This window comes from Vicugna pacos, unplaced genomic scaffold (genome assembly GCF_048564905.1).
Source record: "Vicugna pacos unplaced genomic scaffold, VicPac4 scaffold_19, whole genome shotgun sequence".
Taxonomy (NCBI): domain Eukaryota; kingdom Metazoa; phylum Chordata; class Mammalia; order Artiodactyla; family Camelidae; genus Vicugna; species Vicugna pacos.
Genome location: NW_027328740.1, coordinates 518,378 through 662,556, shown reverse-complemented (window position 1 = coordinate 662,556; position 144,179 = coordinate 518,378).

The following is a 144,179-nucleotide window of genomic DNA, read 5'->3' as shown; positions in this document are numbered from 1 at the left end:
TATAGACTATAGAATACTGAATATAGAATTTAGAATTTAGAACTTAGAACTCAGAATTTAGAATATAGAATACGGAATGCAAAATATTGTATGTAGAGTATAGAATGAAGAACACACAATATCGAATATAGAATAGAGGATATAGAACACAGAATTTAGAACATTGAACGCTGAACACAGTATATAGAAAATAGAATACAGAATTCTGAATATAGAATTTAGAATATAGAATTTAGAACACAGAATATAGAATATAGAATACAGGATACTAAATATAGAATATAGAACATGCAATGCAGAACACAGAATTTAGAATATAGAATACAGAATACTGAATATAGAATTTAGAATATAGAATCTGTAACACAGAATATAGAATAGAGAATAGAGAATATAGAACCCAGAATTAAGAGCATGGAATGCAGAAAATAGAATTTAGAATATAGAATACAGAGTACTGAATATAGAATTTAGAATATAGAATGTAGAACACAAAATATAGAATATAGAATAGAGAATATAGAACCCAGAATTTAGAACATTGAATGCAGAACACATAGTTTAGATTATAGAATACAGAATACTGAATATAGAATTTCGAATATAGAACGTAAAACACAGAATATTCAATATAGAATACCGTATGCAGAATATAGAATGTGGAATCTAGAAAGAACAACACAAAATATAGAATATATAAAAGAGAATATAGAAGCCAATATTTAGATCATGGAATGCAGAACATAGAATTTAGAATATAGAATACAGAATACTGAATTTAGAATTTTGAATATAGAATGTAGAACACCGAATTCAGAATATGGAATACAGAATACTGAATATAGGAATTAGAATACAGAATATAGAAAACAGAACATAGAATATGGAAAATGAATGCAGAATATAGAATGTAGAATATAGAATTAAGAACACAAAATATTGAATATATAAAAGAGAATATAGTACCTAGAATTTAGTAATGGTGTGCAGAACACAGAATTTAAATATATAATACAAAATACTGAATATAGAATTTAGAATATAGAATGTAGAACACACAATATAGAATATGGAAAACAGAATACAGAACCCAAAATTTAGAACATGGAATGCAAAACACAGAATTTAGATTATAGAATACAGAATACTGAATATAGAATTTAGAATATAGAATGTAAAACACAGAACATAGAATATAGTATACGGAATTCAGAATATTGAATGTGGTATATAGAATGAAGAACCCAAAATATAGAATATATAATAGAGAATATAGAAGCCAGAATTTAGAATTTGGAATGCAGGACACAGAATTTAGAATATAGAATACAGAATACTGAATTTAGAATTTTGAATATAGAACGTAGAACAGAGAATTCAGACTATAGAATACAGAATACTGAATATAGAATTTAGAATACAGAATATAGAACACAGGACATAGAACATAGAAAATGAATGCAGAATATAGAATGCAGAAAACATTATAAAGAATATAAAATAGAGAATATAGAACTTAGAATTTAGTAATGGAATGCCGAACACAGAATTTAGAATATAGAATACGGAATAGTGAATATAGAATTTAGAATATATAATGAAGAACACAGAATATACAATATAGAATACGGAATGCAGAATACAGAATACAGTATATAGAATGTAAAACACAGAATATAGAATATGGAAAACAGAATACAAAACCCCGAATTTAGAACTTGTAATGCAGAACACAGAATTTAGACTATAAAATACAGAATACTGAATATAGAATTTAGAAAATATAATGTAGAACACAGAATATATAATAGAGAATATAGAATCCACAATTTAGAACATGGAATGTAGAACACAGAATTTAGAAAATAGAATACAGAATACTGAAAATAGAATTTAGTATATAGAATATAGGACACAGCATATAGAATATAGTATACGGGAAGCAGAATATAGAATACAGAATATAGAATGTAGAACACAGAATATAGAATATGGAAAACAGAATACAGAATCCAGAATTTTGAACATGGAATTCAGAACACAGATTATTGAATATAGAACACAGAAAATTGAATATAGAATTTAGAACATAGAAAGCAGAACACAGAATTTAGACCATATAATACAGAATACTGAATATAGAATTTCGAATATAGAATGTAAATCACAGAATATAAAATATAGAATTCGGAATGCAGAATATAGAATGTAGAACACAGAGTATAGAATATGGAAAACAGAATACAGAACCCAGAATTTATAACATGGAATGCAGAACACAAAATATAGACTATAGAATACAGAATACTGAATATAGAATTTAGAACATATAATGCAGAACACAGAATTTAGAATATAGAATACAGAATACTGAATATAGAATATAGAACATGGAATGCAGAACACCGAATTTAGTATATAGAATATAGAATACTGAATATAGAATTTAGAATTAAAAATTTAGAACAAAGAATATATAATATAGACTACGGAATGCAAAATATAGTATGTAGAGTATAGAATGAAGAACACATTATATAGAATATACAATAGACAATGTAGAACACAGAATGAAGAACATGTAATGCAGAACACAGAATTTAGAACTTACAATACAGAATACTGAATATAGAATTTAGAATATAGAATGTAGAACACAGAACATAGAATACAGATTATAGAATACAGAATTTAGCACATGGAATGCAGAACACAGAATTTAGAAAATAGAATATGAATACTAAATATAGAATTTAGCATATAGAATGTAGAACACAGAATATACAATGTAGAATTCGGGATGCAGAATATAGAATACAGAATATAGAATGTAGAACACAGAATATAGACTATGGAAAACAGAATACAGAACCCAGAATTTAGAATATGGAATGCAGAACACAGAATTTAGAATATAGAACACAGAATAATGAATAGAGAATTTAGAACATAGAATGCAGAACACAGAATTTAGAATATAGAATATAGAATTCTGAAAATAGAATATAGAACATGGAATGCAGAACACAGAATTTAGAATATAGAAAACAGAATACTGAATATAGAATTTAGAATATAGAATTTAGAATTCAAAATTTAGAATATAGAATATGGAAGGCAAAATATAGTATTTAGAGTATAGAATGAAGAACACACAATATAGAATATATAATAGAGAATATAGAATAAAGAATTTAGAACATGGAATGTAGAACACAGTATTTAGAAAATAGAATACAGAACACTGAATATAGTATTTAGAACATAAATGCAGAACACGGAATTTAGAATATAGAATACAGAATAGTTATTTTCGAATTTAGAACATGGAATGCAGAACACAGAATTTTGAATATAGAATATAAATACAAAATATAGAATTTAGAGTATATAATGTAGAACACAGAATATAGAATATAGAATTGAGAATATAGAAACCAGAATTTATAACATGGAATGCAGAACACAAAATTTAGAATATAGAATACAGAATACCGAATATAGTATTTAAAATATAGAATGTAGATCACACAATATAGAATATAGAATACTGAATGCAGACTATAGTATGTAGAATATAGAATGAAAAACACACTATATAGAATAGAGTACAGAATATAGAACCCAGAATATAGAACATGGAATGCAGAACACAGAATTTAGATTATAGAATACAGAATACTGAATATAGAATTTTGAATATAGAATGTAAAACACAGAATATATAACATAGAATACGAAATGCAGAATATAGAATGTGGAATATAGTAAGAACAACACAAATTATAGAATATATAAAAGACAATAAAGAAGTCAGAATTTAGATCATGGAATGCAGAACACAGAATATAGAATATAGAATACAGAATACTGAATTTAGAATTTTGAATATAGAATGTAGAACTGAGAATTCAGTTACAGAATACAGAATACTGAATATTGAATTTAGAATACAGCATATAGAATATAGAGAATGAATGCAAAATATAAAATGTAGAATATAGAATGAAGAACACAAAGTATTGAATATATAAAAGAGAATATAGAACCTAGAATTTAGGAATGGAATGCAGAACACAGAATTTATAATATAGAATACAAAACACTGTATATATAATTTAGAATATAGAATGTACAACATAGAATATAGAATATGGAAAACAGAATACAGAAGCCAAAATTTATAACATGGAATGCAAAACACAGAATTTAGAATATAGAATACAGATTACTGAATATAGAATTTAGATCATCGAATGCAGAACACAGAATTTAGAATACGGAATACAGAATACTGAATATAGAAATTAGAACATGGAATGCACAACACAGAATTTAGAATATAGAATACAGAATACTGAATATAGAGTTTAGAACATAGAATTTAGAACACAGGATATAGAATATAGAATATAGAATACTGAAAATAGAATATAGAACACGGAATGCAGAACACAGAATTTAGAATATAGAAAACATAATTCTGAATATAGAATTTAGAATTTAGAATTTAGAACTCAAAATTTAGACTATACAGTACGGAATGTAAAATATAGTATGTAGAGTATAGAGTGAAGTACACACAATATAGAATATAAAATAGAGGATATTGAATACCGAATTTAGAACATGGAATGTAGAACACAGAATTTAGAAAATAGAATACAGAATACTGAATATAGAATATAGAACATGGAATGCAGAACACCGAATTTAGTATATAGAATATAGAATACTGAATATAGAATTTAGAATTAAAAATTTAGAACAAAGAATATATAATATAGACTACGGAATGCAAAATATAGTATGTAGAGTATAGAATGAAGAACACATTATATAGAATATACAATAGACATTGTAGAACACAGAATGTAGAACATGTAATGCAGAACACAGAATTTAGAACTTACAATACAGAATACTGAATATAGAATTTAGAATATAGAATGTAGAACACAGAACATAGAATACAGATTATAGAATACAGAATTTAGCACATGGAATGCAGAACACAGAATTTAGAAAATAGAATATGAATACTAAATATAGAATTTAGCATATAGAATGTAGAACACAGAATATACAATGTAGAATTCGGGATGCAGAATATAGAATACAGAATATAGAATGTAGAAAACAGAATATAGACTATGGAAAACAGAATACAGAACCCAGAATTTAGAATATGGAATGCAGAACACAGAATTTAGAATATAGAACACAGAATAATGAATATAGAATTTAGAACATAGAATGCAGAACACAGAATTTAGAATATAGAATATAGAATTCTGAAAATAGAATATAGAACATGGAATGCAGAACACAGAATTTAGAATATAGAAAACAGAATACTGAATATAGAATTTAGAATATAGAATTTAGAATTCAAAATTTAGAATATAGAATATGGAAGGCAAAATATAGTATTTAGAGTATAGAATGAAGAACACACAATATAGAATATATAATAGAGAATATAGAATAAAGAATTTAGAACATGGAATGTAGAACACAGTATTTAGAAAATAGAATACAGAACACTGAATATAGTATTTAGAACATAAATGCAGAGCACGGAATTTAGAATATAGAATACAGAATAGTTATTATCGAATTTAGAACATGGAATGCAGAACACAGAATTTTGAATATAGAATATAAATACAAAATATAGAATTTAGAGTATATAATGTAGAACACAGAATATAGAATATAGAATTGAGAATACAGAAACCAGAATTTATAACATGGAATGCAGAACACAAAATTTAGAATATAGAATACAGAATACCGAATATAGTATTTAAAATATAGAATGTAGATCACACAATATAGAATATAGAATACTGAATGCAGACTATAGTATGTAGAATATAGAATGAAAAACACACTATATAGAATAGAGTACAGAATATAGAACCCAGAATATAGAACATGGAATGCAGAACACAGAATTTAGATTATAGAATACAGAATACTGAATATAGAATTTTGAATATAGAATGTAAAACACAGAATATATAACATAGAATACGAAATGCAGAATATAGAATGTGGAATATAGTAAGAACAACACAAATTATAGAATATATAAAAGACAATAAAGAAGTCAGAATTTAGATCATGGAATGCAGAACACAGAATATAGAATATAGAATACAGAATACTGAATTTAGAATTTTGAATATAGAATGTAGAACTGAGAATTCAGTTACAGAATACAGAATACTGAATATTGAATTTAGAATACAGCATATAGAATATAGAGAATGAATGCAAAATATAAAATGTAGAATATAGAATGAAGAACACAAAGTATTGAATATATAAAAGAGAATATAGAACCTAGAATTTAGGAATGGAATGCAGAACACAGAATTTATAATATAGAATACAAAACACTGTATATATAATTTAGAATATAGAATGTAGAACATAGAATATACAATATGGAAAACAGAATACAGAAGCCAAAATTTATAACATGGAATGCAAAACACAGAATTTAGAATATAGAATACAGATTACTGAATATAGAATTTAGATCATCGAATGCAGAACACAGAATTTAGAATACGGAATACAGAATACTGAATATAGAAATTAGAACATGGAATGCACAACACAGAATTTAGAATATAGAATACAGAATACTGAATATAGAGTTTAGAACATAGAATTTAGAACACAGGATATAGAATATAGAATATAGAATACTGAAAATAGAATATAGAACACGGAATGCAGAACACAGAATTTAGAATATAGAAAACATAATTCTGAATATAGAATTTAGAATTTAGAATTTAGAACTCAAAATTTAGACTATACAGTACGGAATGTAAAATATAGTATGTAGAGTATAGAGTGAAGTACACACAATATAGAATATAAAATAGAGGATATTGAATACCGAATTTAGAACATGGAATGTAGAACACAGAATTTAGAAAATAGAATACAGAATACTGAATATAGAATATAGAACATGGAATGCAGAACACCGAATTTAGTATATAGAATATAGAATACTGAATATAGAATTTAGAATTAAAAATTTAGAACAAAGAATATATAATATAGACTACGGAATGCAAAATATAGTATGTAGAGTATAGAATGAAGAACACATTATATAGAATATACAATAGACATTGTAGAACACAGAATGTAGAACATGTAATGCAGAACACAGAATTTAGAACTTACAATACAGAATACTGAATATAGAATTTAGAATATAGAATGTAGAACACAGAACATAGAATACAGATTATAGAATACAGAATTTAGCACATGGAATGCAGAACACAGAATTTAGAAAATAGAATATGAATACTAAATATAGAATTTAGCATATAGAATGTAGAACACAGAATATACAATGTAGAATTCGGGATGCAGAATATAGAATACAGAATATAGAATGTAGAACACAGAATATAGACTATGGAAAACAGAATACAGAACCCAGAATTTAGAATATGGAATGCAGAACACAGAATTTAGAATATAGAACACAGAATAATGAATATAGAATTTAGAACATAGAATGCAGAACACAGAATTTAGAATATAGAATATAGAATTCTGAAAATAGAATATAGAACATGGAATGCAGAACACAGAATTTAGAATATAGAAAACAGAATACTGAATATAGAATTTAGAATATAGAATTTAGAATTCAAAATTTAGAATATAGAATATGGAAGGCAAAATATAGTATTTAGAGTATAGAATGAAGAACACACAATATAGAATATATAATAGAGAATATAGAATAAAGAATTTAGAACATGGAATGTAGAACACAGTATTTAGAAAATAGAATACAGAACACTGAATATAGTATTTAGAACATAAATGCAGAACACGGAATTTAGAATATAGAATACAGAATAGTTATTATCGAATTTAGAACATGGAATGCAGAACACAGAATTTTGAATATAGAATATAAATACAAAATATAGAATTTAGAGTATATAATGTAGAACACAGAATATAGAATATAGAATTGAGAATATAGAAACCAGAATTTATAACATGGAATGCAGAACACAAAATTTAGAATATAGAATACAGAATACCGAATATAGTATTTAAAATATAGAATGTAGATCACACAATATAGAATATAGAATACTGAATGCAGACTATAGTATGTAGAATATAGAATGAAAAACACACTATATAGAATAGAGTACAGAATATAGAACCCAGAATATAGAACATGGAATGCAGAACACAGAATTTAGATTATAGAATACAGAATACTGAATATAGAATTTTGAATATAGAATGTAAAACACAGAATATATAACATAGAATACGAAATGCAGAATATAGAATGTGGAATATAGTAAGAACAACACAAATTATAGAATATATAAAAGACAATAAAGAAGTCAGAATTTAGATCATGGAATGCAGAACACAGAATATAGAATATAGAATACAGAATACTGAATTTAGAATTTTGAATATAGAATGTAGAACTGAGAATTCAGTTACAGAATACAGAATACTGAATATTGAATTTAGAATACAGCATATAGAATATAGAGAATGAATGCAAAATATAAAATGTAGAATATAGAATGAAGAACACAAAGTATTGAATATATAAAAGAGAATATAGAACCTAGAATTTAGGAATGGAATGCAGAACACAGAATTTATAATATAGAATACAAAACACTGTATATATAATTTAGAATATAGAATGTAGAACATAGAATATACAATATGGAAAACAGAATACAGAAGCCAAAATTTATAACATGGAATGCAAAACACAGAATTTAGAATATAGAATACAGATTACTGAATATAGAATTTAGATCATCGAATGCAGAACACAGAATTTAGAATACGGAATACAGAATACTGAATATAGAAATTAGAACATGGAATGCACAACACAGAATTTAGAATATAGAATACAGAATACTGAATATAGAGTTTAGAACATAGAATTTAGAACACAGGATATAGAATATAGAATATAGAATACTGAAAATAGAATATAGAACACGGAATGCAGAACACAGAATTTAGAATATAGAAAACATAATTCTGAATATAGAATTTAGAATTTAGAATTTAGAACTCAAAATTTAGACTATACAGTACGGAATGTAAAATATAGTATGTAGAGTATAGAGTGAAGTACACACAATATAGAATATAAAATAGAGGATATTGAATACCGAATTTAGAACATGGAATGTAGAACACAGAATTTAGAAAATAGAATACAGAATACTGAATATAGAATATAGAACATGGAATGCAGAACACCGAATTTAGTATATAGAATATAGAATACTGAATATAGAATTTAGAATTAAAAATTTAGAACAAAGAATATATAATATAGACTACGGAATGCAAAATATAGTATGTAGAGTATAGAATGAAGAACACATTATATAGAATATACAATAGACATTGTAGAACACAGAATGTAGAACATGTAATGCAGAACACAGAATTTAGAACTTACAATACAGAATACTGAATATAGAATTTAGAATATAGAATGTAGAACACAGAACATAGAATACAGATTATAGAATACAGAATTTAGCACATGGAATGCAGAACACAGAATTTAGAAAATAGAATATGAATACTAAATATAGAATTTAGCATATAGAATGTAGAACACAGAATATACAATGTAGAATTCGGGATGCAGAATATAGAATACAGAATATAGAATGTAGAACACAGAATATAGACTATGGAAAACAGAATACAGAACCCAGAATTTAGAATATGGAATGCAGAACACAGAATTTAGAATATAGAACACAGAATAATGAATATAGAATTTAGAACATAGAATGCAGAACACAGAATTTAGAATATAGAATATAGAATTCTGAAAATAGAATATAGAACATGGAATGCAGAACACAGAATTTAGAATATAGAAAACAGAATACTGAATATAGAATTTAGAATATAGAATTTAGAATTCAAAATTTAGAATATAGAATATGGAAGGCAAAATATAGTATTTAGAGTATAGAATGAAGAACACACAATATAGAATATATAATAGAGAATATAGAATAAAGAATTTAGAACATGGAATGTAGAACACAGTATTTAGAAAATAGAATACAGAACACTGAATATAGTATTTAGAACATAAATGCAGAACACGGAATTTAGAATATAGAATACAGAATAGTTATTATCGAATTTAGAACATGGAATGCAGAACACAGAATTTTGAATATAGAATATAAATACAAAATATAGAATTTAGAGTATATAATGTAGAACACAGAATATAGAATATAGAATTGAGAATATAGAAACCAGAATTTATAACATGGAATGCAGAACACAAAATTTAGAATATAGAATACAGAATACCGAATATAGTATTTAAAATATAGAATGTAGATCACACAATATAGAATATAGAATACTGAATGCAGACTATAGTATGTAGAATATAGAATGAAAAACACACTATATAGAATAGAGTACAGAATATAGAACCCAGAATATAGAACATGGAATGCAGAACACAGAATTTAGATTATAGAATACAGAATACTGAATATAGAATTTTGAATATAGAATGTAAAACACAGAATATATAACATAGAATACGAAATGCAGAATATAGAATGTGGAATATAGTAAGAACAACACAAATTATAGAATATATAAAAGACAATAAAGAAGTCAGAATTTAGATCATGGAATGCAGAACACAGAATATAGAATATAGAATACAGAATACTGAATTTAGAATTTTGAATATAGAATGTAGAACTGAGAATTCAGTTACAGAATACAGAATACTGAATATTGAATTTAGAATACAGCATATAGAATATAGAGAATGAATGCAAAATATAAAATGTAGAATATAGAATGAAGAACACAAAGTATTGAATATATAAAAGAGAATATAGAACCTAGAATTTAGGAATGGAATGCAGAACACAGAATTTATAATATAGAATACAAAACACTGTATATATAATTTAGAATATAGAATGTAGAACATAGAATATACAATATGGAAAACAGAATACAGAAGCCAAAATTTATAACATGGAATGCAAAACACAGAATTTAGAATATAGAATACAGATTACTGAATATAGAATTTAGATCATCGAATGCAGAACACAGAATTTAGAATACGGAATACAGAATACTGAATATAGAAATTAGAACATGGAATGCACAACACAGAATTTAGAATATAGAATACAGAATACTGAATATAGAGTTTAGAACATAGAATTTAGAACACAGGATATAGAATATAGAATATAGAATACTGAAAATAGAATATAGAACACGGAATGCAGAACACAGAATTTAGAATATAGAAAACATAATTCTGAATATAGAATTTAGAATTTAGAATTTAGAACTCAAAATTTAGACTATACAGTACGGAATGTAAAATATAGTATGTAGAGTATAGAGTGAAGTACACACAATATAGAATATAAAATAGAGGATATTGAATACCGAATTTAGAACATGGAATGTAGAACACAGAATTTAGAAAATAGAATACAGAATACTGAATATAGAATATAGAACATGGAATGCAGAACACCGAATTTAGTATATAGAATATAGAATACTGAATATAGAATTTAGAATTAAAAATTTAGAACAAAGAATATATAATATAGACTACGGAATGCAAAATATAGTATGTAGAGTATAGAATGAAGAACACATTATATAGAATATACAATAGACATTGTAGAACACAGAATGTAGAACATGTAATGCAGAACACAGAATTTAGAACTTACAATACAGAATACTGAATATAGAATTTAGAATATAGAATGTAGAACACAGAACATAGAATACAGATTATAGAATACAGAATTTAGCACATGGAATGCAGAACACAGAATTTAGAAAATAGAATATGAATACTAAATATAGAATTTAGCATATAGAATGTAGAACACAGAATATACAATGTAGAATTCGGGATGCAGAATATAGAATACAGAATATAGAATGTAGAACACAGAATATAGACTATGGAAAACAGAATACAGAACCCAGAATTTAGAATATGGAATGCAGAACACAGAATTTAGAATATAGAACACAGAATAATGAATATAGAATTTAGAACATAGAATGCAGAACACAGAATTTAGAATATAGAATGTAGAACACAGAATATAGAATATAGCATAGAGGATTTAGAATTCAGAATTTAGAACATGGAATGCATAACACAGAATTAAGAATATAGAATACAGAATCCTGAATATTGAATTTAGAAAATATAATGCAGAACACAGAATTTAGGATATAGAATACTGAATACTGAATATAGAATTAGAATAAAGAATGTAGAGCACATAGTATGGAATATAGATTACGGAAGGCAGAATATAGTATGTAGAATATAGAATGAAAAACACAAAATATAGAATAGAGTAGAGAATATAGAACTCAGAATTTAGAACATGGAATGCAGAACACAGAATTTAGATTATAGAATACACAATTCTTAATATAGAATTTAGAATATAGAATGTAAAACACAGAATATAGAATATAGAATACGGAATGCAGAATATAGAATGTGGAATATAGAATGAAGAACACAAGTTATAGAATATATAAAAGAGAATATAAAACCCAGAATTTAGAAATGGAATGCAGAACACAGAATTTAGAATATAGAATACATAATACTGAATACAGAATTTAGAACATATGATGCAGAACACAGAATTTAGAATACAGAAAGCAGAATACTGAATATAGAATTTAGAACATGAAATGCAGAACATAGAATTTAGAATATAGAATAAAAAATACTGAATATAGAATTTAGAAAATAGAATGTAGAACACAGAATATAGAATAGAGAATATAGAACCCAGAATTTAGAACATGGAAAGTAGAACACAGAATTTAGAAAATAGAATACAGAATAATAAAAATAGAATTTAGAGTATAGAATGTAGGACACAGAATATAGAATATAGAATAAGGAAAGCAGAATATAGATTACAGAATATAGAATGTAGAACACAGAATATAGAATATGGAAAACAGAATACAGAACCCAGAATTTTGAACTTGGAATTCAAACACAGAATTTAGAATATACAAAACAGAATACTGAATATAGAATTTAGAACATAGAATGCAGAACACAGAATTTAGAATATAGAATATAGAATTCTGAAAATAGAATATAGAACATGGAATGCAGAACACAGAATTTAGAATATAGAAAACAGAATACTGAATATAGAATTTAGAATTAAAAATTTAGAACAAAGAATATATAATATAGACTACGGAATGCAAAATATATTATGTAGAGTATAGAATGAAGAACACATTATATAGAATATACAATAGACAAGGTACAACCCAGAATGTAGAACATGTAATGCAGAACACAGAATTTAGATCTTACAATACAGAATACTGAATATAGAATTTAGAATATAGAATGTAGAACACAGAACATAGAATACAGAATATAGAATACAGAATTAAGCACATGGAATGCAGAACACAGAATTTAGAAAATAGTATATGAATACTGTATATAGAATTTAGCATATAGAATGTAGAACACAGAATATACAATGTAGAATAAGGAATGCAGAATATAGAATACAGAATATAGAATGTAGAACACAGAATATAGACTATGGAAAACAGAATACAGAACCCAGAATTTAGAATATGGAATGCAGAACACAGAATTTAGAATATAGAACACATAATAATGAATATAGAATTTAGAACATACAATGCAGAACACAGAATTTAGAATATAGAATGTAGAACACAGAATATAGAATATAGCATAGAGTATATAAATTCAGAATATAGAACATGGAATGCATAACACAGAATTTAGAATATTGAATAGGTAATACTGAATATAGAATTTAGAATATAGAATATAGAACACAGAATATAGAATATAGAATACAGGATACTAAATATAGAATATAGAACATGCAATGCAGAACACAGAATTTAGAATATAGAATACAGAATACTGAATATAGAATTTAGAATATAGAATCTGTAACACAGAATATAGAATATAGAATAGAGAATATAGAACCCAGAATTAAGAGCATGGAATGCAGAAAATAGAATTTAGAATATAGAATACAGAATACTGAATATAGAATTTAGAATATAGAATGTTGAACACAAAATATAGAATATAGAATAGAGAATATAGAACCCAGAATTTAGAACATTGAATGCAGAACACATAGTTTAGATTATAGAATACAGAATACTGAATATAGAATTTCGAAAATAAAATGTAAAACACAGAATATAGAATATAGTATACGGAATGCAGAATATAGAATGTGGAAAATAGAATGAAGAAAACAGAATATAGAATATAGAAAGAGAATATAGAACCCAGAATTTAGATCATGGAATGCAGAACACAGAATTTAGAATATAGAATACAGAATAGAGAATATAGAATTTAGAATATAGAATGAAGAACACATAATATAGAATATAGAATACGGAATGCAGACTATAATATGAAGAATATAGAATGAAAAACACACAATATAGAATAGATTAGAGAATATAGAACCCAGAATTTAGAACATGGAATGAAGAATACAGAGTTTAGGTTATAGAATACAGAATACTGAATACAGAATTTCGAATATAGAATGTAAAACACAGAATATTCAATATAGAATACAGTATGCAGAATATAGAATGTGGAATATAGAAAGAACAACACAAAATATAGAATATATAAAAGAGAATATAGAAGCCAGAATTTAGAAATGGAATGCAGAACACAGAATTTAGAATACAGAATACATAATACTGAATACAGAATTTAGAACATATGATGCAGAACACAGAATTTAGAATACAGAAAGCAGAATACTGAATATAGAAATTAGAACATGAAATGCAGAACATAGAACTTAGAATATAGAATAAAAAATACTGAACATAGAATTTAGAAAATAGAATGTAGAACACAGTATATAGAATAGAGAATATAGAACCCAGAATTTAGAACATGGAATGTAGAACACAGAATTTTGAAAATAGAATACAGAATAATAAAAATAGAATTCAGAATATAGAACGTAGGACACAGAATATAGAATATAGAATAAGGAAAGCAGAATATAGATTACAGAATATAGAATGGAGAACACAGAATATAGAATATGGAAAACTGAATACAGAACCCAGAATTTTGAACATGGAATTCAGAACACAGAATTTAGAATATAGAACACAGAATAATGAATATAGAATTTAGAACATAGAATGCAGAACTCAGAATTTTGACAATAGAATACAGAATAATGAATACAGAATTTAGAATATTGAATGAAGAACACAGATTATAGAATATAGAATACAAAGTATAGAATCCAGAATTTAGAACATTGAATGCAAACACAGAATTTAGAATATATAATACAGAATAGTGAATATAGAATTTAGAACATAGAATGCAGAACACATAATTTAGAATATAGAATATAAAACACTGAAAATAGAATATAGAACATGGAATGCTGAACACAGAATTTAGAATATAGAATACAGAATACTGGATATAGAATTTAGAACATAGAATGTAGAACACAGAATAGAGAATATAGAATCCAGAATTTAGAACATGATATGCAGAACACTGAATTTAGAAAATAGAATACAGTATACTGAATATAGAATTTAGAACATAGAAAGCAGAACACAGAATTTAGTATATAGAATATGGATAACTGAATATAGAATTTAGAATTAAGAATTTAGAACTCAGAATTTAGAATATAGACAACGGCATGCAAAATATAGTATGTAGAGTATAGAATGAAGAACTCACAATATAGAATATAGAACAGACAATATAGAACCCAGAATTTAGAACATGGAAAGCAGAACAGAGAATTTAGACTATAGAATACAGAATACTGAATATAGAATTTAGAATTTCGAATGTAGAACACAGAATATTGAATATAGAATAGAGAATATAGAATTCAGAATTTAGAATATGGAATGCAGAACACAGAATTTAGAATATAGAATAGGTAATAATGAATATAGAATTTAGAATATTGAATGCAGAAAACAGAATTTAGACAATAGAATACATAATACTGAATATAGAATTTAGAATATAGAATGTAGAACACAGAATATAGAATATAGAATCCAGAATTTAGAAAATGAAATTCAGAACACTGAATCTGGAAAGTAGAATGCAGAATACTGAATATAGAATTTAGAATATAGAATGCAGAACACAGAATTTACTATATAGACTATAGAATACTGAATATAGAATTTAGAATTTAGAACTTAGAACTCAGAATTTGGAATATAGAATACGGAATGCAAAATATTGTATGTAGAGTATAGAATGAAGAACACACAATATCGAATATAGAATAGAGGATATAGAACACAGAATTTAGAACATGGAACGCTGAACACAGAATATAGAAAATAGAAAACAGAATTCTGAATATAGAATTTAAAATATAGAATGTAGAACACAGAATATAGAATATAGAATACAGGATACTATATATAGAATATAGAAAATGCAATGCAGAACACAGAATTTAGAATATAGAATACAGAATACTGAATATAGAATTTAGAATATAGAATCTGTAACACAGAATATAGAATAGAGAATAGAGAATATAGAACCCAGAATTAAGAGCATGGAATGCAGAAAATAGAATTTAGAATATAGAATACAGAATACTGAATATAGAATTTAGAATATAGAATGTAGAACACAAAATATAGAATATAGAATGGAGAATATAGAATCCAGAATTTAGAACATGGAATGCAGAACACATAGTTTAGATTATAGAATACAGAATACTGAATATAGAATTTCGAAAATAAAATGTAAAACACAGAATATAGAATATAGTATACGGAATGCAGAATATAGAATGTGGAAAATAGAATGAAGAAAACAGAATATAGAATATAGAAAGAGAATATAGAACCCAGAATTTAGATCATGGAATGCAGAACACAGAATTTAGAATATAGAATACAGAATAGAGAATATAGAATTTAGAATATAGAATGAAGAACACATAATATAGAATATAGAATACGGAATGCAGACTATACTGTGTAGAATATAGAAAGAAAAACACACAGTATAAATAGATTAGAGAATATAGAACCCAGAATTTAGAACATGGAATGAAGAATACAGGGTTTAGGTTATAGAATACAGAATACTGAATATAGAAATTCGAATATAGAACGTAAAACACAGAATATTCAATATAGAATACCGTATGCAGAATATAGAATGTGGAATATAGAAAGAACAACACAAAATATAGAATATATAAAAGAGAATATAGAAGCCAGTATTTAGATCATGGAATGCAGAACATAGAATTTAGAATATAGAATACAGAATACTGAATATAGAATTTAGAATATAGAATGTAAAACACAGAACATAGAATATAGTATACGGAATTCAGAATATTGAATGTGGTATATAGAATGAAGAACCCAAAATATAGAATATATAATAGAGAATATAGAAGCCAGAATTTAGAATTTGGAATGCAGGACACAGAATTTAGAATATAGAATACAGAATACTGAATTTAGAATTTTGAATATAGAACGTAGAACAGAGAATTCAGACTATAGAATACAGAATACTGAATATAGAATTTAGAATACAGAATATAGAACACAGGACATAGAACATAGAAAATGAATGCAGAATATAGAATGCAGAAAACATTATAAAGAATATAAAATAGAGAATATAGAACTTAGAATTTAGTAATGGAATGCCGAACACAGAATTTAGAATATAGAATACGGAATAGTGAATATAGAATTTAGAATATATAATGAAGAACACAGAATATACAATATAGAATACGGAATGCAGAATACAGAATACAGTATATAGAATGTAAAACACAGAATATAGAATATGGAAAACAGAATACAAAACCCCGAATTTAGAACTTGTAATGCAGAACACAGAATTTAGACTATAAAATACAGAATACTGAATATAGAATTTAGAAAATATAATGTAGAACACAGAATATATAATAGAGAATATAGAATCCACAATTTAGAACATGGAATGTAGAACACAGAATTTAGAAAATAGAATACAGAATACTGAAAATAGAATTTAGTATATAGAATATAGGACACAGCATATAGAATATAGTATACGGGAAGCAGAATATAGAATACAGAATATAGAATGTAGAACACAGAATATAGAATATGGAAAACAGAATACAGAATCCAGAATTTTGAACATGGAATTCAGAACACAGATTATTGAATATAGAACACAGAAAATTGAATATAGAATTTAGAACATAGAAAGCAGAACACAGAATTTAGACCATATAATACAGAATACTGAATATAGAATTTCGAATATAGAATGTAAATCACAGAATATAAAATATAGATTTCGGAATGCAGAATATAGAATGTAGAACACAGAGTATAGAATATGGAAAACAGAATACAGAACCCAGAATTTATAACATGGAATGCAGAACACAAAATATAGACTATAGAATACAGAATACTGAATATAGAATTTAGAACATATAATGCAGAACACAGAATTTAGAATATAGAATACAGAATACTGAATATAGAATATAGAACATGGAATGCAGAACACCGAATTTAGTATATAGAATATAGAATACTGAATATAGAATTTAGAATTAAAAATTTAGAACAAAGAATATATAATATAGACTACGGAATGCAAAATATAGTATGTAGAGTATAGAATGAAGAACACATTATATAGTATATACAATAGACATTGTAGAACACAGAATGTAGAACATGTAATGCAGAACACAGAATTTAGAACTTACAATACAGAATACTGAATATAGAATTTAGAATATAGAATGTAGAACACAGAACATAGAATACAGATTATAGAATACAGAATTTAGCACATGGAATGCAGAACACAGAATTTAGAAAATAGAATATGAATACTAAATATAGAATTTAGCATATAGAATGTAGAACACAGAATATACAATGTAGAATTCGGGATGCAGAATATAGAATACAGAATATAGAATGTAGAACACAGAATATAGACTATGGAAAACAGAATACAGAACCCAGAATTTAGAATATGGAATGCAGAACACAGAATTTAGAATATAGAACACAGAATAATGAATATAGAATTTAGAACATAGAATGCAGAACACAGAATTTAGAATATAGAATATAGAATTCTGAAAATAGAATATAGAACATGGAATGCAGAACACAGAATTTAGAATATAGAAAACAGAATACTGAATATAGAATTTAGAATTCAAAATTTAGAATATAGAATATGGAAGGCAAAATATAGTATTTAGAGTATAGAATGAAGAACACACAATATAGAATATATAATAGAGAATATAGAATAAAGAATTTAGAACATGGAATGTAGAACACAGTATTTAGAAAATAGAATACAGAACACTGAATATAGTATTTAGAACATAAATGCAGAACACGGAATTTAGAATATAGAATACAGAATAGTTATTATCGAATTTAGAACATGGAATGCAGAACACAGAATTTTGAATATAGAATATAAATACAAAATATAGAATTTAGAGTATATAATGTAGAACACAGAATATAGAATATAGAATTGAGAATATAGAAACCAGAATTTATAACATGGAATGCAGAACACAAAATTTAGAATATAGAATACAGAATACCGAATATAGTATTTAAAATATAGAATGTAGATCACACAATATAGAATATAGAATACTGAATGCAGACTATAGTATGTAGAATATAGAATGAAAAACACACTATATAGAATAGAGTACAGAATATAGAACCCAGAATATAGAACATGGAATGCAGAACACAGAATTTAGATTATAGAATACAGAATACTGAATATAGAATTTTGAATATAGAATGTAAAACACAGAATATATAACATAGAATACGAAATGCAGAATATAGAATGTGGAATATAGTAAGAACAACACAAATTATAGAATATATAAAAGACAATAAAGAAGTCAGAATTTAGATCATGGAATGCAGAACACAGAATATAGAATATAGAATACAGAATACTGAATTTAGAATTTTGAATATAGAATGTAGAACTGAGAATTCAGTTACAGAATACAGAATACTGAATATTGAATTTAGAATACAGCATATAGAATATAGAGAATGAATGCAAAATATAAAATGTAGAATATAGAATGAAGAACACAAAGTATTGAATATATAAAAGAGAATATAGAACCTAGAATTTAGGAATGGAATGCAGAACACAGAATTTATAATATAGAATACAAAACACTGTATATATAATTTAGAATATAGAATGTACAACATAGAATATAGAATATGGAAAACAGAATACAGAAGCCAAAATTTATAACATGGAATGCAAAACACAGAATTTAGAATATAGAATACAGATTACTGAATATAGAATTTAGATCATCGAATGCAGAACACAGAATTTAGAATACGGAATACAGAATAATGAATATAGAAATTAGAACATGGAATGCACAACACAGAATTTAGAATATAGAATACAGAATACTGAATATAGAGTTTAGAACATAGAATTTAGAACACAGGGTATAGAATATAGAATATAGAATACTGAAAATAGAATATAGAACACGGAATGCAGAACACAGAATTTAGAATATAGAAAACATAATTCTGAATATAGAATTTAGAATTTAGAATTTAGAACTCAAAATTTAGACTATACAGTACGGAATGTAAAATATAGTATGTAGAGTATAGAGTGAAGTACACACAATATAGAATATAAAATAGAGGATATTGAATACCGAATTTAGAACATGGAATGTAGAACACAGAATTTAGAAAATAGAATACAGAATACTGAATATAGAATATAGAACATGGAATGCAGAACACCGAATTTAGTATATAGAATATAGAATACTGAATATAGAATTTAGAATTAAAAATTTAGAACAAAGAATATATAATATAGACTACGGAATGCAAAATATAGTATGTAGAGTATAGAATGAAGAACACATTATATAGAATATACAATAGACAATGTAGAACACAGAATGTAGAACATGTAATGCAGAACACAGAATTTAGAACTTACAATACAGAATACTGACTATAGAATTTAGAATATAGAATGTAGAACACAGAACATAGAATACAGATTATAGAATACAGAATTTAGCACATGGAATGCAGAACACAGAATTTAGAAAATAGAATATGAATACTAAATATAGAATTTAGCATATAGAATGTAGAACACAGAATATACAATGTAGAATTCGGGATGCAGAATATAGAATACAGAATATAGAATGTAGAAAACAGAATATAGACTATGGAAAACAGAATACAGAACCCAGAATTTAGAATATGGAATGCAGAACACAGAATTTAGAATATAGAACACAGAATAATGAATATAGAATTTAGAACATAGAATGCAGAACACAGAATTTAGAATATAGAATATAGAATTCTGAAAATAGAATATAGAACATGGAATGCAGAACACAGAATTTAGAATATAGAAAACAGAATACTGAATATAGAATTTAGAATATAGAATTTAGAATTCAAAATTTAGAATATAGAATATGGAAGGCAAAATATAGTATTTAGAGTATAGAATGAAGAACACACAATATAGAATATATAATAGAGAATATAGAATAAAGAATTTAGAACATGGAATGTAGAACACAGTATTTAGAAAATAGAATACAGAACACTGAATATAGTATTTAGAACATAAATGCAGAACACGGAATTTAGAATATAGAATACAGAATAGTTATTATCGAATTTAGAACATGGAATGCAGAACACAGAATTTTGAATATAGAATATAAATACAAAATATAGAATTTAGAGTATATAATGTAGAACACAGAATATAGAATATAGAATTGAGAATATAGAAACCAGAATTTATAACATGGAATGCAGAACACAAAATTTAGAATATAGAATACAGAATACCGAATATAGTATTTAAAATATAGAATGTAGATCACACAATATAGAATATAGAATACTGAATGCAGACTATAGTATGTAGAATATAGAATGAAAAACACACTATATAGAATAGAGTACAGAATATAGAACCCAGAATATAGAACATGGAATGCAGAACACAGAATTTAGATTATAGAATACAGAATACTGAATATAGAATTTTGAATATAGAATGTAAAACACAGAATATATAACATAGAATACGAAATGCAGAATATAGAATGTGGAATATAGTAAGAACAACACAAATTATAGAATATATAAAAGACAATAAAGAAGTCAGAATTTAGATCATGGAATGCAGAACACAGAATATAGAATATAGAATACAGAATACTGAATTTAGAATTTTGAATATAGAACGTAGAACAGAGAATTCAGACTATAGAATACCGACTACTGAATATAGAATTTAGAATACAGAATATAGAACACAGAACATAGAACAAAGAAAATGAATACAGAATATAGAATGCAGAACACCATATAAAGTATATAAAATAGAGAATATAGAACTTAGAATTTAGTAATGGAATGCCGAACACAGAATTGAGAATATAGAATACGGAATAGTGAATATAGAATTTAGAATATATAATGAAGAACACAGAATATACAATATAGAATACGGAATGCAGAATACAGAATACAGTATATAGAATATAGAACACAGAATATAGAATATGGAAAACAGAATACAAAACCCCGAATTTAGAAATTGTAATGCAGAACACAGAATTTAGACTATAGAATACAGAATACTGAATATAGAATTTAGAACATATAATGCAGAACACAGAATTTAGAATATAGAATACAGAATACTGAATATAGAATAAAGAACATGGAATGCAGAACACCGAATTTAGTATATAGAATATAGAATACTGAATATAGAATTTAGAATTAAAAATTTAGAACAAAGAATATATAATATAGACTACGGAATGCAAAATATAGTATGTAGAGTATAGAATGAAGAACACATTATATAGAATATACAATAGACAAGGTACCACCCAGAATGTTGAACATGTAATGCAGAACACAGAATGTAGATCTTACAATACAGAATACTCAATATAGAATTTAGAATATAGAATGTAGAACACAGAACATAGAATACAGATTATAGAATACAGAATTAAGCACATGGAATGCAGAACACAGAATTTAGAAAATAGTATATGAATACTGAATATAGAATTTAGCATATAGAATGTAGAACACAGAATATACAATGTAGAATTCGGAATGCAGAATATAGAATACAGAATATAGAATGTAGAACACAGAATATAGACTATGGAATCAGAATACAGAACCCAGAATTTAGAATATGGAATGCAGTACACAGAATTTAGAATATAGAACACAGAATAATGAATATAGAATTTAGAACATACAATGCAGAACACAGAATTTAGAATATAGAATGTAGAACACAGAATATAGAATATAGCATAGAGTATATAGAATTCAGAATATAGAACATGGAATGCATAACACAGAATTTAGAATATAGAATAGGTAATACTGAATATAGAATTTAGAATATAGAATGTAGAACACAGAATATAGAATATAGAATCCAGAATTTAGAAAATGAAATTCAGAACACTGAATCTGGAAAGTAGAATGCAGAATACTGAATATAGAATTTAGAATATAGAATGCAGAACACAGAATTTATTATATAGACTATAGAATACTGAATATAGAATTTAGAATTTAGAACTTAGAACTCAGAATTTAGAATATAGAATACGGAATGCAAAATATTGTATGTAGAGTATAGAATGAAGAACACACAATATCGAATATAGAATAGAGGATATAGAACACAGAATTTAGAACATGGAACGCTGAACACAGTATATAGAAAATAGAATACAGAATTCTGAATATAGAATTTAGAATATAGAATTTAGAACACAGAATATAGAATATAGAATACAGGATACTAAATATAGAATATAGAACATGCAATGCAGAACACAGAATTTAGAATATAGAATACAGAATACTGAATATAGAATTTAGAATATAGAATCTGTAACACAGAATATAGAATAGAGAATAGAGAATATAGAACCCAGAATTAAGAGCATGGAATGCAGAAAATAGAATTTAGAATATAGAATACAGAATACTGAATATAGAATTTAGAATATAGAATGTAGAACACAAAATATAGAATATAGAATAGAGAATATAGAACCCAGAATTTAGAACATTGAATGCAGAACACATAGTTTAGATTATAGAATACAGAATACTGAATATAGTATTTCGAATATAGAACGTAAAACACAGAATATTCAATATAGAATACCGTATGCAGAATATAGAATGTGGAATATAGAAAGAACAAGACAAAATATAGAATATATAAAAGAGAATATAGAAGCCAGTATTTAGATCATGGAATGCAGAACATAGAATTTAGAATATAGAATACAGAATACTGAATTTAGAATTTTGAATATAGAATGTAGAACACCGAATTCAGAATATGGAATACAGAATACTGAATATAGGAATTAGAATACAGAATATAGAAAACAGAACATAGAATATGGAAAATGAATGCAGAATATAGAATGTAGAATATAGAATTAAGAACACAAAATATTGAATATATAAAAGAGAATATAGAACCTAGAATTTAGTAATGGTGTGCAGAACACAGAATTTAAATATATAATACAAAATACTGAATATAGAATTTAGAATATAGAATGTAGAACACACAATATAGAATATGGAAAACAGAATACAGAACCCAAAATTTAGAACATGGAATGCAGAACACAGAATTTAGATTATAGAATACAGAATACTGAATATAGAATTTAGAATATAGAATGTAAAACACAGAACATAGAATATAGTATACGGAATTCAGAATATTGAATGTGGTATATAGAATGAAGAACCCAAAATATAGAATATATAATAGAGAATATAGAAGCCAGAATTTAGAATTTGGAATGCAGGACACAGAATTTAGAATATAGAATACAGAATACTGAATTTAGAATTTTGAATATAGAACGTAGAACAGAGAATTCAGACTATAGAATACAGAATACTGAATATAGAATTTAGAATACAGAATATAGAACACAGGACATAGAACATAGAAAATGAATGCAGAATATAGAATGCAGAAAACATTATAAAGAATATAAAATAGAGAATATAGAACTTAGAATTTAGTAATGGAATGCCGAACACAGAATTTAGAATATAGAATACAGAATACTGAATATAGAATTTAGAATATAGAATGTTGAACACAAAATATAGAATATAGAATAGAGAATATAGAACCCAGAATTTAGAACATTGAATGCAGAACACATAGTTTAGATTATAGAATACAGAATACTGAATATAGAATTTCGAAAATAAAATGTAAAACACAGAATATAGAATATAGTATACGGAATGCAGAATATAGAATGTGGAAAATAGAATGAAGAAAACAGAATATAGAATATAGAAAGAGAATATAGAACCCAGAATTTAGATCATGGAATGCAGAACACAGAATTTAGAATATAGAATACAGAATAGAGAATATAGAATTTAGAATATAGAATGAAGAACACATAATATAGAATATAGAATACGGAATGCAGACTATAATATGAAGAATATAGAATGAAAAACACACAATATAGAATAGATTAGAGAATATAGAACCCAGAATTTAGAACATGGAATGAAGAATACAGAGTTTAGGTTATAGAATACAGAATACTGAATACAGAATTTCGAATATAGAATGTAAAACACAGAATATTCAATATAGAATACAGTATGCAGAATATAGAATGTGGAATATAGAAAGAACAACACAAAATATAGAATATATAAAAGAGAATATAGAAGCCAGAATTTAGAAATGGAATGCAGAACACAGAATTTAGAATACAGAATACATAATACTGAATACAGAATTTAGAACATATGATGCAGAACACAGAATTTAGAATACAGAAAGCAGAATACTGAATATAGAAATTAGAACATGAAATGCAGAACATAGAACTTAGAATATAGAATAAAAAATACTGAACATAGAATTTAGAAAATAGAATGTAGAACACAGTATATAGAATAGAGAATATAGAACCCAGAATTTAGAACATGGAATGTAGAACACAGAATTTTGAAAATAGAATACAGAATAATAAAAATAGAATTCAGAATATAGAACGTAGGACACAGAATATAGAATATAGAATAAGGAAAGCAGAATATAGATTACAGAATATAGAATGGAGAACACAGAATATAGAATATGGAAAACTGAATACAGAACCCAGAATTTTGAACATGGAATTCAGAACACAGAATTTAGAATATAGAACACAGAATAATGAATATAGAATTTAGAACATAGAATGCAGAACTCAGAATTTTGACAATAGAATACAGAATAATGAATACAGAATTTAGAATATTGAATGAAGAACACAGATTATAGAATATAGAATACAAAGTATAGAATCCAGAATTTAGAACATTGAATGCAAACACAGAATTTAGAATATATAATACAGAATAGTGAATATAGAATTTAGAACATAGAATGCAGAACACATAATTTAGAATATAGAATATAAAACACTGAAAATAGAATATAGAACATGGAATGCTGAACACAGAATTTAGAATATAGAATACAGAATACTGGATATAGAATTTAGAACATAGAATGTAGAACACAGAATAGAGAATATAGAATCCAGAATTTAGAACATGATATGCAGAACACTGAATTTAGAAAATAGAATACAGTATACTGAATATAGAATTTAGAACATAGAAAGCAGAACACAGAATTTAGTATATAGAATATGGATAACTGAATATAGAATTTAGAATTAAGAATTTAGAACTCAGAATTTAGAATATAGACAACGGCATGCAAAATATAGTATGTAGAGTATAGAATGAAGAACTCACAATATAGAATATAGAACAGACAATATAGAACCCAGAATTTAGAACATGGAAAGCAGAACAGAGAATTTAGAATATAGAATACAGAATACTGAATATAGAATTTAGAATTTCGAATGTAGAACACAGAATATTGAATATAGAATAGAGAATATAGAATTCAGAATTTAGAATATGGAATGCAGAACACAGAATTTAGAATATAGAATAGGTAATAATGAATATAGAATTTAGAATATTGAATGCAGAAAACAGAATTTAGACAATAGAATACATAATACTGAATATAGAATTTAGAATATAGAATGTAGAACACAGAATATAGAATATAGAATCCAGAATTTAGAAAATGAAATTCAGAACACTGAATCTGGAAAGTAGAATGCAGAATACTGAATATAGAATTTAGAATATAGAATGCAGAACACAGAATTTACTATATAGACTATAGAATACTGAATATAGAATTTAGAATTTAGAACTTAGAACTCAGAATTTGGAATATAGAATACGGAATGCAAAATATTGTATGTAGAGTATAGAATGAAGAACACACAATATCGAATATAGAATAGAGGATATAGAACACAGAATTTAGAACATGGAACGCTGAACACAGAATATAGAAAATAGAAAACAGAATTCTGAATATAGAATTTAAAATATAGAATGTAGAACACAGAATATAGAATATAGAATACAGGATACTATATATAGAATATAGAAAATGCAATGCAGAACACAGAATTTAGAATATAGAATACAGAATACTGAATATAGAATTTAGAATATAGAATCTGTAACACAGAATATAGAATAGAGAATAGAGAATATAGAACCCAGAATTAAGAGCATGGAATGCAGAAAATAGAATTTAGAATATAGAATACAGAATACTGAATATAGAATTTAGAATATAGAATGTAGAACACAAAATATAGAATATAGAATGGAGAATATAGAATCCAGAATTTAGAACATGGAATGCAGAACACATAGTTTAGATTATAGAATACAGAATACTGAATATAGAATTTCGAAAATAAAATGTAAAACACAGAATATAGAATATAGTATACGGAATGCAGAATATAGAATGTGGAAAATAGAATGAAGAAAACAGAATATAGAATATAGAAAGAGAATATAGAACCCAGAATTTAGATCATGGAATGCAGAACACAGAATTTAGAATATAGAATACAGAATAGAGAATATAGAATTTAGAATATAGAATGAAGAACACATAATATAGAATATAGAATACGGAATGCAGACTATACTGTGTAGAATATAGAAAGAAAAACACACAATATAAATAGATTAGAGAATATAGAACCCAGAATTTAGAACATGGAATGAAGAATACAGGGTTTAGGTTATAGAATACAGAATACTGAATATAGAAATTCGAATATAGAACGTAAAACACAGAATATTCAATATAGAATACCGTATGCAGAATATAGAATGTGGAATATAGAAAGAACAACACAAAATATAGAATATATAAAAGAGAATATAGAAGCCAGTATTTAGATCATGGAATGCAGAACATAGAATTTAGAATATAGAATACAGAATACTGAATTTAGAATTTTGAATATAGAATGTAGAACACCGAATTCAGAATATAGAATACAGAATACTGAATATAGGAATTAGAATACAGAATATAGAAAACAGAACATAGAATATGGAAAATGAATGCAGAATATAAAATGTAGAATATAGAATTAAGAACACAAAATATTGAATATATAAAAGAGAATATAGAACCTAGAATTAAGTAATGGTGTGCAGAACACAGAATTTAAATATATAATACAAAATACTGAATATAGAATTTAGAATATAGAATGTAGAACACAAAATATAGAATATGGAAAACAGAATACAGAAACCAAAATTTAGAACATGGAATTCAGAACACAGAATTTAGATTATAGAATACAGAATACTGAATATAGAATTAAGAATATAGAATGTAAAACACAGAATATAGAATATAGTATACGGAATTCAGAATATAGAATGTGGAATATAGAATGAAGAACACAAAATATAGAATATATAATAGAGAATATAGAAGCCAGAATTTAGAATATGGAATGCAGGACAGAGAATTTAGAATATAGAATACAGAATACTGAATTTAGAATTTTGAATATAGAACGTAGAACAGAGAATTCAGACTATAGAATACCGACTACTGAATATAGAATTTAGAATACAGAATATAGAACACAGAACATAGAACAAAGAAAATGAATGCAGAATATAGAATGCAGAACACCATATAAAGAATATAAAATAGAGAATATAGAACTTAGAATTTAGTAATGGAATGCCGAACACAGAATTTAGAATATAGAATACGGAATAGTGAATATAGAATTTAGAATATATAATGAAGAACACAGAATATACAATATAGAATACGGAATGCAGAATACAGAATACAGTATATAGAATATAGAACACAGAATATAGAATATGGAAAACAGAATACAAAACCCCGAATTTAGAAATTGTAATGCAGAACACAGAATTTAGACTATAGAATACAGAATACTGAATATAGAATTTAGAACATATAATGCAGAACACAGAATTTAGAATATAGAATACAGAATACTGAATATAGAATATAGAACATGGAATGCAGAACACCGAATTTAGTATATAGAATATAGAATACTGAATATAGAATTTAGAATTAAAAATTTAGAACAAAGAATATATAATATAGACTACGGAATGCAAAATATAGTATGTAGAGTATAGAATGAAGAACACATTATATAGAATATACAATAGACAAGGTACAACCCAGAATGTAGAACATGTAATGCAGAACACAGAATTTAGATCTTACAATACAGAATACTCAATATAGAATTTAGAATATAGAATGTAGAACACAGAACATAGAATACAGATTATAGAATACAGAATTAAGCACATGGAATGCAGAACACAGAATTTAGAAAATAGTATATGAATACTGAATATAGAATTTAGCATATAGAATGTAGAACACAGAATATACAATGTAGAATTCGGAATGCAGAGTATAGAATACAGAATATAGAATGTAGAACACAGAATATAGACTATGGAAAACAGAATACAGAACCCAGAATTTAGAATATGGAATGCAGTACACAGAATTTAGAATATAGAACACAGAATAATGAATATAGAATTTAGAACATACAATGCAGAACACAGAATTTAGAATATAGAATGTAGAACACAGAATATAGAATATAGCATAGAGTATATAGAATTCAGAATATAGAACATGGAATGCATAACACAGAATTTAGAATATAGAATAGGTAATACTGAATATAGAATTTAGAATATAGAATGTAGAACACAGAATATAGAATATAGAATCCAGAATTTAGAAAATGAAATTCAGAACACTGAATCTGGAAAGTAGAATGCAGAATACTGAATATAGAATTTAGAATATAGAATGCAGAACACAGAATTTATTATATAGACTATAGAATACTGAATATAGAATTTAGAATTTAGAACTTAGAACTCAGAATTTAGAATATAGAATACGGAATGCAAAATATTGTATGTAGAGTATAGAATGAAGAACACACAATATCGAATATAGAATAGCGGATATAGAACACAGAATTTAGAACATGGAACGCTGAACACAGTATATAGAAAATAAAATACAGAATTCTGAATATAGAATTTAGAATATAGAATTTAGAACACAGAATATAGAATATAGAATACAGGATACTAAATATAGAATATAGAACATGCAATGCAGAACACAGAATTTAGAATATAGAATACAGAATACTGAATATAGAATTTAGAATATAGAATCTGTAACACAGAATATAGAATAGAGAATAGAGAATATAGAACCCAGAATTAAGGGCATGGAATGCAGAAAATAGAATTTAGAATATAGAATACTGAATATAGAATTTAGAATATAGAATGTAGAACACAAAATATAGAATATAGAATAGAGAATATAGAACCCAGAATTTAGAACATTGAATGCAGAACACATAGTTTAGATTATAGAATACAGAATACTGAATATAGAATTTCGAAAATAAAATGTAAAACACAGAATATAAAATATAGTATACGGAATGCAGAATATAGAATGTGGAAAATAGAATGAAGAAAACAGAATATAGAATATAGAAAGAGAATATAGAACCCAGAATTTAGATCATGGAATGCAGAACACAGAATTTAGAATATTGAATACAGAATAGAGAATATAGAATTTAGAATATAGAATGAAGAACACATAATATAGAATATAGAATACGGAATGCAGACTATAATATGTAGAATATAGAATGAAAAACACACAATATAGAATAGATTAGAGAATATAGAACCCAGAATTTAGAACATGGAATGAAGAATACAGAGTTTAGGTTATAGAATACAGAATACTGAATACAGAATTTCGAATATAGAATGTAAAACACAGAATATTCAATATAGAATACAGTATGCAGAATATAGAATGTGGAATATAGAAAGAACAACACAAAATATAGAATATATAAAAGAGAATATAGAAGCCAGAATTTAGAAATGGAATGCAGAACACAGAATTTAGAATACAGAATACATAATACTGAATACAGAATTTAGAACATATGATGCAGAACACAGAATTTAGAATACAGAAAGCAGAATACTGAATATAGAAATTAGAACATGAAATGCAGAACATAGAACTTAGAATATAGAATAAAAAATACTGAACATAGAATTTAGAAAATAGAATGTAGAACACAGTATATAGAATAGAGAATATAGAACCCAGAATTTAGAACATGGAATGTAGAACACAGAATTTTGAAAATAGAATACAGAATAATAAAAATAGAATTCAGAATATAGAACGTAGGACACAGAATATAGAATATAGAATAAGGAAAGCAGAATATAGATTACAGAATATAGAATGGAGAACACAGAATATAGAATATGGAAAACTGAATACAGAACCCAGAATTTTGAACATGGAATTCAGAACACAGAATTTAGATTATAGAACACAGAATAATGAATATAGAATTTAGAACATAGAATGCAGAACTCAGAATTTTGACAATAGAATACAGAATAATGAATACAGAATTTAGAATATTGAATGAAGAACACAGATTATAGAATATAGAATACAAAGTATAGAATCCAGAATTTAGAACATTGAATGCAAACACAGAATTTAGAATATATAATACAGAATAGTGAATATAGAATTTAGAACATAGAATGCAGAACACATAATTTAGAATATAGAATATAAAACACTGAAAATAGAATATAGAACATGGAATGCTGAACACAGAATTTAGAATATAGAATACAGAATACTGGATATAGAATTTAGAACATAGAATGTAGAACACAGAATAGAGAATATAGAATCCAGAATTTAGAACATGATATGCAGAACACTGAATTTAGAAAATAGAATACAGTATACTGAATATAGAATTTAGAACATAGAAAGCAGAACACAGAATTTAGTATATAGAATATGGATAACTGAATATAGAATTTAGAATTAAGAATTTAGAACTCAGAATTTAGAATATAGACAACGGCATGCAAAATATAGTATGTAGAGTATAGAATGAAGAACTCACAATATAGAATATAGAACAGACAATATAGAACCCAGAATTTAGAACATGGAAAGCAGAACAGAGAATTTAGAATATAGAATACAGAATACTGAATATAGAATTTAGAATTTCGAATGTAGAACACAGAATATTGAATATAGAATAGAGAATATAGAATTCAGAATTTAGAATATGGAATGCAGAACACAGAATTTAGAATATAGAATAGGTAATAATGAATATAGAATTTAGAATATTGAATGCAGAAAACAGAATTTAGACAATAGAATACATAATACTGAATATAGAATTTAGAATATAGAATGTAGAACACAGAATATAGAATATAGAATCCAGAATTTAGAAAATGAAATTCAGAACACTGAATCTGGAAAGTAGAATGCAGAATACTGAATATAGAATTTAGAATATAGAATGCAGAACACAGAATTTACTATATAGACTATAGAATACTGAATATAGAATTTAGAATTTAGAACTTAGAACTCAGAATTTGGAATATAGAATACGGAATGCAAAATATTGTATGTAGAGTATAGAATGAAGAACACACAATATCGAATATAGAATAGAGGATATAGAACACAGAATTTAGAACATGGAACGCTGAACACAGAATATAGAAAATAGAAAACAGAATTCTGAATATAGAATTTAAAATATAGAATGTAGAACACAGAATATAGAATATAGAATACAGGATACTATATATAGAATATAGAAAATGCAATGCAGAACACAGAATTTAGAATATAGAATACAGAATACTGAATATAGAATTTAGAATATAGAATCTGTAACACAGAATATAGAATAGAGAATAGAGAATATAGAACCCAGAATTAAGAGCATGGAATGCAGAAAATAGAATTTAGAATATAGAATACAGAATACTGAATATAGAATTTAGAATATAGAATGTAGAACACAAAATATAGAATATAGAATGGAGAATATAGAATCCAGAATTTAGAACATGGAATGCAGAACACATAGTTTAGATTATAGAATACAGAATACTGAATATAGAATTTCGAAAATAAAATGTAAAACACAGAATATAGAATATAGTATACGGAATGCAGAATATAGAATGTGGAAAATAGAATGAAGAAAACAGAATATAGAATATAGAAAGAGAATATAGAACCCAGAATTTAGATCATGGAATGCAGAACACAGAATTTAGAATATAGAATACAGAATAGAGAATATAGAATTTAGAATATAGAATGAAGAACACATAATATAGAATATAGAATACGGAATGCAGACTATACTGTGTAGAATATAGAAAGAAAAACACACAATATAAATAGATTAGAGAATATAGAACCCAGAATTTAGAACATGGAATGAAGAATACAGGGTTTAGGTTATAGAATACAGAATACTGAATATAGAAATTCGAATATAGAACGTAAAACACAGAATATTCAATATAGAATACCGTATGCAGAATATAGAATGTGGAATATAGAAAGAACAACACAAAATATAGAATATATAAAAGAGAATATAGAAGCCAGTATTTAGATCATGGAATGCAGAACATAGAATTTAGAATATAGAATACAGAATACTGAATTTAGAATTTTGAATATAGAATGTAGAACACCGAATTCAGAATATAGAATACAGAATACTGAATATAGGAATTAGAATACAGAATATAGAAAACAGAACATAGAATATGGAAAATGAATGCAGAATATAAAATGTAGAATATAGAATTAAGAACACAAAATATTGAATATATAAAAGAGAATATAGAACCTAGAATTAAGTAATGGTGTGCAGAACACAGAATTTAAATATATAATACAAAATACTGAATATAGAATTTAGAATATAGAATGTAGAACACAAAATATAGAATATGGAAAACAGAATACAGAAACCAAAATTTAGAACATGGAATTCAGAACACAGAATTTAGATTATAGAATACAGAATACTGAATATAGAATTAAGAATATAGAATGTAAAACACAGAATATAGAATATAGTATACGGAATTCAGAATATAGAATGTGGAATATAGAATGAAGAACACAAAATATAGAATATATAATAGAGAATATAGAAGCCAGAATTTAGAATATGGAATGCAGGACAGAGAATTTAGAATATAGAATACAGAATACTGAATTTAGAATTTTGAATATAGAACGTAGAACAGAGAATTCAGACTATAGAATACCGACTACTGAATATAGAATTTAGAATACAGAATATAGAACACAGAACATAGAACAAAGAAAATGAATGCAGAATATAGAATGCAGAACACCATATAAAGAATATAAAATAGAGAATATAGAACTTAGAATTTAGTAATGGAATGCCGAACACAGAATTTAGAATATAGAATACGGAATAGTGAATATAGAATTTAGAATATATAATGAAGAACACAGAATATACAATATAGAATACGGAATGCAGAATACAGAATACAGTATATAGAATATAGAACACAGAATATAGAATATGGAAAACAGAATACAAAACCCCGAATTTAGAAATTGTAATGCAGAACACAGAATTTAGACTATAGAATACAGAATACTGAATATAGAATTTAGAACATATAATGCAGAACACAGAATTTAGAATATAGAATACAGAATACTGAATATAGAATATAGAACATGGAATGCAGAACACCGAATTTAGTATATAGAATATAGAATACTGAATATAGAATTTAGAATTAAAAATTTAGAACAAAGAATATATAATATAGACTACGGAATGCAAAATATAGTATGTAGAGTATAGAATGAAGAACACATTATATAGAATATACAATAGACAAGGTACAACCCAGAATGTAGAACATGTAATGCAGAACACAGAATTTAGATCTTACAATACAGAATACTCAATATAGAATTTAGAATATAGAATGTAGAACACAGAACATAGAATACAGATTATAGAATACAGAATTAAGCACATGGAATGCAGAACACAGAATTTAGAAAATAGTATATGAATACTGAATATAGAATTTAGCATATAGAATGTAGAACACAGAATATACAATGTAGAATTCGGAATGCAGAGTATAGAATACAGAATATAGAATGTAGAACACAGAATATAGACTATGGAAAACAGAATACAGAACCCAGAATTTAGAATATGGAATGCAGTACACAGAATTTAGAATATAGAACACAGAATAATGAATATAGAATTTAGAACATACAATGCAGAACACAGAATTTAGAATATAGAATGTAGAACACAGAATATAGAATATAGCATAGAGTATATAGAATTCAGAATATAGAACATGGAATGCATAACACAGAATTTAGAATATAGAATAGGTAATACTGAATATAGAATTTAGAATATAGAATGTAGAACACAGAATATAGAATATAGAATCCAGAATTTAGAAAATGAAATTCAGAACACTGAATCTGGAAAGTAGAATGCAGAATACTGAATATAGAATTTAGAATATAGAATGCAGAACACAGAATTTATTATATAGACTATAGAATACTGAATATAGAATTTAGAATTTAGAACTTAGAACTCAGAATTTAGAATATAGAATACGGAATGCAAAATATTGTATGTAGAGTATAGAATGAAGAACACACAATATCGAATATAGAATAGCGGATATAGAACACAGAATTTAGAACATGGAACGCTGAACACAGTATATAGAAAATAAAATACAGAATTCTGAATATAGAATTTAGAATATAGAATTTAGAACACAGAATATAGAATATAGAATACAGGATACTAAATATAGAATATAGAACATGCAATGCAGAACACAGAATTTAGAATATAGAATACAGAATACTGAATATAGAATTTAGAATATAGAATCTGTAACACAGAATATAGAATAGAGAATAGAGAATATAGAACCCAGAATTAAGGGCATGGAATGCAGAAAATAGAATTTAGAATATAGAATACTGAATATAGAATTTAGAATATAGAATGTAGAACACAAAATATAGAATATAGAATAGAGAATATAGAACCCAGAATTTAGAACATTGAATGCAGAACACATAGTTTAGATTATAGAATACAGAATACTGAATATAGAATTTCGAAAATAAAATGTAAAACACAGAATATAAAATATAGTATACGGAATGCAGAATATAGAATGTGGAAAATAGAATGAAGAAAACAGAATATAGAATATAGAAAGAGAATATAGAACCCAGAATTTAGATCATGGAATGCAGAACACAGAATTTAGAATATTGAATACAGAATAGAGAATATAGAATTTAGAATATAGAATGAAGAACACATAATATAGAATATAGAATACGGAATGCAGACTATAATATGTAGAATATAGAATGAAAAACACACAATATAGAATAGATTAGAGAATATAGAACCCAGAATTTAGAACATGGAATGAAGAATACAGAGTTTAGGTTATAGAATACAGAATACTGAATACAGAATTTCGAATATAGAATGTAAAACACAGAATATTCAATATAGAATACAGTATGCAGAATATAGAATGTGGAATATAGAAAGAACAACACAAAATATAGAATATATAAAAGAGAATATAGAAGCCAGAATTTAGAAATGGAATGCAGAACACAGAATTTAGAATACAGAATACATAATACTGAATACAGAATTTAGAACATATGATGCAGAACACAGAATTTAGAATACAGAAAGCAGAATACTGAATATAGAAATTAGAACATGAAATGCAGAACATAGAACTTAGAATATAGAATAAAAAATACTGAACATAGAATTTAGAAAATAGAATGTAGAACACAGTATATAGAATAGAGAATATAGAACCCAGAATTTAGAACATGGAATGTAGAACACAGAATTTTGAAAATAGAATACAGAATAATAAAAATAGAATTCAGAATATAGAACGTAGGACACAGAATATAGAATATAGAATAAGGAAAGCAGAATATAGATTACAGAATATAGAATGGAGAACACAGAATATAGAATATGGAAAACTGAATACAGAACCCAGAATTTTGAACATGGAATTCAGAACACAGAATTTAGATTATAGAACACAGAATAATGAATATAGAATTTAGAACATAGAATGCAGAACTCAGAATTTTGACAATAGAGTACAGAATAATGAATACAGAATTTAGAATATTGAATGAAGAACACAGATTATAGAATATAGAATACAAAGTATAGATTCCAGAATTTAGAACATTGAATGCAAACACAGAATTTAGAATATATAATACAGAATAGTGAATATAGAATTTAGAACATAGAATGCAGAACACATAATTTAGAATATAGAATATAAAACACTGAAAATAGAATATAGAACATGGAATGCTGAACACAGAATTTAGAATATAGAATACAGAATACTGGATATAGAATTTAGAACATAGAATGTAGAACACAGAATAGAGAATATAGAATCCAGAATTTAGAACATGATATGCAGAACACTGAATTTAGAAAATAGAATACAGTATACTGAATATAGAATTTAGAACATAGAAAGCAGAACACAGAATTTAGTATATAGAATATGGATTACTGAATATAGAATTTAGAATTAAGAATTTAGAACTCAGAATTTAGAATATAGACAACGGCATGCAAAATATAGTATGTAGAGTATAGAATGAAGAACTCACAATATAGAATATAGAACAGACAATATAGAACCCAGAATTTAGAACATGGAAAGCAGAACAGAGAATTTAGAATATAGAATACAGAATACTGAATATAGAATTTAGAATTTCGAATGTAGAACACAGAATATTGAATATAGAGTAGAGAATATAGAATTCAGAATTTTGAATTTGGAATGCAGGACACAGAATTTAGAATATAGAATACAGAATACTGAATTTAGAATTTTGAATATAGAACGTAGAACAGAGAATTCAGACTATAGAATACAGAATACTGAATATAAAATTTAGAATACAGAATATAGAACACAGGACATAGAACATAGAAAATGAATGCAGAATATAGAATGCAGAACACAATATAAAGAATATAAAATAGAGAATATAGAACTTAGAATTTAGTAATGGAATGCCGAACACAGAATTTAGAATATAGAATACGGAATAGTGAATATAGAATTTAGAATATATAATGAAGAACACAGAATATACAATATAGAATACGGAATGCAGAATACAGAATACAGTATATAGAATGTAGAACACAGAATATAGAATATGGAAAACAGAATACAAAACACCGAATTTAGAACTTGTAATGCAGAACACAGAATTTAGACTATAGAATACAGAATACTGAATATAGAATTTAGAAAATAGAATGTAGAACACAGAATATATATTAGACAAAATAGAATCCACAATTTAGAACATGGAATGTAGAACACAGAATTTAGAAGATAGAATACAGAATACTGAAAATAGAATTTAGAATATAGAATATAGGACACAGCATATAGAACATAGTATACGGGAAGCAGAATATAGAATACAGAATATAGAATGCAGAACACAGAATTTAGAATATAGAATGTAGAACACAGAATATAGAATATAGCATAGAGGATATAGAATTCAGAATTTAGAACATGGAATGCATAACACAGAATTAAGTATATAGAATACAGAATCCTGAATTTTGAATTTAGAACATATAATGCAGAACACAGAATTTAGAATATAGAATACTTAATACTGAATATAGAATTAGAATAAAGAATGTAGAGCACATAGTATGGAATATAGAATACGGAAGGCAGAATATAGTATGTAGAATATAGAATGAAAAACACAAAATATAGAATAGAGTAGAGAATATAGAACTCAGAATTTAGAACATGGAATGCAGAACACAGAATTTAGATTATAGAATACACAATTCTTAATATAGAATTTAGAATATAGAATGTAAAACACAGAATATAGAATATAGAATACGGAATGCAGAATATAGAATGTGGAATATAGAATGAAGAACACAAAATATAGAATATATAAAAGAGAATATAAAACCCAGAATTTAGAAATGGAATGCAGAACACAGAATTTATAATATAGAATACATAATACTGAATACAGAATTTAGAACATATGATGCAGAACACAAAATTAAGAATACAGAAAGCAGAATACTGAATATAGAATTTAGAACATGAAATGCAGAACATAGAATTTAGAATATAAAATAAAAAATACTGAATATAGAATTTAGAAAATAGAATGTAGAACACAGAATATAGAATAGAGAATATAGAACCCAGAATTTAGAACATGGAATGTAGAACACAGAATTTAGAAAATAGAATACAGAATAATAAAAATAGAATTTAGAGTATAGAATGTAGGACACAGAATATAGAATATAGAATAAGGAAAGCAGAATATAGATTACAGAATATAGAATGTAGAACACAGAATATAGAATATGGAAAACAGAATACAGAACCCAGAATTTTGAACTTGGAATTCAAACACAGAATTTAGAATATACAAAACAGAATACTGAATATAGAATTTAGAACATAGAATGCAGAACACAGAATTTAGAATATAGAATATAGAATTCTGAAAATAGAATATAGAAAATGGAATGCAGAACACAGAATTTAAAATATAGAAAACAGAATACTGAATATAGAATTTAGAATTCAAAATTTAGAATATAGAATATGGAAGGCAAAATATAGTATTTAGAGTATAGAATGAAGAACACACAATATAGAAAATATAATAGAGAATATAGAATAAAGAATTTAGAACATGGAATGTAGAACACAGTATTTAGAAAATAGAATACAGAACACTGAATATAGTATTTAGAACATAAATGAAGAACACGGAATTTAGAATATAGAATACAGAATACTTAATATCGAATTTAGAACATGGAATTCAGAACACAGAATTTTGAATATAGAATATAAATACAAAATACAGAATTTAGAATATATAATGTACAACACAGAATATAGAATATAGAATTGAGAATATAGAAACCAGAATTTATAACATGGAATGCAGAACACAAAATTTAGAATATAGAATACAGAATAGAGAATATAGAATTTAAAATATAGAATGTAGATCACACAATATAGAATATAGAATACTGAATGCAGACTATAGTGTGTAGAATATAGAATGAAAAACACACTATATAGAATAGAGTACAGAATATAGAACATGGAATGCAGAACACAGAATTTAGATTATAGAATACAGAATACTGAATATAGAATTTCGAATATAGAATGTAAAACACAGAATCTATAACATAGAATACGAAATGCAGAATATAGAATGTGGAATATAGTAAGAACAACACAAATTATAGAATATATAAAAGACAATAAAGAAGTCAGAATTTAGATCCTGGGATGCAGAACACAGAATATAGAATATAGAATACAGAATACTGAATTTAGAATTTTGAATATAGAATGTAGAACTGAGAATTCAGTTATAGAATACAGAATACTGAATATTGAATTTAGAATACAGAATATAGAATATAGAGAATGAATGCAAAATATAAAATGTAGAATATAGAATGAAGAACACAAAGTATTGAATATATAAAAGAGAATATAGAACCTAGAATTTAGGAATGGAATGCAGAACACAGAATTTATAATATAGAATACAAAACACTGTATATATAATTTAGAATATAGAATGTAGAACATAGAATATAGAATATGGAAAACAGAATACAGAAGCCAAAATTTATAACATGGAATGCAAAACACAGAATTTAGAATATAGAATACAGATTACTGAATATAGAATTTAGATCATCGAATGCAGAACACAGAATTTAGAATACGGAATACAGAATACTGAATATAGAAATTAGAACATGGAATGCACAACACAGAATTTAGAATATAGAATACAGAATACTGAATATAGAGTTTAGAACATAGAATTTAGAACACAGGATATAGAATATAGAATATAGAATACTGAAAATAGAATATAGAAAACGGAATGCAGAACACAGAATTTAGAATATAGAAAATATAATTCTGAATATAGAATTTAGAATTTAGAATTTAGAACTCAAAATTTAGACTATACAGTACGGAATGTAAAATATAGTATGTAGAGTATAGAATGAAGTACACACAATATAGAATATAAAATAGAGGATATTGAATACCGGATTTAGAACATGGAATGTAGAACACAGAATTTAGAAAATAGAATACAGAATACTGAATATCGGATTTGGAATATACAATGTAAAACACAGAATATAGAATATAGAGTACAGAATACTGAATATAGTATTTAGATCATGGAATGCAGAACACAGAATATAGAATATAGAAAGGGAATATAGAACCCAGAATTTAGAACATGGAATGCAGAACACAGAATTTAGATTATAGAATACAGAATACTGAATATAGAATTTAGAATATAGAATGTAAAACACAGAATATAGAATCTACTATACGGAATGCAGAATATAGAATGAAGAATATAGAATGTAGAATATAGAATGAAGAACAAAAAATTAAGATTATAAAAAAGAGAATATAGAACTTAGAATTTAGTAATGGAATGCCGAACACAGAATTTAAAATATAGAATACGGAATACTGAATATAGAATTTAGAATATATAATGAAGGACACAAAATATAGAATATTGACTATGGAATGAAGAATATAGAATACAGTATACAGAATGTAGAACACAGAATATAGAACATGGAAAACAGAATACAGAACCCAAAGTTTAGAACATGGAATTCAGAACACAGAATTTAAATTATAGAATACAGAATACTGAATATAGAATTTAGAATATAGAATGTAGAACACAAAATATAGAATATGGAAAACAGAATACAGAAACCAAAATTTAGAACATGGAATGCAGAACACAGAATTTAGATTATAGAATACAGAATACTGAATATAGAATTAAGAATATAGAATGTAAAACACAGAATATAGAATATAGTATACGGAATTCAGAATATAGAATGTGGAATATAGAATGAAGAACACAAAATATAGAATATATAATAGAGAATATAGAACCCAGAATTTAGAACATGGAAAGCAGAACAGAGAATTTAGAATATAGAATACAGAATACTGAATTTAGAATTTTGAATATAGAACGTAGAACAGAGTATTCAGACTATAGAATACCGACTACTGAATATAGAAATTAGAATACAGAATATAGAACACAGAACATAGAACAAAGAAAATGAATGCAGAATATAGAATGCAGAACACCATATAAAGAATATAAAATAGAGAATATAGAACTTAGAATTTAGTAATGGAATGCCGAACACAGAATTTAGAATATAGAATACGGAACAGTGGATATAGAATTTAGAATATATAATGAAGAACACAGAATATACAATATAGAATACGGAATGCAGAATACAGAATACAGTATATAGAATATAGAACACAGAATATAGAATATGGAAAACAGAATACAAAACCCCGAATTTAGAAATTGTAATGCAGAACACAGAATTTAGACTATAGAATACAGAATACTGAATATAGAATTTAGAACATATAATGCAGAACACAGAATTTAGAATATAGAATACAGAATACTGAATATAGAATATAGAACATGGAATGCAGAACACCGAATTTAGTATATAGAATATAGAATACTGAATATAGAATTTAGAATTAAAAATTTAGAACAAAGAATATATAATATAGACTACGGAATGCAAAATATATTATGTAGAGTATAGAATGAAGAACACATTATATAGAATATACAATAGACAAGGTACAACCCAGAATGTAGAACATGTAATGCAGAACACACAATTTAGAACTTACAATACAGAATACTGAATATAGAATTTAGAATATAGAATGAAGAACACAGAACATAGAATACAGATTATAGAATACAGAATTAAGCACATAGAATGCAGAGCACAGAATTTAGAAAACAGTATATGAATACTGAATATAGAATTTAGCATATAGAATGTAGAACACAGAATATACAATGTAGAATTCGGAATGCAGAATATAGAATACAGAATATAGAATGTAGAACACAGAATATAGACTATGGAAAAGAGAATACAGAACCCAGAATTTAGAATATGGAATGCAGAACACAGAATTTAGAATATAGAACACAGAATAATGAATATAGAATTTAGAACATACAATGCAGAACCAGAATTTAGAATATAGAATGTAGAACACAGAATATAGAATATAGAATCCAGAATTTAGAAAATGAAATTCAGAACACTGAATCTGGAAAGTAGAATGCAGAATACTGAATATAGAATTTAGAATATAGAATGCAGAACACAGAATTTATTATATAGACTATAGAATACTGAATATAGAATTTAGAATTTAGAACTTAGAACTCAGAATTTAGAATATAGAATACGGAATGCAAAATATTGTATGTAGAGTATAGAATGAAGAACACACAATATCGAATATAGAATAGAGGATATAGAACACAGAATTTAGAACATGGAACGCTGAACACAGAATATAGAAAATAGAATACAGAATTCTGAATATAGAATTTAGAATATAGAATTTAGAACACAGAATATAGAATATAGCATATAGGATACTAAGTATAGAATATAGAACATGCAATGCAGAACACAGAATTTAGAATATAGAATACAGAATACTGAATATAGAATTTAGAATATAGAATCTGTAACACAGAATATAGAATAGAGAATATAGAACCCAGAATTAAGAGCATGGAATGCAGAAAATAGAATTTAGAATATAGAATACAGAATACTGAATATAGAATTTAGAATATAGAATGTAGAACACAAAATATAGAATAGAGAATAGAGAATATAGAACCCAGAATTTAGAACATGGAATGCAGAACACATAGTTTAGATTATAGAATACAGAATACTGAATATAGAATTTCGAAAATAAAATGTAAAACACAGAATATAGGATATAGTATACGGAATGCAGAATATAGAATGTGGAAAATAGAATGAAGAAAACAGAATATAGAATATAGAAAGAGAATATAGAACCCAGAATTTAGATCATGGAATGCAGAACACAGAATTTAGAATATAGAATACAGAATAGAGAATATAGAATTTAGAATATAGAATGAAGAACACATAATATAGAATATAGAATACGGAATGCAGACTATACTATGTAGAATATAGAAAAAAAAAATATAAATAGATAAGAGAATATAGAACCCAGAATTTAGAACATGGAATGAAGAATACAGAGTTTAGGTTATAGAATACAGAATACTGAATATAGAATTTCGAATATAGAACGTAAAACACAGAATATTCAATATAGAATACCGTATGCAGAATATAGAATGTGGAATATAGAAAGAACAACACAAAATATAGAATATATAAAAGAGAATATAGAAGCCAGTATTTAGATCATGGAATGCAGAACATAGAATTTAGAATATAGAATACAGAATACTGAATTTAGAATTTTGAATATAGAATGTAGAACACCGAATTCAGAATATGGAGTACAGAATACTGAATATATTAATTAGAATACAGAATATAGAAAACAGAACATAGAATATGGAAAATGAATGCAGAATATAGAATGTAGAATATAGAATTAAGAACACAAAATATTGAATATATAAAAGAGAATATAGAACCTAGATTTTAGTAATGGAGTGCAGAACACAGAATTTAAATATATAATACAAAATACTGAATATAGAATTTAGAATATAGAATGTAGAACACAAAATATAGAATATGGAAAACAGAATACAGAACACAAAATTTAGAACATGGAATGCAGAACACAGAATTTAGATTATAGAATACAGGATACTGAATATAGAATTTAGAATATAGAATGTAAAACACAGAACATAGAATATAGTATACGGAATTCAGAATATTGAATGTGGTATATAGAATGAAGAACCCAAAATATAGAATATATAATAGAGAATATAGAAGCCAGAATTTAGAATTTGGAATGCAGGACACAGAATTTAGAATATAGAATACAGAATACTGAATTTAGAATTTTGAATATAGAACGTAGAACAGAGAATTCAGACTATAGAATACAGAATACTGAATATAGAATTTAGAATACAGAATATAGAACACAGGACATAGAACATAGAAAATGAATGCAGAATATAGAATGCAGAACACAATATAAAGAATATAAAATAGAGAATATAGAACTTAGAATTTAGTAATGGAATGCCGAACACAGAATTTAGAATATAGAATACGGAATAGTGAATATAGAATTTAGAATATATAATGAAGAACACAGAATATACAATATAGAATACGGAATGCAGAATACAGAATACAGTATATAGAATGTAGAACACAGAATATAGAATATGGAAAACAGAATACAAAACCCCGAATTTAGAACGTGTACTGCAGAACACAGAATTTAGACTATAGAATACAGAATACTGAATATAGAATTTAGAAAATAGAATGTAGAACACAGAATATATAATAGAGAAAATAGAATCCACAATTTAGAACATGGAATGTAGAACACAGAATTTAGAAGATAGAATATAGAATACTGAAAATAGAATTTAGAATATAGAATATAGGACACAGCATATAGAATATAGTATACGGGAAGCAGAATATAGAATACAGAATATAGAATGCAGAACACAGAATTTAGAATCTAGAATGTAGAACACAGAATATAGAATATAGCATAGAGGATATAGAATTCAGAATTTAGAACATGGAATGCATAACACAGAATTAAGAATATAGAATACAGAATCCTGAATATTGAATTTAGAACATATAATGCAGAACACAGAATTTAGAATATAGAATACTTAATACTAAATATAGAATTAGAATAAAGAATGTAGAGCACATAGTATGGAATATAGAATACGGAAGGCAGAATATAGTATGTAGAATATAGAATGAAAAACACAAAATATAGAATAGAGTAGAGAATATAGAACTCAGAATTTAGAACATGGAATGCAGAACACAGAATTTAGATTATAGAATACACAATTCTTAATATAGAATTTAGAATATAGAATGTAAAACAAAGAATATAGAATATAGAATACGGAATGCAGAATATAGAATGTGGAATATAGAATGAAGAACACAAAATATAGAATATATAAAAGAGAATATAAAACCCAGAATTTAGAAATGGAATGCAGAACACAGAATTTAGAATATAGAATACATAATACTGAATACAGAATTTAGAACATATGATGCAGAACACAGAATTTAGAATACAGAAAGCAGAATACTGAATATAGAATTTAGAACATGGAAAGCAGGACAGAGAATTTAGAATATAGAATACAGAATACTGAAATTAGAATTTTGAATATAGAACATAGAACAGAGAATTCAGACTATAGAATACCGACTACTGAATATAGAAATTAGAATACAGAATATAGAACACAGAACATAGAACACAGAAAATGAATGCAGAATATAGAATGCAGAACACCATATAAAGAATATAAAATAGAGAATATAGAACTTAGAAGTTAGTAATGGAATGCCGAACACAGAATTTAGAATATAGAATACGGAACAGTGGATATAGAATTTAGAATATATAATGAAGAACACAGAATATACAATATAGAATACGGAATGCAGAATACAGAATACAGTATATAGAATATAGAACACAGAATATAGAATATGGAAAACAGAATACAAAACCCCGAATTTAGAAATTGTAATGCAGAACACAGAATTTAGACTATAGAATACAGAATACTGAATATAGAATTTAGAACATATAATGCAGAACACAGAATTTAGAATATAGAATACAGAATACTGAATATAGAATATAGAACATGGAATGCAGAACACCGAATTTAGTATATAGAATATAGAATACTGAATATAGAATTTAGAATTAAAAATTTAGAACAAAGAATATATAATATAGACTACGGAATGCAAAATATAGTATGTAGAGTATAGAATGAAGAACACATTATATAGAATATACAATAGACAAGGTACAACCCAGAATGTAGAACATGTAATGCAGAACACAGAATTTAGAACTTACAATACAGAATACTGAATATAGAATTTAGAATATAGAATGAAGAACACACAACATAGAATACAGATTATAGAATACAGAATTAAGCACATGGAATGCAGAGCACAGAATTTAGAAAACAGTATATGAATACTGAATATAGAATTTAGCATATAGAATGTAGAACACAGAATATACAATGTAGAATTCGGAATGCAGAATATAGAATACAGAATATAGAATGTAGAACACAGAATATAGACTATGGAAAACAGAATACAGAACCCAGAATTTAGAATATGGAATGCAGAACACAGAATTTAGAATATAGAACACAGAATAATGAATATAGAATTTAGAACATACAATGCAGAACCAGAATTTAGAATATAGAATGTAGAACACAGAATATAGGATATAGCATAGAGTATATAGAATTCAGAATATAGAACATGGAATGCATAACACAGAATTTAGAATATAGAATAGGTAATACTGAATATAGAATTTAGAATATAGAATGTACAACACAGAATATAGAATATAGAATCCAGAATTTAGAAAATGAAATTCAGAACACTGAATCTGGAAAGTAGAATGCAGAATACTGAATATAGAATTTAGCATATAGAATGTAGAACACAGAATATACAATGTAGAATTCGGAATGCAGAATATAGAATACAGAATATAGAATGTAGAACACAGAATATAGACTATGGAAAACAGAATACAGAACCCAGAATTTAGAATATGGAATGCAGAACACAGAATTTAGAATATAGAACACAGAATAATGAATATAGAATTTAGAACATACAATGCAGAACACAGAATTTAGAATATAGAATGTAGAACACAGAATATAGAATATAGCATAGAGTATATAGAATTCAGAATATAGAACATGGAATGCATAACACAGAATTTAGAATATAGAATAGGTAATACTGAATATAGAATTTAGAATATAGAATGTAGAACACAGAATATAGAATATAGAATCCAGAATTTAGAAAATGAAATTCAGAACACTGAATCTGGAAAGTAGAATGCAGAATACTGAATATAGAATTTAGAATATAGAATGCAGAACACAGAATTTATTATATAGACTATAGAATACTGAATATAGAATTTAGAATTTAGAACTTAGAACTCAGAATTAAGAATATAGAATACGGAATGCAAAATATTGTATGTAGAGAATAGAATGAAGAACACACAATATCGAATATAGAATAGAGGATATAGAACACAGAATTTAGAACATGGAACGCTGAACACAGAATATAGAAAATAGAATACAGAATTCTGAATATAGAATTTAGAATATAGAATTTAGAACACAGAATATAGAATATAGAATACAGGATACTAAATATAGAATATAGAACATGCAATGCAGAACACAGAATTTAGAATATAGAATACAGAATACTGAATATAGAATTTAGAATATAGAATCTGTAACACAGAATATAGAATAGAGAATATAGAACCCAGAATTAAGAGCATGGAATGCAGAAAATAGAATTTAGAATATAGAATACAGAATACTGAATATAGAATTTAGAATATAGAATGTAGAACACAAAATATAGAATATAGAATAGAGAATATAGAACCCAGAATTTAGAACATGGAATGCAGAACACATAGTTTAGATTATAGAATACAGAATACTGAATATAGAATTTCGAAAATAAAATGTAAAACACAGAATATAGAATATAGTATACGGAATGCAGAATATAGAATGTGGAAAATAGAATGAAGAAAACAGAATATAGAATATAGAAAGAGAATATAGAACCCAGAATTTAGATCATGGAATGCAGAACACAGAATTTAGAATATAGAATACAGAATAGAGAATATAGAATTTAGAATATAGAATGAAGAACACATAATATAGAATATAGAATACGGAATGCAGACTATACTATGTAGAATATAGAATGAAAAACACACAATATAGAATAGATTAGAGAATATAGAACCCAGAATTTAGAACATGGAATGAAGAATACAGAGTTTAGGTTATAGAATACAGAATACTGAATATAGAATTTCGAATATAGAATGTAAAACACAGAATATTCAATATAGAATACAGTATGCAGAATATAGAATGTGGAATATAGAAAGAACAACACAAAATATAGAATATATAAAAGAGAATATAGAAGCCAGAATTTAGAAATGGAATGCAGAACACAGAATTTAGAATACAGAATACATAATACTGAATACAGAATTTAGAACATATGATGCAGAACACAGAATTTAGAATACAGAAAGCAGAATACTGAATATAGAACCTAGAACATGAAATTTAGAACATAGAACTTAGAATATAGAATAAAAAATACTGAACATAGAATTTAGAAAATAGAATGTAGAACACAGTATATAGAATAGAGTATATAGAACCCAGAATTTAGAACATGGAATGTAGAACACAGAATTTTGAAAATAGAATACAGAATAATAAAAATAGAATTCAGAATATACAACGTAGGACACAGAATATACAATATAGAATAAGGAAACAGAATATAGATTACAGAATATAGAATGGAGAACACAGAATATAGAATATGGAAAACAGAATACAGAACCCAGAATTTTGAACATGGAATTCAGAACACAGAATTTAGAATATAGAACACAGAATAATGAATATAGAATTTAGAACATTGAATGCAGAACTCAGAATTTTGACAATAGAATACAGAATAATGAATACAGAATTTAGAATATTGAATGAAAAACACAGATTATAGAATATAGAATACAAGGTATAGAATCCAGAATTTAGAACATTGAATGCAAACACAGAATTTAGAATATATAATACAGAATAGTGAATATAGAATTTAGAACATAGAATGCAGAACACATAATTTAGAATATAGAATATAAAACACTGAAAATAGAATATAGAACATGGAATGCTGAACACAGAACTTAGAATATAGAATACAGAATACTGGATATAGAATTTAGAACATAGAATGTATAACACAGAATAGAGAATATAGAATCCAGAATTTAGAACATGATATGCAGAACACTGAATTTAGAAAATAGAATACAGTATACTGAATATAGAATTTAGAACATAGAAAGCAGAACACAGAATTTAGTATATAGAATATGGATTACTGAATATAGAATTTAGAATTAAGAATTTAGAACTCAGAATTTAGAATATAGACAACGGCATGCAAAATATAGTATGTAGAGTATAGAATGAAGAACTCACAATATAGAATATAGAACAGACAATATAGAACCCAGAATTTAGAACATGGAAAGCAGAACAGAGAATTTAGAATATAGAATACAGAATACTGAATATAGAATTTAGAATTTCGAATGTAGATCACAGAATATTGAATATAGAATAGAGAATAGAGAATTCAGAATTTAGAATATGGAATGCAGAACACAGAATTTAGAATATAGAATAGGTAATAATGAATATAGAATTTAGAATATTGAATGCAGAAAACAGAATTTAGACAACAGAATACATAATACTGAATATAGAATTTAGAATATAGAATGCAGAACACAGAATTTATTATATAGACTATAGAATACTGAATATAGAATTTAGAATTTAGAACTTAGAACTCAGAATTTAGAATATACAATACGGAATGCAAAATATAGTATGTAGACTATAGAATGAAGAACACACAATATCGAATATAGAATAGAGGATATAGAACACAGAATTTAGAACATGGAACGCTGAACACAGAATATAGAAAATAGAAAACAGAATTCTGAATATAGAATTTAAAATATAGAATGTAGAACACAAAATATAGAATATAGAATACAGGATACTATATATAGAATATAGAACATGCAATGCAGAACACAGAATTTAGAATATAGAATACAGAATACTGAATATAGAATTTAGAATATAGAATCTGTAACACAGAATATAGAATATAGAATAGAGAATATAGAACCCAGAATTAAGAGCATGGAATGCAGAAAATAGAATTTAGAATATAGAATACAGAATACTGAATATAGAATTAAGAATATAGATTGTAGAACACAAAATATAGAATATAGAATAGAGAATATAGAACCCAGAATTTAGAACATGGAATGCAGAACACATAGTGTAGATTATAGAATGCAGAATACTGAATATAGAATTTCGAAAATAAAATGTAAAACACAGAATATAGGATATAGTATACGGAATGCAGAATATAGAATGTGGAAAATAGAATGAAGAAAACAGAATATAGAATATAGAAAGAGAATATAGAACCCAGAATTTAGATCATGGAATGCAGAACACAGAATTTAGAATATTGAATACAGAATAGAGAATATAGAATTTAGAATATAGAATGAAGAACACATAATATAGAATATAGAATACGGAATGCAGACTATACTATGTAGAATATAGAAAGAAAAACACACAATATAAATAGATAAGAGAATATAGAACCCAGAATTTAGAACATGGAATGAAGAATACAGAGTTTAGGTTATAGAATACAGAATACTGAATATAGAATTTCGAATATAGAACGTAAAACACAGAATATTCAATATAGAATACCGTATGCAGAATATAGAATGTGGAATATAGAAAGAACAACACAAAATATAGAATATATAAAAGAGAATATAGAAGCCAGTATTTAGATCATGGAATGCAGAACATAGAATTTAGAATATAGAATACAGAATACTGAATTTAGAATTTTGAATATAGAATGTAGAACACCGAATTCAGAATATGGAATACAGAATACTGAATATAGGAATTAGAATACAGAATATAGAAAACAGAACATAGAATATGGAAAATGAATGCAGAATATAGAATGTAGAATATAGAATTAAGAACACAAAATATTGAATATATAAAAGAGAATATAGAACCTAGAATTTAGTAATGGTGTGCAGAACACAGAATTTAAATATATAATACAAAATACTTAATATAGAATTTAGAATATAGAATGTAGAACACACAATATAGAATATGGAAAACAGAATACAGAACCCAAAATTTAGAACATGGAATGCAGAACACAGAATTTAGATTATAGAATACAGAATACTGAATATAGAATTTAGAATATAGAATGTAAAACACAGAACATAGAATATAGTATACGGAATTCAGAATATTGAATGTGGTATATAGAATGAAGAACCCAAAATATAGAATATATAATAGAGAATATAGAAGCCAGAATTTAGAATTTGGAATGCAGGACACAGAATTTAGAATATAGAATACAGAATACTGAATTTAGAATTTTGAATATAGAACGTAGAACAGAGAATTCAGACTATAGAATACAGAATACTGAATATAGAATTTAGAATACAGAATATAGAACACAGGACATAGAACATAGAAAATGAATGCAGAATATAGAATGCAGAAAACATTATAAAGAATATAAAATAGAGAATATAGAACTTAGAATTTAGTAATGGAATGCCGAACACAGAATTTAGAATATAGAATACGGAATAGTGAATATAGAATTTAGAATATATAATGAAGAACACAGAATATACAATATAGAATACGGAATGCAGAATACAGAATACAGTATATAGAATGTAAAACACAGAATATAGAATATGGAAAACAGAATACAAAACCCCGAATTTAGAACTTGTAATGCAGAACACAGAATTTAGACTATAAAATACAGAATACTGAATATAGAATTTAGAAAATATAATGTAGAACACAGAATATATAATAGAGAATATAGAATCCACAATTTAGAACATGGAATGTAGAACACAGAATTTAGAAAATAGAATACAGAATACTGAAAATAGAATTTAGTATATAGAATATAGGACACAGCATATAGAATATAGTATACGGGAAGCAGAATATAGAATACAGAATATAGAATGTAGAACACAGAATATAGAATATGGAAAACAGAATACAGAATCCAGAATTTTGAACATGGAATTCAGAACACAGATTATTGAATATAGAACACAGAAAATTGAATATAGAATTTAGAACAGAGAAAGCAGAACACAGAATTTAGACCATATAATACAGAATACTGAATATAGAATTTCGAATATAGAATGTAAATCACAGAATATAAAATATAGAATTCGGAATGCAGAATATAGAATGTAGAACACAGAGTATAGAATATGGAAAACAGAATACAGAACCCAGAATTTATAACATGGAATGCAGAACACAAAATATAGACTATAGAATACAGAATACTGAATATAGAATTTAGAACATATAATGCAGAACACAGAATTTAGAATATAGAATACAGAATACTGAATATAGAATATAGAACATGGAATGCAGAACACCGAATTTAGTATATAGAATATAGAATACTGAATATAGAATTTAGAATTAAAAATTTAGAACAAAGAATATATAATATAGACTACGGAATGCAAAATACAGTATGTAGAGTATAGAATGAAGAACACATTATATAGAATATACAATAGACAATGTAGAACACAGAATGTAGAACATGTAATGCAGAACACAGAATTTAGAACTTACAATACAGAATACTGAATATAGAATTTAGAATATAGAATGTAGAACACAGAACATAGAATACAGATTATAGAATACAGAATTTAGCACATGGAATGCAGAACACAGAATTTAGAAAATAGAATATGAATACTAAATATAGAATTTAGCATATAGAATGTAGAACACAGAATATACAATGTAGAATTCGGGATGCAGAATATAGAATACAGAATATAGAATGTAGAACACAGAATATAGACTATGGAAAACAGAATACAGAACCCAGAATTTAGAATATGGAATGCAGAACACAGAATTTAGAATATAGAACACAGAATAATGAATATAGAATTTAGAACATAGAATGCAGAACACAGAATTTAGAATATAGAATGTAGAACACAGAATATAGAATATAGCATAGAGGATATAGAATTCAGAATTTAGAACATGGAATGCATAACACAGAATTAAGAATATAGAATACAGAATCCTAAATATTGAATTTAGAACATATAATGCAGAACACAGAATTTAGAATATAGAATACTGAATACTGAATATAGAATTAGAATAAAGAATGTAGAGCACATAGTATGGAATATAGATTACCGAAGGCAGAATATAGTATGTAGAATATAGAATGAAAAACACAAAATATAGAATAGAGTAGAGAATATAGAACTCAGGATTTAGAACATGGAATGCAGAACACAGAATTGAGATTATAGAATACACAATACTTAATATAGAATTTAGAATATAGAATGTAAAACACAGAATATAGAATATAGAATACGGAATGCAGAATATAGAATGTGGAATATAGAATGAAGAACACAAATTATAGAATATATAAAAGAGAATATAAAACCCAGAATTTAGAAATGGAATGCAGAACACAGAATTTAGAATATAGAATACATAATACTGAATACAGAATTTAGAACATATGATGCAGAACACAGAATTTAGAATACAGAAAGCAGAATACTGAATATAGAATTTAGAACATGAAATGCAGAACATAGAATTTAGAATATAGAATAAAAAATACTGAATATAGAATTTAGAAAATAGAATGTAGAACACAGAATATAGAATAGAGAATATAGAACCCAGAATTTAGAACATGGAAAGTAGAACACAGAATTTAGAAAATAGAATACAGAATAATAAAAAAAGAATTTAGGGTATAGAATGTAGGACACAGAATACAGAATATAGAATATGGAAAGCAGAATATAGATTACAGAATATAGAATGTAGAACACAGAATATAGAATATGGATAACAGAATACAGAACCCAGAATTTTGAACTTGGAATTCAAACACAGAATTTAGAATATACAAAACAGAATACTGAATATAGAATTTAGAACATAGAATGCAGAACACAGAATTTAGAATATAGAATATAGAATTCTGAAAATAGAATATAGAACATGGAATGCAGAACACAGAATTTAGAATATAGAAAACAGAATACTGAATGTAGAATTTAGAATATAGAATTTAGAATTCAAAATTTAGAATATAGAATATGGAAGGCAAAATATAGTATTTAGAGTATAGAATGAAGAACACACAATATAGAATATATAATAGAGAATATAGAATAAAGAATTTAGAACATGGAATGTAGAACACAGTATTTAGAAAATAGAATACAGAACACTGAATATAGTATTTAGAACATAAATGCAGAACACGGAATTTAGAATATAGAATACAGAATAGTTATTATCGAATTTAGAACATGGAATGCAGAACACAGAATTTTGAATATAGAATATAAATACAAAATATAGAATTTAGAGTATATAATGTAGAACACAGAATATAGAATATAGAATTGAGAATATAGAAACCAGAATTTATAACATGGAATGCAGAACACAAAATTTAGAATATAGAATACAGAATACCGAATATAGTATTTAAAATATAGAATGTAGATCACACAATATAGAATATAGAATACTGAATGCAGACTATAGTATGTAGAATATAGAATGAAAAACACACTATATAGAATAGAGTACAGAATATAGAACCCAGAATATAGAACATGGAATGCAGAACACAGAATTTAGATTATAGAATACAGAATACTGAATATAGAATTTTGAATATAGAATGTAAAACACAGAATATATAACATAGAATACGAAATGCAGAATATAGAATGTGGAATATAGTAAGAACAACACAAATTATAGAATATATAAAAGACAATAAAGAAGTCAGAATTTAGATCATGGAATGCAGAACACAGAATATAGAATATAGAATACAGAATACTGAATTTAGAATTTTGAATATAGAATGTAGAACTGAGAATTAAGTTACAGAATACAGAATACTGAATATTGAATTTAGAATACAGCATATAGAATATAGAGAATGAATGCAAAATATAAAATGTAGAATATAGAATGAAGAACACAAAGTATTGAATATATAAAAGAGAATATAGAACCTAGAATTTAGGAATGGAATGCAGAACACTGAATTTATAATATAGAATACAAAACACTGTATATATAATTTAGAATATAGAATGTAGAACATAGAATATAGAATATGGAAAACAGAATACAGAAGCCAAAATTTATAACATGGAATGCAAAACACAGAATTTAGAATATAGAATACAGATTACTGAATATAGAATTTAGATCATCGAATGCAGAACACAGAATTTAGAATACGGAATACAGAATACTGAATATAGAAATTAGAACATGGAATGCACAACACAGAATTTAGAATATAGAATACAGAATACTGAATATAGAGTTTAGAACATAGAATTTAGAACACAGGATATAGAATATAGAATATAGAATACTGAAAATAGAATATAGAACACGGAATGCAGAACACAGAATTTAGAATATAGAAAACATAATTCTGAATATAGAATTTAGAATTTAGAATTTAGAACTCAAAATTTAGACTATACAGTACGGAATGTAAAATATAGTATGTAGAGTATAGAGTGAAGTACACACAATATAGAATATAAAATAGAGGATATTGAATACCGAATTTAGAACATGGAATGTAGAACACAGAATTTAGAAAATAGAATACAGAATACTGAATATAGAATATAGAACATGGAATGCAGAACACCGAATTTAGTATATAGAATATAGAATACTGAATATAGAATTTAGAATTAAAAATTTAGAACAAAGAAGATATAATATAGACTACGGAATGCAAAATATAGTATGTAGAGTATAGAATGAAGAACACATTATATAGAATATACAATAGACATTGTAGAACACAGAATGTAGAACATGTAATGCAGAACACAGAATTTAGAACTTACAATACAGAATACTGAATATAGAATTTAGAATATAGAATGAAGAACACACAACATAGAATACAGATTATAGAATACAGAATTTAGCACATGGAATGCAGAACACAGAATTTAGAAAATAGAATATGAATACTAAATATAGAATTTAGCATATAGAATGTAGAACACAGAATATACAATGTAGAATTCGGGATGCAGAATATAGAATACAGAATATAGAATGTAGAACACAGAATATAGACTATGGAAAACAGAATACAGAACCCAGAATTTAGAATATGGAATGCAGAACACAGAATTTAGAATATAGAACACAGAATAATGAATATAGAATTTAGAACATAGAATGCAGAACACAGAATTTAGAATATAGAATATAGAATTCTGAAAATAGAATATAGAACATGGAATGCAGAACACAGAATTTAGAATATAGAAAACAGAATACTGAATATAGAATTTAGAATATAGAATTTAGAATTCAAAATTTAGAATATAGAATATGGAAGGCAAAATATAGTATTTAGAGTATAGAATGAAGAACACACAATATAGAATATATAATAGAGAATATAGAATAAAGAATTTAGAACATGGAATGTAGAACACAGTATTTAGAAAATAGAATACAGAACACTGAATATAGTATTTAGAACATAAATGCAGAACACGGAATTTAGAATATAGAATACAGAATAGTTATTATCGAATTTAGAACATGGAATGCAGAACACAGAATTTTGAATATAGAATATAAATACAAAATATAGAATTTAGAGTATATAATGTAGAACACAGAATATAGAATATAGAATTGAGAATATAGAAACCAGAATTTATAACATGGAATGCAGAACACAAAATTTAGAATATAGAATACAGAATACCGAATATAGTATTTAAAATATAGAATGTAGATCACACAATATAGAATATAGAATACTGAATGCAGACTATAGTATGTAGAATATAGAATGAAAAACACACTATATAGAATAGAGTACAGAATATAGAACCCAGAATATAGAACATGGAATGCAGAACACAGAATTTAGATTATAGAATACAGAATACTGAATATAGAATTTTGAATATAGAATGTAAAACACAGAATATATAACATAGAATACGAAATGCAGAATATAGAATGTGGAATATAGTAAGAACAACACAAATTATAGAATATATAAAAGACAATAAAGAAGTCAGAATTTAGATCATGGAATGCAGAACACAGAATATAGAATATAGAATACAGAATACTGAATTTAGAATTTTGAATATAGAATGTAGAACTGAGAATTAAGTTACAGAATACAGAATACTGAATATTGAATTTAGAATACAGCATATAGAATATAGAGAATGAATGCAAAATATAAAATGTAGAATATAGAATGAAGAACACAAAGTATTGAATATATAAAAGAGAATATAGAACCTAGAATTTAGGAATGGAATGCAGAACACAGAATTTATAATATAGAATACAAAACACTGTATATATAATTTAGAATATAGAATGTAGAACATAGAATATAGAATATGGAAAACAGAATACAGAAGCCAAAATTTATAACATGGAATGCAAAACACAGAATTTAGAATATAGAATACAGATTACTGAATATAGAATTTAGATCATCGAATGCAGAACACAGAATTTAGAATACGGAATACAGAATACTGAATATAGAAATTAGAACATGGAATGCACAACACAGAATTTAGAATATAGAATACAGAATACTGAATATAGAGTTTAGAACATAGAATTTAGAACACAGGATATAGAATATAGAATATAGAATACTGAAAATAGAATATAGAACACGGAATGCAGAACACAGAATTTAGAATATAGAAAACATAATTCTGAATATAGAATTTAGAATTTAGAATTTAGAACTCAAAATTTAGACTATACAGTACGGAATGTAAAATATAGTATGTAGAGTATAGAGTGAAGTACACACAATATAGAATATAAAATAGAGGATATTGAATACCGAATTTAGAACATGGAATGTAGAACACAGAATTTAGAAAATAGAATACAGAATACTGAATATAGAATATAGAACATGGAATGCAGAACACCGAATTTAGTATATAGAATATAGAATACTGAATATAGAATTTAGAATTAAAAATTTAGAACAAAGAATATATAATATAGACTACGGAATGCAAAATATAGTATGTAGAGTATAGAATGAAGAACACATTATATAGAATATACAATAGACATTGTAGAACACAGAATGTAGAACATGTAATGCAGAACACAGAATTTAGAACTTACAATACAGAATACTGAATATAGAATTTAGAATATAGAATGAAGAACACAGAACATAGAATACAGATTATAGAATACAGAATTTAGCACATGGAATGCAGAACACAGAATTTAGAAAATAGAATATGAATACTAAATATAGAATTTAGCATATAGAATGTAGAACACAGAATATACAATGTAGAATTCGGGATGCAGAATATAGAATACAGAATATAGAATGTAGAACACAGAATATAGACTATGGAAAACAGAATACAGAACCCAGAATTTAGAATATGGAATGCAGAACACAGAATTTAGAATATAGAACACAGAATAATGAATATAGAATTTAGAACATAGAATGCAGAACACAGAATTTAGAATATAGAATATAGAATTCTGAAAATAGAATATAGAACATGGAATGCAGAACACAGAATTTAGAATATAGAAAACAGAATACTGAATATAGAATTTAGAATATAGAATTTAGAATTCAAAATTTAGAATATAGAATATGGAAGGCAAAATATAGTATTTAGAGTATAGAATGAAGAACACACAATATAGAATATATAATAGAGAATATAGAATAAAGAATTTAGAACATGGAATGTAGAACACAGTATTTAGAAAATAGAATACAGAACACTGAATATAGTATTTAGAACATAAATGCAGAACACGGAATTTAGAATATAGAATACAGAATAGTTATTATCGAATTTAGAACATGGAATGCAGAACACAGAATTTTGAATATAGAATATAAATACAAAATATAGAATTTAGAGTATATAATGTAGAACACAGAATATAGAATATAGAATTGAGAATATAGAAACCAGAATTTATAACATGGAATGCAGAACACAAAATTTAGAATATAGAATACAGAATACCGAATATAGTATTTAAAATATAGAATGTAGATCACACAATATAGAATATAGAATACTGAATGCAGACTATAGTATGTAGAATATAGAATGAAAAACACACTATATAGAATAGAGTACAGAATATAGAACCCAGAATATAGAACATGGAATGCAGAACACAGAATTTAGATTATAGAATACAGAATACTGAATATAGAATTTTGAATATAGAATGTAAAACACAGAATATATAACATAGAATACGAAATGCAGAATATAGAATTTGGAATATAGTAAGAACAACACAAATTATAGAATATATAAAAGACAATAAAGAAGTCAGAATTTAGATCATGGAATGCAGAACACAGAATATAGAATATAGAATACAGAATACTGAATTTAGAATTTTGAATATAGAATGTAGAACTGAGAATTAAGTTACAGAATACAGAATACTGAATATTGAATTTAGAATACAGCATATAGAATATAGAGAATGAATGCAAAATATAAAATGTAGAATATAGAATGAAGAACACAAAGTATTGAATATATAAAAGAGAATATAGAACCTAGAATTTAGGAATGGAATGCAGAACACAGAATTTATAATATAGAATACAAAACACTGTATATATAATTTAGAATATAGAATGTAGAACATAGAATATAGAATATGGAAAACAGAATACAGAAGCCAAAATTTATAACATGGAATGCAAAACACAGAATTTAGAATATAGAATACAGATTACTGAATATAGAATTTAGATCATCGAATGCAGAACACAGAATTTAGAATACGGAATACAGAATACTGAATATAGAAATTAGAACATGGAATGCACAACACAGAATTTAGAATATAGAATACAGAATACTGAATATAGAGTTTAGAACATAGAATTTAGAACACAGGATATAGAATATAGAATATAGAATACTGAAAATAGAATATAGAACACGGAATGCAGAACACAGAATTTAGAATATAGAAAACATAATTCTGAATATAGAATTTAGAATTTAGAATTTAGAACTCAAAATTTAGACTATACAGTACGGAATGTAAAATATAGTATGTAGAGTATAGAGTGAAGTACACACAATATAGAATATAAAATAGAGGATATTGAATACCGAATTTAGAACATGGAATGTAGAACACAGAATTTAGAAAATAGAATACAGAATACTGAATATAGAATATAGAACATGGAATGCAGAACACCGAATTTAGTATATAGAATATAGAATACTGAATATAGAATTTAGAATTAAAAATTTAGAACAAAGAATATATAATATAGACTACGGAATGCAAAATATAGTATGTAGAGTATAGAATGAAGAACACATTATATAGAATATACAATAGACAATGTAGAACACAGAATGTAGAACATGTAATGCAGAACACAGAATTTAGAACTTACAATACAGAATACTGAATATAGAATTTAGAATATAGAATGTAGAACACAGAACATAGAATACAGATTATAGAATACAGAATTTAGCACATGGAATGCAGAACACAGAATTTAGAAAATAGAATATGAATACTAAATATATAATTTAGCATATAGAATGTAGAACACAGAATATACAATGTAGAATTCGGGATGCAGAATATAGAATACAGAATATAGAATGTAGAACACAGAATATAGACTATGGAAAACAGAATACAGAACCCAGAATTTAGAATATGGAATGCAGAACACAGAATTTAGAATATAGAACACAGAATAATGAATATAGAATTTAGAACATAGAATGCAGAACACAGAATTTAGAATATAGAATATAGAATTCTGAAAATAGAATATAGGACATGGAATGCAGAACACAGAATTTAGAATATAGAAAACAGAATACTGAATATAGAATTTAGAATATAGAATTTAGAATTCAAAATTTAGAATATAGAATATGGAAGGCAAAATATAGTATTTAGAGTATAGAATGAAGAACACACAATATAGAATATATAATAGAGAATATAGAATAAAGAATTTAGAACATGGAATGTAGAACACAGTATTTAGAAAATAGAATACAGAACACTGAATATAGTATTTAGAACATAAATGCAGAACACGGAATTTAGAATATAGAATACAGAATAGTTATTATCGAATTTAGAACATGGAATGCAGAACACAGAATTTTGAATATAGAATATAAATACAAAATATAGAATTTAGAGTATATAATGTAGAACACAGAATATAGAATATAGAATTGAGAATATAGAAACCAGAATTTATAACATGGAATGCAGAACACAAAATTTAGAATATAGAATACAGAATACCGAATATAGTATTTAAAATATAGAATGTAGATCACACAATATAGAATATAGAATACTGAATGCAGACTATAGTATGTAGAATATAGAATGAAAAACACACTATATAGAATAGAGTACAGAATATAGAACCCAGAATATAGAACATGGAATGCAGAACACAGAATTTAGATTATAGAATACAGAATACTGAATATAGAATTTTGAATATAGAATGTAAAACACAGAATATATAACATAGAATACGAAATGCAGAATATAGAATGTGGAATATAGTAAGAACAACACAAATTATAGAATATATAAAAGACAATAAAGAAGTCAGAATTTAGATCATGGAATGCAGAACACAGAATATAGAATATAGAATACAGAATACTGAATTTAGAATTTTGAATATAGAATGTAGAACTGAGAATTCAGTTACAGAATACAGAATACTGAATATTGAATTTAGAATACAGCATATAGAATATAGAGAATGAATGCAAAATATAAAATGTAGAATATAGAATGAAGAACACAAAGTATTGAATATATAAAAGAGAATATAGAACCTAGAATTTAGGAATGGAATGCAGAACACAGAATTTATAATATAGAATACAAAACACTGTATATATAATTTAGAATATAGAATGTAGAACATAGAATATAGAATATGGAAAACAGAATACAGAAGCCAAAATTTATAACATGGAATGCAAAACACAGAATTTAGAATATAGAATACAGATTACTGAATATAGAATTTAGATCATCGAATGCAGAACACAGAATTTAGAATACGGAATACAGAATACTGAATATAGAAATTAGAACATGGAATGCACAACACAGAATTTAGAATATAGAATACAGAATACTGAATATAGAGTTTAGAACATAGAATTTAGAACACAGGATATAGAATATAGAATATAGAATACTGAAAATAGAATATAGAACACGGAATGCAGAACACAGAATTTAGAATATAGAAAACATAATTCTGAGTATAGAATTTAGAATTTAGAATTTAGAACTCAAAATTTAGACTATACAGTACGGAATGTAAAATATAGTATGTAGAGTATAGAGTGAAGTACACACAATATAGAATATAAAATAGAGGATATTGAATACCGAATTTAGAACATGGAATGTAGAACACAGAATTTAGAAAATAGAATACAGAATACTGAATATAGAATATAGAACATGGAATGCAGAACACCGAATTTAGTATATAGAATATAGAATACTGAATATAGAATTTAGAATTAAAAATTTAGAACAAAGAATATATAATATAGACTACGGAATGCAAAATATAGTATGTAGAGTATAGAATGAAGAACACATTATATAGAATATACAATAGACAATGTAGAACACAGAATGTAGAACATGTAATGCAGAACACAGAATTTAGAACTTACAATACAGAATACTGAATATAGAATTTAGAATATAGAATGTAGAACACAGAACATAGAATACAGATTATAGAATACAGAATTTAGCACATGGAATGCAGAACACAGAATTTAGAAAATAGAATATGAATACTAAATATAGAATTTAGCATATAGAATGTAGAACACAGAATATACAATGTAGAATTCGGGATGCAGAATATAGAATACAGAATATAGAATGTAGAACACAGAATATAGACTATGGAAAACAGAATACAGAACCCAGAATTTAGAATATGGAATGCAGAACACAGAATTTAGAATATAGAACACAGAATAATGAATATAGAATTTAGAACATAGAATGCAGAACACAGAATTTAGAATATAGAATGTAGAACGCAGAATATAGAATATAGCATAGAGGATTTAGAATTCAGAATTTAGAACATGGAATGCATAACACAGAATTAAGAATATAGAATACAGAATCCTGAATATTGAATTTAGAAAATATAATGCAGAACACAGAATTTAGAATATAGAATACTGAATACTGAAAATAGAATTAGAATAAAGAATGTAGAGCACATAGTATTGAATATAGATTACGGAAGGCAGAATATAGTATGTAGAATATAGAATGAAAAACACAAAATATAGAATAGAGTAGAGAATATAGAACTCAGAATTTAGAACATGGAATGCAGAACACAGAATTTAGATTATAGAATACACAATTCTTAATATAGAATTTAGAATATAGAATGTAAAACACAGAATATAGAATATAGAATACGGAATGCAGAATATAGAATGTGGAATATAGAATGAAGAACACAAGTTATAGAATATATAAAAGAGAATATAAAACCCAGAATTTAGAAATGGAATGCAGAACACAGAATTTAGAATATAGAATACATAATACTGAATACAGAATTTAGAACATATGATGCAGAACACAGAATTTGGAATACAGAAAGCAGAATACTGAATATAGAATATAGAACATGAAATGCAGAACATAGAATTTAGAATATAGAATAAAAAATACTGAATATAGAATTTAGAAAATAGAATGTAGAACACAGAATATAGAATAGAGAATATAGAACCCAGAATTTAGAACATGGAAATTAGAACACAGAATTTAGAAAATAGAGTACAGAATAATAAAAATAGAATTTAGAGTATAGAATGTAGGACACAGAATATAGAATATAGAATAAGGAAAGCAGAATATAGATTACAGAATATAGAATGTAGAACACAGAATATAGAATATGGAAAACAGAATACAGAACCCAGAATTTTGAACTTGGAATTCAAACACAGAATTTAGAATATACAAAACAGAATACTGAATATAGAATTTAGAACATAGAATGCAGAACACAGAATTTAGAATATAGAATATAGAATTCTGAAAATAGAATATAGAAAATGGAATGCAGAACACAGAATTTAGAATATAGAAAACAGAATACTGAATATAGTGTTTAGAATATAGAATTTAGAATTCAAAATTTAGAATATAGAATATGGAAGGCAAAATATATTATTTAGAGTATAGAATGAAGAACACACAATATAGAAAATATAATAGAGAATATAGAATAAAGAATTTAGAACATGGAATGTAGAACACAGTATTTAGAAAATAGAATACAGAACACTGAATATAGTATTTAGAACATAAATGAAGAACACGGAATTTAGAATATAGAATACAGAATACTTAATATCGAATTTAGATCATGGAATTCAGAACACAGAATTTTGAATATAGAATATAAATACAAAATACAGAATTTAGAATATATAATGTAGAACACAGAATATAGAATATAGAATTGAGAATATAGAAACCAGAATTTATAACATGGAATGCAGAACACAAAATTTAGAATATAGAATACAGAATAGAGAATATAGAATTTAAAATATAGAATGTAGATCACACAATATAGAATATAGAATACTGAATGCAGACTATAGTGTGTAGAATATAGAATGAAAAACACACTATATAGAATAGAGTACAGAATATAGAACCCAGAATATAGAACATGGAATGCAGAACACAGAATTTAGATTATAGAATACAGAATACTGAATATAGAATTTCGAATATAGAATGTAAAACACAGAATATATAACATAGAATACGAAATGCAGAATATAGAATGTGGAATATAGTAAGAACAACACAAATTATAGAATATATAAAAGACAATAAAGAAGTCAGAATTTAGATCATGGAATGCAGAACACAGAATATAGAATATAGAATACAGAATACTGAATTTAGAATTTTGAATATAGAATGTAGTACTGAGAATTCAGTTATAGAATACAGAATACTGAATATTGAATTTAGAATACAGAATATAGAATATAGAGAATGAATGCAAAATATAAAATGTAGAATACAGAATGAAGAACACAAAATATTGAATATATAAAAGAGAATATAGAACCTAGAATTTAGGAATGGAATGCAGAACACAGAATTTATAATATAGAATACAAAACACTGTATATATAATTTAGAATATAGAATGTAGAACATAGAATATAGAATATGGAAAACAGAATACAGAAGCCAAAATTTATAACATGGAATGCAAAACACAGAATTTAGAATATAGAATACAGATTACTGAATATAGAATTTAGATCATCGAATGCAGAACACAGAATTTAGAATACGGAATACAGAATACTGAATATAGAAATTAGAACATGGAATGCACAACACAGAATTTAGAATATAGAATACAGAATACTGAATATAGAGTTTAGAACATAGAATTTAGAACACAGGATATAGAATATAGAATATAGAATACTGAAAATAGCATATAGAACACGGAATGCAGAACACAGAATTTAGAATATAGAAAACATAATTCTGAATATAGAATTTAGAATTTAGAATTTAGAACTCAAAATTTAGACTATACAGTACGGAATGTAAAATATAGTATGTAGAGTATAGAATGAAGTACACACAATATAGAATATAAAATAGAGGATATTGAATACCGGATTTAGAACATGGAATGTAGAACACAGAATTTAGAAAATAGAATACAGAATACTGAATATCGGATCTGGAATATACAATGTAAAACACAGAATATAGAATATAGAGTACAGAATACTGAATATAGTATTTAGATCATGGAATGCAGAACACAGAATATAGAATATAGAAAGGGAATATAGAACCCAGAATTTAGAACATGGAATGCAGAACACAGAATTTAGATTATAGAATACAGAATACTGAATATAGAATTTCGAATATAGAATGTAAAACACAGAATATTCAATATAGAATACAGTATGCAGAATATAGAATGTGGAATATAGAAAGAACAACACAAAATATAGAATATATAAAAGAGAATATAGAAGCCAGAATTTAGAAATGGAATGCAGAACACAGAATTTAGAATACAGAATACATAATACTGAATACAGAATTTAGAACATATGATGAAGAACACAGAATTTAGAATACAGAAAGCAGAATACTGAATATAGAAATTAGAACATGAAATGCAGAACATAGAACTTAGAATATAGAATAAAAAATACTGAACATAGAATTTAGAAAATAGAATGTAGAACACAGTATATAGAATAGAGAATATAGAACCCAGAATTTAGAACATGGAATGTAGAACACAGAATTTTGAAAATAGAATACAGAATAATAAAAATAGTATTCAGAATATACAACGTAGTACACAGAATATACAATATAGAATAAGGAAACAGAATATAGATTACAGAATATAGAATGGAGAACACAGAATATAGAATATGGAAAACAGAATACAGAACCCAGAATTTTGAACATGGAATTCAGAACACAGAATTTAGAATATAGAACACAGAATAATGAATATAGAATTTAGAACATTGAATGCAGAACTCAGAATTTTGACAATAGAATACAGAATAATGAATACAGAATTTAGAATATTGAATGAAAAACACAGATTATAGAATATAGAATACAAGGTATAGAATCCAGAATTTAGAACATTGAATGCAAACACAGAATTTAGAATATATAATACAGAATAGTGAATATAGAATTTAGAACATAGAATGCAGAACACATAATTTAGAATATAGAATATAAAACACTGAAAATAGAATATAGAACATGGAATGCTGAACACAGAACTTAGAATATAGAATACAGAATACTGGATATAGAATTTAGAACATAGAATGTAGAACACAGAATAGAGAATATAGAATCCAGAATTTAGAACATGATATGCAGAACACTGAATTTAGAAAATAGAATACAGTATACTGAATATAGAATTTAGAACATAGAAAGCAGAACACAGAATTTAGTATATAGAATATGGATTACTGAATATAGAATTTAGAATTAAGAATTTAGAACTCAGAATTTAGAATATAGACAACGGCATGCAAAATATAGTATGTAGAGTATAGAATGAAGAACTCACAATATAGAATATAGAACAGACAATATAGAACCCAGAATTTAGAACATGGAAAGCAGAACAGAGAATTTAGAATATAGAATACAGAATACTGAATATAGAATTTAGAATTTCGAATGTAGATCACAGAATATTGAATATAGAATAGAGAATATAGAATTCAGAATTTAGAATATGGAATGCAGAACACAGAATTTAGAATATAGAATAGGTAATAATGAATATAGAATTTAGAATATTGAATGCAGAAGACAGAATTTAGACAACAGAATACATAATACTGAATATAGAATTTAGAATATAGAATGCAGAACACAGAATTTATTATATAGACTATAGAATACTGAATATAGAATTTAGAATTTAGAACTTAGAACTCAGAATTTAGAATATACAATACAGAATGCAAAATATAGTATGTAGACTATAGAATGAAGAACACACAATATCGAATATAGAATAGAGGATATAGAACACAGAATTTAGAACATGGAACGCTGAACACAGAATATAGAAAATAGAAAACAGAATTCTGAATATAGAATTTAAAATATAGAATGTAGAACACAAAATATAGAATATAGAACACAGGATACTATATATAGAATATAGAACATGCAATGCAGAACACAGAATTTAGAATATAGAATACAGAATACTGAATATAGAATTTAGAATATAGAATCTGTAACACAGAATATAGAATATAGAATAGAGAATATAGAACCCAGAATTAAGAGCATGGAATGCAGAAAATAGAATTTAGAATATAGAATACAGAATACTGAATATAGAATTAAGAATATAGATTGTAGAACACAAAATATAGAATATAGAATAGAGAATATAGAACCCAGAATTTAGAACATGGAATGCAGAACACATAGTGTAGATTATAGAATGCAGAATACTGAATATAGAATTTCGAAAATAAAATGTAAAACACAGAATATAGGATATAGTATACGGAATGCAGAATATAGAATGTGGAAAATAGAATGAAGAAAACAGAATATAGAATATAGAAAGAGAATATAGAACCCAGAATTTAGATCATGGAATGCAGAACACAGAATTTAGAATATTGAATACAGAATAGAGAATATAGAATTTAGAATATAGAATGAAGAACACATAATATAGAATATAGAATACGGAATGCAGACTATACTATGTAGAATATAGAAAGAAAAACACACAATATAAATAGATAAGAGAATATAGAACCCAGAATTTAGAACATGGAATGAAGAATACAGAGTTTAGGTTATAGAATACAGAATACTGAATATAGAATTTCGAATATAGAACGTAAAACACAGAATATTCAATATAGAATACCGTATGCAGAATATAGAATGTGGAATATAGAAAGAACAACACAAAATATAGAATATATAAAAGAGAATATAGAAGCCAGTATTTAGATCATGGAATGCAGAACATAGAATTTAGAATATAGAATACAGAATACTGAATTTAGAATTTTGAATATAGAATGTAGAACACCGAATTCAGAATATGGAATACAGAATACTGAATATAGGAATTAGAATACAGAATATAGAAAACAGAACATAGAATATGGAAAATGAATGCAGAATATAGAATGTAGAATATAGAATTAAGAACACAAAATATTGAATATATAAAAGAGAATATAGAACCTAGAATTTAGTAATGGTGTGCAGAACACAGAATTTAAATATATAATACAAAATACTGAATATAGAATTTAGAATATAGAATGTAGAACACACAATATAGAATATGGAAAACAGAATACAGAACCCAAAATTTAGAACATGGAATGCAGAACACAGAATTTAGATTATAGAATACAGAATACTGAATATAGAATTTAGAATACAGAATGTAAAACACAGAACATAGAATATAGTATACGGAATTCAGAATATTGAATGTGGTATATAGAATGAAGAACCCAAAATATAGAATATATAATAGAGAATATAGAAGCCAGAATTTAGAATTTGGAATGCAGGACACAGAATTTAGAATATAGAATACAGAATACTGAATTTAGAATTTTGAATATAAAACGTAGAACAGAGAATTCAGACTATAGAATACAGAATACTGAATATAGAATTTAGAATACAGAATATAGAACACAGGACATAGAACATAGAAAATGAATGCAGAATATAGAATGCAGAAAACATTATAAAGAATATAAAATAGAGAATATAGAACTTAGAATTTAGTAATGGAATGCCGAACACAGAATTTAGAATATAGAATACGGAATAGTGAATATAGAATTTAGAATATATAATGAAGAACACAGAATATACAATATAGAATACGGAATGCAGAATACAGATTACAGTATATAGAATGTAAAACACAGAATATAGAATATGGAAAACAGAATACAAAACCCCGAATTTAGAACTTGTAATGCAGAACACAGAATTTAGACTATAAAATACAGAATACTGAATATAGAATTTAGAAAATATAATGTAGAACACAGAATATATAATAGAGAATATAGAATCCACAATTTAGAACATGGAATGTAGAACACAGAATTTAGAAAATAGAATACAGAATACTGAAAATAGAATTTAGTATATAGAATATAGGACACAGCATATAGAATATAGTATACGGGAAGCAGAATATAGAATACAGAATATAGAATGTAGAACACAGAATATAGAATATGGAAAACAGAATACAGAATCCAGAATTTTGAACATGGAATTCAGAACACAGATTATTGAATATAGAACACAGAAAATTGAATATAGAATTTAGAACATAGAAAGCAGAACACAGAATTTAGACCATATAATACAGAATACTGAATATAGAATTTCGAATATAGAATGTAAAACACAGAATATTCAATATAGAATACAGTATGCAGAATATAGAATGTGGAATATAGAAAGAACAACACAAAATATAGAATATATAAAAGAGAATATAGAAGCCAGAATTTAGAAATGGAATGCAGAACACAGAATTTAGAATACAGAATACATAATACTGAATACAGAATTTAGAACATATGATGAAGAACACAGAATTTAGAATACAGAAAGCAGAATACTGAATATAGAAATTAGAACATGAAATGCAGAACATAGAACTTAGAATATAGAATAAAAAATACTGAACATAGAATTTAGAAAATAGAATGTAGAACACAGTATATAGAATAGAGAATATAGAACCCAGAATTTAGAACATGGAATGTAGAACACAGAATTTTGAAAATAGAATACAGAATAATAAAAATAGTATTCAGAATATACAACGTAGGACACAGAATATAGAATATAGAATAAGGAAACAGAATATAGATTACAGAATATAGAATGGAGAACACAGAATATAGAATATGGAAAACTGAATACAGAACCCAGAATTTTGAACATGGAATTCAGAACACAGAATTTAGAATATAGAACACAGAATAATGAATATAGAATTTAGAACATTGAATGCAGAACTCAGAATTTTGACAATAGAATACAGAATAATGAATACAGAATTTAGAATATTGAATGAAAAACACAGATTATAGAATATAGAATACAAGGTATAGAATCCAGAATTTAGAACATTGAATGCAAACACAGAATTTAGAATATATAATACAGAATAGTGAATATAGAATTTAGAACATAGAATGCAGAACACATAATTTAGAATATAGAATATAAAACACTGAAAATAGAATATAGAACATGGAATGCTGAACACAGAACTTAGAATATAGAATACAGAATACTGGATATAGAATTTAGAACATAGAATGTAGAACACAGAATAGAGAATATAGAATCCAGAATTTAGAACATGATATGCAGAACACTGAATTTAGAAAATAGAATACAGTATACTGAATATAGAATTTAGAACATAGAAAGCAGAACACAGAATTTAGTATATAGAATATGGATTACTGAATATAGAATTTAGAATTAAGAATTTAGAACTCAGAATTTAGAATATAGACAACGGCATGCAAAATATAGTATGTAGAGTATAGAATGAAGAACTCACAATATAGAATATAGAACAGACAATATAGAACCCAGAATTTAGAACATGGAAAGCAGAACAGAGAATTTAGAATATAGAATACAGAATACTGAATATAGAATTTAGAATTTCGAATGTAGATCACAGAATATTGAATATAGAATAGAGAATATAGAATTCAGAATTTAGAATATGGAATGCAGAACACAGAATTTAGAATATAGAATAGGTAATAATGAATATAGAATTTAGAATATTGAATGCAGAAGACAGAATTTAGACAACAGAATACATAATACTGAATATAGAATTTAGAATATAGAATGCAGAACACAGAATTTATTATATAGACTATAGAATACTGAATATAGAATTTAGAATTTAGAACTTAGAACTCAGAATTTAGAATATACAATACGGAATGCAAAATATAGTATGTAGACTATAGAATGAAGAACACACAATATCGAATATAGAATAGAGGATATAGAACACAGAATTTAGAACATGGAACGCTGAACACAGAATATAGAAAATAGAAAACAGAATTCTGAATATAGAATTTAAAATATAGAATGTAGAACACAAAATATAGAATATAGAATACAGGATACTATATATAGAATATAGAACATGCAATGCAGAACACAGAATTTAGAATATAGAATACAGAATACTGAATATAGAATTTAGAATATAGAATCTGTAACACAGAATATAGAATATAGAATAGAGAATATAGAACCCAGAATTAAGAGCATGGAATGCAGAAAATAGAATTTAGAATATAGAATACAGAATACTGAATATAGAATTAAGAATATAGATTGTAGAACACAAAATATAGAATATAGAATAGAGAATATAGAACCCAGAATTTAGAACATGGAATGCAGAACACATAGTGTAGATTATAGAATGCAGAATACTGAATATAGAATTTCGAAAATAAAATGTAAAACACAGAATATAGGATATAGTATACGGAATGCAGAATATAGAATGTGGAAAATAGAATGAAGAAAACAGAATATAGAATATAGAAAGAGAATATAGAACCCAGAATTTAGATCATGGAATGCAGAACACAGAATTTAGAATATTGAATACAGAATAGAGAATATAGAATTTAGAATATAGAATGAAGAACACATAATATAGAATATAGAATACGGAATGCAGACTATACTATGTAGAATATAGAAAGAAAAACACACAATATAAATAGATAAGAGAATATAGAACCAGAATTTAGAACATGGAATGAAGAATACAGATTTTAGGTTATAGAATACAGAATACTGAATATAGAATTTCGAATATAGAACGTAAAACACAGAATATTCAATATAGAATACCGTATGCAGAATATAGAATGTGGAATATAGAAAGAACAACACAAAATATAGAATATATAAAAGAGAATATAGAAGCCAGTATTTAGATCATGGAATGCAGAACATAGAATTTAGAATATAGAATACAGAATACAGAATTTAGAATTTTGAATATAGAATGTAGAACACCGAATTCAGAATATGGAATACAGAATACTGAATATAGGAATTAGAATACAGAATATAGAAAACAGAACATAGAATATGGAAAATGAATGCAGAATATAGAATGTAGAATATAGAATTAAGAACACAAAATATTGAATATATAAAGGAGAATATAGAACCTAGAATTTAGTAATGGTGTGCAGAACACAGAATTTAAATATATAATACAAAATACTGAATATAGAATTTAGAATATAGAATGTAGAACACACAATATAGAATATGGAAAACAGAATACAGAACCCAAAATTTAGAACATGGAATGCAGAACACAGAATTTAGATTATAGAATACAGAATACTGAATATAGAATTTAGAATACAGAATGTAAAACACAGAACATAGAATATAGTATACGGAATTCAGAATATTGAATGTGGTATATAGAATGAAGAACCCAAAATATAGAATATATAATAGAGAATATAGAAGCCAGAATTTAGAATTTGGAATGCAGGACACAGAATTTAGAATATAGAATACAGAATACTGAATTTAGAATTTTGAATATAAAACGTAGAACAGAGAATTCAGACTATAGAATACAGAATACGGAATATAGAATTTAGAATACAGAATATAGAACACAGGACATAGAACATAGAAAATGAATGCAGAATATAGAATGCAGAAAACATTATAAAGAATATAAAATAGAGAATATAGAACTTAGAATTTAGTAATGGAATGCCGAACACAGAATTTAGAATATAGAATACGGAATAGTGAATATAGAATTTAGAATATATAATGAAGAACACAGAATATACAATATAGAATACGGAATGCAGAATACAGAATACAGTATATAGAATGTAAAACACAGAATATAGAATATGGAAAACAGAATACAAAACCCCGAATTTAGAACTTGTAATGCAGAACACAGAATTTAGACTATAAAATACAGAATACTGAATATAGAATTTAGAAAATATAATGTAGAACACAGAATATATAATAGAGAATATAGAATCCACAATTTAGAACATGGAATGTAGAACACAGAATTTAGAAAATAGAATACAGAATACTGAAAATAGAATTTAGTATATAGAATATAGGACACAGCATATAGAATATAGTATACGGGAAGCAGAATATAGAATACAGAATATAGAATGTAGAACACAGAATATAGAATATGGAAAACAGAATACAGAATCCAGAATTTTGAACATGGAATTCAGAACACAGATTATTGAATATAGAACACAGAAAATTGAATATAGAATTTAGAACATAGAAAGCAGAACACAGAATTTAGACCATATAATACAGAATACTGAATATAGAATTTCGAATATAGAATGTAAATCACAGAATATAAAATATAGAATTCGGAATGCAGAATATAGAATGTAGAACACAGAGTATAGAATATGGAAAACAGAATACAGAACCCAGAATTTATAACATGGAATGCAGAACACAAAATATAGACTATAGAATACAGAATACTGAATATAGAATATAGAACATGGAATGCAGAACACCGAATTTAGTATATAGAATATAGAATACTGAATATAGAATTTAGAATTAAAAATTTAGAACAAAGAATATATAATATAGACTACGGAATGCAAAATATAGTATGTAGAGTATAGAATGAAGAACACATTATATAGAATATACAATAGACAATGTAGAACACAGAATGTAGAACATGTAATGCAGAACACAGAATTTAGAACTTACAATACAGAATACTGAATATAGAATTTAGAATATAGAATGTAGAACACAGAACATAGAATACAGATTATAGAAAACAGAATTTAGCACATGGAATGCAGAACACAGAATTTAGAAAATAGAATATGAATACTAAATATAGAATTTAGCTTATAGAATGTAGAACACAGAATATACAATGTAGAATTCGGGATGCAGAATATAGAATACAGAATATAGAATGTAGAACACAGAATATAGACTATGGAAAACAGAATACAGAACACAGAATTTAGAATATGGAATGCAGAACACAGAATTTAGAATATAGAACACAGAATAATGAATATAGAATTTAGAACATAGAATGCAGAACACAGAATTTAGAATATAGAATGTAGAACACAGAATATAGAATACAGCATAGAGGATATAGAATTCAGAATTTAGAACATGGAATGCATAACACAGAATTAAGAATATAGAATACAGAATCCTAAATATTGAATTTAGAACATATAATGCAGAACACAGAATTTAGAATATAGAATACTGAATACTGAATATAGAATTAGAATAAAGAATGTAGAGCACATAGTATGGAATATAGATTACGGAAGGCAGAATATAGTATGTAGAATATAGAATGAAAAACACAAAATATAGAATAGAGTAGAGAATATAGAACTCAGGATTTAGAACATGGAATGCAGAACACAGAATTGAGATTATAGAATACACAATACTTAATATAGAATTTAGAATATAGAATGTAAAACACAGAATATAGAATATAGAATACGGAATGCAGAATATAGAATGTGGAATATAGAATGAAGAACACTAATTATAGAATATATAAAAGAGAATATAAAACCCAGAATTTAGAAATGGAATGCAGAACACAGAATTTAGAATATAGAATACATAATACTGAATACAGAATTTAGAACATATGATGCAGAACACAGAATTTAGAATACAGAAAGCAGAATACTGAATATAGAATTTAGAACATGAAATGCAGAACATAGAATTTAGAATATAGAATAAAAAATACTGAATATAGAATTTAGAAAATAGAATGTAGAACACAGAATATAGAATAGAGAATATAGAACCCAGAATTTAGAACATGGAAAGTAGAACACAGAATTTAGAAAATAGAATACAGAATAATAAAAATAGAATTTAGGGTATAGAATGTAGGACACAGAATATAGAATATAGAATATGGAAAGCAGAATATCGATTACAGAATATAGAATGTAGAACACAGAATATAGAATATGGAAAACAGAATACAGAACCCAGAATTTTGAACTTGGAATTCAAACACAGAATTTAGAATATACAAAACAGAATACTGAATATAGAATTTAGAACATAGAATGCAGAACACAGAATTTAGAATATAGAATATAGAATTCTGAAAATAGAATATAGAACATGGAATGCAGAACACAGAATTTAGAATATAGAAAACAGAATACTGAATATAGAATTTAGAATATAGAATTTAGAATTCAAAATTTAGAATATAGAATATGGAAGGCAAAATATATTATTTAGAGTATAGAATGAAGAACACACAATATAGAAAATATAATAGAGAATATAGAATAAAGAATTTAGAACATGGAATGTAGAACACAGTATTTAGAAAATAGAATACAGAACACTGAATATAGTATTTAGAACATAAATGAAGAACACGGAATTTAGAATATAGAATACAGAATACTTAATATCAAATTTAGATCATGGAATTCAGAACACAGAATTTTGAATATAGAATATAAATACAAAATACAGAATTTAGAATATATAATGTAGAACACAGAATATAGAATATAGAATTGAGAATATAGAAACCAGAATTTATAACATGGAATGCAGAACACAAAATTTAGAATATAGAATACAGAATAGAGAATATAGAATTTAAAATATAGAATGTAGATCACACAATATAGAATATAGAATACTGAATGCAGACTATAGTGTGTAGAATATAGAATGAAAAACACACTATATAGAATAGAGTACAGAATATAGAACCCAGAATATAGAACATGGAATGCAGAACACAGAATTTAGATTATAGAATACAGAATACTGAATATAGAATTTCGAATATAGAATGTAAAACACAGAATATATAACATAGAATACGAAATGCAGAATATAGAATGTGGAATATAGTAAGAACAACACAAATTATAGAATATATAAAAGACAATAAAGAAGTCAGAATTTAGATCATGGAATGCAGAACACAGAATATAGAATATAGAATACAGAATACTGAATTTAGAATTTTGAATATAGAATGTAGAACTGAGAATTCAGTTATAGAATACAGAATACTGAATATTGAATTTAGAATACAGAATATAGAATATAGAGAATGAATGCAAAATATAAAATGTAGAATACAGAATGAAGAACACAAAGTATTGAATATATAAAAGAGAATATAGAACCTAGAATTTAGGAATGGAATGCAGAACACAGAATTTATAATATAGAATACAAAACACTGTATATATAATTTAGAATATAGAATGTAGAACATAGAATATAGAATATGGAAAACAGAATACAGAAGCCAAAATTTATAACATGGAATGCAAAACACAGAATTTAGAATATAGAATACAGATTACTGAATATAGAATTTAGATCATCGAATGCAGAACACAGAATTTAGAATACGGAATACAGAATACTGAATATAGAAATTAGAACATGGAATGCACAACACAGAATTTAGAATATAGAATACAGAATACTGAATATAGAGTTTAGAACATAGAATTTAGAACACAGGATATAGAATATAGAATATAGAATACTGAAAATAGCATATAGAACACGGAATGCAGAACACAGAATTTAGAATATAGAAAACATAATTCTGAATATAGAATTTAGAATTTAGAATTTAGAACTCAAAATTTAGACTATACAGTACGGAATGTAAAATATAGTATGTAGAGTATAGAATGAAGTACACACAATATAGAATATAAAATAGAGGATATTGAATACCGGATTTAGAACATGGAATGTAGAACACAGAATTTAGAAAATAGAATACAGAATACTGAATATCGGATCTGGAATATACAATGTAAAACACAGAATATAGAATATAGAGTACAGAATACTGAATATAGTATTTAGATCATGGAATGCAGAACACAGAATATAGAATATAGAAAGGGAATATAGAACCCAGAATTTAGAACATGGAATGCAGAACACAGAATTTAGATTATAGAATACAGAATACTGAATATAGAATTTCGAATATAGAATGTAAAACACAGAATATTCAATATAGAATACAGTATGCAGAATATAGAATGTGGAATATAGAAAGAACAACACAAAATATAGAATATATAAAAGAGAATATAGAAGCCAGAATTTAGAAATGGAATGCAGAACACAGAATTTAGAATACAGAATACATAATACTGAATACAGAATTTAGAACATATGATGAAGAACACAGAATTTAGAATACAGAAAGCAGAATACTGAATATAGAAATTAGAACATGAAATGCAGAACATAGAACTTAGAATATAGAATAAAAAATACTGAACATAGAATTTAGAAAATAGAATGTAGAACACAGTATATAGAATAGAGAATATAGAACCCAGAATTTAGAACATGGAATGTAGAACACAGAATTTTGAAAATAGAATACAGAATAATAAAAATAGTATTCAGAATATACAACGTAGGACACAGAATATACAATATAGAATAAGGAAACAGAATATAGATTACAGAATATAGAATGGAGAACACAGAATATAGAATATGGAAAACAGAATACAGAACCCAGAATTTTGAACATGGAATTCAGAACACAGAATTTAGAATATAGAACACAGAATAATGAATATAGAATTTAGAACATTGAATGCAGAACTCAGAATTTTGACAATAGAATACAGAATAATGAATACAGAATTTAGAATATTGAATGAAAAACACAGATTATAGAATATAGAATACAAGGTATAGAATCCAGAATTTAGAACATTGAATGCAAACACAGAATTTAGAATATATAATACAGAATAGTGAATATAGAATTTAGAACATAGAATGCAGAACACATAATTTAGAATATAGAATATAAAACACTGAAAATAGAATATAGAACATGGAATGCTGAACACAGAACTTAGAATATAGAATACAGAATACTGGATATAGAATTTAGAACATAGAATGTAGAACACAGAATAGAGAATATAGAATCCAGAATTTAGAACATGATATGCAGAACACTGAATTTAGAAAATAGAATACAGTATACTGAATATAGAATTTAGAACATAGAAAGCAGAACACAGAATTTAGTATATAGAATATGGATTACTGAATATAGAATTTAGAATTAAGAATTTAGAACTCAGAATTTAGAATATAGACAACGGCATGCAAAATATAGTATGTAGAGTATAGAATGAAGAACTCACAATATAGAATATAGAACAGACAATATAGAACCCAGAATTTAGAACATGGAAAGCAGAACAGAGAATTTAGAATATAGAATACAGAATACTGAATATAGAATTTAGAATTTCGAATGTAGATCACAGAATATTGAATATAGAATAGAGAATATAGAATTCAGAATTTAGAATATGGAATGCAGAACACAGAATTTAGAATATAGAATAGGTAATAATGAATATAGAATTTAGAATATTGAATGCAGAAGACAGAATTTAGACAACAGAATACATAATACTGAATATAGAATTTAGAATATAGAATGCAGAACACAGAATTTATTATATAGACTATAGAATACTGAATATAGAATTTAGAATTTAGAACTTAGAACTCAGAATTTAGAATATACAATACGGAATGCAAAATATAGTATGTAGACTATAGAATGAAGAACACACAATATCGAATATAGAATAGAGGATATAGAACACAGAATTTAGAACATGGAACGCTGAACACAGAATATAGAAAATAGAAAACAGAATTCTGAATATAGAATTTAAAATATAGAATGTAGAACACAAAATATAGAATATAGAATACAGGATACTATATATAGAATATAGAACATGCAATGCAGAACACAGAATTTAGAATATAGAATACAGAATACTGAATATAGAATTTAGAATATAGAATCTGTAACACAGAATATAGAATATAGAATAGAGAATATAGAACCCAGAATTAAGAGCATGGAATGCAGAAAATAGAATTTAGAATATAGAATACAGAATACTGAATATAGAATTAAGAATATAGATTGTAGAACACAAAATATAGAATATAGAATAGAGAATATAGAACCCAGAATTTAGAACATGGAATGCAGAACACATAGTGTAGATTATAGAATGCAGAATACTGAATATAGAATTTCGAAAATAAAATGTAAAACACAGAATATAGGATATAGTATACGGAATGCAGAATATAGAATGTGGAAAATAGAATGAAGAAAACAGAATATAGAATATAGAAAGAGAATATAGAACCCAGAATTTAGATCATGGAATGCAGAACACAGAATTTAGAATATTGAATACAGAATAGAGAATATAGAATTTAGAATATAGAATGAAGAACACATAATATAGAATATAGAATACGGAATGCAGACTATACTATGTAGAATATAGAAAGAAAAACACACAATATAAATAGATAAGAGAATATAGAACCAGAATTTAGAACATGGAATGAAGAATACAGATTTTAGGTTATAGAATACAGAATACTGAATATAGAATTTCGAATATAGAACGTAAAACACAGAATATTCAATATAGAATACCGTATGCAGAATATAGAATGTGGAATATAGAAAGAACAACACAAAATATAGAATATATAAAAGAGAATATAGAAGCCAGTATTTAGATCATGGAATGCAGAACATAGAATTTAGAATATAGAATACAGAATACAGAATTTAGAATTTTGAATATAGAATGTAGAACACCGAATTCAGAATATGGAATACAGAATACTGAATATAGGAATTAGAATACAGAATATAGAAAACAGAACATAGAATATGGAAAATGAATGCAGAATATAGAATGTAGAATATAGAATTAAGAACACAAAATATTGAATATATAAAAGAGAATATAGAACCTAGAATTTAGTAATGGTGTGCAGAACACAGAATTTAAATATATAATACAAAATACTGAATATAGAATTTAGAATATAGAATGTAGAACACACAATATAGAATATGGAAAACAGAATACAGAACCCAAAATTTAGAACATGGAATGCAGAACACAGAATTTAGATTATAGAATACAGAATACTGAATATAGAATTTAGAATACAGAATGTAAAACACAGAACATAGAATATAGTATACGGAATTCAGAATATTGAATGTGGTATATAGAATGAAGAACCCAAAATATAGAATATATAATAGAGAATATAGAAGCCAGAATTTAGAATTTGGAATGCAGGACACAGAATTTAGAATATAGAATACAGAATACTGAATTTAGAATTTTGAATATAAAACGTAGAACAGAGAATTCAGACTATAGAATACAGAATACGGAATATAGAATTTAGAATACAGAATATAGAACACAGGACATAGAACATAGAAAATGAATGCAGAATATAGAATGCAGAAAACATTATAAAGAATATAAAATAGAGAATATAGAACTTAGAATTTAGTAATGGAATGCCGAACACAGAATTTAGAATATAGAATACGGAATAGTGAATATAGAATTTAGAATATATAATGAAGAACACAGAATATACAATATAGAATACGGAATGCAGAATACAGAATACAGTATATAGAATGTAAAACACAGAATATAGAATATGGAAAACAGAATACAAAACCCCGAATTTAGAACTTGTAATGCAGAACACAGAATTTAGACTATAAAATACAGAATACTGAATATAGAATTTAGAAAATATAATGTAGAACACAGAATATATAATAGAGAATATAGAATCCACAATTTAGAACATGGAATGTAGAACACAGAATTTAGAAAATAGAATACAGAATACTGAAAATAGAATTTAGTATATAGAATATAGGACACAGCATATAGAATATAGTATACGGGAAGCAGAATATAGAATACAGAATATAGAATGTAGAACACAGAATATAGAATATGGAAAACAGAATACAGAATCCAGAATTTTGAACATGGAATTCAGAACACAGATTATTGAATATAGAACACAGAAAATTGAATATAGAATTTAGAACATAGAAAGCAGAACACAGAATTTAGACCATATAATACAGAATACTGAATATAGAATTTCGAATATAGAATGTAAATCACAGAATATAAAATATAGAATTCGGAATGCAGAATATAGAATGTAGAACACAGAGTATAGAATATGGAAAACAGAATACAGAACCCAGAATTTATAACATGGAATGCAGAACACAAAATATAGACTATAGAATACAGAATACTGAATATAGAATATAGAACATGGAATGCAGAACACCGAATTTAGTATATAGAATATAGAATACTGAATATAGAATTTAGAATTAAAAATTTAGAACAAAGAATATATAATATAGACTACGGAATGCAAAATATAGTATGTAGAGTATAGAATGAAGAACACATTATATAGAATATACAATAGACAATGTAGAACACAGAATGTAGAACATGTAATGCAGAACACAGAATTTAGAACTTACAATACAGAATACTGAATATAGAATTTAGAATATAGAATGTAGAACACAGAACATAGAATACAGATTATAGAAAACAGAATTTAGCACATGGAATGCAGAACACAGAATTTAGAAAATAGAATATGAATACTAAATATAGAATTTAGCTTATAGAATGTAGAACACAGAATATACAATGTAGAATTCGGGATGCAGAATATAGAATACAGAATATAGAATGTAGAACACAGAATATAGACTATGGAAAACAGAATACAGAACCCAGAATTTAGAATATGGAATGCAGAACACAGAATTTAGAATATAGAACACAGAATAATGAATATAGAATTTAGAACATAGAATGCAGAACACAGAATTTAGAATATAGAATGTAGAACACAGAATATAGAATACAGCATAGAGGATATAGAATTCAGAATTTAGAACATGGAATGCATAACACAGAATTAAGAATATAGAATACAGAATCCTAAATATTGAATTTAGAACATATAATGCAGAACACAGAATTTAGAATATAGAATACTGAATACTGAATATAGAATTAGAATAAAGAATGTAGAGCACATAGTATGGAATATAGATTACGGAAGGCAGAATATAGTATGTAGAATATAGAATGAAAAACACAAAATATAGAATAGAGTAGAGAATATAGAACTCAGGATTTAGAACATGGAATGCAGAACACAGAATTGAGATTATAGAATACACAATACTTAATATAGAATTTAGAATATAGAATGTAAAACACAGAATATAGAATATAGAATACGGAATGCAGAATATAGAATGTGGAATATAGAATGAAGAACACTAATTATAGAATATATAAAAGAGAATATAAAACCCAGAATTTAGAAATGGAATGCAGAACACAGAATTTAGAATATAGAATACATAATACTGAATACAGAATTTAGAACATATGATGCAGAACACAGAATTTAGAATACAGAAAGCAGAATACTGAATATAGAATTTAGAACATGAAATGCAGAACATAGAATTTAGAATATAGAATAAAAAATACTGAATATAGAATTTAGAAAATAGAATGTAGAACACAGAATATAGAATAGAGAATATAGAACCCAGAATTTAGAACATGGAAAGTAGAACACAGAATTTAGAAAATAGAATACAGAATAATAAAAATAGAATTTAGGGTATAGAATGTAGGACACAGAATATAGAATATAGAATATGGAAAGCAGAATATCGATTACAGAATATAGAATGTAGAACACAGAATATAGAATATGGAAAACAGAATACAGAACCCAGAATTTTGAACTTGGAATTCAAACACAGAATTTAGAATATACAAAACAGAATACTGAATATAGAATTTAGAACATAGAATGCAGAACACAGAATTTAGAATATAGAATATAGAATTCTGAAAATAGAATATAGAACATGGAATGCAGAACACAGAATTTAGAATATAGAAAACAGAATACTGAATATAGAATTTAGAATATAGAATTTAGAATTCAAAATTTAGAATATAGAATATGGAAGGCAAAATATATTATTTAGAGTATAGAATGAAGAACACACAATATAGAAAATATAATAGAGAATATAGAATAAAGAATTTAGAACATGGAATGTAGAACACAGTATTTAGAAAATAGAATACAGAACACTGAATATAGTATTTAGAACATAAATGAAGAACACGGAATTTAGAATATAGAATACAGAATACTTAATATCAAATTTAGATCATGGAATTCAGAACACAGAATTTTGAATATAGAATATAAATACAAAATACAGAATTTAGAATATATAATGTAGAACACAGAATATAGAATATAGAATTGAGAATATAGAAACCAGAATTTATAACATGGAATGCAGAACACAAAATTTAGAATATAGAATACAGAATAGAGAATATAGAATTTAAAATATAGAATGTAGATCACACAATATAGAATATAGAATACTGAATGCAGACTATAGTGTGTAGAATATAGAATGAAAAACACACTATATAGAATAGAGTACAGAATATAGAACCCAGAATATAGAACATGGAATGCAGAACACAGAATTTAGATTATAGAATACAGAATACTGAATATAGAATTTCGAATATAGAATGTAAAACACAGAATATATAACATAGAATACGAAATGCAGAATATAGAATGTGGAATATAGTAAGAACAACACAAATTATAGAATATATAAAAGACAATAAAGAAGTCAGAATTTAGATCATGGAATGCAGAACACAGAATATAGAATATAGAATACAGAATACTGAATTTAGAATTTTGAATATAGAATGTAGAACTGAGAATTCAGTTATAGAATACAGAATACTGAATATTGAATTTAGAATACAGAATATAGAATATAGAGAATGAATGCAAAATATAAAATGTAGAATACAGAATGAAGAACACAAAGTATTGAATATATAAAAGAGAATATAGAACCTAGAATTTAGGAATGGAATGCAGAACACAGAATTTATAATATAGAATACAAAACACTGTATATATAATTTAGAATATAGAATGTAGAACATAGAATATAGAATATGGAAAACAGAATACAGAAGCCAAAATTTATAACATGGAATGCAAAACACAGAATTTAGAATATAGAATACAGATTACTGAATATAGAATTTAGATCATCGAATGCAGAACACAGAATTTAGAATACGGAATACAGAATACTGAATATAGAAATTAGAACATGGAATGCACAACACAGAATTTAGAATATAGAATACAGAATACTGAATATAGAGTTTAGAACATAGAATTTAGAACACAGGATATAGAATATAGAATATAGAATACTGAAAATAGCATATAGAACACGGAATGCAGAACACAGAATTTAGAATATAGAAAACATAATTCTGAATATAGAATTTAGAATTTAGAATTTAGAACTCAAAATTTAGACTATACAGTACGGAATGTAAAATATAGTATGTAGAGTATAGAATGAAGTACACACAATATAGAATATAAAATAGAGGATATTGAATACCGGATTTAGAACATGGAATGTAGAACACAGAATTTAGAAAATAGAATACAGAATACTGAATATCGGATCTGGAATATACAATGTAAAACACAGAATATAGAATATAGAGTACAGAATACTGAATATAGTATTTAGATCATGGAATGCAGAACACAGAATATAGAATATAGAAAGGGAATATAGAACCCAGAATTTAGAACATGGAATGCAGAACACAGAATTTAGATTATAGAATACAGAATACTGAATATAGAATTTCGAATATAGAATGTAAAACACAGAATATTCAATATAGAATACAGTATGCAGAATATAGAATGTGGAATATAGAAAGAACAACACAAAATATAGAATATATAAAAGAGAATATAGAAGCCAGAATTTAGAAATGGAATGCAGAACACAGAATTTAGAATACAGAATACATAATACTGAATACAGAATTTAGAACATATGATGAAGAACACAGAATTTAGAATACAGAAAGCAGAATACTGAATATAGAAATTAGAACATGAAATGCAGAACATAGAACTTAGAATATAGAATAAAAAATACTGAACATAGAATTTAGAAAATAGAATGTAGAACACAGTATATAGAATAGAGAATATAGAACCCAGAATTTAGAACATGGAATGTAGAACACAGAATTTTGAAAATAGAATACAGAATAATAAAAATAGTATTCAGAATATACAACGTAGGACACAGAATATACAATATAGAATAAGGAAACAGAATATAGATTACAGAATATAGAATGGAGAACACAGAATATAGAATATGGAAAACAGAATACAGAACCCAGAATTTTGAACATGGAATTCAGAACACAGAATTTAGAATATAGAACACAGAATAATGAATATAGAATTTAGAACATTGAATGCAGAACTCAGAATTTTGACAATAGAATACAGAATAATGAATACAGAATTTAGAATATTGAATGAAAAACACAGATTATAGAATATAGAATACAAGGTATAGAATCCAGAATTTAGAACATTGAATGCAAACACAGAATTTAGAATATATAATACAGAATAGTGAATATAGAATTTAGAACATAGAATGCAGAACACATAATTTAGAATATAGAATATAAAACACTGAAAATAGAATATAGAACATGGAATGCTGAACACAGAACTTAGAATATAGAATACAGAATACTGGATATAGAATTTAGAACATAGAATGTAGAACACAGAATAGAGAATATAGAATCCAGAATTTAGAACATGATATGCAGAACACTGAATTTAGAAAATAGAATACAGTATACTGAATATAGAATTTAGAACATAGAAAGCAGAACACAGAATTTAGTATATAGAATATGGATTACTGAATATAGAATTTAGAATTAAGAATTTAGAACTCAGAATTTAGAATATAGACAACGGCATGCAAAATATAGTATGTAGAGTATAGAATGAAGAACTCACAATATAGAATATAGAACAGACAATATAGAACCCAGAATTTAGAACATGGAAAGCAGAACAGAGAATTTAGAATATAGAATACAGAATACTGAATATAGAATTTAGAATTTCGAATGTAGATCACAGAATATTGAATATAGAATAGAGAATATAGAATTCAGAATTTAGAATATGGAATGCAGAACACAGAATTTAGAATATAGAATAGGTAATAATGAATATAGAATTTAGAATATTGAATGCAGAAGACAGAATTTAGACAACAGAATACATAATACTGAATATAGAATTTAGAATATAGAATGCAGAACACAGAATTTATTATATAGACTATAGAATACTGAATATAGAATTTAGAATTTAGAACTTAGAACTCAGAATTTAGAATATACAATACGGAATGCAAAATATAGTATGTAGACTATAGAATGAAGAACACACAATATCGAATATAGAATAGAGGATATAGAACACAGAATTTAGAACATGGAACGCTGAACACAGAATATAGAAAATAGAAAACAGAATTCTGAATATAGAATTTAAAATATAGAATGTAGAACACAAAATATAGAATATAGAATACAGGATACTATATATAGAATATAGAACATGCAATGCAGAACACAGAATTTAGAATATAGAATACAGAATACTGAATATAGAATTTAGAATATAGAATCTGTAACACAGAATATAGAATATAGAATAGAGAATATAGAACCCAGAATTAAGAGCATGGAATGCAGAAAATAGAATTTAGAATATAGAATACAGAATACTGAATATAGAATTAAGAATATAGATTGTAGAACACAAAATATAGAATATAGAATAGAGAATATAGAACCCAGAATTTAGAACATGGAATGCAGAACACATAGTGTAGATTATAGAATGCAGAATACTGAATATAGAATTTCGAAAATAAAATGTAAAACACAGAATATAGGATATAGTATACGGAATGCAGAATATAGAATGTGGAAAATAGAATGAAGAAAACAGAATATAGAATATAGAAAGAGAATATAGAACCCAGAATTTAGATCATGGAATGCAGAACACAGAATTTAGAATATTGAATACAGAATAGAGAATATAGAATTTAGAATATAGAATGAAGAACACATAATATAGAATATAGAATACGGAATGCAGACTATACTATGTAGAATATAGAAAGAAAAACACACAATATAAATAGATAAGAGAATATAGAACCAGAATTTAGAACATGGAATGAAGAATACAGATTTTAGGTTATAGAATACAGAATACTGAATATAGAATTTCGAATATAGAACGTAAAACACAGAATATTCAATATAGAATACCGTATGCAGAATATAGAATGTGGAATATAGAAAGAACAACACAAAATATAGAATATATAAAAGAGAATATAGAAGCCAGTATTTAGATCATGGAATGCAGAACATAGAATTTAGAATATAGAATACAGAATACAGAATTTAGAATTTTGAATATAGAATGTAGAACACCGAATTCAGAATATGGAATACAGAATACTGAATATAGGAATTAGAATACAGAATATAGAAAACAGAACATAGAATATGGAAAATGAATGCAGAATATAGAATGTAGAATATAGAATTAAGAACACAAAATATTGAATATATAAAAGAGAATATAGAACTTAGAATTTAGTAATGGTGTGCAGAACACAGAATTTAAATATATAATACAAAATACTGAATATAGAATTTAGAATATAGAATGTAGAACACACAATATAGAATATGGAAAACAGAATACAGAACCCAAAATTTAGAACATGGAATGCAGAACACAGAATTTAGATTATAGAATACAGAATACTGAATATAGAATTTAGAATACAGAATGTAAAACACAGAACATAGAATATAGTATACGGAATTCAGAATATTGAATGTGGTATATAGAATGAAGAACCCAAAATATAGAATATATAATAGAGAATATAGAAGCCAGAATTTAGAATTTGGAATGCAGGACACAGAATTTAGAATATAGAATACAGAATACTGAATTTAGAATTTTGAATATAAAACGTAGAACAGAGAATTCAGACTATAGAATACAGAATACTGAATATAGAATTTAGAATACAGAATATAGAACACAGGACATAGAACATAGAAAATGAATGCAGAATATAGAATGCAGAAAACATTATAAAGAATATAAAATAGAGAATATAGAACTTAGAATTTAGTAATGGAATGCCGAACACAGAATTTAGAATATAGAATACGGAATAGTGAATATAGAATTTAGAATATATAATGAAGAACACAGAATATACAATATAGAATACGGAATGCAGAATACAGAATACAGTATATAGAATGTAGAACACAGAGTATAGAATATGGAAAACAGAATACAGAACCCAGAATTTATAACATGGAATGCAGAACACAAAATATAGACTATAGAATACAGAATACTGAATATACAATATAGAACATGGAATGCAGAACACCGAATTTAGTATATAGAATATAGAATACTGAATATAGAATTTAGAATTAAAAATTTAGAACAAAGAATATATAATATAGACTACGGAATGCAAAATATAGTATGTAGAGTATAGAATGAAGAACACATTATATAGAATATACAATAGACAATGTAGAACACAGAATGTAGAACATGTAATGCAGAACACAGAATTTAGAACTTACAATACAGAATACTGAATATAGAATTTAGAATATAGAATGTAGAACACAGAACATAGAATACAGATTATAGAAAACAGAATTTAGCACATGGAATGCAGAACACAGAATTTAGAAAATAGAATATGAATACTAAATATAGAATTTAGCTTATAGAATGTAGAACACAGAATATACAATGTAGAATTCGGGATGCAGAATATAGAATACAGAATATAGAATGTAGAACACAGAATATAGACTATGGAAAACAGAATACAGAACCCAGAATTTAGAATATGGAATGCAGAACACAGAATTTAGAATATAGAACACAGAATAATGAATATAGAATTTAGAACATAGAATGCAGAACACAGAATTTAGAATATAGAATGTAGAACACAGAATATAGAATACAGCATAGAGGATATAGAATTCAGAATTTAGAACATGGAATGCATAACACAGAATTAAGAATATAGAATACAGAATCCTAAATATTGAATTTAGAACATATAATGCAGAACACAGAATTTAGAATATAGAATACTGAATACTGAATATAGAATTAGAATAAAGAATGTAGAGCACATAGTATGGAATATAGATTACGGAAGGCAGAATATAGTATGTAGAATATAGAATGAAAAACACAAAATATAGAATAGAGTAGAGAATATAGAACTCAGGATTTAGAACATGGAATGCAGAACACAGAATTGAGATTATAGAATACACAATACTTAATATAGAATTTAGAATATAGAATGTAAAACACAGAATATAGAATATAGAATACGGAATGCAGAATATAGAATGTGGAATATAGAATGAAGAACACTAATTATAGAATATATAAAAGAGAATATAAAACCCAGAATTTAGAAATGGAATGCAGAACACAGAATTTAGAATATAGAATACATAATACTGAATACAGAATTTAGAACATATGATGCAGAACACAGAATTTAGAATACAGAAAGCAGAATACTGAATATAGAATTTAGAACATGAAATGCAGAACATAGAATTTAGAATATAGAATAAAAAATACTGAATATAGAATTTAGAAAATAGAATGTAGAACACAGAATATAGAATAGAGAATATAGAACCCAGAATTTAGAACATGGAAAGTAGAACACAGAATTTAGAATATAGAATACAGAATAATAAAAATAGAATTTAGGGTATAGAATGTAGGACACAGAATATAGAATATAGAATATGGAAAGCAGAATATCGATTACAGAATATAGAATGTAGAACACAGAATATAGAATATGGAAAACAGAATACAGAACCCAGAATTTTGAACTTGGAATTCAAACACAGAATTTAGAATATACAAAACAGAATACTGAATATAGAATTTAGAACATAGAATGCAGAACACAGAATTTAGAATATAGAATATAGAATTCTGAAAATAGAATATAGAACATGGAATGCAGAACACAGAATTTAGAATATAGAAAACAGAATACTGAATATAGAATTTAGAATATAGAATTTAGAATTCAAAATTTAGAATATAGAATATGGAAGGCAAAATATAGTATTTAGAGTATAGAATGAAGAACACACAATATAGAATATATAATAGAGAATATAGAATAAAGAATTTAGAACATGGAATGTAGAACACAGTATTTAGAAAATAGAATACAGAACACTGAATATAGTATTTAGAACATAAATGCAGAACACGGAATTTAGAATATAGAATACAGAATAGTTATTATCGAATTTAGAACATGGAATGCAGAACACAGAATTTTGAATATAGAATATAAATACAAAATATAGAATTTAGAGTATATAATGTAGAACACAGAATATAGAATATAGAATTGAGAATATAGAAACCAGAATTTATAACATGGAATGCAGAACACAAAATTTAGAATATAGAATACAGAATACCGAATATAGTATTTAAAATATAGAATGTAGATCACACAATATAGAATATAGAATACTGAATGCAGACTATAGTATGTAGAATATAGAATGAAAAACACACTATATAGAATAGAGTACAGAATATAGAACCCAGAATATAGAACATGGAATGCAGAACACAGAATTTAGATTATAGAATACAGAATACTGAATATAGAATTTTGAATATAGAATGTAAAACACAGAATATATAACATAGAATACGAAATGCAGAATATAGAATGTGGAATATAGTAAGAACAACACAAATTATAGAATATATAAAAGACAATAAAGAAGTCAGAATTTAGATCATGGAATGCAGAACACAGAATATAGAATATAGAATACAGAATACTGAATTTAGAATTTTGAATATAGAATGTAGAACTGAGAATTAAGTTACAGAATACAGAATACTGAATATTGAATTTAGAATACAGCATATAGAATATAGAGAATGAATGCAAAATATAAAATGTAGAATATAGAATGAAGAACACAAAGTATTGAATATATAAAAGAGAATATAGAACCTAGAATTTAGGAATGGAATGCAGAACACAGAATTTATAATATAGAATACAAAACACTGTATATATAATTTAGAATATAGAATGTAGAACATAGAATATAGAATATGGAAAACAGAATACAGAAGCCAAAATTTATAACATGGAATGCAAAACACAGAATTTAGAATATAGAATACAGATTACTGAATATAGAATTTAGATCATCGAATGCAGAACACAGAATTTAGAATACGGAATACAGAATACTGAATATAGAAATTAGAACATGGAATGCACAACACAGAATTTAGAATATAGAATACAGAATACTGAATATAGAGTTTAGAACATAGAATTTAGAACACAGGATATAGAATATAGAATATAGAATACTGAAAATAGAATATACAACACGGAAAGCAGAACACAGAATTTAGAATATAGAAAACATAATTCTGAATATAGAATTTAGAATTTAGAATTTAGAACTCAAAATTTAGACTATACAGTACGGAATGTAAAATATAGTATGTAGAGTATAGAGTGAAGTACACACAATATAGAATATACAATAGAGGATATTGAATACCGAATTTAGAACATGGAATGTAGAACACAGAATTTAGAAAATAGAATACAGAATACTGAATATAGAATATAGAACATGGAATGCAGAACACCGAATTTAGTATATAGAATATAGAATACTGAATATAGAATTTAGAATTAAAAATTTAGAACAAAGAATATATAATATAGACTACGGAATGCAAAATATAGTATGTAGAGTATAGAATGAAGAACACATTATATAGAATATACAATAGACAATGTAGAACACAGAATGTAGAACATGTAATGCAGAACACAGAATTTAGAACTTACAATACAGAATACTGAATATAGAATTTAGAATATAGAATGTAGAACACAGAACATAGAATACATATTATAGAATACAGAATTTAGCACATGGAATGCAGAACACAGAATTTAGAAAATAGAATATGAATACTAAATATAGAATTTAGCATATAGAATGTAGAACACAGAATATACAATGTAGAATTCGGGATGCAGAATATAGAATACAGAATATAGAATGTAGAACACAGAATATAGACTATGGAAAACAGAATACAGAACCCAGAATTTAGAATATGGAATGCAGAACACAGAATTTAGAATATAGAACACAGAATAATGAATATAGAATTTAGAACATAGAATGCAGAACACAGAATTTAGAATATAGAATATAGAATTCTGAAAATAGAATATAGAACATGGAATGCAGAACACAGAATTTAGAATATAGAAAACAGAATACTGAATATAGAATTTAGAATATAGAATTTAGAATTCAAAATTTAGAATATAGAATATGGAAGGCAAAATATAGAATTTAGAGTATAGAATGAAGAACACACAATATAGAATATATAATAGAGAATATAGAATAAAGAATTTAGAACATGGAATGTAGAACACAGTATTTAGAAAATAGAATACAGAACACTGAATATAGTATTTAGAACATAAATGCAGAACACGGAATTTAGAATATAGAATAGAGAATAGTTATTATCGAATTTAGAACATGGAATGCAAAACACAGAATTTTGAATATAGAATATAAATACAAAATATAGAATTTAGAGTATATAATGTAGAACACAGAATATAGAATATAGAATTGAGAATATAGAAACCAGAATTTATAACATGGAATGCAGAACACAAAATTTAGAATATAGAATACAGAATACCGAATATAGTATTTAAAATATAGAATGTAGATCACACAATATAGAATATAGAATACTGAATGCAGACTATAGTATGTAGAATATAGAATGAAAAACACACTATATAGAATAGAGTACAGAATATAGAACCCAGAATATAGAACATGGAATGCAGAACACAGAATTTAGATTATAGAATACAGAATACTGAATATAGAATTTTGAATATAGAATGTAAAACACAGAATATATAACATAGAATACGAAATGCAGAATATAGAATGTGGAATATAGTAAGAACAACACAAATTATAGAATATATAAAAGACAATAAAGAAGTCAGAATTTAGATCATGGAATGCAGAACACAGAATATAGAATATAGAATACAGAATACTGAATTTAGAATTTTGAATATAGAACGTAGAACAGAGAATTCAGACTATAGAATACCGACTACTGAATATAGAATTTAGAATACAGAATATAGAACACAGAACATAGAACAAAGAAAATGAATGCAGAATATAGAATGCAGAACACCATATAAAGAATATAAAATAGAGAATATAGAACTTAGAATTTAGTAATGGAATGCCGAACACAGAATTTAGAATATAGAATACGGAATAGTGAATATAGAATTTAGAATATATAATGAAGAACACAGAATATACAATATAGAATACGGAATGCAGAATACAGAATACAGTATATAGAATATAGAACACAGAATCTAGAATATGGAAAACAGAATACAAAACCCCGAATTTAGAAATTGTAATGCAGAACACAGAATTTAGACTATAGAATACAGAATACTGAATATAGAATTTAGAACATATAATGCAGAACACAGAATTTAGAATATAGAATGTAGAACACAGAATATAGAATATAGCATAGAGGATTTAGAATTCAGAATTTAGAACATGGAATGCATAACACAGAATTAAGAATATAGAATACAGAATCCTGAATATTGAATTTAGAAAATATAATGCAGAACACAGAATTTAGAATATAGAATACTGAATACTGAATATAGAATTAGAATGAAGAATGTAGAGCACATAGTATTGAATATAGATTACGGAAGGCAGAATATAGTATGTAGAATATAGAATGAAAAACACAAAATATAGAATAGAGTAGAGAATATAGAACTCAGAATTTAGAACATGGAATGCAGAACACAGAATTTAGATTATAGAATACACAATTCTTAATATAGAATTTAGAATATAGAATGTAAAACACAGAATATAGAATATAGAATACGGAATGCAGAATATAGAATGTGGAATATAGAATGAAGAACACAAGTTATAGAATATATAAAAGAGAATATAAAACCCAGAATTTAGAAATGGAATGCAGAACACAGAATTTAGAATATAGAATACATAATACTGAATACAGAATTTAGAACATATGATGCAGAACACAGAATTTAGAATACAGAAAGCAGAATACTGAATATAGAATTTAGAACATGAAATGCAGAACATAGAATTTAGAATATAGAATTAAAAATACTGAATATAGAATTTAGAAAATAGAATGTAGAACACAGAATATAGAATAGAGAATATAGAACCCAGAATTTAGAACATGGAAAGTAGAACACAGAATTTAGAAAATAGAGTACAGAATAATAAAAAAAGAATTTAGAGTATAGAATGTAGGACACAGAATATAGAATATAGAATAAGGAAAGCAGAATATAGATTACAGAATATAGAATGTAGAACACAGAATATAGAATATGGAAAACAGAATACAGAACCCAGAATTTTGAACTTGGAATTCAAACACAGAATTTAGAATATACAAAACAGAATACTGAATATAGAATTTAGAACATAGAATGCAGAACACAGAATTTAGAATATAGAATATAGAATTCTGAAAATAGAATATAGAACATGCAATGCAGAACACAGAATTTAGAATATAGAAAACAGAATACTGAATATAGAATTTAGAATTAAAAATTTAGAACAAAGAATATATAATATAGACTACGGAATGCAAAATATAGTATGTAGAGTATAGAATGAAGAACACATTATATAGAATATACAATAGGCAAGGTACAACCCAGAATGTAGAACATGTAATGCAGAACACAGAATTTAGATCTTACAATACAGAATACTGAATATAGAATTTAGAATATAGAATGTAGAACACAGAACATAGAATACAGATTATAGAATACAGATTTAAGCACATGGAATGCAGAACACAGAATTTAATATGAATACTGAATATAGAATTTAGCATATAGAATGTAGAACACAGAATATACAATGTAGAATAAGGAATGCAGATTATAGAATACAGAATATAGAATGTAGAACACAGAATATAGACTATGGAAAACAGAATACAGAACCCAGAATTTAGAATATGGAATGCAGAACACAGAATTTAGAATATAGAACACAGAATAATGAATATAGAATTTAGAACATACAATGCAGAACACAGAATTTAGAATATAGAATGTAGAACACAGAATATAGAATATAGCATAGAGAATATAGAATTCAGAATATAGAACATGGAATGCATAACACAGAATTTAGAATATAGAATAGGTAATACTGAATATAGAATTTAGAATATTGAATATAGAACACAGAATATAGAATATAGAATACAGGATACTAAATATAGAATATAGAACATGCAATGCAGAACACAGAATTTAGAATATAGAATACAGAATACTGAATATAGAATTTAGAATATAGAATCTGTAACACAGAATATAGAATATAGAATAGAGAATATAGAACCCAGAATTAAGAGCATGGAATGCAGAAAATAGAATTTAGAATATAGAATACAGAATACTGAATATAGAATTTAGAATATAGAATGTAGAACACAAAATATAGAGTATAGAATAGAGAATATAGAACCCAGAATTTAGAACATTGAATGCAGAACACATAGTTTAGATTATAGAATACAGAATACTGAATATAGAATTTCGAAAATAAAATGTAAAACACAGAATATAGTATATAGTATACGGAATGCAGAATATAGAATGTGGAAAATAGAATGAAGAAAACAGAATATAGAATATAGAAAGAGAATATAGAACCCAGAATTTAGATCATGGAATGCAGAACACAGAATTTAGAATATAGAATACAGGATAGAGAATATAGAATTTAGAATATAGAATGAAGAACACATAATATAGAATATAGAATACAGAATGCAGACTATACTATGTAGAATATAGAATGAAAAACACACAATATAGAATAGATTAGAGAATATAGAACCCAGAATTTAGAACATGGAATGAAGAATACAGAGTTTAGGTTATAGAATACAGAATACTGAATACAGAATTTCGAATATAGAATGTAAAACACAGAATATTCAATATAGAATACAGTATGCAGAATATAGAATGTGGAATATAGAAAGAACAACACAAAATATAGAATATATAAAAGAGAATATAGAAGCCAGAATTTAGAAATGGAATGCAGAACACAGAATTTAGAATACAGAATACATAATACTGAATACAGAATTTAGAACATATGATGCAGAACACAGAATTTAGAATACAGAAAGCAGAATACTGAATATAGAAATTAAAACATGAAATGCAGAACATAGAACTTAGAATATAGAATAAAAAATACTGAACATAGAATTTAGAAAATAGAATGTAGAACCCAGTATATAGAATAGAGAATATAGAACCCAGAATTTAGAACATGGAATGTAGAACACAGAATTTTGAAAATAGAATACAGAATAATAAATATAGAATTCAGAATATAGAACGTAGGACACAGAATATAGAATATAGAATAAGGAAAGCAGAATATAGATTACAGAATATAGAATGGAGAACACAGAATATAGAATATGGAAAACTGAATACAGAACCCAGAATTTTGAACATGGAATTCAGAACACAGAATTAAGAATATAGAACACAGAATAATGAATATAGAATTTAGAACATAGAATGCAGAACACAGAATTTAGAATATAGAATATAGAATTCTGAAAATAGAATATAGAACATGGAATGCAGAACACAGAATTTAGAATATAGAAAACAGAATACTGAATATAGAATTTAGAATATAGAATTTAGAATTCAAAATTTAGAATATAGAATATGGAAGGCAAAATATAGTATTTAGAGTATACAATGAAGAACACACAATATAGAATATATAATAGAGAATATAGAATAAAGAATTTAGAACATGGAATGTAGAACACAGTATTTAGAAAATAGAATACAGAACACTGAATATAGTATTTAGAACATAAATGCAGAACACGAAATTTAGAATATAGAATACAGAATAGTTATTATCGAATTTAGAACATGGAATGCAGAACACAGAATTTTGAATATAGAATATAAATACAAAATATAGAATTTAGAGTATATAATGTAGAACACAGAATATAGAATATAGAATTGAGAATATAGAAACCAGAATTTATAACATGGAATGCAGAACACAAAATTTAGAATATAGAATACAGAATACCGAATATAGTATTTAAAATATAGAATGTAGATCACACAATATAGAATATAGAATACTGAATGCAGACTATAGTATGTAGAATATAGAATGAAAAACACACTATATAGAATAGAGTACAGAATATAGAACCCAGAATATAGAACATGGAATGCAGAACACAGAATTTAGATTATAGAATACAGAATACTGAATATAGAATTTTGAATATAGAATGTAAAACACAGAATATATAACATAGAATACGAAATGCAGAATATAGAATGTGGAATATAGTAAGAACAACACAAATTATAGAATATACAAAAGACAAAAAAGAAGTCAGAATTTAGATCATGGAATGCAGAACACAGAATATAGAATATAGAATACAGAATACTGAATTTAGAATTTTGAATATAGAATGTAGAACTGAGAATTCAGTTACAGAATACAGAATACTGAATATTGAATTTAGAATACAGCATATAGAATATAGAGAATGAATGCAAAATATAAAATGTAGAATATAGAATGAAGAACACAAAGTATTGAATATATAAAAGAGAATATAGAACCTAGAATTTAGGAATGGAATGCAGAACACAGAATTTATAATATAGAATACAAAACACTGTATATATAATTTAGAATATAGAATGTAGAACATAGAATATAGAATATGGAAAACAGAATACAGAAGCCAAAATTTATAACATGGAATGCAAAACACAGAATTTAGAATATAGAATACAGATTACTGAATATAGAATTTAGATCATCGAATGCAGAACACAGAATTTAGAATACGGAATACAGAATACTGAATATAGAAATTAGAACATGGAATGCACAACACAGAATTTAGAATATAGAATACAGAATACTGAATATAGAGTTTAGAACATAGAATTTAGAACACAGGATATAGAATATAGAATATAGAATACTGAAAATAGAATATAGAACACGGAATGCAGAACACAGAATTTAGAATATAGAAAACATAATTCTGAATATAGAATTTAGAATTTAGAATTTAGGACTCAAAATTTAGACTATACAGTACGGAATGTAAAATATAGTATGTAGAGTATAGAGTGAAGTACACACAATATAGAATATAAAATAGAGGATATTGAATACCGAATTTAGAACATGGAATGTAGAACACAGAATTTAGAAAATAGAATACAGAATACTGAATATAGAATATAGAACATGGAATGCAGAACACCGAATTTAGTATATAGAATATAGAATACTGAATATAGAATTTAGAATTAAAAATTTAGAACAAAGAATATATAATATAGACTACGGAATGCAAAATATAGTATGTAGAGTATAGAATGAAGAACTCATTATATAGAATATACAATAGACAATGTAGAACACAGAATGTAGAACATGTAATGCAGAACACAGAATTTAGAACTTACAAAACAGAATACTGAATATAGAATTTAGAATATAGAATGTAGAACACTGAACATAGAATACAGATTATAGAATACAGAATTTAGCACATGGAATGCAGAACACAGAATTTAGAAAATAGAATATGAATACTAAATATAGAATTTAGCATATAGAATGTAGAACACAGAATATACAATGTAGAATTCGGGATGCAGAATATAGAATACAGAATATAGAATGTAGAACACAGAATATAGACTATGGAAAACAGAATACAGAACCCAGAATTTAGAATATGGAATGCAGAACACAGAATTTAGAATATAGAACACAGAATAATGAATATAGAATTTAGAACATAGAATGTAGAACACAGAATTTAGAATATAGAATGTAGAACACAGAATATAGAATATAGCATAGAGGATTTAGAATTCAGAATTTAGAACATGGAATGCATAACACAGAATTAAGAATATAGAATACAGAATCCTGAATATTGAATTTAGAAAATATAATGCAGAACACAGAATTTAGAATATAGAATACTGAATACTGAATATAGAATTAGAATAAAGAATGCAGAGCACATAATATGGAATATAGATTACGGAAGGCAGAATATAGTATGTAGAATATAGAATGAAAAACACAAAATATAGAATAGAGTAGAGAATATAGAACTCAGAATTTAGAACATGGAATGCAGAACACAGAATTTAGATTATAGAATACACAATTCTTAATATAGAATTTAGAATATAGAATGTAAAACACAGAATATAGAATATAGAATACGGAATGCAGAATATAGAAGGTGGAATATAGAATGAAGAACACAAGTTATAGAATATATAAAAGAGAATATAAAACCCAGAATTTAGAAATGGAATGCAGAACACAGAATTTAGAATATAGAATACATAATACTGAATACAGAATTTAGAACATATGATGCAGAACACAGAATTTAGAATACAGAAAGCAGAATACTGAATATAGAATTTAGAACATGAAATGCAGAACATAGAATTTAGAATATAGAATAAAAAATACTGAATATAGAATTTAGAAAATAGAATGTAGAACACAGAATATAGAATAGAGAATATAGAACCCAGAATTTAGAACATGGAAAGTAGAACACAGAATTTAGAAAATAGAATACAGAATAATAAATATAGAATTTAGAGTATAGAATGTAGGACACAGAATATAGAATATAGAATAAAGAAAGCAGAATATAGATTACAGAATATAGAATGTAGAACACAGAATATAGAATATGGAAAACAGAATACAGAACCCAGAATTTTGAACTTGGAATTCAAACACAGAATTTAGAATATACAAAACAGAATACTGAATATAGAATTTAGAACATAGAATGCAGAACACAGAATTTAGAATATAGAATATAGAATTCTGAAAATAGAATATAGAACATGGAATGCAGAACACAGAATTTAGAATATAGAAAACAGAATACTGAATATAGAATTTAGAATTAAAAATTTAGAACAAAGAATATATAATATAGACTACGGAATGCAAAATATAGTATGTAGAGTATAGAATGAAGAACACATTATATAGAATATACAATAGAAAGGTACAACCCAGAATGTAGAACATGTAATGCAGAACACAGAATTTAGATCTTACAATACAGAATACTGAATATAGAATTTAGAATATAGAATGTAGAACACAGAACATAGAATACAGATTATAGAATACAGAATTAAGCACATGGAATGCAGAACACAGAATTTAGAAAATAGTATATGAATACTGAATATAGAATTTAGAATATAGAATATAGAACACAGAATATAGAATATAGAATACAGGATACTAAATATAGAATATAGAACATGCAATGCAGAACACAGAATTTAGAATATAGAATACAGAATACTGAATATAGGATTTAGAATATAGAATCTGTAACACAGAATATAGAATATAGAATAGAGAATATAGAACCCAGAATTAAGAGCATGGAATGCAGAAAATAGAATTTAGAATATAGAATACAGAATACTGAATATAGAATTTAGAATATAGAATGTAGAACACAAAATATAGAATATAGAATAGAGAATATAGAACCCAGAATTTAGAACATTGAATGCAGAACACATAGCTTAGATTATAGAATACAGAATACTGAATATAGAATTTCGAAAATAAAATGTAAAACACAGAATATAGAATATAGTATACGTAATGCAGAATATAGAATGTGGAAAATAGAATGAAGAAAACAGAATATAGAATATAGAAAAAGAATATAGAACCCAGAATTTAGATCATGGAATGCAGAACACAGAATTTAGAATATAGAATACAGAATAGAGAATATAGAATTTAGAATATAGAATGAAGAACACATAATATAGAATATAGAATACGGAATGCAGACTATAATATGTAGAATATAGAATGAAAAACACACAATATAGAATAGATTAGAGAATATAGAACCCAGAATTTAGAACATGGAATGAAGAATATAGAGTTTAGGTTATAGAATACAGAATACTGAATACAGAATTTCGAATATAGAATGTAAAACACAGAATATTCAATATAGAATACAGTATGCAGAATATAGAATGTGGAATATAGAAAGAACAACACAAAATATAGAATATATAAAAGAGAATATAGAAGCCAGAATTTAGAAATGGAATGCAGAACACAGAATTTAGAATACAGAATACATAATACTGAATACAGAATTTAGAACATATGATGCAGAACACAGAATTTAGAATACAGAAAGCAGAATACTGAATATAGAAATTAGAACATGAAATGCAGAACATAGAACTTAGAATATAGAATAAAAAATACTGAACATAGAATTTAGAAAATTGAATGTAGAACACAGTATATAGAATAGAGAATATAGAACCCAGAATTTAGAACATGGAATGTAGAACACAGAATTTTGAAAATAGAATACAGAATAATAAAAATAGAATTCAGAATATAGAACGTAGGACACAGAATATAGAATATAGAATAAGGAAAGCAGAATATAGATTACAGAATATAGAATGGAGAACACAGAATATAGAATATGGAAAACTGAATACAGAACCCAGAATTTTGAACATGGAATTCAGAACACAGAATTTAGAATATAGAACACAGAATAATGAATATAGATTTTAGAACATAGAATGCAGAACTCAGAATTTTGACAATAGAATACAGAATAATGAATACAGAATTTAGAATATTGAATGAAAAACACAGATTATAGAATATAGAATACAAGGTATAGAATCCAGAATTTAGAACATTGAATGCAAACACAGAATTTAGAATATATAATACAGAATAGTGAATATAGAATTTAGAACATAGAATGCAGAACACATAATTTAGAATATAGAATATAAAACACTGAAAATAGAATATAGAACATGGAATGCTGAACACAGAACTTAGAATATAGAATACAGAATACTGGATATAGAATTTAGAACATAGAATGTATAACACAGAATAGAGAATATAGAATCCAGAATTTAGAACATGATATGCAGAACACTGAATTTAGAAAATAGAATACAGTATACTGAATATAGAATTTAGAACATAGAAAGCAGAACACAGAATTTAGTATATAGAATATGGATTACTGAATATAGAATTTAGAATTAAGAATTTAGAACTCAGAATTTAGAATATAGACAACGGCATGCAAAATATAGTATGTAGAGTATAGAATGAAGAACTCACAATATAGAATATAGAACAGACAATATAGAACCCAGAATTTAGAACATGGAAAGCAGAACAGAGAATTTAGAATATAGAATACAGAATACTGAATATAGAATTTAGAATTTCGAATGTAGATCACAGAATATTGAATATAGAATAGAGAATAGAGAATTCAGAATTTAGAATATGGAATGCAGAACACAGAATTTAGAATATAGAATAGGTAATAATGAATATAGAATTTAGAATATTGAATGCAGAAGACAGAATTTAGACAACAGAATACATAATACTGAATATAGAATTTAGAATATAGAATGCAGAACACAGAATTTATTATATAGACTATAGAATACTGAATATAGAATTTAGAATTTAGAACTTAGAACTCAGAATTTAGAATATACAATACGGAATGCAAAATATAGTATGTAGACTATAGAATGAAGAACACACAATATCGAATATAGAATAGAGGATATAGAACACAGAATTTAGAACATGGAACGCTGAACACAGAATATAGAAAATAGAAAACAGAATTCTGAATATAGAATTTAAAATATAGAATGTAGAACACAAAATATAGAATATAGAATACAGGATACTATATATAGAATATAGAACATGCAATGCAGAACACAGAATTTAGAATATAGAATACAGAATACTGAATATAGAATTTAGAATATAGAATCTGTAACACAGAATATAGAATATAGAATAGAGAATATAGAACCCAGAATTAAGAGCATGGAATGCAGAAAATAGAATTTAGAATATAGAATACAGAATACTGAATATAGAATTAAGAATATAGATTGTAGAACACAAAATATAGAATATAGAATAGAGAATATAGAACCCAGAATTTAGAACATGGAATGCAGAACACATAGTGTAGATTATAGAATGCAGAATACTGAATATAGAATTTCGAAAATAAAATGTAAAACACAGAATATAGGATATAGTATACGGAATGCAGAATATAGAATGTGGAAAATAGAATGAAGAAAACAGAATATAGAATATAGAAAGAGAATATAGAACCCAGAATTTAGATCATGGAATGCAGAACACAGAATTTAGAATATTGAATACAGAATAGAGAATATAGAATTTAGAATATAGAATGAAGAACACATAATATAGAATATAGAATACGGAATGCAGACTATACTATGTAGAATATAGAAAGAAAAACACACAATATAAATAGATAAGAGAATATAGAACCAGAATTTAGAACATGGAATGAAGAATACAGATTTTAGGTTATAGAATACAGAATACTGAATATAGAATTTCGAATATAGAACGTAAAACACAGAATATTCAATATAGAATACCGTATGCAGAATATAGAATGTGGAATATAGAAAGAACAACACAAAATATAGAATATATAAAAGAGAATATAGAAGCCAGTATTTAGATCATGGAATGCAGAACATAGAATTTAGAATATAGAATACAGAATACAGAATTTAGAATTTTGAATATAGAATGTAGAACACCGAATTCAGAATATGGAATACAGAATACTGAATATAGGAATTAGAATACAGAATATAGAAAACAGAACATAGAATATGGAAAATGAATGCAGAATATAGAATGTAGAATATAGAATTAAGAACACAAAATATTGAATATATAAAAGAGAATATAGAACCTAGAATTTAGTAATGGTGTGCAGAACACAGAATTTAAATATATAATACAAAATACTGAATATAGAATTTAGAATATAGAATGTAGAACACACAATATAGAATATGGAAAACAGAATACAGAACCCAAAATTTAGAACATGGAATGCAGAACACAGAATTTAGATTATAGAATACAGAATACTGAATATAGAATTTAGAATACAGAATGTAAAACACAGAACATAGAATATAGTATACGGAATTCAGAATATTGAATGTGGTATATAGAATGAAGAACCCAAAATATAGAATATATAATAGAGAATATAGAAGCCAGAATTTAGAATTTGGAATGCAGGACACAGAATTTAGAATATAGAATACAGAATACTGAATTTAGAATTTTGAATATAAAACGTAGAACAGAGAATTCAGACTATAGAATACAGAATACGGAATATAGAATTTAGAATACAGAATATAGAACACAGGACATAGAACATAGAAAATGAATGCAGAATATAGAATGCAGAAAACATTATAAAGAATATAAAATAGAGAATATAGAACTTAGAATTTAGTAATGGAATGCCGAACACAGAATTTAGAATATAGAATACGGAATAGTGAATATAGAATTTAGAATATATAATGAAGAACACAGAATATACAATATAGAATACGGAATGCAGAATACAGAATACAGTATATAGAATGTAAAACACAGAATATAGAATATGGAAAACAGAATACAAAACCCCGAATTTAGAACTTGTAATGCAGAACACAGAATTTAGACTATAAAATACAGAATACTGAATATAGAATTTAGAAAATATAATGTAGAACACAGAATATATAATAGAGAATATAGAATCCACAATTTAGAACATGGAATGTAGAACACAGAATTTAGAAAATAGAATACAGAATACTGAAAATAGAATTTAGTATATAGAATATAGGACACAGCATATAGAATATAGTATACGGGAAGCAGAATATAGAATACAGAATATAGAATGTAGAACACAGAATATAGAATATGGAAAACAGAATACAGAATCCAGAATTTTGAACATGGAATTCAGAACACAGATTATTGAATATAGAACACAGAAAATTGAATATAGAATTTAGAACATAGAAAGCAGAACACAGAATTTAGACCATATAATACAGAATACTGAATATAGAATTTCGAATATAGAATGTAAATCACAGAATATAAAATATAGAATTCGGAATGCAGAATATAGAATGTAGAACACAGAGTATAGAATATGGAAAACAGAATACAGAACCCAGAATTTATAACATGGAATGCAGAACACAAAATATAGACTATAGAATACAGAATACTGAATATAGAATATAGAACATGGAATGCAGAACACCGAATTTTGTATATAGAATATAGAATACTGAATATAGAATTTAGAATTAAAAATTTAGAACAAAGAATATATAATATAGACTACGGAATGCAAAATATAGTATGTAGAGTATAGAATGAAGAACACATTATATAGAATATACAATAGACAATGTAGAACACAGAATGTAGAACATGTAATGCAGAACACAGAATTTAGAACTTACAATACAGAATACTGAATATAGAATTTAGAATATAGAATGTAGAACACAGAACATAGAATACAGATTATAGAAAACAGAATTTAGCACATGGAATGCAGAACACAGAATTTAGAAAATAGAATATGAATACTAAATATAGAATTTAGCTTATAGAATGTAGAACACAGAATATACAATGTAGAATTCGGGATGCAGAATATAGAATACAGAATATAGAATGTAGAACACAGAATATAGACTATGGAAAACAGAATACAGAACCCAGAATTTAGAATATGGAATGCAGAACACAGAATTTAGAATATAGAACACAGAATAATGAATATAGAATTTAGAACATAGAATGCAGAACACAGAATTTAGAATATAGAATGTAGAACACAGAATATAGAATACAGCATAGAGGATATAGAATTCAGAATTTAGAACATGGAATGCATAACACAGAATTAAGAATATAGAATACAGAATCCTAAATATTGAATTTAGAACATATAATGCAGAACACAGAATTTAGAATATAGAATACTGAATACTGAATATAGAATTAGAATAAAGAATGTAGAGCACATAGTATGGAATATAGATTACGGAAGGCAGAATATAGTATGTAGAATATAGAATGAAAAACACAAAATATAGAATAGAGTAGAGAATATAGAACTCAGGATTTAGAACATGGAATGCAGAACACAGAATTGAGATTATAGAATACACAATACTTAATATAGAATTTAGAATATAGAATGTAAAACACAGAATATAGAATATAGAATACGGAATGCAGAATATAGAATGTGGAATATAGAATGAAGAACACTAATTATAGAATATATAAAAGAGAATATAAAACCCAGAATTTAGAAATGGAATGCAGAACACAGAATTTAGAATATAGAATACATAATACTGAATACAGAATTTAGAACATATGATGCAGAACACAGAATTTAGAATACAGAAAGCAGAATACTGAATATAGAATTTAGAACATGAAATGCAGAACATAGAATTTAGAATATAGAATAAAAAATACTGAATATAGAATTTAGAAAATAGAATGTAGAACACAGAATATAGAATAGAGAATATAGAACCCAGAATTTAGAACATGGAAAGTAGAACACAGAATTTAGAAAATAGAATACAGAATAATAAAAATAGAATTTAGGGTATAGAATGTAGGACACAGAATATAGAATATAGAATATGGAAAGCAGAATATCGATTACAGAATATAGAATGTAGAACACAGAATATAGAATATGGAAAACAGAATACAGAACCCAGAATTTTGAACTTGGAATTCAAACACAGAATTTAGAATATACAAAACAGAATACTGAATATAGAATTTAGAACATAGAATGCAGAACACAGAATTTAGAATATAGAATATAGAATTCTGAAAATAGAATATAGAACATGGAATGCAGAACACAGAATTTAGAATATAGAAAACAGAATACTGAATATAGAATTTAGAATATAGAATTTAGAATTCAAAATTTAGAATATAGAATATGGAAGGCAAAATATATTATTTAGAGTATAGAATGAAGAACACACAATATAGAAAATATAATAGAGAATATAGAATAAAGAATTTAGAACATGGAATGTAGAACACAGTATTTAGAAAATAGAATACAGAACACTGAATATAGTATTTAGAACATAAATGAAGAACACGGAATTTAGAATATAGAATACAGAATACTTAATATCAAATTTAGATCATGGAATTCAGAACACAGAATTTTGAATATAGAATATAAATACAAAATACAGAATTTAGAATATATAATGTAGAACACAGAATATAGAATATAGAATTGAGAATATAGAAACCAGAATTTATAACATGGAATGCAGAACACAAAATTTAGAATATAGAATACAGAATAGAGAATATAGAATTTAAAATATAGAATGTAGATCACACAATATAGAATATAGAATACTGAATGCAGACTATAGTGTGTAGAATATAGAATGAAAAACACACTATATAGAATAGAGTACAGAATATAGAACCCAGAATATAGAACATGGAATGCAGAACACAGAATTTAGATTATAGAATACAGAATACTGAATATAGAATTTCGAATATAGAATGTAAAACACAGAATATATAACATAGAATACGAAATGCAGAATATAGAATGTGGAATATAGTAAGAACAACACAAATTATAGAATATATAAAAGACAATAAAGAAGTCAGAATTTAGATCATGGAATGCAGAACACAGAATATAGAATATAGAATACAGAATACTGAATTTAGAATTTTGAATATAGAATGTAGAACTGAGAATTCAGTTATAGAATACAGAATACTGAATATTGAATTTAGAATACAGAATATAGAATATAGAGAATGAATGCAAAATATAAAATGTAGAATACAGAATGAAGAACACAAAGTATTGAATATATAAAAGAGAATATAGAACCTAGAATTTAGGAATGGAATGCAGAACACAGAATTTATAATATAGAATACAAAACACTGTATATATAATTTAGAATATAGAATGTAGAACATAGAATATAGAATATGGAAAACAGAATACAGAAGCCAAAATTTATAACATGGAATGCAAAACACAGAATTTAGAATATAGAATACAGATTACTGAATATAGAATTTAGATCATCGAATGCAGAACACAGAATTTAGAATACGGAATACAGAATACTGAATATAGAAATTAGAACATGGAATGCACAACACAGAATTTAGAATATAGAATACAGAATACTGAATATAGAGTTTAGAACATAGAATTTAGAACACAGGATATAGAATATAGAATATAGAATACTGAAAATAGCATATAGAACACGGAATGCAGAACACAGAATTTAGAATATAGAAAACATAATTCTGAATATAGAATTTAGAATTTAGAATTTAGAACTCAAAATTTAGACTATACAGTACGGAATGTAAAATATAGTATGTAGAGTATAGAATGAAGTACACACAATATAGAATATAAAATAGAGGATATTGAATACCGGATTTAGAACATGGAATGTAGAACACAGAATTTAGAAAATAGAATACAGAATACTGAATATCGGATCTGGAATATACAATGTAAAACACAGAATATAGAATATAGAGTACAGAATACTGAATATAGTATTTAGATCATGGAATGCAGAACACAGAATATAGAATATAGAAAGGGAATATAGAACCCAGAATTTAGAACATGGAATGCAGAACACAGAATTTAGATAATAGAATACAGAATACTGAATATAGAATTTCGAATATAGAATGTAAAACACAGAATATTCAATATAGAATACAGTATGCAGAATATAGAATGTGGAATATAGAAAGAACAACACAAAATATAGAATATATAAAAGAGAATATAGAAGCCAGAATTTAGAAATGGAATGCAGAACACAGAATTTAGAATACAGAATACATAATACTGAATACAGAATTTAGAACATATGATGAAGAACACAGAATTTAGAATACAGAAAGCAGAATACTGAATATAGAAATTAGAACATGAAATGCAGAACATAGAACTTAGAATATAGAATAAAAAATACTGAACATAGAATTTAGAAAATAGAATGTAGAACACAGTATATAGAATAGAGAATATAGAACCCAGAATTTAGAACATGGAATGTAGAACACAGAATTTTGAAAATAGAATACAGAATAATAAAAATAGTATTCAGAATATACAACGTAGGACACAGAATATACAATATAGAATAAGGAAACAGAATATAGATTACAGAATATAGAATGGAGAACACAGAATATAGAATATGGAAAACAGAATACAGAACCCAGAATTTTGAACATGGAATTCAGAACACAGAATTTAGAATATAGAACACAGAATAATGAATATAGAATTTAGAACATTGAATGCAGAACTCAGAATTTTGACAATAGAATACAGAATAATGAATACAGAATTTAGAATATTGAATGAAAAACACAGATTATAGAATATAGAATACAAGGTATAGAATCCAGAATTTAGAACATTGAATGCAAACACAGAATTTAGAATATATAATACAGAATAGTGAATATAGAATTTAGAACATAGAATGCAGAACACATAATTTAGAATATAGAATATAAAACACTGAAAATAGAATATAGAACATGGAATGCTGAACACAGAACTTAGAATATAGAATACAGAATACTGGATATAGAATTTAGAACATAGAATGTAGAACACAGAATAGAGAATATAGAATCCAGAATTTAGAACATGATATGCAGAACACTGAATTTAGAAAATAGAATACAGTATACTGAATATAGAATTTAGAACATAGAAAGCAGAACACAGAATTTAGTATATAGAATATGGATTACTGAATATAGAATTTAGAATTAAGAATTTAGAACTCAGAATTTAGAATATAGACAACGGCATGCAAAATATAGTATGTAGAGTATAGAATGAAGAACTCACAATATAGAATATAGAACAGACAATATAGAACCCAGAATTTAGAACATGGAAAGCAGAACAGAGAATTTAGAATATAGAATACAGAATACTGAATATAGAATTTAGAATTTCGAATGTAGATCACAGAATATTGAATATAGAATAGAGAATATAGAATTCAGAATTTAGAATATGGAATGCAGAACACAGAATTTAGAATATAGAATAGGTAATAATGAATATAGAATTTAGAATATTGAATGCAGAAGACAGAATTTAGACAACAGAATACATAATACTGAATATAGAATTTAGAATATAGAATGCAGAACACAGAATTTATTATATAGACTATAGAATACTGAATATAGAATTTAGAATTTAGAACTTAGAACTCAGAATTTAGAATATACAATACGGAATGCAAAATATAGTATGTAGACTATAGAATGAAGAACACACAATATCGAATATAGAATAGAGGATATAGAACACAGAATTTAGAACATGGAACGCTGAACACAGAATATAGAAAATAGAAAACAGAATTCTGAATATAGAATTTAAAATATAGAATGTAGAACACAAAATATAGAATATAGAATACAGGATACTATATATAGAATATAGAACATGCAATGCAGAACACAGAATTTAGAATATAGAATACAGAATACTGAATATAGAATTTAGAATATAGAATCTGTAACACAGAATATAGAATATAGAATAGAGAATATAGAACCCAGAATTAAGAGCATGGAATGCAGAAAATAGAATTTAGAATATAGAATACAGAATACTGAATATAGAATTAAGAATATAGATTGTAGAACACAAAATATAGAATATAGAATAGAGAATATAGAACCCAGAATTTAGAACATGGAATGCAGAACACATAGTGTAGATTATAGAATGCAGAATACTGAATATAGAATTTCGAAAATAAAATGTAAAACACAGAATATAGGATATAGTATACGGAATGCAGAATATAGAATGTGGAAAATAGAATGAAGAAAACAGAATATAGAATATAGAAAGAGAATATAGAACCCAGAATTTAGATCATGGAATGCAGAACACAGAATTTAGAATATTGAATACAGAATAGAGAATATAGAATTTAGAATATAGAATGAAGAACACATAATATAGAATATAGAATACGGAATGCAGACTATACTATGTAGAATATAGAAAGAAAAACACACAATATAAATAGATAAGAGAATATAGAACCAGAATTTAGAACATGGAATGAAGAATACAGATTTTAGGTTATAGAATACAGAATACTGAATATAGAATTTCGAATATAGAACGTAAAACACAGAATATTCAATATAGAATACCGTATGCAGAATATAGAATGTGGAATATAGAAAGAACAACACAAAATATAGAATATATAAAAGAGAATATAGAAGCCAGTATTTAGATCATGGAATGCAGAACATAGAATTTAGAATATAGAATACAGAATACAGAATTTAGAATTTTGAATATAGAATGTAGAACACCGAATTCAGAATATGGAATACAGAATACTGAATATAGGAATTAGAATACAGAATATAGAAAACAGAACATAGAATATGGAAAAAGAATGCAGAATATAGAATGTAGAATATAGAATTAAGAACACAAAATATTGAATATATAAAAGAGAATATAGAACCTAGAATTTAGTAATGGTGTGCAGAACACAGAATTTAAATATATAATACAAAATACTGAATATAGAATTTAGAATATAGAATGTAGAACACACAATATAGAATATGGAAAACAGAATACAGAACCCAAAATTTAGAACATGGAATGCAGAACACAGAATTTAGATTATAGAATACAGAATACTGAATATAGAATTTAGAATACAGAATGTAAAACACAGAACATAGAATATAGTATACGGAATTCAGAATATTGAATGTGGTATATAGAATGAAGAACCCAAAATATAGAATATATAATAGAGAATATAGAAGCCAGAATTTAGAATTTGGAATGCAGGACACAGAATTTAGAATATAGAATACAGAATACTGAATTTAGAATTTTGAATATAAAACGTAGAACAGAGAATTCAGACTATAGAATACAGAATACGGAATATAGAATTTAGAATACAGAATATAGAACACAGGACATAGAACATAGAAAATGAATGCAGAATATAGAATGCAGAAAACATTATAAAGAATATAAAATAGAGAATATAGAACTTAGAATTTAGTAATGGAATGCCGAACACAGAATTTAGAATATAGAATACGGAATAGTGAATATAGAATTTAGAATATATAATGAAGAACACAGAATATACAATATAGAATACGGAATGCAGAATACAGAATACAGTATATAGAATGTAAAACACAGAATATAGAATATGGAAAACAGAATACAAAACCCCGAATTTAGAACTTGTAATGCAGAACACAGAATTTAGACTATAAAATACAGAATACTGAATATAGAATTTAGAAAATATAATGTAGAACACAGAATATATAATAGAGAATATAGAATCCACAATTTAGAACATGGAATGTAGAACACAGAATTTAGAAAATAGAATACAGAATACTGAAAATAGAATTTAGTATATAGAATATAGGACACAGCATATAGAATATAGTATACGGGAAGCAGAATATAGAATACAGAATATAGAATGTAGAACACAGAATATAGAATATGGAAAACAGAATACAGAATCCAGAATTTTGAACATGGAATTCAGAACACAGATTATTGAATATAGAACACAGAAAATTGAATATAGAATTTAGAACATAGAAAGCAGAACACAGAATTTAGACCATATAATACAGAATACTGAATATAGAATTTCGAATATAGAATGTAAATCACAGAATATAAAATATAGAATTCGGAATGCAGAATATAGAATGTAGAACACAGAGTATAGAATATGGAAAACAGAATACAGAACCCAGAATTTATAACATGGAATGCAGAACACAAAATATAGACTATAGAATACAGAATACTGAATATAGAATATAGAACATGGAATGCAGAACACCGAATTTAGTATATAGAATATAGAATACTGAATATAGAATTTAGAATTAAAAATTTAGAACAAAGAATATATAATATAGACTACGGAATGCAAAATATAGTATGTAGAGTATAGAATGAAGAACACATTATATAGAATATACAATAGACAATGTAGAACACAGAATGTAGAACATGTAATGCAGAACACAGAATTTAGAACTTACAATACAGAATACTGAATATAGAATTTAGAATATAGAATGTAGAACACAGAACATAGAATACAGATTATAGAAAACAGAATTTAGCACATGGAATGCAGAACACAGAATTTAGAAAATAGAATATGAATACTAAATATAGAATTTAGCTTATAGAATGTAGAACACAGAATATACAATGTAGAATTCGGGATGCAGAATATAGAATACAGAATATAGAATGTAGAACACAGAATATAGACTATGGAAAACAGAATACAGAACCCAGAATTTAGAATATGGAATGCAGAACACAGAATTTAGAATATAGAACACAGAATAATGAATATAGAATTTAGAACATAGAATGCAGAACACAGAATTTAGAATATAGAATGTAGAACACAGAATATAGAATACAGCATAGAGGATATAGAATTCAGAATTTAGAACATGGAATGCATAACACAGAATTAAGAATATAGAATACAGAATCCTAAATATTGAATTTAGAACATATAATGCAGAACACAGAATTTAGAATATAGAATACTGAATACTGAATATAGAATTAGAATAAAGAATGTAGAGCACATAGTATGGAATATAGATTACGGAAGGCAGAATATAGTATGTAGAATATAGAATGAAAAACACAAAATATAGAATAGAGTAGAGAATATAGAACTCAGGATTTAGAACATGGAATGCAGAACACAGAATTGAGATTATAGAATACACAATACTTAATATAGAATTTAGAATATAGAATGTAAAACACAGAATATAGAATATAGAATACGGAATGCAGAATATAGAATGTGGAATATAGAATGAAGAACACTAATTATAGAATATATAAAAGAGAATATAAAACCCAGAATTTAGAAATGGAATGCAGAACACAGAATTTAGAATATAGAATACATAATACTGAATACAGAATTTAGAACATATGATGCAGAACACAGAATTTAGAATACAGAAAGCAGAATACTGAATATAGAATTTAGAACATGAAATGCAGAACATAGAATTTAGAATATAGAATAAAAAATACTGAATATAGAATTTAGAAAATAGAATGTAGAACACAGAATATAGAATAGAGAATATAGAACCCAGAATTTAGAACATGGAAAGTAGAACACAGAATTTAGAAAATAGAATACAGAATAATAAAAATAGAATTTAGGGTATAGAATGTAGGACACAGAATATAGAATATAGAATATGGAAAGCAGAATATCGATTACAGAATATAGAATGTAGAACACAGAATATAGAATATGGAAAACAGAATACAGAACCCAGAATTTTGAACTTGGAATTCAAACACAGAATTTAGAATATACAAAACAGAATACTGAATATAGAATTTAGAACATAGAATGCAGAACACAGAATTTAGAATATAGAATATAGAATTCTGAAAATAGAATATAGAACATGGAATGCAGAACACAGAATTTAGAATATAGAAAACAGAATACTGAATATAGAATTTAGAATATAGAATTTAGAATTCAAAATATAGAATATAGAATATGGAAGGCAAAATATATTATTTAGAGTATAGAATGAAGAACACACAATATAGAAAATATAATAGAGAATATAGAATAAAGAATTTAGAACATGGAATGTAGAACACAGTATTTAGAAAATAGAATACAGAACACTGAATATAGTATTTAGAACATAAATGAAGAACACGGAATTTAGAATATAGAATACAGAATACTTAATATCAAATTTAGATCATGGAATTCAGAACACAGAATTTTGAATATAGAATATAAATACAAAATACAGAATTTAGAATATATAATGTAGAACACAGAATATAGAATATAGAATTGAGAATATAGAAACCAGAATTTATAACATGGAATGCAGAACACAAAATTTAGAATATAGAATACAGAATAGAGAATATAGAATTTAAAATATAGAATGTAGATCACACAATATAGAATATAGAATACTGAATGCAGACTATAGTGTGTAGAATATAGAATGAAAAACACACTATATAGAATAGAGTACAGAATATAGAACCCAGAATATAGAACATGGAATGCAGAACACAGAATTTAGATTATAGAATACAGAATACTGAATATAGAATTTCGAATATAGAATGTAAAACACAGAATATATAACATAGAATACGAAATGCAGAATATAGAATGTGGAATATAGTAAGAACAACACAAATTATAGAATATATAAAAGACAATAAAGAAGTCAGAATTTAGATCATGGAATGCAGAACACAGAATATAGAATATAGAATACAGAATACTGAATTTAGAATTTTGAATATAGAATGTAGAACTGAGAATTCAGTTATAGAATACAGAATACTGAATATTGAATTTAGAATACAGAATATAGAATATAGAGAATGAATGCAAAATATAAAATGTAGAATACAGAATGAAGAACACAAAGTATTGAATATATAAAAGAGAATATAGAACCTAGAATTTAGGAATGGAATGCAGAACACAGAATTTATAATATAGAATACAAAACACTGTATATATAATTTAGAATATAGAATGTAGAACATAGAATATAGAATATGGAAAACAGAATACAGAAGCCAAAATTTATAACATGGAATGCAAAACACAGAATTTAGAATATAGAATACAGATTACTGAATATAGAATTTAGATCATCGAATGCAGAACACAGAATTTAGAATACGGAATACAGAATACTGAATATAGAAATTAGAACATGGAATGCACAACACAGAATTTAGAATATAGAATACAGAATACTGAATATAGAGTTTAGAACATAGAATTTAGAACACAGGATATAGAATATAGAATATAGAATACTGAAAATAGCATATAGAACACGGAATGCAGAACACAGAATTTAGAATATAGAAAACATAATTCTGAATATAGAATTTAGAATTTAGAATTTAGAACTCAAAATTTAGACTATACAGTACGGAATGTAAAATATAGTATGTAGAGTATAGAATGAAGTACACACAATATAGAATATAAAATAGAGGATATTGAATACCGGATTTAGAACATGGAATGTAGAACACAGAATTTAGAAAATAGAATACAGAATACTGAATATCGGATCTGGAATATACAATGTAAAACACAGAATATAGAATATAGAGTACAGAATACTGAATATAGTATTTAGATCATGGAATGCAGAACACAGAATATAGAATATAGAAAGGGAATATAGAACCCAGAATTTAGAACATGGAATGCAGAACACAGAATTTAGATTATAGAATACAGAATACTGAATATAGAATTTCGAATATAGAATGTAAAACACAGAATATTCAATATAGAATACAGTATGCAGAATATAGAATGTGGAATATAGAAAGAACAACACAAAATATAGAATATATAAAAGAGAATATAGAAGCCAGAATTTAGAAATGGAATGCAGAACACAGAATTTAGAATACAGAATACATAATACTGAATACAGAATTTAGAACATATGATGAAGAACACAGAATTTAGAATACAGAAAGCAGAATACTGAATATAGAAATTAGAACATGAAATGCAGAACATAGAACTTAGAATATAGAATAAAAAATACTGAACATAGAATTTAGAAAATAGAATGTAGAACACAGTATATAGAATAGAGAATATAGAACCCAGAATTTAGAACATGGAATGTAGAACACAGAATTTTGAAAATAGAATACAGAATAATAAAAATAGTATTCAGAATATACAACGTAGGACACAGAATATACAATATAGAATAAGGAAACAGAATATAGATTACAGAATATAGAATGGAGAACACAGAATATAGAATATGGAAAACAGAATACAGAACCCAGAATTTTGAACATGGAATTCAGAACACAGAATTTAGAATATAGAACACAGAATAATGAATATAGAATTTAGAACATTGAATGCAGAACTCAGAATTTTGACAATAGAATACAGAATAATGAATACAGAATTTAGAATATTGAATGAAAAACACAGATTATAGAATATAGAATACAAGGTATAGAATCCAGAATTTAGAACATTGAATGCAAACACAGAATTTAGAATATATAATACAGAATAGTGAATATAGAATTTAGAACATAGAATGCAGAACACATAATTTAGAATATAGAATATAAAACACTGAAAATAGAATATAGAACATGGAATGCTGAACACAGAACTTAGAATATAGAATACAGAATACTGGATATAGAATTTAGAACATAGAATGTAGAACACAGAATAGAGAATATAGAATCCAGAATTTAGAACATGATATGCAGAACACTGAATTTAGAAAATAGAATACAGTATACTGAATATAGAATTTAGAACATAGAAAGCAGAACACAGAATTTAGTATATAGAATATGGATTACTGAATATAGAATTTAGAATTAAGAATTTAGAACTCAGAATTTAGAATATAGACAACGGCATGCAAAATATAGTATGTAGAGTATAGAATGAAGAACTCACAATATAGAATATAGAACAGACAATATAGAACCCAGAATTTAGAACATGGAAAGCAGAACAGAGAATTTAGAATATAGAATACAGAATACTGAATATAGAATTTAGAATTTCGAATGTAGATCACAGAATATTGAATATAGAATAGAGAATATAGAATTCAGAATTTAGAATATGGAATGCAGAACACAGAATTTAGAATATAGAATAGGTAATAATGAATATAGAATTTAGAATATTGAATGCAGAAGACAGAATTTAGACAACAGAATACATAATACTGAATATAGAATTTAGAATATAGAATGCAGAACACAGAATTTATTATATAGACTATAGAATACTGAATATAGAATTTAGAATTTAGAACTTAGAACTCAGAATTTAGAATATACAATACGGAATGCAAAATATAGTATGTAGACTATAGAATGAAGAACACACAATATCGAATATAGAATAGAGGATATAGAACACAGAATTTAGAACATGGAACGCTGAACACAGAATATAGAAAATAGAAAACAGAATTCTGAATATAGAATTTAAAATATAGAATGTAGAACACAAAATATAGAATATAGAATACAGGATACTATATATAGAATATAGAACATGCAATGCAGAACACAGAATTTAGAATATAGAATACAGAATACTGAATATAGAATTTAGAATATAGAATCTGTAACACAGAATATAGAATATAGAATAGAGAATATAGAACCCAGAATTAAGAGCATGGAATGCAGAAAATAGAATTTAGAATATAGAATACAGAATACTGAATATAGAATTAAGAATATAGATTGTAGAACACAAAATATAGAATATAGAATAGAGAATATAGAACCCAGAATTTAGAACATGGAATGCAGAACACATAGTGTAGATTATAGAATGCAGAATACTGAATATAGAATTTCGAAAATAAAATGTAAAACACAGAATATAGGATATAGTATACGGAATGCAGAATATAGAATGTGGAAAATAGAATGAAGAAAACAGAATATAGAATATAGAAAGAGAATATAGAACCCAGAATTTAGATCATGGAATGCAGAACACAGAATTTAGAATATTGAATACAGAATAGAGAATATAGAATTTAGAATATAGAATGAAGAACACATAATATAGAATATAGAATACGGAATGCAGACTATACTATGTAGAATATAGAAAGAAAAACACACAATATAAATAGATAAGAGAATATAGAACCAGAATTTAGAACATGGAATGAAGAATACAGATTTTAGGTTATAGAATACAGAATACTGAATATAGAATTTCGAATATAGAACGTAAAACACAGAATATTCAATATAGAATACCGTATGCAGAATATAGAATGTGGAATATAGAAAGAACAACACAAAATATAGAATATATAAAAGAGAATATAGAAGCCAGTATTTAGATCATGGAATGCAGAACATAGAATTTAGAATATAGAATACAGAATACTGAATTTAGAATTTTGAATATAGAATGTAGAACACCGAATTCAGAATATGGAATACAGAATACTGAATATAGGAATTAGAATACAGAATATAGAAAACAGAACATAGAATATGGAAAATGAATGCAGAATATAGAATGTAGAATATAGAATTAAGAACACAAAATATTGAATATATAAAAGAGAATATAGAACCTAGAATTTAGTAATGGTGTGCAGAACACAGAATTTAAATATATAATACAAAATACTGAATATAGAATTTAGAATATAGAATGTAGAACACACAATATAGAATATGGAAAACAGAATACAGAACCCAAAATTTAGAACATGGAATGCAGAACACAGAATTTAGATTATAGAATACAGAATACTGAATATAGAATTTAGAATACAGAATGTAAAACACAGAACATAGAATATAGTATACGGAATTCAGAATATTGAATGTGGTATATAGAATGAAGAACCCAAAATATAGAATATATAATAGAGAATATAGAAGCCAGAATTTAGAATTTGGAATGCAGGACACAGAATTTAGAATATAGAATACAGAATACTGAATTTAGAATTTTGAATATAAAACGTAGAACAGAGAATTCAGACTATAGAATACAGAATACTGAATATAGAATTTAGAATACAGAATATAGAACACAGGACATAGAACATAGAAAATGAATGCAGAATATAGAATGCAGAAAACATTATAAAGAATATAAAATAGAGAATATAGAACTTAGAATTTAGTAATGGAATGCCGAACACAGAATTTAGAATATAGAATACGGAATAGTGAATATAGAATTTAGAATATATAATGAAGAACACAGAATATACAATATAGAATACGGAATGCAGAATACAGAATACAGTATATAGAATGTAGAACACAGAGTATAGAATATGGAAAACAGAATACAGAACCCAGAATTTATAACATGGAATGCAGAACACAAAATATAGACTATAGAATACAGAATACTGAATATAGAATATAGAACATGGAATGCAGAACACCGAATTTAGTATATAGAATATAGAATACTGAATATAGAATTTAGAATTAAAAATTTAGAACAAAGAATATATAATATAGACTACGGAATGCAAAATATAGTATGTAGAGTATAGAATGAAGAACACATTATATAGAATATACAATAGACAATGTAGAACACAGAATGTAGAACATGTAATGCAGAACACAGAATTTAGAACTTACAATACAGAATACTGAATATAGAATTTAGAATATAGAATGTAGAACACAGAACATAGAATACAGATTATAGAAAACAGAATTTAGCACATGGAATGCAGAACACAGAATTTAGAAAATAGAATATGAATACTAAATATAGAATTTAGCTTATAGAATGTAGAACACAGAATATACAATGTAGAATTCGGGATGCAGAATATAGAATACAGAATATAGAATGTAGAACACAGAATATAGACTATGGAAAACAGAATACAGAACCCAGAATTTAGAATATGGAATGCAGAACACAGAATTTAGAATATAGAACACAGAATAATGAATATAGAATTTAGAACATAGAATGCAGAACACAGAATTTAGAATATAGAATGTAGAACACAGAATATAGAATACAGCATAGAGGATATAGAATTCAGAATTTAGAACATGGAATGCATAACACAGAATTAAGAATATAGAATACAGAATCCTAAATATTGAATTTAGAACATATAATGCAGAACACAGAATTTAGAATATAGAATACTGAATACTGAATATAGAATTAGAATAAAGAATGTAGAGCACATAGTATGGAATATAGATTACGGAAGGCAGAATATAGTATGTAGAATATAGAATGAAAAACACAAAATATAGAATAGAGTAGAGAATATAGAACTCAGGATTTAGAACATGGAATGCAGAACACAGAATTGAGATTATAGAATACACAATACTTAATATAGAATTTAGAATATAGAATGTAAAACACAGAATATAGAATATAGAATACGGAATGCAGAATATAGAATGTGGAATATAGAATGAAGAACACTAATTATAGAATATATAAAAGAGAATATAAAACCCAGAATTTAGAAATGGAATGCAGAACACAGAATTTAGAATATAGAATACATAATACTGAATACAGAATTTAGAACATATGATGCAGAACACAGAATTTAGAATACAGAAAGCAGAATACTGAATATAGAATTTAGAACATGAAATGCAGAACATAGAATTTAGAATATAGAATAAAAAATACTGAATATAGAATTTAGAAAATACAATGTAGAACACAGAATATAGAATAGAGAATATAGAACCCAGAATTTAGAACATGGAAAGTAGAACACAGAATTTAGAATATAGAATACAGAATAATAAAAATAGAATTTAGGGTATAGAATGTAGGACACAGAATATAGAATATAGAATATGGAAAGCAGAATATCGATTACAGAATATAGAATGTAGAACACAGAATATAGAATATGGAAAACAGAATACAGAACCCAGAATTTTGAACTTGGAATTCAAACACAGAATTTAGAATATACAAAACAGAATACTGAATATAGAATTTAGAACATAGAATGCAGAACACAGAATTTAGAATATAGAATATAGAATTCTGAAAATAGAATATAGAACATGGAATGCAGAACACAGAATTTAGAATATAGAAAACAGAATACTGAATATAGAATTTAGAATATAGAATTTAGAATTCAAAATTTAGAATATAGAATATGGAAGGCAAAATATAGTATTTAGAGTATAGAATGAAGAACACACAATATAGAATATATAATAGAGAATATAGAATAAAGAATTTAGAACATGGAATGTAGAACACAGTATTTAGAAAATAGAATACAGAACACTGAATATAGTATTTAGAACATAAATGCAGAACACGGAATTTAGAATATAGAATACAGAATAGTTATTATCGAATTTAGAACATGGAATGCAGAACACAGAATTTTGAATATAGAATATAAATACAAAATATAGAATTTAGAGTATATAATGTAGAACACAGAATATAGAATATAGAATTGAGAATATAGAAACCAGAATTTATAACATGGAATGCAGAACACAAAATTTAGAATATAGAATACAGAATACCGAATATAGTATTTAAAATATAGAATGTAGATCACACAATATAGAATATAGAATACTGAATGCAGACTATAGTATGTAGAATATAGAATGAAAAACACACTATATAGAATAGAGTACAGAATATAGAACCCAGAATATAGAACATGGAATGCAGAACACAGAATTTAGATTATAGAATACAGAATACTGAATATAGAATTTTGAATATAGAATGTAAAACACAGAATATATAACATAGAATACGAAATGCAGAATATAGAATGTGGAATATAGTAAGAACAACACAAATTATAGAATATATAAAAGACAATAAAGAAGTCAGAATTTAGATCATGGAATGCAGAACACAGAATATAGAATATAGAATACAGAATACTGAATTTAGAATTTTGAATATAGAATGTAGAACTGAGAATTAAGTTACAGAATACAGAATACTGAATATTGAATTTAGAATACAGCATATAGAATATAGAGAATGAATGCAAAATATAAAATGTAGAATATAGAATGAAGAACACAAAGTATTGAATATATAAAAGAGAATATAGAACCTAGAATTTAGGAATGGAATGCAGAACACAGAATTTATAATATAGAATACAAAACACTGTATATATAATTTAGAATATAGAATGTAGAACATAGAATATAGAATATGGAAAACAGAATACAGAAGCCAAAATTTATAACATGGAATGCAAAACACAGAATTTAGAATATAGAATACAGATTACTGAATATAGAATTTAGATCATCGAATGCAGAACACAGAATTTAGAATACGGAATACAGAATACTGAATATAGAAATTAGAACATGGAATGCACAACACAGAATTTAGAATATAGAATACAGAATACTGAATATAGAGTTTAGAACATAGAATTTAGAACACAGGATATAGAATATAGAATATAGAATACTGAAAATAGAATATACAACACGGAATGCAGAACACAGAATTTAGAATATAGAAAACATAATTCTGAATATAGAATTTAGAATTTAGAATTTAGAACTCAAAATTTAGACTATACAGTACGGAATGTAAAATAGAGTATGTAGAGTATAGAGTGAAGTACACACAATATAGAATATACAATAGAGGATATTGAATACCGAATTTAGAACATGGAATGTAGAACACAGAATTTAGAAAATAGAATACAGAATACTGAATATAGAATATAGAACATGGAATGCAGAACACCGAATTTAGTATATAGAATATAGAATACTGAATATAGAATTTAGAATTAAAAATTTAGAACAAAGAATATATAATATAGACTACGGAATGCAAAATATAGTATGTAGAGTATAGAATGAAGAACACATTATATAGAATATACAATAGACAATGTAGAACACAGAATGTAGAACATGTAATGCAGAACACAGAATTTAGAACTTACAATACAGAATACTGAATATAGAATTTAGAATATAGAATGTAGAACACAGAACATAGAATACATATTATAGAATACAGAATTTAGCACATGGAATGCAGAACACAGAATTTAGAAAATAGAATATGAATACTAAATATAGAATTTAGCATATAAAATGTAGAACACAGAATATACAATGTAGAATTCGGGATGCAGAATATAGAATACAGAATATAGAATGTAGAACACAGAATATAGACTATGGAAAACAGAATACAGAACCCAGAATTTAGAATATGGAATGCAGAACACAGAATTTAGAATATAGAACACAGAATAATGAATATAGAATTTAGAACATAGAATGCAGAACACAGAATTTAGAATATAGAATATAGAATTCTGAAAATAGAATATAGAACATGGAATGCAGAACACAGAATTTAGAATATAGAAAACAGAATACTGAATATAGAATTTAGAATATAGAATTTAGAATTCAAAATTTAGAATATAGAATATGGAAGGCAAAATATAGAATTTAGAGTATAGAATGAAGAACACACAATATAGAATATATAATAGAGAATATAGAATAAAGAATTTAGAACATGGAATGTAGAACACAGTATTTAGAAAATAGAATACAGAACACTGAATATAGTATTTAGAACATAAATGCAGAACACGGAATTTAGAATATAGAATACAGAATAGTTATTATCGAATTTAGAACATGGAATGCAAAATACAGAATTTTGAATATAGAATATAAATACAAAATATAGAATTTAGAGTATATAATGTAGAACACAGAATATAGAATATAGAATTGAGAATATAGAAACCAGAATTTATAACATGGAATGCAGAACACAAAATTTAGAATATAGAATACAGAATACCGAATATAGTATTTAAAATATAGAATGTAGATCACACAATATAGAATATAGAATACTGAATGCAGACTATAGTATGTAGAATATAGAATGAAAAACACACTATATAGAATAGAGTACAGAATATAGAACCCAGAATATAGAACATGGAATGCAGAACACAGAATTTAGATTATAGAATACAGAATACTGAATATAGAATTTTGAATATAGAATGTAAAACACAGAATATATAACATAGAATACGAAATGCAGAATATAGAATGTGGAATATAGTAAGAACAACACAAATTATAGAATATATAAAAGACAATAAAGAAGTCAGAATTTAGATCATGGAATGCAGAACACAGAATATAGAATATAGAATACAGAATACTGAATTTAGAATTTTGAATATAGAACGTAGAACAGAGAATTCAGACTATAGAATACCGACTACTGAATATAGAATTTAGAATACAGAATATAGAACACAGAACATAGAACAAAGAAAATGAATGCAGAATATAGAATGCAGAACACCATATAAAGAATATAAAATAGAGAATATAGAACTTAGAATTTAGTAATGGAATGCCGAACACAGAATTTAGAATATAGAATACGGAATAGTGAATATAGAATTTAGAATATATAATGAAGAACACAGAATATACAATATAGAATACGGAATGCAGAATACAGAATACAGTATATAGAATATAGAACACAGAATCTAGAATATGGAAAACAGAATACAAAACCCCGAATTTAGAAATTGTAATGCAGAACACAGAATTTAGACTATAGAATACAGAATACTGAATATAGAATTTAGAACATATAATGCAGAACACAGAATTTAGAATATAGAATGTAGAACACAGAATATAGAATATAGCATAGAGGATTTAGAATTCAGAATTTAGAACATGGAATGCATAACACAGAATTAAGAATATAGAATACAGAATCCTGAATATTGAATTTAGAAAATATAATGCAGAACACAGAATTTAGAATATAGAATACTGAATACTGAATATAGAATTAGAATGAAGAATGTAGAGCACATAGTATTGAATATAGATTACGGAAGGCAGAATATAGTATGTAGAATATAGAATGAAAAACACAAAATATAGAATAGAGTAGAGAATATAGAACTCAGAATTTAGAACATGGAATGCAGAACACAGAATTTAGATTATAGAATACACAATTCTTAATATAGAATTTAGAATATAGAATGAAAAACACAGAATATAGAATATAGAATACGGAATGCAGAATATAGAATGTGGAATATAGAATGAAGAACACAAGTTATAGAATATATAAAAGAGAATATAAAACCCAGAATTTAGAAATGGAATGCAGAACACAGAATTTAGAATATAGAATACATAATACTGAATACAGAATTTAGAACATATGATGCAGAACACAGAATTTAGAATACAGAAAGCAGAATACTGAATATAGAATTTAGAACATGAAATGCAGAACATAGAATTTAGAATATAGAATTAAAAATACTGAATATAGAATTTAGAAAATAGAATGTAGAACACAGAATATAGAATAGAGAATATAGAACCCAGAATTTAGAACATGGAAAGTAGAACACAGAATTTAGAAAATAGAGTACAGAATAATAAAAAAAGAATTTAGAGTATAGAATGTAGGACACAGAATATAGAATATAGAATAAGGAAAGCAGAATATAGATTACAGAATATAGAATGTAGAACACAGAATATAGAATATGGAAAACAGAATACAGAACCCAGAATTTTGAACTTGGAATTCAAACACAGAATTTAGAATATACAAAACAGAATACTGAATATAGAATTTAGAACATAGAATGCAGAACACAGAATTTAGAATATAGAATATAGAATTCTGAAAATAGAATATAGAACATGCAATGCAGAACACAGAATTTAGAATATAGAAAACAGAATACTGAATATAGAATTTAGAATTAAAAATTTAGAACAAAGAATATATAATATAGACTACGGAATGCAAAATATAGTATGTAGAGTATAGAATGAAGAACACATTATATAGAATATACAATAGGCAAGGTACAACCCAGAATGTAGAACATGTAATGCAGAACACAGAATTTAGATCTTACAATACAGAATACTGAATATAGAATTTAGAATATAGAATGTAGAACACAGAACATAGAATACAGATTATAGAATACAGATTTAAGCACATGGAATGCAGAACACAGAATTTAATATGAATACTGAATATAGAATTTAGCATATAGAATGTAGAACACAGAATATACAATGTAGAATAAGGAATGCAGATTATAGAATACAGAATATAGAATGTAGAACACAGAATATAGACTATGGAAAACAGAATACAGAACCCAGAATTTAGAATATGGAATGCAGAACACAGAATTTAGAATATAGAACACAGAATAATGAATATAGAATTTAGAACATACAATGCAGAACACAGAATTTAGAATATAGAATGTAGAACACAGAATATAGAATATAGCATAGAGAATATAGAATTCAGAATATAGAACATGGAATGCATAACACAGAATTTAGAATATAGAATACAGGATAGAGAATATAGAATTTAGAATATAGAATGTAGAACACAGAACATAGAATACAGATTATAGAATACAGAATTAAGCACATGGAATGCAGAACACAGAATTTAGAAAATAGTATATGAATACTGAATATAGAATTTAGAATATAGAATATAGAACACAGAATATAGAATATAGAATACAGGATACTAAATATAGAATATAGAACATGCAATGCAGAACACAGAATTTAGAATATAGAATACAGAATACTGAATATAGGATTTAGAATATAGAATCTGTAACACAGAATATAGAATATAGAATAGAGAATATAGAACCCAGAATTAAGAGCATGGAATGCAGAAAATAGAATTTAGAATATAGAATACAGAATACTGAATATAGAATTTAGAATATAGAATGTAGAACACAAAATATAGAATATAGAATAGAGAATATAGAACCCAGAATTTAGAACATTGAATGCAGAACACATAGCTTAGATTATAGAATACAGAATACTGAATATAGAATTTCGAAAATAAAATGTAAAACACAGAATATAGAATATAGTATACGTAATGCAGAATATAGAATGTGGAAAATAGAATGAAGAAAACAGAATATAGAATATAGAAAGAGAATATAGAACCCAGAATTTAGATCATGGAATGCAGAACACAGAATTTAGAATATAGAATACAGAATAGAGAATATAGAATTTAGAATATAGAATGAAGAACACATAATATAGAATATAGAATACGGAATGCAGACTATAATATGTAGAATATAGAATGAAAAACACACAATATAGAATAGATTAGAGAATATAGAACCAAGAATTTAGAACATGGAATGAAGAATATAGAGTTTAGGTTATAGAATACAGAATACTGAATACAGAATTTCGAATATAGAATGTAAAACACAGAATATTCAATATAGAATACAGTATGCAGAATATAGAATGTGGAATATAGAAAGAACAACACAAAATATAGAATATATAAAAGAGAATATAGAAGCCAGAATTTAGAAATGGAATGCAGAACACAGAATTTAGAATACAGAATATATAATACTGAATACAGAATTTAGAACATATGATGCAGAACACAGAATTTAGAATACAGAAAGCAGAATACTGAATATAGAAATTAGAACATGAAATGCAGAACATAGAACTTAGAATATAGAATAAAAAATACTGAACATAGAATTTAGAAAATTGAATGTAGAACACAGTATATAGAATAGAGAATATAGAACCCAGAATTTAGAACATGGAATGTAGAACACAGAATTTTGAAAATAGAATACAGAATAATAAAAATAGAATTCAGAATATAGAACGTAGGACACAGAATATAGAATATAGAATAAGGAAAGCAGAATATAGATTACAGAATATAGAATGGAGAACACAGAATATAGAATATGGAAAACAGAATACAGAACCCAGAATTTTGAACATGGAATTCAGAACACAGAATTTAGAATATAGAACACAGAATAATGAATATAGATTTTAGAACATAGAATGCAGAACTCAGAATTTTGACAATAGAATACAGAATAATGAATACAGAATTTAGAATATTGAATGAAAAACACAGATTATAGAATATAGAATACAAGGTATAGAATCCAGAATTTAGAACATTGAATGCAAACACAGAATTTAGAATATATAATACAGAATAGTGAATATAGAATTTAGAACATAGAATGCAGAACACATAATTTAGAATATAGAATATAAAACACTGAAAATAGAATATAGAACATGGAATGCTGAACACAGAACTTAGAATATAGAATACAGAATACTGGATATAGAATTTAGAACATAGAATGTATAACACAGAATAGAGAATATAGAATCCAGAATTTAGAACATGATATGCAGAACACTGAATTTAGAAAATAGAATACAGTATACTGAATATAGAATTTAGAACATAGAAAGCAGAACACAGAATTTAGTATATAGAATATGGATTACTGAATATAGAATTTAGAATTAAGAATTTAGAACTCAGAATTTAGAATATAGACAACGGCATGCAAAATATAGTATGTAGAGTATAGAATGAAGAACTCACAATATAGAATATAGAACAGACAATATAGAACCCAGAATTTAGAACATGGAAAGCAGAACAGAGAATTTAGAATATAGAATACAGAATACTGAATATAGAATTTAGAATTTCGAATGTAGATCACAGAATATTGAATATAGAATAGAGAATAGAGAATTCAGAATTTAGAATATGGAATGCAGAACACAGAATTTAGAATATAGAATAGGTAATAATGAATATAGAATTTAGAATATTGAATGCAGAAAACAGAATTTAGACAATAGAATACATAATACTGAATATAGAATTTAGAAGATAGAATGTAGAACACAGAATATAGAATGTAGAATCCAGAATTTAGAAAATGAAATTCAGAACACTGAATCTGGAAATTAGAATGCAGAATACTGAATATAGAATTTAGAATATAGAATGCAGAACACAGAATTTACTATATAGACTATAGAATACTGAATATAGAATTTAGAATTTAGAACTTAGAACTCAGAATTTAGAATATAGAATACGGAATGCAAAATATTGTATGTAGAGTATAGAATGAAGAACACACAATATCGAATATAGAATAGAGGATATAGAACACAGAATTTAGAACATGGAACGCTGAACACAGAATATAGAAAATAGAAAACAGAATTCTGAATATAGAATTTAAAATATAGAATGTAGAACACAGAATATAGAATATAGAATACAGGATACTATATATAGAATATAGAAAATGCAATGCAGAACACAGAATTTAGAATATAGAATACAGAATACTGAATATAGAATTTAGAATATAGAATCTGTAACACAGAATATAGAATAGAGAATAGAGAATATAGAACCCAGAATTAAGAGCATGGAATGCAGAAAATAGAATTTAGAATATAGAGTACAGAATACTGAATATAGAATTTAGAATATAGAATGTAGAACACAAAATATAGAATATAGAATAGAGAATATAGAACCCAGAATTTAAAACATGGAATGCAGAACACATAGTTTAGATTATAGAATACAGAATACTGAATATAGAATTTCGAAAATAAAATGTAAAACACATAATATAGAATATAGTATACGGAATGCAGAATATAGAATGTGGAAAATAGAATGAAGAAAACAGAATATAGAATATAGAAAGAGAATATAGAACCCAGAATTTAGATCATGGAATGCAGAACACAGAATTTAGAATATAGAATACAGAATAGAGAATATAGAATTTAGAATATAGAATGAAGAACACATAATATAGAATATAGAATACGGAATGCAGACTATACTATGTAGAATATAGAAAGAAAAACACACAATATAAATAGATAAGAGAATATAGAACCCAGAATTTAGAACATGGAATGAAGAATACAGAGTTTAGGTTATAGAATACAGAATACTGAATATAGAATTTCGAATATAGAACGTAAAACACAGAATATTCAATATAGAATACCGTATGCAGAATATAGAATGTGGAATATAGAAAGAACAACACAAAATATAGAATATATAAAAGAGAATATAGAAGCCAGTATTTAGATCATGGAATGCAGAACATAGAATTTAGAATATAGAATACAGAATACTGAATTTAGAATTTTGAATATAGAATGTAGAACACCGAATTCAGAATATGGAGTACAGAATACTGAATATAGGAATTAGAATACAGAATATAGAAAACAGAACATAGAATATGGAAAATGAATGCAGAATATAGAATGTAGAATATAGAATTAAGAACACAAAATATTGAATATATAAAAGAGAATATAGAACCTAGAATTTAGTAATGGTGTGCAGAACACAGAATTTAAATATATAATACAAAATACTGAATATAGAATTTAGAATATAGAATGTAGAACACAAAATATAGAATATGGAAAACACAATACAGAACACAAAATTTAGAACATGGAATGCAGAACACAGAATTTAGATTATAGAATACAGGATACTGAATATAGAATTTAGAATATAGAATGTAAAACACAGAACATAGAATATAGTATACGGAATTCAGAATATTGAATGTGGTATATAGAATGAAGAACACAAAATATAGAATATATAATAGAGAATATAGAAGCCAGAATTTAGAATTTGGAATGCAGGACACAGAATTTAGAATATAGAATACAGAATACTGAATTTAGAATTTTGAATATAGAACGTAGAACAGAGAATTCAGACTATAGAATACAGAATACTGAATATAGAATTTAGAATACAGAATATAGAACACAGGACATAGAACATAGAAAATGAATGCAGAATATAGAATGCAGAACACAATATAAAGAATATAAAATAGAGAATATAGAACTTAGAATTTAGTAATGGAATGCCGAACACAGAATTTAGAATATAGAATACGGAATAGTGAATATAGAATTTAGAATATATAATGAAGAACACAGAATATACAATATAGAATACGGAATGCAGAATACAGAATACAGTATATAGAATGTAGAACACAGAATATAGAATATGGAAAACAGAATACAAAACCCCGAATTTAGAACTTGTAATGCAGAACACAGAATTTAGACTATAGAATACAGAATCCTGAATATTGAATTTAGAAAATATAATGCAGAACACAGAATTTAGAATATAGAATACTGAATACTGAATATAGAATTAGAATAAAGAATGCAGAGCACATACTATGGAATATAGATTACGGAAGGCAGAATATAGTATGTAGAATATAGAATGAAAAACACAAAATATAGAATAGAGTAGAGAATATAGAACTCAGAATTTAGAACATGGAATGCAGAACACAGAATTTAGATTATAGAATACACAATTCTTAATATAGAATTTAGAATATAGAATGTAAAACACAGAATATAGAATATAGAATACGGAATGCAGAATATAGAATGTGGAATATAGAATGAAGAACACAAGTTATAGAATATATAAAAGAGAATATAAAACCCAGAATTTAGAAATGGAATGCAGAACACAGAATTTAGAATATAGAATACATAATACTGAATACAGAATTTAGAACATATGATGCAGAACACAGAATTTAGAATACAGAAAGCAGAATACTGAATATAGAATTTAGAACATGAAATGCAGAACATAGAATTTAGAATATAGAATAAAAAATACTGAATATAGAATTTAGAAAATAGAATGTAGAACACAGAATATAGAATAGAGAATATAGAACCCAGAATTTAGAACATGGAAAGTAGAACACAGAATTTAGAAAATAGAATACAGAATAATAAATATAGAATTTAGAGTATAGAATGTAGGACACAGAATATAGAATATAGAATAAAGAAAGCAGAATATAGATTACAGAATATAGAATGTAGAACACAGAATATAGAATATGGAAAACAGAATACAGAACCCAGAATTTTGAACTTGGAATTCAAACACAGAATTTAGAATATACAAAACAGAATACTGAATATAGAATTTAGAACATAGAATGCAGAACACAGAATTTAGAATATAGAATATAGAATTCTGAAAATAGAATATAGAACATGGAATGCAGAACACAGAATTTAGAATATAGAAAACAGAATACTGAATATAGAATTTAGAATTAAAAATTTAGAACAAAGAATATATAATATAGACTACGGAATGCAAAATATAGTATGTAGAGTATAGAATGAAGAACACATTATATAGAATATACAATAGAAAGGTACAACCCAGAATGTAGAACATGTAATGCAGAACACAGAATTTAGATCTTACAATACAGAATACTGAATATAGAATTTAGAATATAGAATGTAGAACACAGAACATAGAATACAGATTATAGAATACAGAATTAAGCACATGGAATGCAGAACACAGAATTTAGAAAATAGTATATGAATACTGAATATAGAATTTAGAATATAGAATATAGAACACAGAATATAGAATATAGAATACAGGATACTAAATATAGAATATAGAACATGCAATGCAGAACACAGAATTTAGAATATAGAATACAGAATACTGAATATAGAATTTAGAATATAGAATCTGTAACACAGAATATAGAATATAGAATAGAGAATATAGAACCCAGAATTAAGAGCATGGAATGCAGAAAATAGAATTTAGAATATAGAATACAGAATACTGAATATAGAATTTAGAATATAGAATGTAGAACACAAAATATAGAATATAGAATAGAGAATATAGAACCCAGAATTTAGAACATTGAATGCAGAACACATAGCTTAGATTATAGAATACAGAATACTGAATATAGAATTTCGAAAATAAAATGTAAAACACAGAATATAGAATATAGTATACGTAATGCAGAATATAGAATGTGGAAAATAGAATGAAGAAAACAGAATATAGAATATAGAAAGAGAATATAGAACCCAGAATTTAGATCATGGAATGCAGAACACAGAATTTAGAATATAGAATACAGAATAGAGAATATAGAATTTAGAATATAGAATGAAGAACACATAATATAGAATATAGAATACGGAATGCAGACTATAATATGTAGAATATAGAATGAAAAACACACAATATAGAATAGATTAGAGAATATAGAACCCAGAATTTAGAACATGGAATGAAGAATATAGAGTTTAGGTTATAGAATACAGAATACTGAATACAGAATTTCGAATATAGAATGTAAAACACAGAATATTCAATATAGAATACAGTATGCAGAATATAGAATGTGGAATATAGAAAGAACAACACAAAATATAGAATATATAAAAGAGAATATAGAAGCCAGAATTTAGAAATGGAATGCAGAACACAGAATTTAGAATACAGAATACATAATACTGAATACAGAATTTAGAACATATGATGCAGAACACAGAATTTAGAATACAGAAAGCAGAATACTGAATATAGAAATTAGAACATGAAATGCAGAACATAGAACTTAGAATATAGAATAAAAAATACTGAACATAGAATTTAGAAAATTGAATGTAGAACACAGTATATAGAATAGAGAATATAGAACCCAGAATTTAGAACATGGAATGTAGAACACAGAATTTTGAAAATAGAATACAGAATAATAAAAATAGAATTCAGAATATAGAACGTAGGACACAGAATATAGAATATAGAATAAGGAAAGCAGAATATAGATTACAGAATATAGAATGGAGAACACAGAATATAGAATATGGAAAACTGAATACAGAACCCAGAATTTTGAACATGGAATTCAGAACACAGAATTTAGAATATAGAACACAGAATAATGAATATAGATTTTAGAACATAGAATGCAGAACTCAGAATTTTGACAATAGAATACAGAATAATGAATACAGAATTTAGAATATTGAATGAAAAACACAGATTATAGAATATAGAATACAAGGTATAGAATCCAGAATTTAGAACATTGAATGCAAACACAGAATTTAGAATATATAATACAGAATAGTGAATATAGAATTTAGAACATAGAATGCAGAACACATAATTTAGAATATAGAATATAAAACACTGAAAATAGAATATAGAACATGGAATGCTGAACACAGAACTTAGAATATAGAATACAGAATACTGGATATAGAATTTAGAACATAGAATGTATAACACAGAATAGAGAATATAGAATCCAGAATTTAGAACATGATATGCAGAACACTGAATTTAGAAAATAGAATACAGTATACTGAATATAGAATTTAGAACATAGAAAGCAGAACACAGAATTTAGTATATAGAATATGGATTACTGAATATAGAATTTAGAATTAAGAATTTAGAACTCAGAATTTAGAATATAGACAACGGCATGCAAAATATAGTATGTAGAGTATAGAATGAAGAACTCACAATATAGAATATAGAACAGACAATATAGAACCCAGAATTTAGAACATGGAAAGCAGAACAGAGAATTTAGAATATAGAATACAGAATACTGAATATAGAATTTAGAATTTCGAATGTAGATCACAGAATATTGAATATAGAATAGAGAATAGAGAATTCAGAATTTAGAATATGGAATGCAGAACACAGAATTTAGAATATAGAATAGGTAATAATGAATATAGAATTTAGAATATTGAATGCAGAAAACAGAATTTAGACAATAGAATACATAATACTGAATATAGAATTTAGAAGATAGAATGTAGAACACAGAATATAGAATGTAGAATCCAGAATTTAGAAAATGAAATTCAGAACACTGAATCTGGAAATTAGAATGCAGAATACTGAATATAGAATTTAGAATATAGAATGCAGAACACAGAATTTACTATATAGACTATAGAATACTGAATATAGAATTTAGAATTTAGAACTTAGAACTCAGAATTTAGAATATAGAATACGGAATGCAAAATATTGTATGTAGAGTATAGAATGAAGAACACACAATATCGAATATAGAATAGAGGATATAGAACACAGAATTTAGAACATGGAACGCTGAACACAGAATATAGAAAATAGAAAACAGAATTCTGAATATAGAATTTAAAATATAGAATGTAGAACACAGAATATAGAATATAGAATACAGGATACTATATATAGAATATAGAAAATGCAATGCAGAACACAGAATTTAGAATATAGAATACAGAATACTGAATATAGAATTTAGAATATAGAATCTGTAACACAGAATATAGAATAGAGAATAGAGAATATAGAACCCAGAATTAAGAGCATGGAATGCAGAAAATAGAATTTAGAATATAGAGTACAGAATACTGAATATAGAATTTAGAATATAGAATGTAGAACACAAAATATAGAATATAGAATAGAGAATATAGAACCCAGAATTTAAAACATGGAATGCAGAACACATAGTTTAGATTATAGAATACAGAATACTGAATATAGAATTTCGAAAATAAAATGTAAAACACATAATATAGAATATAGTATACGGAATGCAGAATATAGAATGTGGAAAATAGAATGAAGAAAACAGAATATAGAATATAGAAAGAGAATATAGAACCCAGAATTTAGATCATGGAATGCAGAACACAGAATTTAGAATATAGAATACAGAATAGAGAATATAGAATTTAGAATATAGAATGAAGAACACATAATATAGAATATAGAATATGGAATGCAGACTATACTATGTAGAATATAGAAAGAAAAACACACAATATAAATAGATAAGAGAATATAGAACCCAGAATTTAGAACATGGAATGAAGAATACAGAGTTTAGGTTATAGAATACAGAATACTGAATATAGAATTTCGAATATAGAACGTAAAACACAGAATATTCAATATAGAATACCGTATGCAGAATATAGAATGTGGAATATAGAAAGAACAACACAAAATATAGAATATATAAAAGAGAATATAGAAGCCAGTATTTAGATCATGGAATGCAGAACATAGAATTTAGAATATAGAATACAGAATACTGAATTTAGAATTTTGAATATAGAATGTAGAACACCGAATTTAGAATATGGAGTACAGAATACTGAATATAGTAATTAGAATACAGAATATAGAAAACAGAACATAGAATATGGAAAATGAATGCAGAATATAGAATGTAGAATATAGAATTAAGAACACAAAATATTGAATATATAAAAGAGAATATAGAACCTAGAATTTAGTAATGGTGTGCAGAACACAGAATTTAAATATATAATACAAAATACTGAATATAGAATTTAGAATATAGAATGTAGAACACAAAATATAGAATATGGAAAACACAATACAGAACACAAAATTTAGAACATGGAATGCAGAACACAGAATTTAGATTATAGAATACAGGATACTGAATATAGAATTTAGAATATAGAATGTAAAACACAGAACATAGAATATAGTATACGGAATTAAGAATATTGAATGTGGTATATAGAATGAAGAACACAAAATATAGAATATATAATAGAGAATATAGAAGCCAGAATTTAGAATTTGGAATGCAGGACACAGAATTTAGAATATAGAATACAGAATACTGAATTTAGAATTTTGAATATAGAACGTAGAACAGAGAATTCAGACTATAGAATACAGAATACTGAATATAGAATTTAGAATACAGAATATAGAACACAGGACATAGAACATAGAAAATGAATGCAGAATATAGAATGCAGAACACAATATAAAGAATATAAAATAGAGAATATAGAACTTAGAATTTAGTAATGGAATGCCGAACACAGAATTTAGAATATAGAATACGGAATAGTGAATATAGAATTTAGAATATATAATGAAGAACACAGAATATACAATATAGAATACGGAATGCAGAATACAGAATACAGTATATAGAATGTAGAACACAGAATATAGAATATGGAAAACAGAATACAAAACCCCGAATTTAGAACTTGTAATGCAGAACACAGAATTTAGACTATAGAATACAGAATACTGAATATAGAATTTAGAAAATAGAATGTAGAACACAGAATATATAATAGAGAAAATAGAATCCACAATTTAGAACATGGAATGCAGAACACAGAATTTAGAAGATAGAATACAGAATACTGAAAATAGAATTTAGAATATAGAATATAGGACACAGCATATAGAATATAGTATACGGGAAGCAGAATATAGAATACAGAATATAGAATGCAGAACACAGAATTTAGAATATAGAATGTAGAACACAGAATATAGAATATAGCATAGAGGATATAGAATTCAGAATTTAGAACATGGAATGCATTACACAGAATTAAGAATATAGAATACAGAATCCTGAATATTGAATTTAGAACATATAATGCAGAACACAGAATTTAGAATATAGAATACTTAATACTGAATATAGAATTAGAATAAAGAATGTAGAGCACATAGTATGGAATATAGAATACGGAAGGCAGAATATAGTATGTAGAATATAGAATGAAAAACACAAAATATAGAATAGAGTAGAGAATATAGAACTCAGAATTTAGAACATGGAATGCAGAACACAGAATTTAGATTATAGAATACACAATTCTTAATATAAAATTTAGAATATAGAATGTAAAACACAGAATATAGAAAATAGAATACGGAATGCAGAATATAGAATGTGGAATATAGAATGAAGAACACAAAATATAGAATATATAAAAGAGAATATAAAACCCAGAATTTAGAAATGGAATTCAGAACACAGAATTTAGAATATAGAATACATAATACTGAATACAGAATTTAGAACATATAATGCAGAACACAGAATTTAGAATACAGAAAGCAGAATACTGAATATAGAATTTAGAACATGAAATGCAGAACATAGAATTTAGAATATAAAATAAAAAATACTGAATATAGAATTTAGAAAATAGAATGTAGAACACAGAATAGAGAATAGAGAATATAGAACCCAGAATTTAGAACATGGAATGTAGAACACAGAATTTAGAAAATAGAATACAGAATAATAAAAATAGAATTTAGAGTATAGAATGTAGGACACAGAATATAGAATATAGAATAAGGAAAGCAGAATATAGATTACAGAATATAGAATGTAGAACACAGAATATAGAATATGGAAAACAGAATACAGAACCCAGAATTTTGAACTTGGATTTCAAACACAGAATTTAGAATATACAAAACAGAATACTGAATATAGAATTTAGAACATAGAATGCAGAACACAGAATTTAGAATATAGAATATAGAATTCTGAAAATAGAATATAGAAAATGGAATGCAGAACACAGAATTTAGAATATAGAAAACAGAATACTGAATATAGTATTTAGAATATAGAATTTAGAATTCAAAATTTAGAATATAGAATATGGAAGGCAAAATATAGTATTTAGAGTATAGAATGAAGAACACACAATATAGAATATATAATAGAGAATATAGAATAAAGAATTTAGAACATGAAATGTAGAACACAGTATTTAGAAAATAGAATACAGAACGCTGAATATAGTATTTAGAACATAAATGCAGAACACGGAATTTAGAATATAGAATACAGAATACTTAATATCGAATTTAGAACATGGAATGCAGAACACAGAATTTAGAATATAGAAAACAGAATACTGAATATAGAATTTAGAACATAGAATGCAGAACACAGAATTTAGAATATAGAATATAGAATTCTGAAAATAGAATATAGAACATGGAATGCAGAACACAGAATTTAGAATATAGAAAACAGAATACTGAATATAGAATTTAGAATTCAAAATTTAGAATATAGAATATGGAAGGCAAAATATAGTATTTAGAGTATAGAATGAAGAACACACAATATAGAAAATATAATAGAGAATATAGAATAAAGAATTTAGAACATGGAATGTAGAACACAGTATTTAGAAAATAGAATACAGAACACTGAATATAGTATTTAGAACATAAATGAAGAACACGGAATTTAGAATATAGAATACAGAATACTTAATATCGAATTTAGAACATGGAATTCAGAACACAGAATTTTGAATATAGAATATAAATACAAAATACAGAATTTAGAATATATAATGTAGAACACAGAATATAGAATATAGAATTGAGAATATAGAAACCAGAATTTATAACATGGAATGCAGAACACAAAATTTAGAATATAGAATACAGAATAGAGAATATAGAATTTAAAATATAGAATGTAGATCACACAATATAGAATATAGAATACTGAATGCAGACTATAGTGTGTAGAATATAGAATAAAAAACACACTATATAGAATAGAGTACAGAATATAGAACCCAGAATATAGAACATGGAATGCAGAACACAGAATTTAGATTATAGAATACAGAACACTGAATATAGAATTTCGAATATAGAATGTAAAACACAGAATATATTACATAGAATACGAAATGCAGAATATAGAATGTGGAATATAGTAAGAACAACACAAATTATAGAATATATAAAAGACAATAAAGAAGTCAGAATTTAGATCATGGGATGCAGAACACAGAATATAGAATATAGAATACAGAATACTGAATTTAGAATTTTGAATATAGAATGTAGAACTGAGAATTCAGTTATAGAATACAGAATACTGAATATTGAATTTAGAATACAGAATATAGAATATAGAGAATGAATGCAAAATATAAAATGTAGAATATAGAATGAAGAACACAAAGTATTGAATATATAAAAGAGAATATAGAACCTAGAATTTAGGAATGGAATGCAGAACACAGAATTTATAATATAGAATACAAAACACTGTATATATAATTTAGAATATAGAATGTAGAACATAGAATATAGAATATGGAAAACAGAACACAGAAGCCAAAATTTATAACATGGAATGCAAAACACAGAATTTAGAATATAGAATACAGATTACTGAATATAGAATTTAGATCATCGAATGCAGAACACAGAATTTAGAATACGGAATACAGAATACTGAATATAGAAATTAGAACATGGAATGCACAACACAGAATTTAGAATATAGAATACAGAATACTGAATATAGAGTTTAGAACATAGAATTTAGAACACAGGATATAGAATATAGAATATAGAATACTGAAAATAGCATATAGAACACGGAATGCAGAACACAGAATTTAGAATATAGAAAACATAATTCTGAATATAGAATTTAGAATTTAGAATTTAGAACTCAAAATTTAGACTATACAGTACGGAATGTAAAATATAGTATGTAGAGTATAGAATGAAGTACACACAATATAGAATATAAAATAGAGGATATTGAATACCGGATTTAGAACATGGAATGTAGAACACAGAATTTAGAAAATAGAATACAGAATACTGAATATCGGATTTGGAATATACAATGTAAAACACAGAATATAGAATATAGAGTACAGAATACTGAATATA